Genomic DNA, 144,179 nt, shown 5'->3' with positions numbered 1-144,179 from the left:
TTAGCAAATATGAAATCACTTATCTAAAGTCCAATGAAATATTTTCATGAAAACCACATAAAAGTCACTAGTTTCTCAATTTTTGAGTTATACGGTGTTGAAGAATCAAAATGTGGTCAAATAGAAGTAAGGCATCAGAAAATGTGTTTAAAAGAAAACATTCATGTTTTAAATAGTTATCAGAATGCATTTTGTGGGAAAATATGGAACACACATTACTTTTAGAAATGAAAATGGAAAAATTCCCACATGCTCTTTCTTTCCTTCCTCTGTTTTCCCCAAAGCACACTTTTGTTTACCACAGTTTTCTTAATCAATCCATAAGCATTTATTAAGTATTTGATAAAATACCAGGTACTGCCCAAGGTGCTAAGCACAAAAAGACAAAAATCAAATAGCCTCTGCTCTCACTGAGCATATATTTTACTGTAGATGACAACACATACATTGTAGAGACAACACATGTAGCACAGTGGATAGAGTGCTGAGTCTGGAATCAGGAAGACCTGAGTTCAAATCCAAGCTCAGACACTTAGTGTGTCTGTGTCACCCTGAGCAAGTCACTTAATATACATTTGCTTCAGTTTTATCATCTGTAAATGGAGATGATAATAGCACCTACCTCCCAGGGTTGTTGTGAGGATCAAATGAGATAATCTTTGTAAAGCACTTAGCATCGTTTCTGGCATGTACTAAGCTATTATCATCAAGCAAGTACAAAATAAATACGAGGGAATCTGTTGGGGAGGAAGTCGCTGGTTGAGTGAGTTGAATCAGGAAAGACTTTGTGTAGAAAGTGATACTTGAACGAAGCTTTTAAGAAAACCAGGAATTTTAAGAGGTGAAGGTGAGGAGAGAGTGCTTGCCAGCCATGGGGGACAGCCAATGCAAAGCCCTGGTGGCAGGAACTAGACAGTTATGTCTGAAGAAAAAGTAAGATAGTCAGTTTGACTTGCCAATAGAGTACGTGAAGCAGAGTAATGTGTAATAAGGCAGTTGTTACAGGTTTTAAATGCCAAACAGTGAGTTTTGTCCTTGATTCTAGAAATGATAGGAAGTCTCTAATATTTTCTACTTTATTTATCTTTATACAAAAACATATTGTTTCCTGTAACAAATATCATGGATTTTCCAAATGTAAGTGCCATTTAGGAAAGCCAGCCATGCTTAACTTTATGGCTCCATATATCTTGGATCTTGGGGAATACATGGGAAGATTATCTTTTCTAATTTTGAGCAAAATGTGAATCTAAGAGCAGGAGCATCTTCTTTGGAAGTGAAATATGTAATAGAGAAAATTTTCTGCATGAGGGTCATAAAACAATTCTTTGAGATAGGTCTTAGAACAAAATTTAAAGGATCATTTAAATCATGTTGGGTTGTAATATCACTTATTTGGAATGTCTGAATATTTGGAATATCCAAAATCAGGAAGAAGATAACAGGTGTCATTTTATCACACAGTGAGCTACTAAGAGTTTAGTCGAGGATGATTTAATGCTTAGTGGAACTCTGACTTAACTGCCCCTTCTGCAGTATTCATAAAGCCAGTGATGTTGGAAACCATGATTGAGGTCGAGGGACATGTGATATCTTAGCTCTTAGGGCAGGTAAACATTGTGGTCTGGTAACTAGGATGATGCCTAAGGGGTCACTGCTTTGCTCCTTCCTGCTCCATCTCTGGACCTGACTTCTACTTTCATAGCGTTACTGACTTGATAGTCATTTCTCTTTGGACATACTTGAGCTTTCTCAGGCCCACCATGTTTAAGGCCAAAGCTTCTACATCGAACTTACTTTTTCAACCTCAGATCAATTTCCCATGCCTGAATCTTATGTCTTAGTGGGCTACTACCATTCATACAGTCTTGAAGCTTTGGAATTCTTTTGATGTCTTCCCTCGTTTCTTATTCCTTATTAATAAGGGATATCATATTTTCACAAATCTTTGAGGTTCTTAAGACATTCATGATATCTCATATCTATCCCTTCTTCTCCTTCCCCACTGTAATCACTCATGTCAGGCCCATGTAACCTTTTACCTGCATGTGGCAATAGTTGCTAATATTTCCCAAACTCCCTCCTTTTCAGTAGATCTGGCATACTTTATTTACTGGCTCATTAGGCTTCATAACACAGGCTTTGGACTTGTCATCTTCTAGCTCAGCATCCACTTGTGGATCTCCATTGTTTGTAGAATAAAATAAAAACTCCTTATTCTGGCCTATAAAAACTTCCATAAATAATCCTGTAGCAACATCTTCAGCTTAATATTTCATTCTTCCAAATATATGAATTCTTCAATGTAGCCAAATTGGATTTATCCACCTTCAAAACTGTCCTCTATTCTTTTTCCTTGCCAAAAATAATTTCTCTCACCTGGAATTCATTTATTATCTACTCAGCAAAAATATAGTAAGTGCAAAGTTCTAGACACTGGAGAACATACAAAGATAAAAAGGAAATAATCTCTGCATTCATGGTAGGGATTGTATGCCTTTTGCCATATGCCTTCATGACATGTAATTTAGGAGATGAAGGTTCAACAATGTAAGATACTTGAATGTATTATTTATACAATAATATAACACAGTATAAAATAAAATCTGAATCAAAAAGAGGTTCAGCCTCAAAGCTAGGAAAGATAACTTCCATCTTGGGTGATTAGGAGGGGCTTCCTGTAGGAAGTGGAATTTACTATTGCAGGATTATAAATTTGGAGTAACATTGGAGGAATAAAGATCTTGTAATTTAACCCTCTCATTTTATAGATGAGGAAAAATCCCAGAGAAATTAAGTAACTTGACTAAGGCTACATACTTAGTAGTTGTCACATCCAGGATCTGAACTCAGGATCTCTGATTCTAAATCTAGAATGTTTTCTATGGCACCATGTTGTCTCTGAAACCTTCATCTTGAAGACGAGTAGAATATCTAGTCGGTAGATACTAAAGGCAGACAAGAAGGTGTGAGTTGGGAGGGATATAGACAATACAAAATAGTGTGGAGGAGGAAGGGTATTGGATATGAACAAGTTCTTCTATCTTCACTCCATTCTACACCAGCTTATAAAGGTCCTCCCAGATTCTTCTGAAATCATCCATTTACTATGGCACAATAATGTTTCATTACATTCACATTCCACACTTTGTTTAATCAGTCCCCAATAGAATAGTCCTTTTTTGGTTCTTATGAAAAGAGTTACCGTGAACATTTTTGCATATGGAAATCCTTTACCTCTCTTTTTTATTTCTTTGGTGTATGAGTGTAATAGTCAAAGGGTACACAATTTGATAAGTTCCTACGCAGTTTCAAACAGTTTTCCAGAACGACTCGATAAAATCCACAGTTCCACCAACAATATACCAATGTACCTGTTTTCCCACAGCTCCTTCAACATTTCTCATTTTTCTCTTTTGTCATCTTTGCCAGTCTAATAGATAGGAGGAAGATAATATTTCCTTTGAAAACTTATCTTTCTTTCCCAAACAATTCTGGAGGTGTTTGTTTGTTTGTTTGTAGTTTCATGATCTTTGGGGAATCCACAGAACTTACTGAGTTTTTTCTCTTTTATACTGTGAGGTTCGGTTTCACATACTTTTATTGATTGTGTTATGGCTTAACTATTCTTACTCATTTTTCCTTCCAACCGAGTTTCCCTGTTGGTCTATTTGGGAGCTCAGCTCAGAACCAGCTTTTCTGTCTTGGCCTTGTTATGTTTCAAACATTTTTGTATTTCCAGGAGCTTGTTCCTGGCTTTGCTCCTCACTGTTCAGTCCCTCCCACTTTCCACTGATATAGTGAGCAAACTTCTCTTGGACAGATTCTTGAGACTGGGCAACCTCAGCCTCTTAGAGATGAGAGCGTTGGGGTCAACTGGGTCCCTATGCTATGTAAACTTTACTGGGAAAAGACTGGCTCCAGCAAGGTTTTAAATTCCTGCTGTCTTGATCATAGAAGCCCCTTCACATCTCTGTGATGCCTTATCTGCCCCTCTCTTCCCTAATCACACATATACACTTGTGCCCCGTTTCCTTTTTTTGTGGCTGGGAAAGATCAGTGTTTTCCATGCGAACTGGGAAATTCACTGCTATGAGGTGGACCAGGTAGGGGACTGCCAGAGCTGGATGATGAAAAAGGCCAGTCAGGATATCTCTATTAGCTGTGTCTGGCACATGGGTACGCAAGGGGTGTGTGTGTGTGTGTGTGTGTGTGTGTGTGTGTGTGTGTGTATGTATGTAGATCAGGTATTTTAAATATTCTGTCTCTCCAATGTAATACTCTTAGGCTTTTACCTTGTATGATGTTTCTGTCTTCTGTTTTTCGTGATGAAACATTGGCTGCATCAGTCACACTTTCCCCCTGTTTTCGGTTGTAGAGGTGGAGAGTTATGCTGGAAACATTCCAGTCACAGGACTGGGCCATGTAGTTGTTTTTATCATTCTCTGAAGTCCTTGGTAAGAAAGATTAGCTTTCATATTACTTTTATTTCTGCCCCCAGACTCTACCACAGGGTTAACCTTACATATTTGTGTTTTCATTAATGCTTCTGGTTGATTAGTTAATTGTTATTATGATAAAAAAATCTGATTTTATGGGATCTTTTTCATTTTAAGTAATTGTGCATTAAATAAACTATCCTTGAATGAGCACATCTATTCCATATAGGATTTTTTTTTTGCTTTACATACCTTTTCTCCACACAACAATCTTGTGAGGTAGGAATCATCATTCTCTCCACTTTATTGATAAAAAAAAATGAGTGTCAAATAAGCTTACACATAGTCATATAGTTAGTATCTGAGGCAGAATTTGAGTCCTTGTATCCCTGACTCAAGCTAAAATATTATATCCACTGAAACAGTCTATGGAATCTACAGGACTCAGTGCCAGCATCACATTAAAAAAAAAGTCATTAGCTATCCCATTAATCAGACAGGAAGAAAAATAATAAATAATTCTGGTACCCTTTTTCCCATCTAAAAAGGAAAATAATGATAATTATGTGGTGATATTAATACTATAAATACTAACTATATTAATAAAAAAAATTCCCATGGAGATTGTAAATGAAACAATGTAAAATTTGTCTTTGCTGGAATCATTTCATTTGAAGCTTTTTTTTGTTTGTATTTAAGAAACTAAAAAAAAGGTAATGGGCTCAATTTTTACTTTTTTTTTCTTTACAAGCTATGGATTCTATAATTTGAAACAAGATGCTTTGAAAACTCAACAAAAATCTCACCTGTTAAAAACATTGTAGTTTTGCTTAAACTTGTTTTTTTCCCTCCAAATTTGAAAGTTCATGTCTCTTGGTAACTATCTCTGAGCTTAATTAATTCCCACAGCCGCTCAGAAAATCTGGTGTGGGTTCTTTACATTTTCCAAGACAAAGAGGGTCTATTCTCTGAATGCAGGAATGTAATGCAAGAAGAATGGATGCTCAAATCAGGAAATGAAAGAAATGGAGGAAATGAGAAGCCATGAAGAAAAAGAAACAGTGAACACCAGATGTAGCTCAATAGAACGAGCACTTAGGAGAGTCCACATGAGGCTACTTACTCCCCCAAACAAATCCACTTTTCCTCAAAACACTTTGGGCCCCATCTTGCTCTCAATCCTCACTTGATCAATTTACACTTTGTTTTTAAATGGCTTGAGTGGGTTTGTGAGCATTTAAAAACCCTGTGTGATTCTTAAACAATATGCAGAAGCTCTGGTGGGATTTTACAAAAATCAAATTTGGGGGACACAAAATTCAAGTAAGGGACAACATGACAGTTTGCTCTGAGCGTTTCAAAACTAGAATAAAAAAGTATATTGAATTGGTTATGGAATATATTTGAAATCTCCTTAAAATATGCTATTAGAATATATATACATATACACATTTGTATTTGCATATATGCTCATATAAGTATATGTATGGATATTATATGTTAATAAGATGTGTCATAAAAGAGTATATGATCTATTATTTACTCAACTTAACTTAATAATATGATTTGTGGGATACCTTGCATGTATAAATAGATTAAATATTAATTTTTTATGTTCTAGATTAGTAGATAGAATGTTGCATTTAGGATTCATAGAATCTGAGTTCAAATCATGTTTTTGACCGGATATGTAACCATGGACTTTTATTTTTGTGTCCCTATCCTTTAGAAATAGGTAGACACCAATAAAACAAAGATTTACTTAGTGAAATCAATCCTCTTCCCTTCCTTTAGACTCCATTTGCTTATCATTAAAATGAAGATATGAAATACTTTTGGTGCTGACTTCATAGGGCTGCTATGACATGTCAAAGAGATTATGTGAAAAAAACATTGTGAAAACATTAAGGAAATATAGAAAGTTAGCCAGTTGTCATTATTGTTACTCTTTCTCTCCCCCGCCCCCAGTATTTGTGATCTCTAGGTATATACGCTCAGCCTTTTACTTATTTTACCAGAGTCAACCTTTTCCAAAAGTAAATTAGTTTTTGATTATCTGTACATGAGTATATTTGCACACACACACACACACATATATGTTGTGTGAAGAAAATCTTTCACATACACCCTGGCTAAAATGCTGAGGAGAAATATTTTACTTCTATCTATGTTCGCTGTATGTGTTGGAATAGTAAAATCATGGCAGAGTCCACCTCTAAGACTTTTGTTTCCTCTTTCTACTACCTACAAGGGTTTTTTTGGAATAGACTCAAAAATGGCATTAGAAATGAACATCAACACCTGGATGCTGCTCTATTTCATTTTCCTTGAAATATATATTCTGCACATTGCCATGGTGATAAATCGGTAGAATTCTTTTGCATTATAGACCCAACTCATTCTTGGGATTGGAAGAGATGAAACTAGGTACACATAAAAGTTCCAGTGTATAAATTTTATTATGGAAGGTTTAAACAGTAGGAAAGAAATTCCATGAGGGATATCAAGATGTCTAAGACCAGGTCTTACATGAAGCTTCCAACATAGGGATCAAGGCCAAAACAAAGGGAAAATAAAATAAAATAGAAAAAAAAATTAAATTTTTGATTTAAAAAAGTTTTAAATAAAACACATTTATTAACAAATATAAATATTTATTAACCAATAATGTTTAATAACAAATTCAATCTATTTCTGAAGATGATTAGGGGAAAAAGAATTGTAAATTTTTTTTATTGTAAAAATGTTTATAATGGCTTTCTTTATGATGGCAAAGAATTTGGAATTGTGGTGTTGTTCATCAATGGGAGAATTGCTGAACAAGTGGTGGTTTATAATTGTGATGAAATACTACTGGCCCATAAGAAATGATGAGCTCAGTGACCTTAGAAAAAACAAGGATAGACTTGCATGAAATAATGAAGCGCATAATGGGTAGAACCAAGAAAACAATATATACAATAACAACAATATTGTTTTAAGAATGACTTTGAGTGACTAAGTCATTTTCACTATTCTAAATACCCAAATTAGCCAGAAAGGACATATGAAGAAGATGCTATCTGCATTCAGAGAAAGAACAGATAAATAGAAGTATGTGTAAAATGGTTTTACATACACATATATACATAAGCACATATGCTTGTGTCTAATTGTAGCCATCTCTAGGGTGGAGGGAGAGAAGAAAAGAAAAGAAAAAAGTTCCATAGCAACTTTATATATAAACAGGAATTGCAAATAGTATATAACAGATTTGCAATTTCATGTACAATCATCTTTTTTTCTATTCTATTTTTTCTATTTCTATTCTATGTTTTTTTCATACTATGCTATGAAGTGCTTGTTTTACTTCTTAAGTTTCAAATAGAATAAAAAATAGGTAGCAGGCTAAGTCAATTGATATCACAAAGATATACTGGATATGAATGGAAATGACTAAATATCCTTTGTATTGTAAACTTAATTCCTTTAGTTTAATTTTAGACAAATTTTAGGAAAAAAAGCTATATTTCTTACATTTATTTAGAAATAAAATGTTGAATTGTAGGGACTGAATATTGATTTCACACCATTATAGAACTTTACTAGGCATACTAATATATGTATATAGATGTGTATGTACATACATATGTGTACATATGCACATGTACATCATACATAGACTCGTTAATGGGAAAAGTGTTGATGTAAAATCTTGGTTGACCAAACCCTCAAGAGATAGGCTTTCTGGATAACTGAGCTTTAGAGAAATCTAAAAGATCCCCCTTCAAAGCAGCCAAACATGAAGGACTCCATAATAATTCTGGACAGTCTTTCAATGACATATTTCTGCCTTCTTAAGCAGGGTATACAGAATGCAATTGAACCTTTTCTGATGACACTGGGTCATCATTAAGAATATCAACTGAAGTTTATGTTTTGTCCCATTGCTTAGCATGGTTCAGGTGTTTGATAAATGTTTGCTGTATTGTGTTGAACTACATAACATGGTACCCTCAAGGGTTGTGAACTTGTATAGGATTATTTGCCTTTACAGTATATGGTTTCATACTGATTTTTAGTTTTTCAATTTCTGTGTCTGCTTCCTAGAGCGTTTAAATAACTTTTCTGTCTTCTCACTTGTCGTCAGCTATCATTTTGTAGTGGTTTGCACCTGCCCTTCGCAGAGCCATTTCTCCTTTCTAATTTTCTGTTAATAATTTTCTATATGCTTAGAAACAAGATAGCCAAACTTATTAGAAATTGTGTATAGTGTAAGAATAAGTAGACTCTGAGAATTTGCTGTGCTTTCTAGAAATAAAGAACATCTAACACTTGACATTGATTTTGACTGTTTAGAGACCTTTCTGTTTTGTTTCATTTTCTTAGAGGTGTTTGTATGGATAATACATTTTTGCTTATAGTTAATATAATTTTGCTTCTTAATGAGATCTTCCCCACCCATTAATGGGTCTGCCCATTAAGGAGAGTTTGATTAGGGAAGATTTGTAGGAAGGTCCACACCTTTTGTTAATTTTCTAATGAGGCACTGGTTCTCAAGGGTTTTAATGCCCTTTAGCTCTGAAAAAATGTGTCTAAGTACTCTGAGATGAGGTTATACTTTGGGGCTTAGTTTTTGGGAGAAGGATTGTGTGCCTGATGAGACTCTGGGAAGCCACTAAGCATCATCCCCTTTCCCCCTCCCGCCCTCCAGCTTTGAAAACCCAGATGTTGGTGCTTCTCTCTTTGATAACTATGTATGTATGGTCAAGCAGTTGAATCTGTCTGTTGATCTGTGATTATGTATTGCTTATGTCAGGCAGTTGGAAGCCATGTCTGTTGCTTTTGATTTCTCTGTACTTTCTCTGAAGTTCAGGATGCTGACTTTTCCCCATGAACTAAATGAATGATACATGATAAAGTGATTATTGACCCCTCAAAAGTTGCTTTTCTTTTAGAAATGCAGATCTAAGAACCTGTGATAGTAGTCCTTCCCATGTATGTGGGGATCCTTGCTTTTACAGTGTTCCAGAGGTGCAACAGGGCTTAGAAGCTTCATCCAAAGTTTAATACTCTTACCAAAATGTGTAAGAGTGTAAGAAGACAGAAAAAATAAAAGTCTAAATCTTATGTTTAGGAAAGGTTGGACCAATGTGAACCTACAAGATGAGAGAAAAAAACACTTTGAGAAAAGTTTGGTGTCTATCATTTGGGCTGATTCCCAGTTGGAATAGGGAAAATGTCATTGGATTAAAAAGGAAATGATAAAGCAACGTTTTCTTGAGCGTGTCTGCCACGTGGTGGTAGTGAGAATGGAATCTTCTAGGAAAAGAATCATGTATTGGGTAAATACCTAATGGGAGATTTTTTTCTGGAGTGATTGAGCCTAATATAAACAGGAGGATAAATGATTTGGTAGACAGTAATTCATGCCTTTGCCCTTCTGGCATCTCTCTGTCTCTGTCTCTGTCTCTCTCTGTCTCTCTTTTCCTCTTCCCCTCCACTCTTAAGCAAGTCTATAGATACATATAGAGATAAATTTATGGAATACAGATACTTTTCAATCACTTAAAATATGTTTTCTTGATGACTTTTTTTTTACAGTAGATATTACTACTCCCCCTAAAAATGAGACTTCTCTAGTAATATTAACAACCATAAAAATTGTTAAGTAAAAATAGCCAATAGTGAATATGTCTATCAGGAAATTTGATATTCTTATCCCTTTTATCCTCACCCCTCTGATGAAAGTGTGCTTCATCATCAATTCTCTGGACTCAAGACTGGTTATTGCTATCATGCAGAACTGAGTTTTCCTTTTGCCTACTTTTCATTTACATTATAATATTATTATATTACATTATTATATTGTTCTTATGATTCTTATTGCTTCACTATCAGATTATACAATTCTTGGTATAAACTCTATCCTTTCTCATGCTTATATTTGCTTTCTAGGTATTTTTAAAACTCAAAACCTAACAAACACTAAATAAAATGACTATATACATATATATGTATCTTAAATAGGGGATTATATGAAATTTCTGGTCTCTATTATCTACAATTTGCTTTTTTAAAGCATACAATAACTTCAAGATGTAACTTCTAAAGCTATTCAGCCTATAGTTCCTTGAGAATTTTCTTTTATTCCCTTTTATGAATTTTAAAATGCTTCAATGACCCACTTCTCTGTGTGTGTGCGTGTGTGTGCGTGTGTGTGTGTGTGTGTGTGTGTGCACCTTAACTCCATTCTCTCTGCCCCCATAACCTCACCATATTGAAAAAAGAAAAACTGGGCTCTTATAATAAATTTAGGTAGTCAAGTAAGATGAATTCCCGCTTCGACCATTCTAAAAAAAAGTATGCTTTATTCAGCATGCATTTTATGGAGTGTGATTTTCAGTTGTCAAAGGTTCTTTCTGTATCTATTGAAATAATTGCTGATTTTCCTGTTTATTTATCTATTAACATGTTAATTATACTAATTGTTTTCCTAAGTTAAAACCTTATTGGTTATGAGTGCAACTTGAGCATAGACAGATATTTTCAGGACATGTTGTTCTAGTCTCTTTGCTGAGATTTTATTTAAAAACTTTCCATCAATATTTGCAACTAAAATTGCTTTGGAGTTGTTTTTCTTTTCTTTGTCCTTTCTAGCACCAATGGATGTTACATTTTTTCCAGCAGAAAAGGAATTTAGTAGAGTAACTTCTTCCTCAAATTTTATATTCTTTTGGTAGCTCATTAATTTCTCTCTTCAGAAGTTTGATAGTATTCACTGTTAAATCCAACTGGACCAGGGGTTATTAATTTCTTATGGTGCACTATCTCTTGCCCTCATTTTTATTTATACCCTTACAGTAATGTTTTTGTGTTAGCCGAGAACTTGGAATAATATTCTGTCTATATGTTATGCATTCAACATGATAAAAATGTGCTGGTAAGTACTATTCAGGTCAAGGTGATTGAGTTGCAGTCAAAAGGAGATTGAATTGGATTAGATCCTCTTGATAGGACACCAGGACCATGAGTTAGGAGTTGTGATGAACAGAATGGTGGATGAGAGTGAGGCCAGGAAGCTCTCCTCTGGTGTACAGGCAGCTGTAGGCAGAATAGTATCATAGGAATTTAGAACTGGAATGTGTCTTAGGGCCCAACTAAGTCAATACCCTCGATTTCTAAAGGAAACTCAGGGTTTAAAAAATGAAGTAATTTGCTCAAAGTCATAAGACTATTTTGGGGCAGAGTTAGGGCAAACTCAATTCGTCTGACTCTTAATCAGGTGCTCATTCATTCCATTATGAGTTGCAGGACATAACCTGTTTTGTTTTGTTTTGTTTTTGTAAGTGTACTCTTATTCTTTCTAGCATACCAGGAGGGCTGACCCAGTAGGAAATATCATCTTCTTGTTTTAAGTTTAAAGAGTATGATAAGTGAGCCTAATGCTATTTAAATATATGATGTAGATAATCGATGTCATGTTATGATTTTTTTCATTGTGATACATTTTGCTTTTAATTTAGTTTTTAAGCCAGTAAGTGATAAACCTAGGCTTTGGGTGTGGAATTGCATGTTGCCAGGCTGAATGAAGCATGGATAATGTTTTTGGTATGGTATTATTAAGATTTGACATGGATACTCATGTAGCTTTATGGAAAGCTCTCAGAATGAACAGAACTGCTCAGTTTAACTTGCTGTTTGTGTTCAACAAGGTGGAGATAAACATTCTTTTCTCTTAACAGCCCGTGGAAACCCCAGTTTAACTTAAATACCATTGTCTCTGAATTAATTAAGTTTCATGGTTTTCTCTGGGAAGATTGATGCTTGTTCCACCAAAACATGTTTCTAGGTAGCATTAACCAATTTTGCTGCCTCCCACAAATTTGGTTATGTTTTCTCAGTTTAGGCAATCTCACAGAATCCTAGAACTGGAAAAGGACCTCTAGTTCCACTTTTAACTAAGGGATGATTCTATCTATATTATTTCCTCCCCCCCCCCCCCTCCCAAATGAGCCAACTTTAGTTTGAAGATCTCCAGTGACAGTGACTTGTTATTTCCTGAGGCAACCATTTGCATTGGGGGTGGGGTGGAGGGGTTGGGGAGACACCCTAAGGGTGTGTGCTGGAGCCAGCTCAAATTGGCTTGAAGGAACCCATTGTTAAATTTTCAGGGAGAGTGTTTATACCTCTAAAATAAACAAATAATAAAAACCAGGGTTTGAATGATCATTTTGTTGATTGTTTAGACAAGAAAGTGTTGGAGAAAGTGCTAATGAAGCAGATTAAACTTAAAAATGTGCTCACTTTCCTCCCTCCCCCCTATTTTGAAGAGCCAGTTCTTGAATGTCTATCAGCACTCCCCTGGGGAAAAACTCCAGTTGAAAGGAAGTTTTTCATGACTTTGAACCTAAATTTGTATCTCTGAAATTTCTACCCACAAGGCTTGGAGGTCAAATAGAATAGGTCAATATTACTTCCATGGGTCCACCCTTCAATACCAAGAAGGTGGCTATCATGTCCCCATTAATTCTTCTCTTTTCCATGTGAAGAAAGCATCTCAAGTTTCATCAACCAATTCTTAGTTCCTTCTCCATACTTGCCACCTAAACTTCCTTCCTAAAATGTGGCTACCAGAGGTGAATGTGTTAGCTTAGATATTTGAGCAAGCAGAGTACAGAATGACAAACTATTCTTATTCTGACTCTATACTTATATTAATGCAGATATGATGGATTTTGTTTCATGAGTAGATAAAGGCCATTAGCATGTTTGGGAGATCCTCTATGGAACATTTATGGAAAGACATCACCAAGAGTTGATGAGAATATATAGTTGGATTGAGAACAGCACTGGTTGAAAAAGTCCATTTGCTAATAAGATTTCAGACCTGTGAGAGTATTGGAATAAGTATGGATCAACATTGTTGATTATCAAATCACTCTGTTGACTCTTGTTGAATTTACCATCCATGAAAACCAACAGATCTTATTCTTATGAACTGAATTTTAGCTATCCTTATATCCCATGCTTATACTTATAAAGTTGATTTTTCTAAAACAAAAATAAGTAAGAGGAAGTGTGGTCCAGTGGATAGAGTGTCATATTTGGAGTTGGAGGATTTCAGTTCAAATCCTGGCTCTAATACATACTAATGTTGTGACCTTAGACAAGTTCTTGAACTTCTCTGGGCTCCAGTTCCTTAACTATAAAATAAAGGGGTTGGAATAGGCAACCTCTAAGGTTCCTTCTCACCCTAAATCTATGCTCATTACTTTATACTTATATGTTTCAATTAATCATGGGATCTGTGATTTTGTTGATGAGGAAAATTTCACTACTGCATATCACAATCTTCCACACTCTCTTATACTACATTATTCTCTCTCTCTGCATATATATACACACATATATATGCGTGTATATGTATATGTATGTATATATATATATACATACGTACATTATACTACCTCATATACATCAAGGATCTCTGATATAATTAGTAAAGGCACTTACTCCATGAAAGTAGGTTTCTAACTATTGATAACTTAGCATTTAAGTCTTGGGGAGATCTGCCCATTGTAAAGTCACTTAACATGTCTCAGGCTCAGAGATATTTTGATTTGCCAATGGTCAAATATCTAATCTGAAGTGGGATTTTAATCCAAATTTTCTTGACTCCAATTGCCATCTTTTTTTAGACACTATGCCATGCCACTCTCCATTATTGTAAATGCACTTCCATGAATTCTCTCTGAAATACTTACCAAATATTCTAAAGATTTTCTTTTATGATTCTATTGATACCAGTAGAGCACCTGAACTGCATGACCAACTCAACTTTTTTTGATGTCGTGTTTTCTAGATCAGAAACTTAATATTAATTTATCCAAGTCACCAACATTATAAGCAAGAGTCTTTTTATGCCCATTTTCTATTTCTTTATTGACCTTTGTATAGCTTTCAGTTTTTATTCTTTTGAGATTATAATATTTTATAATTTGTGGTCATTCATCATCACCAGAAGAATTTTGGTGTGAAAAAAATAGGTTTTTGTATCAGGGAACAGACTATAATCATGGAAACACTGTACAACCATTATTTTGTTCCTTAAATTTTTAATATTATCATTCTTTGGTCGCAAAAATTTTGAGGATGTTGCCTGTGGGGTTGGGCCCTTCCTTGTAACAAAGAAAACCACCCAACAAAACAGAAACAACCAATATTGTAACTATATCAGAACATGTATCCAACTTTTTTCTTTGGAGTCTTCCTTCATCCCCTACTCCCACTACCACCAAGAGAAAACTATAATTAGATAAGAAGTGAATAGTGTGGCCTTCTTTTTTTTGTCCATTATTCTCATGTCATCAACTATTAAATATAATTAGAACTTGAGGCAGCTAGGTGGCACTGTGGGTAGAGTGCTAGATCTGGAATCAGAAAGACCTGAGTCCAAATACAACCTCAGAGCTTAATAACTATATAACCTCTGGCAAGTCACTTAACCTCTGTTGCCTCAGTTTCCTCAAATGTAAAATTGGAATAATAATAGTGCCCACCTCCTAGGGTTGTTGCAAAGATCAAATGAGATGATATTTTTGAAGTGTTCAGCACAGTGCCTGGCATATAGTAGGTCAGGTAGCTAATACATGTTTCCTTCCTTTATATAAGCAAAGAATGCATTCATTCTTTCTCTTTTTTCTCTCACTATGGCTAATATATGTATTTTGTTGTACTAAGTGCCTGTCATCAGCCTCAGTTCATTCTGAACTTTAGCATTCCCCACAATATCTTTTACAGAACTGTGCCATGCTCTTATGGTCATCTTTTATTACCTAGACTTGCTTTCATCTTCTATATGTTTGTGATTTTTATTTTTATAATTTAAGTTGGTTCGTGAGTTCCCTGTGTATCCACATTGGTATCTTCAGACAAATTCCATTCCTCCTCTTCTTTAGAATTACTTTTCTTTCTGTCTTGAGCATCTCTTATCCTTCCAGTGCTGATTTTTGCTGAAACACTTTACTGAAATCTGCTTTCCCAAAATCTAAGGTGCATGTTAGACTATACCAAGATTTCCTTTCCTCTATTGCAAACTTTCTCTCCAAATTTTCCATCGTTTGCACTCTAGCAACTCTAGCAACTTGTTAGTGAGAATTAGATTCAGAAAAGGATTTCCTCTTGATGGCTCCTCCAATTTTTGAAAGATGAAATGATCACAAAGGCAAATCAGGAAGTTGCTCTGATTAGCTGCTTTGATTTTGGAAGAGAGCTCTAGCAGATGGTTGACTAATTAAAGTTTCTCATCACTACAATATCATGCCTCTGTGCCAGACTTGAGATCTATTTCCCAAACTTCTCATCTATTTCTTCTTTTTTGTCCAAATTTTCTGTTGTAAATTCCAATGATAAAAAACACTTGTTTTCATCTTCTTTGACCTTCACCAAAATACTTTTTTTGTCATGTTTTCTCCTACAGGTTCCTGAATTTTCTCACAGGTTATGTACACTCAGTATATGATGCTACTATGTTTTTACCTATTCTATTTATTTTGAATAAAATATGCCCATCTGAGCTACCATGCAGTCCTAGCTTTTGCCTCACTCACCAAGTCTTAGTGATATTTAGGAGGTCAAGTTTGCCTCCTTTTATTGGGATCTTTTGTTGGTCTTGTATCACATCTAAACTTAGGGTGTTCAAGTCATAGTCAAGCTGCTTGTTATATTTTTTTGACCTAGAAGTTCTGGATTTTGGCTATAATATTCCATGGAATTTTCATTTTTGCATTTTTGAAATGATGCTACCAGTGAATTCTTTTTCTTTTCACTTTGCCTTCTGATTCTAAGAGAACTAAAGAGTTTTCTTTTAAGATTTCTTTTTTTTTTCTTCTTTTTTTTTTTTTAATTAAATTTATTTATTTAACTTTTAACATTCATTTTCACAAAATTTTGGGTTACAAATTTTCTCCCCTTTTATCCCCTCCCCCCCCAAACACCAAGCATTCTAATTGCCCCTATGACCAATCTGCTCTCTCTTCTATCATCCCTCTCTGCCCTTGTCTCCATCTTCTCTTTTGTCCTGTAGGGGCAGATAGCTTTCTATACCCCTTTACCTGTTTTTCTTATTTCCTAGTGGCAAGAACATTACTCGACAGTTGATCCTAACACTTTGAGTTCCAACTTCTCTTCCTCCCTCCCTCCCCACCCCTTCCCTTTGGAAGGCAAGCAATTCAATATAGGCCATATCTGTGTAGTTTTGCAAATGACTTCCATAATAGTTGTGTTGTATAGGACTAACTATATTTCCCTCCATCCTATCCTGTCCCCCATTACTTCTATTCTCTTTTGATCCTATCCCTCCCCATGAGTGTCGACCTCGAATTGCACTCTCCTCCTCATGCCCTGCCTTCTATTATCCCCCCCACCCTGCTTGTCCCCTTATCCCCCACTTTCCTGTATTGTGAGATAGGTTTTCCTACCAAAATGAGTGTGCACTTTATTCTTTTCTTTAGTGGAATGTGATGAGAGTAGACTTCATGTTTTTCTCTCACCTCCCCTCTTTATCCCTCCACTAATGAGTCTTTTGATTGCCTCTTTTATGAGAGATAATTTGCCCCATTCAATTTCTCCCTTTCTCTTCCCAATATATTTCTCTTTCACTGCTTGATTTCATTTTGTTTTAAAGATATGATCCCAACCTATTCAATTCACTCTGAGCACTCTGTCTCTATGTATGTGAGCGTGTGTGCATGTGTAATCCCACCCAGTACCCAGATACTGAAATGTTTCAAGAGTTACAAATATTGTCTTTCCATGTAGGAATGTAAACAGTTCAGCTTTAGTAAGTCCCTTATGACTTCACTTTGCTGTTCACCTTTTCATGGTTCTCTTCATTCTTGTGTTTGAAAGTCAAATTTTCTTTTCAGCTCTGGTCTTTTCATCAAGAATACTTGAAAATCCTCTATTTCATTGAAAGACCATTTTTTCCCCTGAAGTATTATAGTCAGTTTTGCTGGGTAGGTGATTCTTGGTTTTAGTCCTAGTTCCTTTGACTTCTGGAATATACTGTTCCATGCCCTTCGATCCCTTAATGTAGAGGCTGCTAGATCTTGTGTTATCCTGATTGTATTTCCACAATACTTGAATTGTTTCTTTCTAGCTGCCTGCAGTATTTTCTCCTTGACCTGGGAACTCTGGAATTTGGCCACAATGTTCCTAGGAGTTTCTCTTTTTGGATCTCTTTCAGGCGGTGTTCTGTGGATTCCTTGAATATTTATTTTGCCCTCTGGTTCTAGAATCTCAGGGCAGTTTTCCTTGATAATTTCATGAAGGATGATGTCTAGGCTCTTCTTTTGATCATGGCTTTCAGGTAGTCCCATAATTTTTAAATTGTCTCTCCTGGATCTATTTTCCAGGTCTGTTGTTTTTCCAATGAGATATTTCACATTATCTTCCATTTTTCCATTCTTCTCTCTTTGTTCTGTGATTTCTTGGTTTTGCATAAAGTCATTAGCCTCCATCTGTTCCATTCTAATTTTGAAAGAACTATTTTCTTCAGTGAGCTTTTGAATCTCCTTTTCCATTTGGCTAATTCTGCTTTTGAAAGCATTCTTCTCCTCATTGGCTTTTTGAACCTCTTTTGCCAATTGAGTTAGGCTAGTTTTTAAGGTGTTAATTTCTTCAACATTTTTTTGGGTCTCCCTTAGCAGGGAGCTGATCTGCTGTTCATGCTTTGACTTCATGTCTCTCATTTCTCTTCCCAGCTTTTCCTCCACCTCTCTAACTTGATTTTCAAAATTCTTTTTGAGCTCTTCCATGGCCTGAGCCCATTGGGTGGGCTGGGACACAGAAGCCTTGATTTCTGTGTCTTTGCCTGATGGTAAGCATTGTTCTTCCTCATCAGAAAGTAAGGGAGGAAATGCCTGTTCGCCAAGAAAGTAACCTTCTATAGTCTTATTTCTTTTCCCTTTTCTGGGCATTTTCCCAGCCAGTGACTTGACCTCTGAATATTTTCCTCACACCCACCTCACCTCCTGATCCTCCCAGCCCGTGTTTGTGGTCTGAGATTCAAATGCTGCTTCCAGCCTCAGGGCTTTTGGCGGGGGCAGGGCTGCTATTCAGTATGAGATTATGATCTGGTGCTGAGATCGGGGCAGGGCCACCTCTCAGGCTCAGTTCCCTCAGGGGGTTTATGCGCAGACCTTTCGCAATAGATTCAGGCTCCCGCCGGCTTGGGGAGCCCCTGTCTGCAGCCGCCTCTCAGCTTCTACCTCCCGGGGGGGGGGCCTGAATTATGGGGGCACCCCACTCCCCTCTCGACCCGCCAAAGAGACTCTCTCACCCACCCCTGTCACCTGTGGGTGGAGGGACTTGTGCGGCCGCTGGAGATCCCGTCCCTGAAGCCTGCTCGGATCTGTTTCTCTCGGTGCCGCAGCCGTGGTCGCAGCAGGTCTGGGCTGGGCTTTGTGTCTGCAGCGCGACGGACCTTTTGCGAGAGGTTTGCAGATCCCTCTGTGGGTGGAGGGACCCGCGTGGCTGCTGGAGATCCTGTCTGTGAAGCCTGCTCGGATCTTTTTCTCTCGGTGCCGCGGCCGCGGCAGGGCTGCACTCAGCTCCCAGTCCCGGTGCCCAGTCCGCAGCGCGAAGGACCCCCCGCGAGAGGTTTGCAGGTCTCTCTGGAACAGAAATCTCCCTCGCTCCTATGTTCCGTGGCCTCTGGGTGCGGAATTCGCCGTGAGTTACTTCCCTGTAGCCATTCTATGGGTTGTGGGTTCAGAGCTATGTGTATGTGCGTCTTTCTACTCCGCCATCTTGGCTCCGCCCCCACTTTTAAGATTTCTTGAAATAGGATGTTTGAGGGTTTTTTTTGGGGGGGTCAAGGCTTTCAGGTATCCATTGATTCTTAAATTATCTTTCATCAATCTATATTTCAGGTGAGTTAATTTTGCTATGAAATATGTTAACTTTTCTTCTATTTTTCTAGTCTTTTAACTTTGTTGAGTTAGTAAAAGGGCCAATATTTTAAACTAAAAATTGGCTATAAATATCCCTTGTGATTTTCTGCTTCTTGTAAGATGATATGGAGGTTAGTTATTATTATTAAATTAAATTCGTAGAACTTGAATAAAATCTTTAATTAAGATTACTGTTATTTCAGGAATAGAATGATATGGAAAAGCACATACATTCTATGTAGAACTCAATTCCCATTGAATACTTAGATAGTTTCTAATCAACATGCCTGTAGAACACATGCCTTATATCATCATCTGGACAGTCAATAAAGAGAAGCATCTATGGGAGCTCTTTACTGGGTGATGGGCTAACAAAAACATGAAAGCCCACCTGAAACTGCAGAATCTCCCTCCTAAAACTTTGATTTTAGCCTTCACATATCCATTCACACCATGTACTGTATGGGTCATTGAGCCCAAGCCACATGGTGTTCAGGGGAGCTGAGATTATCAAAAGAGCATCTGGAGGATGCACAAGCATGATGAGAATTCCATCCGATGCCAATCCAGGAAGGCTGGTATGGTTCCTTCAGAGATACGTGTACTTATTGAAATAGCATTTGTATCCAAGTGTGCTAAGACTTTCTTTATTGACTTTCCATGTTGCCTTTTCTCTGAAGGTGATTTAAGAATGGTCTCTTTTATCCAAACCACATGATGAAATTTGTGGTGGCAAACACTGGGCCATCCTATTTTCTATCTGTGCATATGTATGTGCAAGCAAATGGAGCACAAGAAGAGGTGGAAATGTTGATCAAGAGGGAGTGCTCAGTAAAAAAATATATATGTATATATGTGTGTAAAAGTTTATGTATTTGATTCAGAAGTTTTGCTAGTTTAAGAAATCTATGAGGAATATTTTGGGGTCATTCTGCTTACATTTGGAAATTTTCCAGGCCAGGGCTAGGGAAGATTATTTTCTTTTGAGGTTCCTTGAAAGAATTAATATGATTTTTAAAATCTCATATAAGTTAGCTTCTAATTAAGAATGATGCAGAACTGTATTCTACTGAGAGGTTTGTTGTGTCCTCACTATAACTCTTAGGGACAATGTGGAATAGTGGATGGAGTTCTAGACTTGGGTTCAGGATAGAACATAGTTCTAATCTTGGATCTGATATGCAATGGCTGGTCAAATATGGGCAAGTCACTTGATCTCTTTAAGTCTCAGTTTCTTCATCTGTAAAGCTAGAACAATGGTACTTCTACCATTGGTACCTATATAGCACACACACACATACGTACATACACACACACATATATACATACCCAGCTACACAGCTTTCTCTCTCTCCCTCCCTCCCTCCTTCTCTCTCTCTCTCCCCACAGTATACACACATAAATATGTAAATATATGTGTATATATCTATGTATCTTTGCAAATCTTAGAGAGCTATACAAATGCAAGCTATTATTATTAGAAACCTGGAACCAGACGGTGGCTGAAATAAATAGGTCTCATATGCTTTTCTAGTATCCACACTAATGCTTCTGTCCACTTGGAGGGAGGGGGATAATTAAGATCTCATGAGAGTTTTCTGCAGTATGGAATAGAGTTTGGAGAGAAATCTTAAAGAGAAGGGTTATTCTCCCTATGCCCTTCACTGCCGTTTTCTCCAGAAAGAAATAAATGGGCAACAGTTAGACCTTGAAAGTCAAAACAAAAAGCTTCACTTACTAGAGGTTGAATTTACTTACCCTTATTTCTTTCCTTTATCTCTTGGGAGCATTATTTGACTGGGTGCAACAACCAGGAAGAAGGACTAGAAGCTTCATTAATAGCAATACTTTCTATAAGGGGACAAAATATAATTATTTAGGAAGAAAGGAAAATTATAATTTCAAATTTTGACCTTCGAGAATGTTGTAGTTCCCAACTCATTTGGAGTCACAGTAGCACTGACTTTTTTTGTTTTTGCAAAAGGCTATTGCAAACATATGTGTGTTTTTAAATATATATTAAGTATATACACATATCTAAAGTAAATATGGTAGGGCAGAAATGAAACTAAAGAGGGGGAAATGGGGATTTGTTCTGGGGTTTTAAAACTCTGAAGGGTGTGCTCTTTTAGGAGATTGAAAAAACTGGGTGCATTGAGAATAATTAATTCCAGTGTGGCCATTCTACCTGAGCTCCATCTCTTTCGCAGGTAGCAACCTCCCCAGAAGTGATATTTTGAGTCTTTAGATGGAGATCTTAGTTTTCCCCTGGGTGCAAGAATGATTATTCCTGGATCATAGGGAAGGATGAAGTTAAGGAAGCTTGTGATAAATGATAACCTGCTCTTCAGCTGTATGTGCTGTGCCCTCACCCCACCCCGAGCTATAGATAAGAGCTATTTTAGTATGTTAAATGTTAAGTTGAATAGTTGTAATGATAATTCATGATGGGCCAGAAATGGATGAATAGAAGACTTAACAGAGGAGACCTGACAGGTGGTATCCTGGAAAGCAGGAAGGAATGAATGGTCAGGGATGAAAAAGACAAAAGCTGAAAGACTTCAGAGAAAACTGTGTTCTGAGGCAAGAGGACTGATCTAATGAAGAGAAGGTGCTAGAAGAAAGTCTAGGGAAGTTTGCTGTGGATCCATAGCAGATAAGGTTAAGGACTTGCAAGAGATTTCTGGGAGGTGGGCCAGTGAGGCTAGAAGAAATAACCTGGTGTGTTGGAGGATGAGGAAATAAATCACGTACTATTATTGTTCTCATTTTGTAGATGATAAAACTGAGGACTGAGCAGGTTAAATGACTTGCCCAAGGCCACACAACTATAAAGTGTCTGAGGCAAGATTTGAATTTAGGTTGTCCAGGGCTCAAATCCTTGTGTCCTCTAGTTGCCTCTTAGGCTCAGAGGCTATGCTTTCTAATCTCCTTTGCTTTTAATGGAGCAGGAAGAATTTGATAGAAGCTGAATGTTGACTAGGAAATGGCTCAAAGTGGGAGTGTTACACAATATAGTGAATACCATAGATTTAGGCAAGAAAGTGCAAGTCTGGATTTTTATGTTGGAGCTGAGGCCAGGTAGGTGAACCAACTCAAAGGTGCAGAAATTCAGTGATGGTAGGGAGGGGGAGGTTCTCTTTCAGGTAGGCAACCAGATTCTAAAGTTGAGAAAAGTCAGCAAGGATATGATTATGTGATATGTAAATACATGAAAGGGGGCACTGGGGAACAGAGTTGTGCTCCCTTATCCCTATGGCAAGTTTTGTTTTTGCCCTTTGTCCTTTTTAAATTCTCTTTCCCTACCCTGGATATTCATAGCTTTGCAGTTTTTGTGTGTAGCTAGATACAGAAGCCTGCGTGAGAGTAGGGGGAGGGGCAAGAATTTTCTCAGGGAAGTGGGGGTTTGTTTGCCTGGAGCAGACAGAGGTATGCTTTCAAACCTGGAATTCTATCCTAATTCCCTTTATTCTCTGTCTACAATAATACATAATGTGGAGTAGCAGAATCTGTGATTGATTTTATTGGAGTCAAACTACACTATCATGTTCCGTTAGGCTCTGGTAGAGACTGGCCAGGACACAGAGTCCCAGAGTCCCCCAAATAGCAGCACTGTCCTGACTGATCACCTCTTTTCAGACTGACCCCCACAGCCATCATGTAGGGGAGCAGCCCTCATAAAGATGCAATCTGGCCAATTGCCTCAGAGGTGGCTTAGCACCTGCCTCCTTAGGAGTCCTATTTATGTAAAGCCTGGAAAAGAAAGTCCTTACATCAAACATCTTAGTACTTTAAATAGTTCAACACCAGAAACATATGGTTTTTATCAATGGGAATTTTGTTAAAGAAGGTCCCTTACCATCGATCTACCTTGCTGCTGCGCCCAGACAGCCATAGGCTTTTGCATCTGACACAGCTAACGCCTTCTATGTGTGTTGTCTCCCAGGCACGATGATTTTGTTTTTCTGTTGGTAGCTTTAGCACTTACACGGTGTTTCTCAACAAGTGCTTAATAATTGTGTTAACCATTCATTTAGTTATCCATTAGGTATTTCAGTTATTCATTCACTCCACCATTTGATGGATTCACATGTATCAGATAGGCTAAAAGCTCAGTTCATCTAGCTCAAGGGTGGAGAATCTGTGGTCTTGAGGTTCCATTTGGCTCTCTAGGACCTTTGAATCCAAACTTCACAGAACAAATCTCTTTAATAAAAGAATTCATTCTGTAAAACTTGTACTCAGTCAAAAGGCCGCACCCAAGGACTTAGAAATCCACATGTGGCCTTGATACTGCAGGTTCCCTTCCCTTGACTAGTCTATTCAACAGTTTGCATTAGTTGGTTCTTAAGATGTATTTTGTGGAGGTTTTTCATTATTTGAGGCTCCAGTTGTTCCACAGAAGAACAAGTGGTCATCCAATTGATCTATGAAACTCAGGCCTTATTTGCCTTAGATATGCTTGTTTTATTTAATACATTTTTATAGTTTTAAAATATACTTTATTTCATTTTTATGAAACATAATATTTTACTTTTTAACATTTTTCTGTTTTAAACAATTAATTTAGATAACTTTAGAACTTCACTTATTTCAGCTTTTCATCAATGGATGGTGAATGTGTTGAAGAAACAAGTTTTCTGGTATAACATAGTTACATTCATACAAAAAAAAACCCTCACAATTTAATAAATTCTATCCCCAATGTACACAAATCTCATATGCATACATATATTTCTTGCTAGTTCACATGCTATAAGACTGAGAGACATATAGTGTCTATATTATTTCTTGGTCTATTATAGCACAGAATGCTATGATGGCTTTTCTATGAATTTGCTGGGTAAATTCTTTATCTGGATGAATAGCAGTAATGATAATGAAGAAAACAATTGGCTTTAAAAATCCTCCTTTTGCAAAATAATAAACCCTATAATTCTCAGAGGAATGTGGTACATTCATGCCACCTTTTGGGAAAGATTTAATGACGTGATGTAGTAATGAGCTCTCATGCTTTTGAAACTGAACTTCCTTAAAAATGGGATCCAGCTTCTTCTGAAGCATTCGAATGAAAGATAAATTATACTTTTCAAAATAAGCGAAAGAGTAAACACATTGTGATTCAGCATTCCTTTCTGCTGTTTTACTTGGTACCTTCCATCCTGACCCTTGAGGTCTGGTACATTTGTGTTTTGGTAGCAGAAATTAACAGCTTTCTTTTTGATACTAAAATTTCCTCTTTTGAAGTGAAAAAGAAAGGAAGCAAAGACACTGTTATTTCAACAATACCCCCACACCTCTCTCTCACGAGCTCTAGTCCTCTATTGCTAACTACCTGTTAGACATCTTTCCCTAAATACCCTGCCTGCATTTCAATTTCAACATGTGACAAAAGGAACTTAATATCTTCCTTTTTAAATCTAACTTTCCTCCAAACTTCAACACTTCTAGTGAGGGTTTCTTGTTATTCAGCCACGTCCAATTCTTCATGGCCCCATTTGAGATTGTCTTGGCAGAGATACTGGAGTGGTTTGCCATTCACTTCTTCATTTTACAGATGAGGAAACTGAAGCAAACAGGATTAACTGACTTGCCTAGGGTCACACAGCTAGTAAGTGCCTAAGGCCAGATTTGAATTCAGGAAAATGAGTCTTCCTGACTCCAGGCCCAGTGCTCTATCCACTATGCCATCACTACCATACTCCAAATCACCTAGCTTCATAAACTTGAAGTTATATCTGACTTTGCCCTTGCTCTCATTCCTCATGGTCAATCAGAAGCCAAATCCTACTAATTCTATCTCAGAATGACACCTCTTTAATCTATTTCCTTTACTCCCACATTCACCACCCAAATATCAAGTCTTTCTCACCTCTTACTGAATCTATTCTCTTCCAACTGCCCAAATAATCTTTCTAAAGCACAGGATTGGATATGCCACTCTTAACTGAAAGGCTCCAAAATACAAATTTTCTCAGCCTAATGTGCTCACCTAGTGTCCTTTATGAAATCTTGAATTTCATAGCTTCATCTGGAAGGGACACCAGCAATCCTCTAGTTCAACCACTTCTTGAGAAAACTAAAGATGGTTAAGTGACTTGCCCAAAGTCATGCAGAGGTGATATTTGAACCTATGACTTCAGAGGCAGTGCAACTTCTAGTGTACCAAACTGTATTCATCAGTCTTCTCTGAGCTTCTCAGTCTATAGTTGTTAGTGTGTCCTACCTTCCAATTACCTTGTTATGTCTGTAGTCTGTCTCCCAGTAGATTACAATCTCCTTGAGGGCTGGGGATATTTTGTTTCTATTTTTATATCTCAGTATCTAATATAGTCTCTGGTACTTTAGTACATAATGGAGAAACAGTCTTGCTATCAGTCAGACTCCTAAAGAATATCTGCCTGTGAGAGATGCATAGATGTGAAACATAATTTTGTATACCCAATTGTGCATAGCACATAGATAATGAAGCATGTGAGATTGCAAACATATACATATTTGGAGTTGGATTTATGTTTTCATTAATGGAGAGAATTTTTTTGATATGTAAAATCTCCCCATGAATGCAATAAGTAGTCAGTGAAACAGCACAGCAGATAGAAAGCTGAACTTAAGATCAAGATATGGTGAGTTCAAATCTAGCCTTAGGCACTTACTAGCTGTGTGTCCCTAAATAAGTCACTTAACTGCTATGTGCCTCAGTTCCCTTATCTGTCAATAAGGGGAAAATAAAAGTGCATACTTCCCAGGGTTTCTGTGAGAAGAAAATGAGATAATTGTAAAGTACTTTGCAAAAATTAAATCACTATGCATAGTGTCCCAAAGTTCTCAGAGCAGTTTTAAACTTTAATAATTTTTGAAGTATAAATACAGATTTGCAGACATGACATTTGAAAGGTCAATTCCATTTAAATATTCAGTTTTCTTACTAAAATTCAACATCACCCTTGTCTTGTGCTATATATCATTCTAGTCAGTTTTAGCACTTTGTAAAATCCTTTGCTCAGCAGCTGCTCAGAGAGTGAAAGGATTCCATTTGTAACCCTTGCCTTAAGATCATACAAAGAGTGAAATTTTGATGCATGTATGACAGTATTGATGTGACTCCACATCAAAAGAGTCTAATGCATATAGTTCAGGTGCCCAAACTTGCTAAACAAGAGGACCTTCTCTCCCAATCCAGTGGTCCGGAGAAATGTCATTCAGAAACTGTCATATATGCAAAATATAATGACATAATCCATTCTTGAAGTTCCTAAACTAAGACTCAGCCCAGCTGATTGATGAGAGTCAATGCAGTCTAGCCCATTTAGCCCAGTATCTCTATACACAATGATAGAAATGAATAATAGAGAAAACCAGAGTAGAGGATGTCATCAAAGGACAAAAGACTATGTTCCTTGTGGCAAAATTATGGGGGAAAATTCAGAAGAGTTGCACAGAATGAGTAGTTATGAATGGATTGCCTGCTCCAAGTATGGATCCAGGTCTGGTATGGAGGATGCTGACCTAGAAAGGGAGAAGGGACAGCAGATGTAGATGGCAAGATGGATAGACCAGACGGCTCATGAAGGTGGAAAAGGGTTCTTCAAAAGTATATCTAGTGTTTTGCTGAGTTCATATCACACATATGCAAGTAGATACTCAAATGGCCACGGAATCCTTTTGGTGCTTTTTTTTCCAATGATTTTCATAAATCATTCATTCCTGCCTATCCTGGATGACACATACTCATTTCTAGAAATCTTTGACAGGGACCTAATATACCAAGACCCTGTGGTATGTGTGTGTCATGTGTGTGTGTCGTGTGTGTGTGTGTGTGTGTGTATGTTTCTTTCTTTCTTTTGATGTGTAGAGTTACCAGGGGAGCACATGATTGGCCTATTAATTATTCCTGGCTCTCCCCATGTAATCAACCCATTTTATTTTCTGATTGTAAATTCATCTGATAACATTTTTACTGTCTTTCTCCATCCTGTTCATAGACGCCATGAACTTCTTCATTTCTCCCAAAGTTGGGCCCATAATTAAAAAGAGGGAGGAGAGTGGACTAGATTGCTTTGGGAAAATTGCCAAGCCATTTAAGTGATCCCAAACATTTTTTTTCTTTAAGAAAGATTGATTGTCAGAGAGTTAAAATGGCATCATGCCTACAGAGCCAGATTTAGAAAGATCTGGATTCAAGTCACTCCTCTGAGACATTGATTCGGTCACTTAACATTTTTACATTCCAGAAAGCGAAGTTTCTAAATTATAGAAAAGGTGGTCATTGGTAGACAGCAAACTTCTCATCTGAGAGTTCCTTGTACCAATGAATTAGAAGCCCGGTCTCTGTCACCTATTGTAATTGCTTTGCTGTATATGTATGAATCATAGAGTTTCCAAAGAAATAAAAATGAGTTATTTCTTTCCCTCTGTCTTTCTGTTTCTCATTTCTTGTTTTCTCCCCTTTATATCTCTTTATATATTTTTCATTTTTTTCTTTCTTTCTCATTCATTCATCTCTCTGTCTATCCATCCATCCATCCATCCATCCATCCATCCATCCATCCATCTATTTTGAATCTTCCAGCAGCATGCTTGAAGTTTGTAATACACTTCCCACTGACCAGATAAATGTTGCTTGCCCAACTTTAGTATGGACTGATACATTCTGCTGTTCCTAAAATAGCAGAAATGGAATTTCCTTCTTTGAAAAGGCATTTAAGCCTTCCTTATTATTTACCCAGACATGCAATATCAGAGCTAGGATTTTATACTTAACATAAAAAACATACTTATCTTGGATTATCTTTATGTAAATATTGTCATATGTGTGGTCAAGAATCTTGTACGTATGGGGGGGATAATTGATTCTTCTGATAATTGGCATTAAAAAAGTGAAAGATGCAACAGTGACCAGGAGTCATCAAAACATCTGAATCAAAGGTTAAAAAAATTGGGCAATCATTAGTCAGGCAACCAAGAAATATTAGCTGATCACTTATCATGTGCCTAGAATGGAACTAGGAGATAATTACTCAAATGTTTTGTCTGTTGAACTTCACATTTAATATGCATATGCTTCCAAGTATTTTAACATGTTTTAAATTGGAAAGCAATTTAGAAATATTTGACATGGTGCAGACAAAACATCTGGATGATTGTCTGAATTTTAAAATTTTCATTCAGATGAAAGGGAATGTGGTTTAAGTAAGAGCACATTGCTTTGCTCAAAATAAGCACTTAACAAATATTGGTGGAATTTAATTGAAATAATCCTGGATTTGAAGTCAGAAAGACCAAAGTATGGAACCCAGCTTTGCCAAGTATTAGCTGTATGTCTTTACGCAAATTACTTAACCACACTGCGTCAAAGTTTCCTCACTGTAGAATATGAGATGACTCATCCATTACTTTCCCCACAGTGTTGTTCTGAGAAAATGCACTTAGAAACTGCAAAGCACTAGAACAATGAGAGCTTATTATCTTATTTTGATGTGATATGACAGAGACAAGAGGTTTTCCAAAATTTCAGTTCCTGTACCCCTGGGTTTTTAGTACAATTTTCTATTCCTCATATTTAGTATGAAAGTAAACAAATTCTAGACTTTATTATGCAAATGTCCATGAGAAATAAGACAAAGAGATTAGTTTATTTCAATAGAATAATACAGGCGAGGAATAAGGATTAGATCTGTGATCTCATTGGTCTAGGGTACTTTTTTGATGGGGAAGTTCCCTCTACCCAAGCAGCTCAGAACCTTCTCTGCAATGTAATCTTTGAGAATTGGCTGGAGCATCAACAGGTTACAGTAATTTGTCTAGGTTCACAGAATCAGCATGTGGCAAAGGTGTATTTTCAGTATTCCTTGATCAGCATCTTCATCAAGAGGTATGTATACCCTAGGCTGGGAATCTTTAGTGTAGGCAGATTCACAGACTAAATCATGAAATGATTCATTCTACATTGTGCCTGTTGACAAGACTGAGATGATGTCTAGTGGGCCCTGGCATGATAGGAGTGGTGAGTTTGATTTATTGTTATCAATTTAAACAATTCATGTGAAAATCAGAGAACTCAGAAGTGAAGCTCTGGGACAACTGTTATCATCTTGAACTGCTTTTGGAATTAGATGCATGAAGTCATTTGGTTCTACGTCTAATTCTATTTACCCTGCCTGCCCTGATTCCATATACCCAGAAAAACAGTACTTTTTCTTGGCACACTGACTATGAAAACTGGTGATCTGGGTTCTAATCTCACTTTTGACTACTGTTACTTGCGTGACTGTGGAATAATCACAGCTTCCATGGGTCTCAGTTTCCTTATTTATGACATGATGAGCTTGCACCCTCCACCTTTAAGGTTCTTTCTGAATTAACATCTGTGAACCTGTGAATCCTTTGAAATTTGAAAAATAGGGAATGTATATTCTACTGTCTCAGTTCCTTAATCAAGAGTTATAAAGTCTCTTTATTTTGTGGAGTAGACAAATTTCTAATTTTTTTTTCTGTAAAAACTTTTGAATTTTAAACATTTCCACTTTAATTTATTAAAATTATTTTACTATATATTTAATAGGAAATATTTAGAGTATTAAGAAATTCTGGTCAAAACTATTTTCATTTAAAGTGAGCACATTTTAGTTGCTCCCTCTGAGGGTCCATCAGGATTCTGGGTCTATTCATTCCCATTCACTTTTCCTCCTTTGTGTGGTTACTTCTATGCCCTTTACTCTTTTGGTGCTCTTTGAATCACTTCATAAAACTTTGTTCAGATTTTTTTATTAGATTCTTACTGCTTGCTGATCTCAATTTCATTACTACATCCCATTCTAGGAATATGTCTGAGCACTTAACTATTTTCCAGTGCTCAGAAACCCTCCTCCCCCTCTTTCACTCACTCACACACACACACACACACACACACACACACACACACACACTCCCCCTCCACTTCTTTATTCATCTATCTACCTATTTATTTATTCATCTGTCATTTATTGATTGATCTACTTTATTTATTCATTCATCTATCCTTTATCCATCAACTTTCTTTCATCTATCTGTCCATCTTCTATTCAGTTATCTATCTTCTATTTATTTTTGGAGTTATATTGAAAACTTCCATGAAGATTTGTGAAAAAAACAGCTCTTCCTTAAGGGTAGTAGATATGTTTTGGTATTCCTTTCAGGGCATTTTTCTGATAATAGTCAATCTAATTTTATTGTAGAATCAAAATATTATGCTCCTGGGAGAAATTTTGCTAAAATTTTATAATAATATTCTGCTTAAAACTGCCATAATTGTTCTTATTTAAAAGGAAACAATAATGTCAATTTGAGGATCAGGTAGTATCATGAATGGATGAACCATGCATTGTGAGGACGGTTGTTGTGTTGCTTGAAGGGAGGATAATTATGTCTAACCTTTTCTTCCCCCACTCTTCTTCAAGGGAGATTTTTGTTACTGCCAGGAAGGGGAGTAGATGGTTGGGACAGGAAGCCACTACTCTGCTCTCCTTGGAGATAAGGGCTACTGAGCTAGAAGTAAGTTATCTGCTCCCTTAAATATTATTCACTTAGGGTCAGGTACTATTTGATAAGATACTATTTAATTCTAATCACTTTGTCATTTTATGGGGGAAGGAACGGACCCCAAACTCTGTATCCAAGGCTTGACCCCTTCCTCAGCTTATAGCAGTTCTGCAATGAGCATGCCTAGGAAATAGCAAAGAAACTCATTCATCAAAATCATAGCAAAAACAGAAATCAAAGAAAGTCTCCATAGGAGAATATATGCCAGACAAAACAGAGTGAAGCTCTTCCATTGGGAGTTAGGTAACAGCTCAACCAAGAGAGAGGGTCCTGATTCTCAGACTAGGGGAAACTCCCCAAAGTATCTAGAATAACAGGCTCGGGACAGAAACACTATGGTGACTGCCTGTTCCTCTCATATCTTCCCAGAGTCTTTTTCCTTCAGCAACATGAAGTGGGATTGGTCTCTTCCATCTCCTCTCTCAAAGATGAAAGACAACTCAGTGCTACTCTTGAAGAAGACTCTCATTTGGAGAGTTTTGAAAGGGGTATTTGAAGTGTGATGAGTTCCAAAGGAGACTTTAAGTGCAATGGTGAAAGAAAGCTCCCTCACACCTCTCTCACGTCTCCACTCTGCCTTTCATGCAGGGCGTGGCATTTATTTCCACTGATAAGGAACCAGTCTCATAATGATGGAATTTGGGACAGGGGTTACAATAGGTTAGTGAAATCAGAGATTTTGAGTTAGAAGTCATGTGAGATGTCATTAAATCCAACCTATTTACTTTACAGGTAATGAAACTGATTAGAGAGGTTAAGTAACTTAGTCAGCATCACATAGCCAGTGTCCCAGTAGAATCTGAACTCATGTCTTTATGACTCCAAGCTCAGTCACTGAGTAATTGTAATGCACTCAGTCACAAAATATCAAAACAAAGTAGCTAAGAATCAGTGGTAGATGATTTGTATGAAACAAAGATTACTTAAATGAATAGTACAAACTGAAATGAAAAGCCCTCCATTTTCCCCTCTGCCCTATACTCTATGGCAGAGATGTCAAGCACCCCAGTAACATTTCATTGCAGCCTGCAACACTCCTGGACTATATCTTGAACTAGATTAAAATGTATTGGAGAAATATTTAACAAAATTAATGAAAATACAACAGAACATAGAGAATATTAATATGTGATTTTGTAAGTCAACATGAAACCTATAGGGATCTCTGTGAATCATTTATTGCCCCACATCCACTTTATTTTGAGGCTGATGTTACTGTTCAGGTACATCCAAGTCTCTATAGCCACATTTTGGGATTTTCTTGGCAAAGATACTGAAGTGGTTTGCCATTTCCTTCTCCAACTCATTTTAAAGATGAGGAACTGAGGCAAACAGAGTTAAGTGACTTGCCCAGAGTCACTAGTGTCTGAGGTTTTGATTTGAACTCATAAAAGCAAGTCTTCCCGATTTCAAGTCCAGCATCCTATCTACTGCCCCACCTAACTGCCCATTTGAGCTTGCTACCACTGTTATACAGCATGAGGAGAGGCAATTTGTGTTGGAAAGCTGAGATTCTTTGCTTAGCATTTTGTGGGAGGGGATGATCTTAGAAATGAACAGATTGTCCTCCACTGTAGAAAAGGAGGCAAGAGGGGATGCAGAGAAAAAAGGAACTGAGACCGTAATTCAAAATGCAATGGGAAAGGAACAAAATGGGAGTGAATTTTCTGTAATATTACTACTGGGACTATTCTTGTCCACACTACAAAATAAAAAAAGATTGCTCTGCATGAGTTTGGTTACTGAGTCATAATCCTCCAGCTGATTGAAAAATATTGACTGAGTGATTTCCTCCCTCCCTCTGCCCCACCAGCTGATTTTTGTGCTCATGTTGCAGGAATACAAAGACTTAGAGAAGCATTGTAGGGCAGTGGGAAGAGAACAGATCTTGGAGTCAAATCAACAAACATTTATTTATTTATTTTTTATTTAAAGTTTTCAACATTGATTTCCACAAAATTTTGAGTTCCAAATTTTCTCCCTATCTGTCTCCTCCCTCCACCTCAAAACACCTTGCATTCTGATTATGCCTTCCACCAATCTGTCTTCCCTTCTAACACCCCTCCCTTTCCTTATCCCCATCTATTCTCTTATCCTATAGCACTAGATAAATTTCTATACCCCATTACCTATATTTCTTATTTTCCAGTTGTACTCAAAAACATTTCTCAACATTTGCTCCTAAAACTTTGATGTCCAACTTCTCTTCCTTCCTCTGTCCCCACCTATCCCCACTGAGGAGGTAAGCAATTCAATATAGGCTATATATGTGTAGCTTTGCAAATGACTGCCATAATAGTCATGTTGTGTAAGACCAATTATATTTCCTTCCATCCTATCCTGCCCCCATTTCTTCTATGCTCTCTTTTGACCTTGTCCCTTCCCAAGAGTGATTACTTTTAATTGCTCTCTTCTTCCATTTTTCCTCCCTTCCATCATCCCCGCCACCCTGCTTATCCTCTTCTCCCCTACTTTCCTGTAGTGTAAGATAGGTTTTTATACCAAATTGAGTGTGCATGTTATTCCTTCCTTGAGCCAAATGTGGTGAGAGTAAGTTGCACTTTTTCCTTCTCACCTCCCCCCCTTTTCCCCTCCATTGAAAAAACTTTTTCTTGCCTCCTTTATGAGAGATAATTTGCCCCATTCCATTTCTCCCTTTCTCCTCCCAGTATATTTCTCTCTCACCCTTTAATTTTATTTTTTATATATGATCCCTTCCTATTCAACTCACCCTGTGCTCTCTCTCTTTCTGTATGTGTGTGTGTGTGTGTGTGTGTGTGTGTGTGTGTGTGTGTATAATCCCTCCAACTACTCAGATACTGAGAAAAATTTCAAGAGTTACAAATATTATCTTCCCATGTAGGAATGTAAACAGTTCAACTTTAGTAAGTCCATGGCGATTTCTCTTTCTTATTTACTTTTTCATGCTTCTCTTAATTCTTGTGTTTGAAAGTCAAATTTTCTTTTCAGTTCTGGTCTTTTCATCAAGAATACTTGAAAGTCCTCTATTTCATTGAATGTCCAATTTTTCTCCTGAAGTTTTGCTGGGTAGGTGATTCTTGGTTTTAATCCTAGTTCCTTTGACTTCTGGAATATCATATTCCAAGCCTTTTCATTCCTTAATGTAGAAGATGGCAGATCCTGTGTTATCCTGATTATATTTCCACAGTACTTGAGTTGTTTGTTTTTGGCTGCATGCAATATTTTCTCCTTGATCTGGGAACTCTGAAATTTGTTTACAATGTTCCTAGGAGTTTCTCTTTTTGGATCTCTTTCGGGAGATGATCTGTGGAGTCTTTCAATATTTATTTTGCCCTCTGGTTCTAGAATATCAGGGCAGTTTTCCTTGACAATTTCATGAAAGATGATGTCTAGGCTCTTTTTTTTTATCATAATTTTCAGGTAGTCCCATAATTTTCAAATTGTCTCTTCTGGATCAATTTTGAGGTCAGTTGTTTTTCCAATGAGATACTTCCCATTATCTTCCATTTTTTTTCATTCTTTTGATTTTGTTTTGTAATTTCTTGGTTTCTCATAAAGTCATTAGCTTTCATCTGTTCCATTCTAATTTTTAAAGAACAATTTTCTTCAGTGAGCTTTTGAGCCTCCTTTTACATTTGACTAATTCTGCTTTTTAAACATTCTTCTCCTCATTGGCTTTTTGGACCTCTTTTGCTAATTGAGTTAACCTATTTTTAGAGGTATTAATTTCTTCAACATTTTTTTGGGTCTCCTTTAGCAAGCTGTTGACTTGCTTTATATGATTTTCTTGCATAGCTCTCATTTCTCTTCCCAGTTTTTCCTACACCACTCTTACTTGATTTTCAAAATGCTTTTTGAGCTCTTCCATGGTCTGAGACTATTGTATATTTATTTTGGAAGTTTTGGATGCAGAAGTGACTTTGGGGTGTTCCCCTCTTGATAAGCTTTGTTCTTCCTCATCCAAAAGGATGGGAGAAAATACCTTCTATAGTCTTATTTTTTCCCCTTTTTTGAGCATTTTCCCAACCAGTTACTTGGCTTTTGGATCCTTTCTCAAGAGTAGGGTATACTCTGGGGACCTGTAAGTTCTCAGGTCCTCCAAGGTGGGACAATCAAAGGAGAAGAGTTTACTCCCTGGCCAGGCTTGTGGCTGAGATTCAGATCAGCTGTTCAATTCCCCCAGGGTCTTTAGGCAGGGGCGGGGCAGTCACTCAGGTCTGAGGTTCAGATCAGCTGCTCAATTCCTGGGGCCTTTATCCACCAATGGATGCTGGCTGTTGCCTGCTGTGGCTATCCACCTCCACCACTACACCATTGCTGCTGCTGTTGTATGCTGCTGCCTGGAGCCAGGGCTAGGGGAGGACCCTGCTCCCTTCTGCCTGAGTTGAAAAAGTCCTCTCACTGACCTTTGAAGTGTCTTTGTTGCCTGTGGATTGAGCAATCTGCAAACCTCTGCTGCTGGTGGGGATTCTGCACCTGAAAACCTGCTCTGGACCTGCTCCCCCCAGTGCCATGGCCAAAGAGAGGCTGTGGTTCACTCTGCATCTGGTGCAACAGACCTTTCCTGTCAGCCTTTCAGGTGACCTGAGCTGGAAATCTCCTCCCTTCTGTCGTTCTGTGGCTTCTGCTGCTCTAGAATTTGTTGAGTCATTCTTTACAGGTATTTTATGGGTTGTGGGGGAAAAGCTAAAGTATGTGTACCTTTCTACTCTGCCATCTTGGCTTCACCCCCTCAACAAACATTTATTATAGTCCCTACTGTGTGCCAAGTACTGTGATAAATACTGGGCATAGAAAGCAAGTCAGACCTAAGAGACTTCTTGAAGAAGATGGAATTTGAGCTGGAATTTGAAATGATTGGCATGACCCTGGAAAAATCAATTCATCTGTCTAAAGTTCAGTTTCCTCATCTCTAAAGTGGAGATGATAATGTACAACCTGTGTCATGGGGTGAGAAAAGTACTACTTAGTGCTGTAGAAATATGGATTCTTTAATCATGAATTATATTGTTCTTGGCCAGGTTAGATGTCATTTCTGAAATGTACATCTCCACTAAAGAAATCAGGCTCCTTCTTTATAAACATCACAATACCTAATTTCTTTGCATAAAACCTCTTTTGGAAAAGAAAATATACAGCTTAATAGAAACCTTGTTGTAGAGTTTGTTATCCCAAATATGACCCATGGAATGCTAGGGCCAATTTTCAGTGCCCCCTCCTCTATGAAGACTCTCTAGTTTTCTAAGTAGTTAATTATTTTTTTAAAATCAATGTTCCTTGTACGTGCCCTTCTCTCCTCACCCTATTCCTTGCCTGAAGTCTAAGTCCATTTGAATTTTGCCTTTGTTAACACAAGGACTTGTACATCATAGGAATTTCACAAATGTTTGTCCAGTTCAGAGGTGGGGAACCTGTGGCCTCAAGACTGATGGAATCCAAGTTTTATAGAACAAATCCTTTCCTTAAGGGAATTGTTCCGTGAAGATTGGATTCAGTCAAAAGGCCACACTTGAGGACCTGCAGGGTCAAATGTGGCCTTGAAACTGCAAATTTCCCATTCCTGGTCCAGTTGAACTAATTTGATAATGATTCAAATAATCCTTACTGAATTAGTGGTGCATACAGTGCTGTTGCAAATTCAGTTCTCAAAACTATGAATTCTGATTCATTCACTGAAAGCATCTTTACTTTAAGACAACAAAGGCATATCATTTTTTCTTTCAATCTTCCACTTCTTGAATTAGAGGAGATTTTTAATTCGCTTAGCATGAAGTAAGATTTTCAAAGTGCCTTCCTTCCATTAATCCTGTACAGTAGAAACTCAGGTTTGGAGAGGTAGTGATTTGTCCAGGGTTGCACAGCTTGTAAGTATTAGAATCAGAGTTCACACTCAGGTCTTCTGAGTCCTTGTCTTCTATTCTTTCCAATACACTAAGCTGCCTAAGGAGCACCTTGTAAATTTATACTTTTCTTGAAAAGACTTTATTGATTTTTTTGTATAATTTTATTAATTAGCAAACACATAAAATAGCAAAATGAAAACCAAGGAAACAGTGTTATGAAGCATTTTTTGTTCATAAACCCCCCTCTAAGTTAATAATTGAATCAGCCAGAAGAGACCATCTAGTCTAATTTTCTGATATAAGACTGGGTCACTCTCAAACATTCTGCTTGGTTTTTTTTTTCTTTACACATTGTTCTTCCCAACTTTGAAAGAGCTTTTCAAATGAAACATGGGTGGCTTTTCCTGGAACATGTCACTAAATATCCAGGTATTTTTGAAAATTAAGCTACCTTTCATAGGTAAATGTGCCAGAGATTATTTTGTACTTTGAATTCTCACAAGAATTCATTTGTGTAGAAATGACAATTTTGCTATGATTGTGGGGTTGCCACCCCCAAATAAGAGAGATTTCACCATGCCTGTTAAAAGGATTTAATGATGAATTTGTGATGTGCATAGACAGGAAAAATGAGAGATACACTGGAAAAAAACACACATACACTTGAACAGAAGTCAGAAAGTCTGAGTTTTAATTCTGATTCAGTCACTACTTGGCCATATGTCCTTGGGCAAGCAACCTACTCTGGGCCTGAGTTTCCTTGTATGTAAGATGAAGGGTTAGAAGAGATGACCTTTAAAGATTACACATGTAGTAAGTAGGCACTGATGGTAATGATCTTCAATAAGGAGACAGTGTGGAATAAAATTAATAATGATAACAATGGTAATAATAAAATTAAGTGACTATCACTTGTATAGTGTTTAAAGGTTTGTAAAATATTGTAAAGAGAACTGAATTCTGATTCTGACTCTATCACTTATTAGCTACATTACTGTTGGTAAGTTGTTTTATTTCTAAGAAGTTTAGTTTTTTTTCTGTCTAATCTGGATAGCAACATTAGTGCTACCTGCCCTATAGGGTTGTTAGAAGGAAAGATTTTTTAAAATATAAACCTGATAGTTCTATGTAAATGAGTTATTTATCACCTTAATTCTCTGCCATTTCTTCCACTGCTTGAATTTCATGATCTTCAGTCCCTTTTCTATATTTCTTTTTTATGCAGCAGATTATGAATATGTGCCTAGATGGATGGTGGAGAGCTCCACTTCTTGGGAAGCATTCTATCTTTAAACAGTGTTTTGGCAAAAGGCAGTATCGCACCTTGACCAGTTGCAAGAAGTTTGTAGATAAAGAGTGGTAGTTGATGGAAGAGTTTCTCTTGGCCAGGACCTCTTGCACTGGCTACTGGGCATCCTTGTCTCTTGTGGCTAGCTCTAGTCTAATTAATAGTGGTCCAAAGAGGAAGGGAACGGAATGGTCGAGTTAGGCATTTCATCCTCAGAACCTTAATCAGACAAAAAGATGACCTGAGATAGAAGATGCTTGGAAAGATTTTAAGAGAAAGGTTTAATCCCTGCACTGAGCCAAATGCCCCTTCAATTCTTACAATTCCAACTCCCTCTTTTCCTTCCTCTCTCCACTACAGAGCAGCCTTTCTGTTCATTGATGTTTCCAAGGGCTAAACTGACTTCTGAGGTGCTGTGTGGATGCTCAAGCTTATAGACTGAGTTGGACTAATTTGGTTGCAAAGGGAACCATACTTTGGGCTGGCTTTAGGCATAATTGAGAAATAAGAAAATTTTGTTGTTTTTCACTTTTTTCTCCATCTCGGACACCCTTCCTTCTTCCTGTGGGGAAAAAAGTACCTCTCTTCCAAGGTGCCTGGCATCTTCGCACTGTCTTCTGGATGACTATGGTTTTTCACTGTGGGGGCTCATCCTAGACCTGTCCCCCTTAGACTGAGCAGAGTATGTGATCCATTCAGGTTTTTTACGTTTCCTGCCCATAAAATTAGTTTAAAAAATTTTAAAGCCTGCCTCTGAGGAACCAAAGTTTATGGGTTAGTTGGTAGATTGTTGATTTCCTTTCATTCCATATCATCTCCCCTTTTATTTTTATACTCTGAACATTGTTGTATGTATGTGAATACACACACATACACACAATCCTTTGGCATTTGTGTGCAAAACTGTTTGATATGGGGTTGATTTAAAAATAGAAATGTGTACTAGCATCTTATGGATCACTCTTAAGAAAAAGTGAGAGCTATTTTGTCGCTATTGCTCTGCTGTTTTTAAAAAAACCATTAGTGAAATGTAAACAAAAATCTCATTGTTACAAACTGTTTGTTTAATATAATTGCCAGGTGTTTGGAGATTGAAAGAAGAATGGTGCTATGAATATCAAAAAAGAAAAGGTTGAGAAAAAAGTGTCAGTTGTTAACAAAGGTTTTGTAGGATGTAGCCATATAACACAAAAGCATTGAGATGAAAAGAAAAAAATTCACTCAGTGTCCATAATACTTTGTTTACTTTTCCTTTCACATCTGGATATTTGGGTATATTGGGGTGAATTCCTTCCTTTTCCCCAGGTGGTCTGCTGCCATATATTGGGTGAAAGCATGAGTGTATACTTTTGGTCATTGAGAACTTCATTTCTTTACTTAAATGACACTTGAGGGATAAGCAACACATTACATTTAATTACATAGATTTTGACATTTCCTTGTGCACTTTATACCAGCTCCAGAGTAAATAAGCCTCTTAATTGTTTTCTTTCCTGATATTAACTGAATTGCAACTGTCACATTATGTTAGATTAAAAACTGAAATATCTTGATTCTGGTGCTAGGATTTATTGAGTTTGTCTTAACTTTGATTTTTTCATCACATAATATGACATTCACTAAGTAAATCATTAGAAAAATGTATATAAATAATTGTTATTAATAGTTAACAGTTGATTTCTGATTGTAACATCTTTCTCTGTACATTTCTCAGGGCATGGTTTTTGTTTGTTTGTTTGATTCCATTTTACTCCTTCAAACCCTTATTAATTTTTTGAACATCCTGGGCAGCATTTGGTGAGTGATAGTTATAAATTTTGACCAGTAAGTGTTTATATTTCATTTCGGAATACACCTGACACTATGTTTAAAAAATTCTCTCTGACATTACGCATTTAAAAAGCTGTTACTACTCTAACAAGAAGAACCAGTGGCTTTTAACTTTTGATAGAGATAAACTAATCTACAAAATGACAATTTTATGCAGCCAAACAAATAAATATTAAACATGTGGGTCCAAAAACCCGAGTAAAATTACATCAAATACATTCATAAGCTAGATGAACAAATGCGTTTTCGTTCTTTTCTCATCAGTCTCCTTTATATTTTTAGACAGTCTTTATGTGAATACAATGACTCCAATATCAAACATTTTAAATGATGCTTGAACTCTCAGTCACTTGACTTTGATGTCACACACAATTAAATTCAACCCATCTTCTCTCCGTTAATAACAGCAATCTCACCAAGTCTAGTGCCTAATTAATACAAGCTATTTGTCACAAAGAGGTGACACATGTATATCAGAAAGCCTGAAATATTGTTTTGTGCCGAAATGTGGCCAGCCAGCCCTGCAATATAGGATCTGTCTTATGTATGATTGGCTTTAAAGATTTCAAAGGCCCCAGAGCTTAGCGTGCTCAAGCTGGGACTCGACAGTGCATAGAAGGTGTTACTGATGTGACGGGTCCCTTTAGGCTGCTAAGTAGTAAGGTATTTAGAAAGAAATGCAGCTCCAATGGAAAGGTTCCAACTTGATAATTCATTTAGGTGATGGGAAGAATTAAGACCACAATCCCTATGGTGATTTGCTTAACCTGCAGTTTTGAAGCCATATGACAGAGTACACAATCATAAATTTTCTTTTCTTGCATAAACATTTCTTGTACTATTCTGCTCAGTGTTTTCTACATATATGTGTATGTGAATATGTATATATATATGCATATAGCAATGAAATCTGATAAACATATAAAATCTAGTCTATAAATCTGGTGCATATAGACTTACACATAAATGTACACACATATGTGTGTATACACAATACCCACAGCACATATACATGCATACTTACATATATACACACATATATTTATACATGTGTGTGTATGTACACATATACCAGATATAAGCCAGATTTCTTTGGTATGTCATTGTAATATATAGGTACTGCTACATTTTAGAATGACCTGCCAGAGAAATCTGGTTTCTGTCTCCTAAAATCATTAATTTTACACCCTTACAGGAAAACTTAAAATTGAGGCTATGCAGTTACCTGCCATGTTACAGAAAAGGATGGTTTGCTGGACAGCTTTCTAATGCAGTCTTCAGATATAGGGAAAAGTGACAAGGGAGGTTTTCTGATCATTTAAGGAACATTTATAGCTCTCATTATCTAATTTTCAGATGATAACAAATGTGTTCCTATTCATTCCTTTTTTATATTCCATTTATGTATTTGTTATTTGTGGAGTGCTTACACTGAAGTCTCTCAATTATTTATCCTGCAAACTCTTGTGATAACTGCTCCTCGGTCTGCAAGGTCTTGTTCTAGGAGTTGAATCAATTAATCTATCAGCATTTGTGAAGTGCTAGACACTGTGCTAGGCATCAGAGATACAGAGAGAGGCAAAAGAAAGTCTCTACTTTCAGAGAGCTTGGGGTCTAATGGAGATTAAATAAAACACCTTTTTGGACTCCTCTGAATCCCTTAGCTTGCTTTTCACATTTGTCATTTGGAGGAATAGTGCAAGAGTTCTTGCCCCTTGTTCCATGATGGACTTCTGGCAGTCTGTTGAAGCTGGGATTCCTTTTCAGGTCTAGGTGGCATGGTAGACAGAGTGTCAGACCTGAAGTCAGGAAGGTTCATCTTTCTGAGTTCAAATTTGGTTTCAGACTTTGGGCAAGTCATTTAACCCTGTTTTGCTTCAGTTCTTTATCCCTAAAATGAACTGAAAAAGGAAATGGCAAATCACTCCAGTATCTTTGCCAAGAAAATCCCAAATGAAGTCACGGAAGAATCAGATACAACTGAAATGACTGAACAACACTTACAAAGATTAGCAAAATAGGATGCATTTTTCTCTTCATACAAATTCATGGACCCCCCCCCAAAATCTATTCATAAACCCATTCGATAGACCCTAATTTAACAACCGAGGAGCACTGGGCCTGGAGTCAAGATGACTTTCATTTAAGTCCTGCTCCAGGCAGTTCCTAGCTGTGTGACTCTGGGAAATCTCTCTGAGCTCCAATTTCTCATTTGTCAAACGGACTAATGACATTAGCACCTACATTACAGGGTTATTATGAGGATCAAATGAAATAAATTTGTATAAGTGTATTGAATATCAAGTGCTGTATAAATGCTATTTGTTATTACATCAATTTATTTCTTCTAATAGGACATCCACATGGTGTGGGCTAGAGGAAAAGGAAACTACTCAACACAGTTCAGTTAATGTAGTTAATACTTCTGAAACATTTAGCTGTCTTTTCTTCATGCTCCCAATTCTCTTTTACAGTCACATGCCATTTGCAGATTGGGAGTCAGACTTTGGGTTTTGTAGGCATTCAAAGAATGTGATTCTTTTTTAGCTCCTTTTCAACTCTTTTTTGAGGCACTGGGAGATCTCCCAACAGAGCAGTGTCCTTTAGTGACCAGGGAAGAGATGTATTGGCACAAACAGTGAACTCTAGAAAAGGGTGACAGAAGAATGAGACTTAATCCTCTCTGCCCAGCTGAAAGCTATCTGTCTATAATTGGATAGTCATAAGATACAGGGGAAAGTGACATGGGGAGAATGTCTCAGGCAGCCAAGTCAAGGAAAAATAACATTGAATCAGCACCAGTGAGGACAATAGCTACGCAAATTCATTCATTTTAGGGCATCTCTGTTTACCAAGGTTACCAGTTCCATATAAGATACTTTGTTTTGTTTTGTGAGGGTTAGGGAGGATGCCTTAGGTATTTAGACAACTTACTGAAAACTGGAAAAACTTGCTTCAGCAATTAGAATTTCTTTTTCAGGTTCATGGTACAAAATAATCGGCTTGATCTAATTTTGAAAATTCACTGTGACCTTGGGCAAGTCACTACAATTCTCTCATCTATGTTTGCGATACTTCTAGTTACCTTTTCTACTACTTAGGATGGTTGTGAGCAAAATCTTTTATAAACTTTAAAGTACCAAATACATGTGAGTTGCTTTTAGATGCCATTCGATGTTAGTGTTGTGGACATATTTTGTTATGGTTTCACATATCTTGCTTTCCATTCACTGTGATTTTGTTACAATGGTGCCTAGAGAAAGAAACAGGAGAACTACAAAATCTTTAGCACAGTTGTCCCTTTCACACTGCAGGGATCAGGGCATGGTGCTCCCATGATTTGGAAAATCCATGTGAATTTTTTTGATCCTCCCTTTGTACCAGAGAAGAAGTCTGATTTTTTAATTTTTATTTTAGGGGGTTTTTATAGTACTTTATTGTAAAATTTGAGTTAAGCATTTGGTCATAGGATTTGTGCCCTAGGCTGGCCTTCATGCATTGTCTGTGGGTTCTGAAAAACTCCTTCGAAATTTCCATTTAAGTTATTATACCTTCCTGTGATATATTGAAACCACTGTGGGGAAAGTTGAGATGTGGAAGGGATAACGGTAGTCTCCTTAATGGTGTAGTTAAAAGAACACTGAATTGGTAGGCATAAGGCATGGCTTCAATCCCCACCTGATTCTACCACTTACAAGCTATATAAACTTGGGGAAACTTTTTCACTTCTTGCAACTTCAGTTTGCTAGTTTGTAAAATAAGATGTTTGAACAGGAAAACTTTTCTAAAACTCTATGATTAAAGAGCATTCCCATGAACAGATCAATACATTGGAAAGTACAACCATGTTGTTGTGTGTGTCCTTTGTTCTCAAAGAGGACCATGACATCAAGATGATGACATGACTTGCACTTTGATGTGGTGACTCAGTAGACAGAACAGAGTCAGTCACAAAGACAGAAGTCTGAAACCTTCCTCAGGTACTCTCTAGCTGTGTGACCCTGGACAAGCCATTTAACCTGCATCCCCCTCAGTTTTCCTTATTTGTAAAATGAGGATAATAATGCCTATTTCATAAGTCTGTGTGAGAAGCTACCCCACCTGGTTTCAACTCCACCAGAACAAGATGCCCTCCCATGATAAGCTCATTGCCTTTAATCTCATTACCATGTTGCTAACTCAAACATTCCTCAACCTCCACTTCCTTCTGGTTGGGGGACTGGAAGAAAGAGTACCAAACTCCTTCCAGTGCCTTACTTTATAGAGAGTAGAGAGTGAACTTTCAGATCATTCAATTTTTCATCTGCTGCACTGCTTGGTTTGAACTTTATGGAACAAGATGACCCCACCAGTTATGAAGTACCTCTGGTATCCCATCCCTCTTCCCACCACTTTCCTTTTTGGATTGCCCTCCCCCTCTAGATTGTAAGCTTGTTGAAGGTAAGAATTATTTTTCTTTTTTATTAATTGTATTTATAACACTTGGCACAATGCCTGGCATGTTTTAGGCATTTAATTTTGATTGGATAAAGTACTTTGCAAACAAAGTGGTCTATAACCCACCATCATAGAATGGAAAATTAAAAAAATTAGGGGATCATTGGATTCTAGATATGTAGATGGAAAGGACCTTAGAGGTCATCAGATTCAAGACTTTTTTTTTAACAGATGAGGAAATTGAAACCCAGAGACATTAAATTCATCCAAGATCATATAGTTAATAAATGATAGAAAAGAGATTTGAATCCAAGTTCTCTTACTCCAAGACTAGAGCTCTGTCTTCTGGATCACAGTGTTCTCTAATATTAGATGCTGTTTCAATTCCCATTATTTTGGAGATGAGACAAAGGAAACCTAAAGAGGTTAAATGACTTGCCCAGGGGCATATGGTAGTAAAAGGCAGAGCTGAGACATGAATGCTGGTCTTCTGTTTTCTCTTTCCTTCTGCTGCTTCTTAACCTTGATTTTTGATCTTCAGAAATCATCATCTCCTCCAATGGAGAGCTTGGACTCCTCCCTTGGTCCCCTGGCCCTGCTGGGCGAGATTTTCTCTTTTGTTGTGGGGCACCAGTCCCCTATGATGTTGCCTGCTAGTTCCCCTCTCCATTTCTAGCACCTCTCTATGTGTTATCTTCTCCCATTAGATTTTAAGCTCCTTGAGGACAAGGATTATCTTCCTTGCTTGTATTTGTTTCCCCAGTATGGAGTACAGTACCTAGTACATAAAGTACCCAATATATGCTTTCTCTATCATCCATGCATCCATCCATCTATTCATTTATCTATCCATCTATCTACATGACATTTCTCCAGTTAATATGATCATGAAAACTGTTAAGTTTCAAATGCGCCCAACTCAGAGGCTGAGATATCTTTTTGACTAAAAATAAACTTCAGAGCAATATATAGCAAAATAAAGCTATTTTAATAATGAAAAAAATCAGTACCTTATCATGGTCCTGTAACTTTTGGTTGCTAGAGCCTATGATTCTAATACAGAAATGCCAGAAAGAGTACAGAAGGGCACAGAAGGTGATCGTGGACGTGCATTGACACTGATTTTGTGATACAGAATCAGAATTCTCCAAACTTACTGATGTCTTAGTCTCCTGTAGACCTTGGGCCATTCACAGCAATACATACACATAAAACCTTCCTGGAGGCATGAACAATATAGTCTTTAAGCAGAACTGACTAATTAGCTGCCTAGAGTCAGGTAATAGTTATGAATCTTACTCTCTCCCTTTCCCTTGGTTCTTGTTATCTTATTTTACTCCATATTAGAAGGTGTAGGAATAGAAATATTTACCTAATGAATTCATTCTCCTATTTTTTCCTTCTCTTCCTCCTTCTTAAGTCTTGTTAACCTGAACCAAAAGACAATAGAAAATAAAAGCTAAGTAAACTGTATGTTGTATTCGCTGCCTGAATTTTCTTTATCTGGCCTGCTATGCTTAAGGCTTTACTTCTGAACATCTTTGGAGTTTATAAACAGTTGAATGAAAATGTTATGTTTGTGTTACAGCTCACAAAATATCAAGACTGGAAGAGGCATAAGAGGTCTTCTCGTCTGACTCCTTAAATCTACTGGTGAGGAAACCATCTGAGTGATGAGGAAACAAATTATCCAATCTCCCTCAGTTTATACTTGAGGGTATTATCCCAGGTCTTTCAAAGCCAAGGCTAGAGCTTTTTGTATCCACCATGTTTCTTCACCTTTACTTGCTTAACTAAAGTAAATTAACTTAAAGAAATGAGAGCTATCTTATTCCTAAGGCCAAAAGTGTAGGGACTCTCAGTTTACAGTTATACTCAGTTACAACGTTGGGAAGTACGCAGATCCAGCATAGCTATGAGTCTTGGCTTAACATTGAATTTTTAGCTGTACTTTAATTGAAATGTCAGAGTGAGACATAATGGTCACCCACATCACCTTTCTGAGAAAGATGCTACTTGATATGAGTTAGTTATCTCCCTATACTTCTCATAAATAATTTCTGCTTAATCATCTTTTTCCATTGGGTTTTCTTCTGGTGTAAGTTGTGTGAATGACACTGCAGACTCCACTGAATGGGATTGTAATCTATTCTGACTACACATAATGGTTTTTACTTGGTTTAATCAATGGAGAAAATTAAATATTTCAATACTTTTCTGGAAACAAAGCTCATTTGGAAGGAACTTGAAAGAGTATCTAATCCAATCCAGTTTGACAGTCTAATAGTCCAATTTTACAGAAGCAAAAAAATAGAGTCCAAGAGAAGTAAAGTGAATTACCCACAGTCACAAAGTTAGTAAGTCACAGAGTTGGGATATGAGGCCCAATAATCTGATTCTAAATTGGTCAACCCTGAGGTCTATTCAATTTAAGATTAAATTAAAGGCAAGTTATGATCTATATATCTATTTCCATGCATCATCTTATTTTTTTTCTTCTTGTAATTGACTTATTTATCAGTGAAAACATAATATTCAAAGAAGATAAAAGAGAATTGTATATTAAACTGTGCAATTTGGACATAAAGCTTTTTTATTTTTTAAAAGTATATTTTAAATTTAACATGGTAAACCCTTAACCCTCTAGCACCACAGAGAAGTGCTGACCTGTATTTGTAGACAAGAAAAATAGATGAAAAAGACCAAAAAGAAGTTCCTCACTAAGAGTTCATTTTCACCAATGAAATCATAGTTCTGGTATTAAAATATATGTATAAATGCATATGCACATACACACATATGCACCTACATATATAAATGCATGCAAGAATGAATAAATAATTGAAATTTACAATTGCCCTGATTATTTTTGTCTTCTCATGAATTTTCTCTAGAGACTTAAAAATTCACAGCAAATGGAATTTGTCATGGGAAGGAGTTTAGAGTATTTCTGCTGGGCTGCTTTGTACAGGGTGGGGATGGCATCAGAGACTAAAGTGAATTGTTATTAGTTCTAATAATGCAGTCAGGTCTTGATTAGTTTGAATAATGAATCCCCTGAAGTGGCTGCATGTACTCAAATTTGCACTATTCTAAGTTGTAATTATGTAAAATAATCGGTTCCAGACCAATGGAAATATACAGTGAAAATTTAAATAATGTGACCACTTTATAGGATTAATTATTTGCACTAACCAGGCCCTAGACATAATAGGTAACATTTCAATAGAGTTTTAAGGTTTTGAGAATCACTTATTTATGTTATCTTTTTTGATACTTGCAGCCCTTAGGGTGGGAGTGGGAAACCTTTGGTCTCAAGGCTACATGTGGCCTTCTAGGTCCTTGGGTGTGGCCTTTTGAGTCGAAGTTTTACAGAACAAATTCTTTTATTAATGATTCTCTTATTATTAATTATTTAATAATTAATTCATAATTATTAATCCCCCTAAGATGATATGTTCTGTGAAGTTTGGATTCAGTCAAGGACCACACTTGAAGATATAGAGGGACACGTATGGCCTCAAAGCCTCAGTTCTCCACCCCCTGCTACACTATCTAGTTACTTCTATGTAACAATATGTGTTTTGTGCATATAATGTTCTTTTCTTGGTTTAGTAAATGGAATAAAGCAATTATTGTATAGCTTGAGTGACAAACTAGTCAATTCTATTTTTTTCCCATTTGTAAGGGAATTTGAAGGTCATCTAGATTGACCACTCTCCTTTTAGAGAAGATAGAAATGACTTATCCAGAGTTACAGGCTTTTAAACATGTGTTAAAGGTTTATCCAGTACTGATCACCAAAGAGCAAGCCCATTAAAAGGAGAGATGGAGAGCTGGGATTGTTAGGCTGGAGGTAGAAATGCAGACATCAGGAGCTGGAATCATACACACATGATAAAAAGGAGGAAAGATCAGGGACACAGGACACAGGGGTAGGAAGGTGACATTGTGAGATCTGGTGGAAAGAAGCCTACTTTGATGTCAAGAGGAGCAAAGTTCACATACTGGCTGGCTTCTTTGGCACCTGGGGTAGGTCTCTCTCTGGGACCTTAGTTTCCACATCTTTAAGATTAAGGGGTCACACTTGATCAGGGGTTCTCAATCTTCTTTGTGTCATGGACTCCTTTGGCAGGATGGTGAAGTCTACTCCCTACTCAGAATGATATTGTAAAGTGCATTAAAAATGAACTGAACTACAAAGGAAACCAATTATATCGAAACACAGTTATCAAAAAAATGTCTTTTTTTAAGCTCATAGACCCCAGATTAATTACTCTTGCTAGATGATCTCCAAGGACACCTGTTCTGGGGTCAGACTACTTGGGTTGAATTCCATTTCCTGATATCTAACAACTGTATGATTTCAGGCAAGACATTTCATTTTTCTAGTGCTCAGCTTCCTTACCTGCAGAATGAGTAGGTTGGATTAGATGGTATCGGAAGGCTCTTCTTGTTCTAGTTCTAAGATCCTGTGAGTCAATCAATGGCTCAGACCCACAGAATGGAGCAGGGTAAGGCCAGAGGCTCATCTCCAAGCAGGGCCAGACTGCTTAGGGGCCTCAAGTAACCTGTTGCACCTGTTGGTGTCTCTGACTGAACCTGGTTCAGAGATTAACACCTTCATAGAAGTCATGCTCTTTGCAGATAATAATATCTCATCTCATGAAAGCTCTACAAATTCCTAGGCAGCTGGGTCCCTCCACCATGCACTTCTGTTTAGGCATTTTGCCTGACAAAGCATTTACCATGAAAAACCTACAATATGAAAAGAGAAAACTTTACAGAACAAATGCATAGGTAGAAAAGCAGAACCAATTTTTAAATACCAAAAATGGGCAGTGGAAACTTTAAAAAAGTCTCTGGAACATTGATGTAGATCAATCTAAAAAGTAAACAGTAAAGAAAACTGAAAACCATAGAAGTCAGTACCAATGGAATGTCTGATGCAGTAACCTCCAGGTTCTATTTTTCAAAGGAAGTAAATAATACGGAGTATTTTTCTGATTCATCCAAATGATTGTGAAAATAATTCATCCATACCCCATTTCTTCATTTGTACTCACCAACTATTGGGATTTCATAATTTGTTTAATTCCAGAATCAGGTTTGAAAGCTGTTCTATGCTATAATTTCAAATGACATAATGTTCTATTATACACATACATGAAAGATCCGTAAGTGTGGGGAATTCCTGGTATGGGGTACTCCTGTTACTAATGCAGGCCAGCATGATCTATGATTTAATACAGTCTTTACCTATGTCCCATGAAGGTTAAGTGACATTGCCCAAGTCACCGGCTAACTAGTCAGTCTCAGAGGTGAGATTTGAATTCAGACTTTCCAGTCTCCAAGCCCATCCTACTATCCTTTACACCATAGCACCTTTACTCCACTATATTACTTAGCAATATTTACTTACCTTCATTTCTTATTTGCACAAAACTTGGCTTTCTCTGTACCATGGAACCTGAAAATAACAACAATGCCTAGCATTAGCTTTGCAAAACACTTTACAAATATGAACATTTTTAACCCTGGGAGGTAGTTGCCACTATTATCCTTATTTTACCCATGAGCACGCTGAAGCAAACAGAAGTTAAGTGACTTGCCCAGGGTTATACAGTTAATAAATTCTGAGACTGGGTTGGAACTTAGGTCTTTCTGTCTCTAGGTTCAGTGCATTAACTCACTGTCTCAGAAGAGATCTCAGTGGTGATCCATTCAAAACCCTACCTTAGTAGGGATCCACTCTACAATATCCCTGGCAAGCGGTCATCCAGACTTTGCTTGAATCCTTCCAGCAAGGGTCAATTTACTACTTCCTCAGGCATCCTCTTAGCTCTTAAATGTTGGGAGATTTTCTTCAGGTTAAGTTTGGATGTATCTCTTTACAGCTTTTACTCATTTACTTGTACACTCTGTGGCCAAGAAGAAATTATGTAATCCCTTTTCCATGTATAGCACATGAAATGATTTGTGTCTCCTGTACTTCACTATTTTATGACCAAAAATAGGAGGTGTGAATTATGTTACTAAACAGGACCTCATATGAGAACCTTAAAAGGTCAGTATCTTGCCTGTGATATTTTTTTTTAGTTCTTAATTTACTTATGTTCCACAGCTCTCAAATGTTTCAGCATTCCAGGCTTGAGAACTAGTCCAGATCACTTACCAAGATGCTAACAGAGTTATATTTCTGTGATCATAGGCTTGGATAGATGATAAACTAAAGCAATGGAAAAAATAAAGAATAAAATATCCCTTCACAGGAACAAAGATTCATAAAACAAGTAAATAATCTGAGTCTGCCCTTCTGGGCTTGCCTAAAGTTGTCTCGATTTATTTAATGAAAAGGCTTTTGTTTGAAATAAAAGTAAATGGTTGCTTTGTTAAATACTAAATTCTAGGAGATTAAAAATATAATTTCCTTTCCTTCTCTTGGTATTTCCTTTATCCGTTTGCATGGTATTATTGGAAATCACGATTGTATTGTTTATTTTTTAAATTAAAATGCTGTAACAACTGCAGCGTTTTTGCATTGTATGAATATTTTATTGCAGGATGAAAAAGAATGATCATGCAAGTCTTAAAATGCTCAATTTTTCATTTAAATATTTTACAAGGAAAACCTGACTGAGATACATCTTCTTTTCATGGGTGCCCTGGTGGGCATCACAGAAGGGAGATGAGAAATATATTGTGCTACAACCCAATGAATTTAAATTTCATAAGAGAGAGGGGGCAGAGACCACAGAGAGAGGGGGCTTTTTGTTCAAAGTGGAATACTCATATTTTATCTAGAGAATCACCGCTCCAATATATGCTTCAGCTCCCCCATGTAGGTAAATGTAAGCAACTTGAGTGCCTCATCCAACAAAATGGAAGGGGGTTTTATAATGCCAAGAGTTCTCATTCTAGGGAAGGAGAATTAAACTGATACCATCTTTCTTGACCAGGTGTCACTTTGTCAATCAGTCAAGTTTGGATCTGAAATAAGACTGCCAAGCACATGTTACTTGCATCAGCCTCAAGCAAGTTAGACGCAAGATTGCTTTCGTCTGTCTCATCAATTACAAATGACTGTGAAACCAAAACAGAAACTGGTGGCATAATTTAATTCAATTTGTGAATTTGTTTTCACCCAATTCTAAATGTTTTAGGTAGTGTTTTATCAATATTGACTTGAAGCATTTTAGTGGTCATAGCAATCATGATTGTGCTGGCATCTTGCATAAATGTTTTTGAGATTCAGGAGGCTTTCTTTACACTTTTAATTTAAGAGCTAAAAATGTAATGGTATGTATTTAAAATGTTAATGATATTTTTTCCCCTAAAGATGATATGTTGCATTTAACATTCTATGTGGTGTTTGAAGGCTCAGAGATAAATCCTTCCAGGATTTCATCGGATCTCCAGTCTATAATATGCTTAAAAATATAAATAATTAAGTAAATAAATAGCTACATTTGAAGAAAGAACTAGGAAGTAAATACTGGTCTCTCAAGGGAGTGAATGTTAACTAAGCAGAGAACTAAGCTTTTTATTTTACCTTTTTTCCCCCTATTGAAAACCCATTATTAAATCTTGGTAAATAGAGAGTAATGAGATTTTTTTTTTTTGAATTTCAGAAAAGGCAACTCAGAAGCTAATAGTTATCGAGCAGTTTCCTTCTCTCAGGTGTTTTGTTTGCTTGTTTTTAATTCTCAGTTGTCCCTTTTGGGTGGAAATCATAGATGATGAAGTTTGATCATCAAGGACAGTTGGTGTCAAAGTAGTTGATGCTTGATCTTAATATGTATTATGCTTTGGTTGTCACATTTTTTCTAGCCAAAAATTATGTTTGCTTTCTGTTTATTTGTTTTTGGTGGAAGGGGCTGGTTATGGAGACTGTCATTGTGCTTTCATTGATATTAGATTGTCACTTCAAGTTTTGCAAAGTTCCCTGAGGTCATCAAAAGGTCCAATTATTTGTCAATAGTCATACAACGATTATGTATCAAGAGGCAGGATCTGAATCCATATCTTTCTGATTCTAACTCCAGCTCTGTATTTACTATTTATTTATTATTATTTACTATTCTTAGGTGTCTTTCGTATCTTTCTGACTTTTCTATTTACTGTGATTTCATCAGTTTAAGTTAAGAAAAAAAGTCAAGCTAGTCATTTATCATCATGTGAACAGAATTTCCAGGAATGTCTTTTCCCCCTCCCTGTATGGTTAAGCTTGGCAAGATGAAGACAAATCCTCTTTCAGTTTGCAATTTTGAAATCAGCGCACTTTCCTCCCAGCTTGACCTTGGTTAGGCAGGTTTACAGGCATCCAAAACAATCCTATAAAATAGGCGAAAGTAGATGTCTAATTAAGAATTGGATCCAGATATCCCCCAATGCTCAGGTCAGCTGATGCTAATCCAAGTTGATTGTATTGATGACATGGGTCCGGTCAATCCTTCCAGAGTTCTTTATTCAATATCAAGCATAGTTTTGAAATCATTTCCAGGAGCTCATTTAAAATTGGAGACCTAAACATAGTTTGTGTTGAACATAATATAACTAATCTAGGGTTATACTTGATTTTTGAATCTGAAACCCAAACACTGATGTCATTGTGACTTGGGGAATGTGACAGGCCTTCTGAACATCATGGCAGAAATGAATCAGTGGCTTTTCCAAGTTGTCATGGCTGACTTTAAAGGCAGCCAGTACAACAGCATCAGAAATTCAATAGCATTTCAGCAGTCATGTTTGCCTACCATAATTATAGCATCCTCTTAGCATGGGGTAGCAGAACCTTCTTTTGTAGTATTTCAGGAATCCAGCACTGCCTCTCTGTTGTCACACTGCCCATGCTGAGCATGCGCAGCTACCCCAAAGAGTCGTGTAGAGTATACGAGAGTGATGAGAACGTCAGCCTCCCAGGGTCAGTTAATATAAGAAAACAAAATTAACGTTTTTGCAGGCAATACAATTTTCACTTTACATCCCTTCACATGGCCTTCTGAGATCTCCAAATATTAAGACTGGAAAGAGACTTGGCTTCTTGTCTTCTTGGCATCTCATCTTGCTGGCAGTTTTCTGGATATAAAAATAACCAATTTGCATTTTCTTATATGATATAAAAATCTGTTTGGGCGTATTTTAAGGGATACTTAGCATGCAGTTAATTTCCACTTTTGAACTATTTTTGACATTTGTTGAAAATGAATACAATTACTTTTGAAGTACTTTCAAAAATCCTTCCCATACACATTTATTTCCTTTCTGTAATTATACAAAGGAAATGCCACAGGGGATCATCACTAGTTTGGGGCATCTCCCTGGAGGAGATAACTTTTGAGCAAACTGGATAGACTATCAATAAATGGAGACGTGAGCAGGGAGGACAAAGTGGAAATAGAAGGCGTGATCATTATAGGCAGAAAGAGCATGACTAGATGTACTGAGCTGTAAAAGTCCAGGGTCTATTTCATGAACAGGGAGTAATACAACTTGGTTAGAAGGTAAATAGTGGTTACAACAATAGTAAGATATAAGTCTGGAAAAGAGGTTTAAGGTCAGAGAATGGAAGGTCAAACTAAGAATCTAGGACTCTCACAGAATATATCAGTATTTTACTATGTGTTATTGAATTTTAGGGAACATGATGTAAGCCAGAGTATAATGTGCATCATTGTAATAATGAATTTTTGGAAAGTGAGATCCCATTTCACTTTTATTCAGGGATTTCGTTTAGGGATTTCAAAACTGCTGACTCTAAGGTCACTGTGTGTTGAAAGGTACACTTTCAAAGTTTATAATCTATTCTAAACCAATGTCATTGGGAAGAATGAATGGGGAATCTTCTCCATAGTCATCATAGATCATCTGAACTGTTGCTGCATTCTTCTTCCTCGTATTTCCTTATATTTTAATTGTGTTGTATTCACTATGGTTTCCCCCAATAGTATATAAGCTCCTTCAGGACAACAGATGCTTCCCTTTTCTTTTCTTTCTTTTTTGTTTTTGTATGTTCGTGAAGCGTCTTACACATAATAAATGCTTAATGGTGTTGAAAACTGAAGAATAATGAATATGAAACCAATAAAGATGGTTTAGGTAAAATAATAAAATGCTTATGGATATTTCCATCATGGTAACTCTTTGGAATCTTTTTTTTTTTAGTTGGAAGAGTTGATTTAATCTTACCCTTAAGTACAAGAAATATAATTTCACAGGACATTTGGTCATAGCCTATTGCAATGTTCAAGATAAATATGTCGCAAAACACCACCATAAAAACAATTGCGACAGTTGATGCAACAATATCTATTATATCAATATCTGATGAAGAGGTAGAAAAATTTTAGGCAGAACTTCATAGGACCCTCCAAATGAAATTCACATATATTATGAAACTCACTATCTTTTATGGAAACGGGGAGAATGGTAAGACCTATGTTGGAAAAATATGACTCAGGAATAAAGAATCAGAGAGGTCAGTGATTTATAGACTAAAGAGAAAGCCTCAGATTTGTAGATCATGAATACTCTGAGAAAAAAATTGGTAGGTGTGCCACACATGGCAAGCACCAAATAAACCCAAAAAAGGAAATCATTTAGAATCTTTTCTCCAGCTCCCATATAATTTTTTTGGTCTACATAAATATTTAAATGCTCCAGAATTTCATTAGCATGAGGAACTCCCTCCATCAAGGCTTTTTGTGACCTCTCTAGGAGTCCCAATGGGTTGCTGAAGGTACAGAGAGGTTAAATCACTTTTCCTGGGTCACACAACTAACTTACTTTTTGAAAATGTTGCTAAATAACCTTCCCATGAAAAATTTAACTTTTCAGGCTTTATGTGGCAAGCTTTCATGTACATAACTTTTAAAATTCTATTTTAAGTTCAGAAAGTGCTTTCTTGAAACTCTTCTTGGAATAAAAACCATTTTTCAAGGTAGTCTCTGTCCTCTCATGTTTCGATAAATATGGCATATAACTGACTACACTGATTCCTATCTACCTGCTAATGTTTATTAACATCTTGAAGTAATTTTAATCACCCAAATGAATAGTAACTGATAATTATTCATAATTATAACTCTAACAAATAATAATAGATTGCATTTAAAGTGCAAGACACTTTATATCCATTGTTACTAAATCCTCAAAATAACTCTGAGAGGTAGGAACTATGACTAGCCCTGTTTTACAGAAGAAGAAACTGAAACTTGGAGAGATTAAGTGACCAGTCCAGGATCTCATAGTTAGGAGACCTCTGAGACAAGACATTAACCCCAGTCTTCCTGAATTGAAGTCCAGATCTCTATCTAAAATGCCATACTGCTTCACAGACATGTGTTTGTATGATCTACACCCATACAAGTATATACTGCTACACCACCACTACCACCACCACCACCACTACTACCACCACTGCCAACAACAGCAATAACAACCAACATTTATATATCACTTACTATGTGCCAGGCACTATGCTAAGCACTTTATGATTATTGTCTAATTTGATCCTCACAACAACCTTGGGAGGTAGGTGCTGTTGTTATACCCATTTTACAAATGCAGAAACTGAGACAGAGGTTAAATTACTTGCTCAGAGTCACACAACTTAGTAAGTGTCCAAGGCTGGATTTGAACTCAGATCTTCCTGACTCAGGTCCCAGTGCTCTATCCATTGTGCCACTTAGACAGGGTGTCATAATGGAAAACTCACCAGACTTGAAGTCAAGACTTGGGTTTGAGTCCTGGTTCCTTCCCCTATCCCTGGAATGTTCTCCCTCCTCACCTCTGCCCCTTGGAGTCCTTGGGTCTTTTCAAGGCTTGCAAATCTCACATCCTCCTTGATGCCTTTCTTGACGGCAACTGGCCCTCCTCCTGTCCAGTTTTTACTTCTTCCCCCATCTGCTGGAAATGATTTGGCATTGTTTTCCCATTTAATTATCTATATACATGTTGTTTCTCCACGACAAGGAGCCCTATTAAGGGAAGAGACCGTAATCAGTTTTTTGCGTAGGACAAAGTTGGTGCTCCAGAGATACTTGTTCACAACAGAATAAATAGAAAAAAATAATAAAATGGAATGGCAGGATACAATAGACTGGAATGGAATAGAATTTTTAGCTGGGTGACCCTAGTCCTGTGAATTTGGGTTTAGGAGCCTCTTTTATCTGTAAAGTAGGAATAGTGTTGTATATATTATCCCTTTTCTAGGTCTATGGTGCCAAAAGTTCTTTGTAGGATCTATAAAAAAATGAGCTATTATAATGTTATCAATATCCTGGGTAAGTCCCTTCATCTCTCAGTGTCCCAGCAAACACAAGATACCCAGAATTAGCAGTTACGATGGCAGGTTGTGCCAGACTCCTTAGCACTTTCTTGGGTCTCTATCTAGTTCTGCCATCCACCCTCTAGATTCTCAACTGAACTTTCAGGCACTGAAATTCTTCGTTTAGACTCTGCTTCCCCTTAAGTGCACAATTAATCCCTTCCTTTGCCTTTGCTCGAGGTACTGTGCCCAAGAACTCCCAGGAGCAGGGAGATGGTGTAACCAAGGGAAAGAGAATTTAGACTTAGATGATGCTTTAGTATATGTATGGAGAGGGTCATATATTGAGCATTCCATGAAATGGTCCTAACATGGCCATTCAGAACAAAGAGAAAGGTCAGAAAGCAGAATGCAAAGTCAATTTTATTCTTCCTTGACTCTGAGTCTGTGTAATAGAACTTCTGTAGTTATGAATGACCATTGCCGTCCTCCTTGGTAGTTACCCTTGACCCCCAGTCCTCTGAAATTACTTTGAACCAGGATGGTAATGAGAAAAGCAAGGGGCAATGGGCCAACCAGGAGGTAGCTTTAGTTTTTATCAGACATAGCCTCAAGTCCCTTTTCAAATATTAACCCAGACAGTTTGCCTTCTCAGCCCAGGTGGGTGAGGTCATTGCTGATGTGTTCTCTCTACAACTCAATTTTAATCATGGAATCATATAGTATCTCAGATTTAAACCTAGAAATGACCTGTTGTTCAGTTATGTCTGACTCTTCGAAACTCCATTTGAGGTTTTCTTGGCAAAGATGCTAGAATGATTTGCCATTTCTTTCTTCAGCTCATTTACAGATGAGGAAACTGAGGCAAACAGGATGAAGTGACTTGCCCAGGGTCACACAGATGAGGCCCAGAGAGTTTAAATGAATAACCCAGCATCTTACACGTAGTAAGTATTAGAGCTGAGACTGAACTCTGTGTTCAGCGTTCTTTCTACCGTGCCTCACTGAATAATACTAAAGTGTTTCAACCCATTGTTTATTTTTAAAAATATATTAAGTTTTGAAATGTATAATTGATTCTTTTAAAAAACATTTCTGTCACCTTCCAAGAACTCTTTGTTTCATCTCCTCCAACTCCTAGAACATTCCTTTGTAATAAAGAAGTACAGCTTAGGAAAAGAACATATAGGCTCAAAATATATGTTTTCTTTTGGATGCAGTCAACCACTTTCTTGCCAAGTGGTAGGAAGCATAGTTTTCCATCACTCCTTCCGAAATTATGACAGGTTACTGTTATGGTTATAGTTTTAAGGTTCTTCATTAATGTGGCTTTATTGGGGTTATTTTAAAGGCAGCTGGGGGATGCAGTGGATAGAGTGCTGGGCCTGGAGTCAGAGACCTGAGTTCAAATGTGGCTGCAGATACTCCCTACCCTTTTTACTTCAGTTTCTTCATCTGTAAAATGGGGATAATGATAACCCCTAACTTTCTAGATTTTTGTGATGGATCAAATTGGGTCATAGTTATAAGGCTCTTAGCATAGTGCCTGGAACATAGCAATCCCTATATAAATGCTAGCTGTTTTATAATTATCACTGTTATTATAACCGTTCCAATTGTGTCTGCTTTGTTCTGCATCAGTTCATACAGGACTTCAGAGTTTATTTTAATTCTTCATATGAATTTTATTTTAGGGTTTTTTTTTTGTACAGACTTCTAATTTCATTGTTATAGGGTTCTCTTGGCTGCGCCAATATAGACCAGCAACCTTTCAGCTACTTACAGAGCAGTTTAGAATTGATGATTCCTGAAGTTCCAGGTACAAATGATTAAGAAACGACTGAATTCAGATAGGAAGAATTCAGAATGATTCAGAACTCTACTTTAACTCCTGGAACCGTCCCATTTGATACACAGAGAATTTAAGTGACTGCCCAGGGACACAGCCAGTATATGTCAGAGAATCAAGGTTCCCCTGATCTGAGGGTGGCTCTCTGTTCATTCACCATTTCTGTCATTTTATTTTATGCTGCATTTAATATTCTACCATGTTCATGTATGGTAGTTTGTTCAACTATTCTTTACTTGATGGTGACCCAATTTCCTCCAAATCCTTTATGACTACCAAAATTGCTGCTACAAATATTTTGGTACCTATTGCTCCTTTCCTTCTGTCATTGACCTCCTTGCGTGTTTAGCAGGGAGACCAAAGGTGACGCAGACATCTAGGAAAGCCACTGAATCTATGAGATGGAGAACACAGATTTTAAAAAAATTATACAAACTACTTTTAAACAGTATATGTTTAAAACACCCAAATGAGAAAAAAAAAGATTTGGAATATCGACAAAGTTAGTAAAGAAAGGGAGAGAAAAAAGATTAGAGAAGCAAAGAGATATTTTGAAGGATGGTCTCGTATCAGTGCTATTTTAAATTTGTGTAAGCTGCTCATAATTCTGCTTAAAGTCCAGCAAGGAGGAGAGGAAGCTCTAGTGACCTAGACAGTAATTCTCCCCCAGGATTTTTTAAATAGATCACTGTTTTGGACTGTGCTCAGTGAGCAATGAGGTTGGTAACGCTTTTCCCTCTCAGAACTTGAATAATGTTGTGTGGAACACCTCTTTAAACGAATTTATGTGTAATATTGTGTGCTATAGTGATAGGATTGTATGTGATCCCTCTGCTAGATTGCAAACTTAGAGACTGCATCTGATCTAAATTTTGTTTCACTTCTAGGTTTTAGCAAGGTGTTTTATATTCAGTAGGTACCTAAAAAGACAAAACCCAAAACTGTTGAATACGTTCTCCCTTTGCTTTCCTTTTTCCCTCTTCTGTCTGTTTATACACTTGCAGAGATTCTCCCATTCAGGAGACTTTCAGTTATTGTTGCCAACTTCTCTATATTGAAGAGAGGGTGGGCCCATGTAAATGGTGGGTTGCATATTACATTGAACATCACCATTAGATGTTTATCCAAGCTTTGTTATTCACATGTAAAGAAGTACAGGAATCTATATTTTTTCTGCTGTTCTTTGACAATGTGGCAGTGGGGGATCTGGACATGCAGGTGGTTTACACCTCTGTAATCTGTATTACGGCTGAATGAAGGTTTTGATCGAATCTTGCTTTGGTCCTTTTATAGGTAGACTGCTAATCCTAATACTTTCCTGACATTGTGAAATAAACCACAGCCTTCTAATGTGTATGCTTTTCAGAGAGAGTCATAGATAGCCCAAGTTTCTAAAATCCCTTCCTCGAGGGATTTCCTGGGAACTCCATGAATGTTAATACACAGCAGTTTCCAGCATGAGTAAAATGCTGGTCCATTCAGATTCCCAGTGTCCCTTTAACAAGCTTCTGGGGATTAGAACCTATCTTTTGTTCTAGGTGATACTAGAAATACTAGCTGAAATTGACGGGGTGGGGGGGAGGATGTCTACTACATTGTTAACCAATGCCTCACATACAATAATCTAAAATATAATTTTGGTCACTTTTTCAGTTACTCTTTCAAAAAAGAATATAAAAAACCAGATGAGTGTCTGCATAGATCATCTAATACATGCTTTGATGGAGAGAATTATAGGTGACGCTTTTTTAAAGTTCTCTAATTTCTGTTAATTAATTTCAGAGTCACACATACTATTATGCTCAAATGTAACTGGTTACATAATTTGTTTATGAATAGACCTTTTTGTATTTAAAAAATGACACACTTACTAAGAATGATTTTTTGAGGATGCGAATTTTGATAGACTTTTTGACCTTTGAAGTTTTTTTTCCCCTATCATCAAATTCTCAGTTGACTTACACCATCATATTTTATCATCTTCAATTGCTCTATCCTTTGATAAGAAAATACAATTCTAGGTAAAAGTAGCAAAAAGGCAGATTATCCCATTGTCTTCAGTTTTTCAATATACCAGATTCTTTCTGCAAAAGCGACAGTGTGATTTGTGAGGTTCGAAATCTCTCTAGTCTTACCTACTTTCACATGAGCCTTGCATACATGCTTACATGATATTCTCACTACAAGCGGAATTTGCAGAAAACCCAACAATGACTCAATAACATATTTTAAAATTCTGTTATTTTCTTATGTACTTAACCACTAACAAAGACAAATATTTCAGTGTACAAAGAAGAATAAAGGCAGATGAAGTATGAAACTGTAAAATGAAATGAAAATTTTTTTCAAATAAATATACAAACTTAACAAGTGTATCTTTGGTTTTGAGATTTTGTGGTACCAATGTCAAACACATGTTTCAAGCTGTTTTTAACAAAATATATTTTTTTAAAGATTCTACCTTAAGAGCAGACATTTTAAAATTAGACATACTGGTTTACTTTTCTAATAAGATAATATTTATAATGATATTTATATGGAACTTTGAGGCTTGCAAAGTATTTATACATATTATATATATTATCCTAATGCTCTTGGTAAGTCTAAGCGCAGTGAGATTCTACTTTTGATCTAATAATAATAACAGTAACTATCATTTATGTAGCACTTTAAGATTTGCAAAATACTTCATAATTTTTTTTAAAAAAATTTTTCCTCACAATAACTCTGGGAGAGAAGTGCTATTATTACCCCTGTTTTCCATGTAAAGCATACAGTCTCCCCCATGATATATACTTGGTAGGATGCAAAACCTAGAAAAAGAGGTCAAAATGCAAAGTTAAATATATTCCTTAATAATCAAATGGCCAGTTTCAGAAAAGGGTAAATAGAAATGAGGAAGGCAGATATGATTTTTAAAAAATCAGGGAGAATGAGATTTCTTCATCATATTAGGGTTTTGATATGTACCTTAATGAAATATTATTGACAGAGGAGAGCTGAAAATTAATACTTGTCTGTTAGACCAAAGCAGGGAGTTGTTGCCTCTAACCATAAGCATTGATTGTCCGTGTTTCATTTGTCTCCTGGCCTCCTGTTTCAGACCAGGGGATGTAGTCCTCCCTTTGATTATAGCTCTTTAGTAGTGACTTAAATCGTAAGTAGGATGAACTGTTATTTTCTTACAGCAGATCTGATAAATGAATCTGGGGACATGGCTGATGACTTTAATAGCAAATAAGCTGATCTGTTTTACTCAGTTGTTTCTGGTTGTTTAAAACAATAATGTATTTGTGAAAAACAAACCAAACCAAACCATTTTCTTGTGTAACAAAGAACCTCTAAATATTATTATTGGACTGGCATTTTGACTGTAATCTTGAAGTGCTGGCATTCAAGTTTATTTTTGAACAGAACGATTATTCTGAAAGCATTGGGGTTATTTTCTCTCTCCATTCTCTTTCTACCATTGGTTTTTACTGTTTTGTAGACAAACTGAACTAAATTCACATAATTAAGTGAATCTTCTAGATTTTAATGTAGTGTATCCCAGTTTTTAGGACTTGTAAATGAGTTCTCCATAAAACTCATTGCTACAATATTATAAGAGCAAACATCACTTTTCCTTAGCATGACTGAACAGGGAAAGTCTCTTGCCTTCCTTTGTCTCAGACAAGAGGAAAAGCGGATACACACACACACACACACACACACACACACACACAAACATTCACAAAACATTTCTGATCTTTCCTTGACAGTTGCTTGGGAAAAAATGGTAATCACCAGCACAAGTCATGTGCAATGCTTGAAAGCCTAATGCTTTGTAGGAAAATAGATTGTAGTTGTACGGATCTTCAACCATAAGGCCTCGCTTGCAAAGATTCCAGCCTTTAAAATGCAACTTTTTTGTTGGGTGAACAGCCTAATGTTCCATGCACTGTACTAGAAGTAGCATTTTATGCAACATTGAAAGAGTCAATTAATTTGCATAATTTCATGAGTATTACCATGACTTTAAGGTAGGCTAGTTTGCTCAGGAGTCTTGGCAGGCCAATATATTTTTTTTTTTGCCATTTTGACAAATTAATCATTTCTAAAAACAATTAATTATACTTATGACAAACTGAACCTTATACCCATGGGTCCTAAATTTTTATAGCTGAAATCTAATATTAATGCGTATAAGATCAGTGATTTAGTGAGTACCTTAACAGTCAACAATGCCTAAGGCTGAACAAAATTAATATTTTGTTTCCCATCTGGAGACTTCAGTAAAATTAATGAGGAAGGGGGTTATTGTAATACATAATGGGTGAAAATTCACTCTTTTCAAACTGGGAATTCTGTTTACATCAGGATTCTGATATTTTGTGTACTTTTCAGCAGAGTGAGTTAGCACACAGTCTGTTTTCTCATTCAATGGCAATATGGACAGTAATGGCTTCCAGTTTTTTTATTCTATTAAACCTAGTAGGGAAATGACATTAATTTAGAGGATAATATTTACTGGTTTACATGATTTGTTTGGAAGAAGTAGAGTTTAAAAAAAAAACAACACTTTCACCCAATTATTATATTGCTACATGAACTATTTTTTTCAATAGATGATGGGATATCTACATCTTTAATCAGCGTTTGGAGCAATTGAAGCATTTTTTTCCCCTTCAGAAAGACTGTGGGTCCTATGATTGATATAGAGAAGTTGGCAAGTGATTTTTTTTTTGTCTCTTCTCCATACCCAACATATTCTGAGAAAAGATCATCCTTAGAGAGACCTGTCATAGACAAAAAAAATATATCAGAGACAAAGATCAAGTTTAGAATTTAAGAAGAAAGTAGCATAAAGTTAGACATATTTATACCTCCTAGATCACATTCCACTCACTCACTTCATGACTTTCTCTGCGATTTTAAGGGCTGGGGACAAAGAACTTGAAGAATTCTTAGCTGACAGAATAGTTGTTTCACATATTTGAACCCTTCAGTAGAATAGGGAATGCCATGAGTTTCATTCCTTCCTATCAATCTGTGGTTTTGTTTATAAGTTGTATTTTTTTGCTTGCTTTTGAATTTGTTATGAGAATTCTAAAGGGTAAATTCTGGCCTGCCATTGTTGAGGTACATGTGCCCAGAAATACACAAAACCCATCAATATTCCTTCATATTATTTGTGTTGAAAAAGCAGGATTTTTACCTTGCTGATATTCAAATATCAATTACAAAATTGCTGCATCGAGGCATATAAAATGTGGATTCTTTACACATTCTGTATGTTCACTTTCCTAGATTTCTCTTTTCTTTATATCCATCTGCAATAGAATGACATGGTGGACAGAAAGCCAGCCTCAGAACTGGGAAGAAATACTTTCAGATTCTGCCTCTGATAGGTACTGATTGTATCACCGTATTGGCAACTCTCATGAAGCTCTAAGTTGCAGAGATCGTGCAGACCATTATTGATGGAGGGGGTGTCCTCAGCCAGGCGTTCTCTTTATCAATGAAATCACAGGTCCCTATCACCTAATACAGTTTTAAACAAATACAGTCACATACAAATCAGTGCAATAATGAAACTGAAAACCACCGCAGAGCTTTATTCTGATGCTCATCTGAGGAAAATCATTTTCAAAACCTGATAAATAGATAAGAAATGCTTTGGTTAAGTCAAGATATCATTCGTATCACCATATATATGCTTAAAGAGAATACCCCTTGTTTCAAAAATTCAACAATTCCATTGAATATGCCACTAAATTTAAAGCAACAAATATGTAGTTTGGTAACCAATAAACATTTGAGTGATTTCAAGCCTGGAACTCTTTCATCATTTTTCTATAACTGTTTTTGTTTTTGTTTTTACAGCAAAGGGGGGTTTGCATAAGATTTGTTTTTAAAATAATAAAACAAATTGAGCTGATGTTCTGTAAGTAAAAATTGGCCCTTTGAAACCTCTTAAAAAAAAGCTTCACATTCTGTATAAATCTGCATTATTAATTCACTGTAAAATAGATCCAGTTGGAGTACTTGTTTTTGCATTAAATTAAGCCTTTGATGTTCTTTAATGCTCTGATTTAGCCTCTAATTTGTCAGAGCACAAATGCACCAGCAGCTGTTGAAAATATCACTTTTGCAGTTCTGTTGCCGGCCAATAAAAATCCCAACAAGTCATCTTCCTATCTGGCTGCACAAAATAGCACTGAAAAAGTAGTCATTGCTTTGAAGTATCACTCCAATTATAGGTTTTAACCCCACAGGTCACAGTTTGATTACTTATACAATGAGAGCGTAATTCCATCTCCATTCTGGGCTTTCTGGGTTTCTCCAGCATTCACTAGCTCCTCCAGTGGAGGAGATTTCAGATGGCTGCTACGATGGCATTGACCTGTGTTTGATAGGGTTAGACAGCATTTGGCTGATCACTGTATATTTTGTGCATTATTTAACTTTCTGGGACATATTTAACAGCCAGACCAAAGACTAGGGGCTCCCGTTTCCTCTTTAAAGAAACTAATGCATCCACAATAGTAATCACACAATAGTCTTTAGCTATTGAGTTATCACACACATGCATGTATACATACACATAGATACATTTATGTTGTAAAATGTACTATTATAAACTATCTTATTTGACAGCCAGGAATGAGTTTTGGATCTTTCATTGTAGTATATTTCATCATGTGTCTCTTTCTATTGGGGTTAAGTGCCAGTGTCGATGCTTGACAGCAAAAATGAACAAATCCACCATGCTGGTTAAATTGTCTAATTTTATTACATTAGACATTTCTTGGCAAATGCATCTGCCAGCAGGAAATATAAATGCTACTTTTGCACCAAGGCAACTGGCACTTGTCATTTCTGGCTTTTTGATAATATTCTGTCCTACATTTGCATCAAAAAGATGGTGATTGAAGAACATGTTTTTAATTATTTGTTGGGCCGACAACCAACAATTAGAAGGAAATGCATATGATGCTTAGGAGTGAACAGTCCAAGAAATCACCTGTCCAGCAGGAGCTAAGTAATTCTTTGAATATCTCATTGCTTAGAGAATATCAAATTTCTACACATAGAAAACTTTGTTAGTTAAGAAACAGTTACCATAGATTGGCTCATAACATAAACATGCTCTATTTGAATGTAAAGAGTATTAGTCCATTATGCTAATTACTTCTTGATCCTGTATCAGTCTCTGTCTGCATTACCCACCCTCTTTCTTCCTGTAGTGAAACACATATTCAAGTAAGAAAAACAACTATATTATAAATTTTGCTACGTCAAAGTCTAATAAATAAGGCATGGATTGCAATCACTTGCTGATGAGGTTTTTTTTTTTTTGATTTAATCTGTATAGTATTTTGTAGTCTCATGGAAATTAACAACTTCATCTTCATTCTAGAATATATTATTACTTGGGATTCTATAGATCACATTTTTTATCATCAGTTTCTTAGAATAGATGAAAGACCAGTAAAATACAAACAAGAAAAACAAGTGAGTTGGCTCTTTTGACTTTTTTCCTTCCTACTTTACTTAGTAAAAACATATAACATTCCCATTACTTTAAAACTGATGTAGTAAAATGGACCTGAATAATACATTTTAGCCCTGACCAGAAAATGTTTGCTTACTCACATAAAGTAATTTGCCTCTTAGCACAGCTGGGTTCCCTTTTCCGAGTGTTTTATTTTTTATGAAGTAAAGAGAAAACATTATTTTTTGTAAACCAATGTTTTAATCTAATTGATGACAAGTCAATGGCCTAGAATAGCAATGGCTGCCTTGGAACCCCTCTCAATTTGCACATTTTAGGGCCTACTAAGCCTGGGAAGTGAAGCATGAGGCAAATGAAAAGATATGAAGTTCATAATCTAGGGAGACCTGCATGCGTAGAGCCATAAAAGCCACAACTGCCAGCTCAGGTGGAAAAATGTTGAAGTGAGAAATGTATTCAATAAATAGAAAACACAGCATGGAGCTGAAAAGTGTGCATGAGAAACTGGTTAGGAAAGTCGAATAATGGAAAAGAAAGCAGATGGAGCATGAGTGTACATTAAACAGTAGTGTTCATAGCTTGTGACATAAAGTATTCCTCTGGGAGCCTAATTCTTAACTATCTTCAAATTCATTCAATTTAAAATATCATGGTCTTGTTATCATCTCATTTGGTCGGAATTTTATTGAAAATAGTATTGTGATGGGCCGCATTTGTAACTTGAAAATGCTTGCTGATGGAATAGAATACAGACAGGAAGTTGATGGCTTGTCATTGGGGTGAGTTTAGTTTTTATCAAGATCAACTAGTTCATTGGTACGCTGAGGTTTCAGAGTGTGGAGTTAGGTACATGTCTCATGAATCTGGAGTTTCAGACTTCTAGGTGAGAGTCTATGCACGGGCACAGAGCAGAATAGGAACTTGTGAAGTTTGTTTTCAAATAGTAGACACCGAGGTTATTGACACAACTTCAAGGCTATCAATCCCTTCCAATCTAATGTCTTTATTATGCACCTACTATGTGTAAGGTACTGTGCTAGGATTATAAAGACAAAATGAAAAATAGTCATTGTCCTCAGTTGGCAGGGACAGGATTTACCTATCTAATCTTATGATGGAGAGCTCTCTTTTGGTCAACAAAACTTGTTGGTCTAATCAAACTGGTCTTCTTTCTGTTCCTCATATATGACATTCCACTTTCCAGATCTCTATTCCTTAGCATGGAGTAGCCCCTATATCTGAAATGAAGTGCCCCTCTTTACCCCTGCCCCTAAGCAACCCTTGCTTCCTTCAAGACAACTCAATCCCAAGTTTTTGTGGGAAGCCTTTCCTGAACCCAAAGCTTCTAATTCTTTTCTCATCATAATCTGAAAAATTCACTTGTTATCTATGCTATATACTTATGCATATCATTTTCCTTGATTTAATATAATTGCTTTTGGCCAAGAGACAACTTAACTTTTTCTTTGTATCTTTAGCACCAAGCACAGTGACTGGCTTATGAAAAAAGCTTGTTGAGTGACTGCCTGTGCAGACGTTATAGTACTTGAAAGCTTGCTGAAGTGGAGGGAGAGAGTGGTGACAATGAGGGGAATTAAGAAATCCTTCCCAAAGGGTCTGACAGGAGAACAACAACATGCCAAGACAAAGGCTCTATAAACATAAAGCAAAGCATAAAAACAAATGAGAAATAATATGAATTAGCACCAACCATTCAGTCAACAAATATTTACTGGGGATCTATTATGTATAGACTTCAAGGACTACAGAAAGCAGAACTGTTATTCATTCATTATATTGCTTTCCATTAATTTTGACCCAGGAAAGAACAGAATATCTAAGAATTTTCAGATGAGATGAATGAATTTGCAACAACTTTGGGGCAGTAGAATATGTGTTTTTTTTCTTCCTTCCTTCCTCCCTTCTTCCCTTCATCTCTTTCTCTCTCTCATCTCTCTCTCTGTCTCTGTCTCTTTCTCTGTCGCTCTCTCTCTCTGTCCCTTTCTCTGTCTCTCTCTCTCTCTGTCCCTTTCTTTTTGGAGGCAATTGAAGTTAAGTGACTTGGCCACAGTCACACAGCTATTGTCTGAGGCTAGATTTGAACCCAGGTCCTCCTGAATTCTGGACCAGTGCTGATTGGACAAAAATCTTGTTAAGCTGTTTTTTATTTGTTGGTTGGTTTATTTTTGGGTAGGAGAAGAAAGGGATTCCAACTCCAAGAGGGAGGGAAGGAGAGGGTGCTTGTGATGGAATCTAGTCTAACAGTTCATGGGCAGAGGCTTACCCATCTGGAAGCAACAAGCAGCAACTGAACTTGGGAATGGGTTTGATTTTTGTCATTTTTGATGTTCATATTAAACTAAACAGCCAGGTATCACATTTACTCCTTAGAACTATGTGGAGGCTATGATAGTAAGCTCCCCGACATACACAGGAGGGCCTACAGGTTCTTTAATCTTCTTTTCTAAAAGGAAAGCAACTTTTGAGGAGTCAACAATCACTTTGATTAAGCACATGTATCATTCACTTACTTCAGGGGGAAAAGTCAGCACCCTGAACTTCAGAGAAAATACAGAGAAATCCAAACCAACAGACAGAGCTTCCAACTGTCTGACATAAGCAATACATACATCCTAGATCAACAGTTAGATCCAACTGTCTGACCATTACAAACATACCTCGTTACTGGAGACAGAAGCACCAACAGCTAACACGGTTTTCAAAGCTGGGGGTGGGCAGGACTGCTTAGCAGCTTCAAAGAGTCTCATCTGGCCAAACAAACACTTCCATTGAGTAAGCCCCAAAGTAAAACCTCACCTCAGAGTCTTTAAACACTTTTTAGAAACAGAGGGCCTCACAACCCTGGAGAATCAGTGCCTCATTAACAAAAGGTGAAAAAAGGTAAAAAAATCTTCCTAGGCCCATTAATGGGTGGGGAAGCTCTTCTTTAATCACATTATTCAATCAGAGGCACTTGATTATACTAAAACAAAAAAATGAATTATCAATACAGAGGCAAGTAAACATAAAATTAAAAATGATGTCATTTAAGGAAGAAGAAAATCTAATTTCATAAAAGCTCACATTAATCCATTCTCTCCTTCCCAAAGAAATTCACAAATGATTTTCATTAGTTTTAAATTCATAAAACTTTTTTCTTTTAAGTCAGTGAAGGATAAAATAGGAATTATGCAATTAGAATAAATAAAAATCTCTTTACAGTCTACCTTAGCAGCCCCATATATGCATGTCACTCCTTTTCATTTAGTCTTCTGTCAAACCAGTCTGGCCTTGCTGTTTCTCAAACAATATTTTATCTTTCTCCATGGCTTTACATGGACTGTCCTTTATCCCTGGAATGCATTCCCTCCTCACTTCTACCCCTTAGTTTAGAATTAAATCTCTGATCATCATTTTCTACATGATGTTTTTCCAACTTCTAGTACTGCCTCCCACTGTTATCTTGTATTTATTTTCTCTATATATGTCTATGTATCATCTCTCCACTATCATTAGTGGTTATTGAAGGTAGCAATTGTTTCATTTTTGTCTTTTTATTCCCAGCACCTAACACCCCATGGACTTTTTTTTTTTTTTGACTTGGCTTTCTTAAAATTTTGCATCAGTTCGTATAAATTTTCCACACCTTTCTGTATTCTTCATATTCTACAGTACAGAAATGGTCCATTTATATACCATAATTTGTTCAGGCTTTCTCCAGTCAATGAGTGTTTGTTATATTTTACAAAGCTTTGTATTATTTTACAAAAAGTGCAGATACCAGTATTTCCATGTGTGTGGATGGTGATGATTGATTAATTGAATGAATAGATACAGAAATCATCTCTATTAATTGCTGTTGTATAAAGCACTGGTTCATAGGTATAAGGGAGTTCTAAGAATGATGATATTTAAGTCTAACAAAGATCTGAAAACTCAGCAACTAAAATATAGCGACTAAAAATCCCAAAGATTTCTATCATACTGTGAAAGCAGATATAGTCATTATATGTGTACCTATATTTCTTAGTCAATCGATGAGCATACCTCTTCTCTTATAGAGTATATTAAGAGGACAAAGATAAGTCCCGATTGTTTTCCAGTGACTGGGACTGAAAGGTCATAAATTGATTAGGCCATCTGGGATTATGAGCACTTGTGGGAGAGGCCATTTCTTTGCTTCTGGCTTGTAAAAGCAAACAGACACATTTGCTCTTTTCTCAAATTTTTTCCCCTTCTCGGTGAAAATATCTTGGACCTAGAGTTCTTGGTCTTGGGAAGAAATTTTGTACAAGTATCACAGGAACCAAAGGTTACTCTATGGGATTTACATATAGGAGTTACATATAAACATAAATGTAACACTGCTTTCTGGGCTGAGGCAGGAGTGGGGAAAAGAGAGTTTTAATAGTGGACATTCTCAGCCTAATAGATGGCTGTATTTGGGACAGTCATTGGGGATCAATGAGTTTTCTTTGTTCCCTTTACAAACTCTGTAGGGCATGGAACTTTTGGCACTCTGGTGAAGTCTATAGACCCCATCTCAGAACAATATTTTAAATGTATAAAATAAACGGCATAGGATTATGAAGGTGAATTGTTTTAAAAGTTATTGAAATATTTTTGAAAAATAAGCTCACAGACCTCAGGTTATTAATCCCTGCCCTAAGGAAAGAGGTATGCTGAAGAAACATGTAGGAGATTTTTCTTGATCACTCACCACCTTTTCATATTTCCTTAAAAAGATCAGTAATTTTATCCTCTGTCTTCCCTCTTCCTCTATTTTAGCTAATTTTTAAAACATAATTTGAGGGAATCTAATGGAATCTGCTAAAATGATGCAGACACACAATTCTTATGTATGAAATTTTTTTTTTTGCATTCCATAAAGCTCTCACTTAAGAATGTATTGTGTTTGTTCTTATTCTAGGAATTAGAGATCTTTGGCTTATATGAGAAAATTTGATTTAATTTGATCCAATAAACTTTTATTAAAAGTCTGCTTGGAGCAAAGCAGTGAATTAAAGGAAGCCATTGGGGAATGATGGACAAAATATTAGATTTAACATCAAAATAGCATCCTCTGATTTTGTTACTTCCTACTTATGTGATGGGCAGCTTTGGGAGCTCAGTTTTCTCATCTACAGAATGAGAGGTGTTGAGCTAAGTGGGTGCTAGGTTCCATTCCAGTCTCAGACCTAGGATCCTGAAAGTTGAAAAATAACAGTTCCCTGACCTCAAGAAGGTTATGGTCTAATAGGAGGAAGGAAATATAGTCAATCAAAATATGCTCAGTGCAGAAAAAGATCTATAGTGCTACAAAAATGAGTGAAAATCAGAGATAGTGAGAGACATAGAGAGACAGAGAAATAGACAGAGACATGCACAGAAAGATAGGGAGAAGACAGACAGACAAGATGCAGAGAGAGAGAGAGAGAGAGAGAGAGAGAGAGAGAGAGAGAGAGAGAGAGAGAGAGGGAGGGAGGGAGAGGGAAGGAAAGGGAGAGGGAGAGGGAGAGAGGAAGAGAGAGAGAGGGAGAGAGAGACTGGAAAGATTTCAGTCATTTGTGAAGTGATAGGAAATGTCCAAATAAGGGGGTAATGAGAAAAAAAGTGGAGATGAGGGAGGCCAGGGACATGCTGCAGCTTCTTGAAGTCACAGGTGAGAGGTTAGTGACAGGTGGACATCAAAAGTGGATGAGCAGCCCTGAAAAGGACTCAGCAAACCCTCCCACCAGAAGTGCCAGTCCTTCATGAACACCCCATATATTCAGCCACTTAATCTTTCCTGAACACTTCATAGACATTAAGCACTTAATAAATGTTTATCAGCTATTATCATAGTAGAGAAGAGAAGGTGTACAAGAGATCTTTTTGAAGGTAGAGGCAATAGGATGTAGTGACAGATTGTATGGAGGGGATGAGAGTGAGGAGTCAAGGCTGGGAGAAGGGAGGATTGTAGTGACTTTTTTTTGACAGTAATAGGAAAGTTAATAATAACAACAACAATAATTAAAAAAAAACTAGCATTTATATAACTCTTTAAGGTTTGTAAAATGCTTTGCCCTGAGGAGGGAAGATAATGTGTTAATATTTAGACACAGAGTTTAAGATATCTATACAACATCTAGTTTGAGAAGTCCAGTAGGCAGGTGGTAATGTGAGGCTTCTGGTCAGGTGTAAAATTAGGACTGGATAAATAGATCTGTGGGCAGATTAGATTAGGGCAGTTAGATTTGTGCAGTGGACAGAGGGTTGAGCCTGGAGTCAGGAGACTCATCTTCCTGAGTTCAAATCTGGCTTCAGACATTAACTGTGTGACCCTGGACAAGTTACTGAACTTGTTTGCTTCAGTTACCTCATCTGTAAAAGGAGCTGGAGAAGCAAATGACAAATTGCTCCAGTATCATTGCCAAGAAAACCTCAAATGGGATCATGAAGAGTCAGACATGACTGAAAAATGACTGAGGGACAAGATCAACCAAAAAAAACTCAGAGTCACTGTCATCTAATTAGAGATGATAATGAAATTCATGGTAATTAGTGAAACCACCAATCAAAATACAGAACAAAACAAAACTGATATATTAACTAAAAATGTTAGTTTTGCAAGAAATACTCTGCTTATGTCATTGTTTCTAACTCCTCTAATGCAGTCTGTGGCAGCTTTGCCCTCTCTTGATTCTGCTAATGGACTCCCTTTCTTTTTTAACAAATACTTATATATGTATATTTACATCAATCTACATTTATATATATCTATCAGAAGCTTCATGTTGCAACTTCAGTGTTTAGATATGATAAGGAGCTTGTTGACAGCTCACAGTTGATAAATATAAGTGATTATGAGTTATTTTAGGTTCAGAGGAGACAGTGTTGATTAAAATATTCAGGGAAGGTTTAGCAAGAATGAAATCATTGATCAGTGGAGTGTGTGGTCTCTGTGGATCTGTCCACCTTAAAAGTTATGACAACTGAGCTGTGATTGGATAAAAGAAGAGGACAGACGAAAAAAATGCAGACAAGAAGTAGTCATGGGTTAAATGAATTCAAGCTTATGTTGTTGGGAGTCTAGTAAGAGATCTCCTAGTTCTCAGCTTATAGAGATACCAGGGTCAATATGCCAATGGTTTTCATTTTAGTGTGTTGTGCCATTGGGTTCAATGATGTAGACAGGCAAGATAATCCTAACAGTTAATTATGTCTGGACCATTGTAACTTTCCAAATTAGGAAACCATTTGTCATGCCTGGTATGTGTCAGGGTAGGATGGGTAAAAGAATCGAAAGAGGGAGAAAAGTAGGTTCTTACACAATAACAATACTTGTAAAAGATCCTTAACAAGGAAAAGATAAACCAGTTACTCACACACCATGATTAAAACAGTGAAATAAACCTTTTAGCAATCATTCCCTAAATTGCATAGAAGGAAACATACACATCATCAGAATGTGTGCAAGAGAATGTGAACAGAGCAGTTATATCCACGTCAGAGATAATAGAGACGGTAAGGTGCTGAGCCTCAGGTCAGGAAGACCGGAATTCAAATAACGTTCCAGGAACTTACCATCTTTGTAACCCTAGGCAAATCCCGTCAATGGGTGTCTTCCTCAGTTTCTTCTTACATAAAATAGAGATAATAATAGCACCCATGTCTCAGAGTTAATATGAAGATCAAATGAGATAATATGTGTCACATGCTTTGCAAGTCTTGAAGTGCTATATAAATGTTAGCCGTAATAATAATAGTTCATGCTTCATGGTCACTGGCAGGGAGGTACTTGGTGAGCACTCCGCAGGGAAAGATCATTGAGGCTACCAGGTAAACCTTTGAGATCTGGTAGGATTATCAAAGGAGAGAATGTAGATAAAGACAAGAAGTCTCAGAATTGAGTCCCAGGATACAGGCACACACAAGGGCTAGGGAGTGGATGATAATCCTGCAAAGGAGGCTGAACAAAGTTAGACAGGAAAGAAGGAAACTGAGAAAGAATAGGGTTAGGAAAAGCCAAGGAGGAGAGGGTATGCAAAAAGAACTGGGGGACAAAAGTGTATAATTCTGCACAGAGGCCAAGAGGGATGATCGCTGAGAAAAGGCCTTTGAAGTTAGCAATAAAGAAATCACTAGTGACCTTGGAGACAACAATTTCAATCCAGTGTTGAGAACAGAAGTCAGATTGCAAAGAACTGAGAAGTGAGAGGGAAGTGAGAGAACGTAAGCAATGAACATAATTAGCATTTTCTAGGAATTTGGCTATGAAAATTAGGAGAGATGCAGGTTAATAGCTAGAAAGAATAACACAAGGGTGAACATTTTTTGAAGAATCTGTGATATCAGATTCTAATCAGCAAATTTCTAGGCAGCAGAGAAGTCAGTGGATAAGAAGGTGAAAATGAGAGAGACAGAGACAAAGAGAGAGACAGAGAGAAACAGAGAGAGACAGAGACAGACACACACACACACACTGAGAGAGAGAGACAGAGAGAGAGAGAGAGAGAGAGAGAGAGAGAGAGAGAGAGAGAGAGAGAGAGAGAGAGAGAGAGAGAGAAAAGGACAGAGAAAGAGACAGAAAGAGAGAGAGAGAAGGAGAGAGAAAGAGACAGAGAGAGAGACAGAGAGACAGAGACAGAGAGACAGAGAGACAGAGAGAGACAGAGAGAGATATGGACATTTCCTAAATACCTTAGAGGGTCTGTGAAATCATCAACCTGAGAACTCTCTCCAGTAGAGATGATCCTTATATGTTTGTTAAACCTGTGTAATTCTTGTCTGCATATTTCTTTTTGAAATTTCATTTTGTCATTGAACAAAAATCCATTTTCCCTCTCTCTCACCCTCCATAAAGAAATGAAACAAAATATCTATAATACATATGCTTAGTCAAGCAAAAGAAATTCCCACAATAACCATGTATAAAAATAAATTATTATGATGAAATGATGAAAGGGGAGCTTTCAAAGAAACTTGAAAAGATTTGTATGAACTGAGGCAGAGTGAAGTCAGCACAACCAGGAAAATGATTTATACAGTAATGACAACATTGTAAAGGCAGACCACTTTGAAAGAGTTAAGAACTCAGATCAATACTATGGCCAATCACAATTCCAGAGGACTGGTGAAGGAATACTCTACACAACTCCTGATAGATAATGGACTTAGGTTCTTTTCATGTCTTTATACATGCTCCATCCATGGGATGTTCTGTGTAATGCCTTGAAGGTCTTCTTTAACTCCTTTTACCATTCCATGGACTTCAATGAAGGGCTTGCACAGTTCATTAGTCATAACTTACTTTTGCTCCAGTCCTCTTCCCCTTCTAGAAATTCAAGATTTCACTTGTCTTTTATGTCACTTCTCATGAGGTAACCTCTTTTAGTAGAAAGCTACAGTTTGCTGATAAGCACTGCCTTTTCTCATTGACCCTGGGAAAGTCCAGATTCTTCTGTGAGCACGGATTTTTTGAGGGGTGGTGATGTGTGATCAGTCTAGAAAGGTAAGCTGGAGCCAGCTTGTGAGGGGCTTTAAAAACTGAACAGATGATTTTATATTTTGTCCTACAACAAATAATGCAATCACTGAAGTTTTTTGAACAATTTGAATTGCAAGCACTTTACAAATATTTAATCTTCATTACGATGCTGAGAGGTAGGTGCTACTATTATCCCTATTTTACAGTTGAGGAAACTGAAGCAAACAGATTAAAATGACTTGCCCTGGGTTAAAAAGCTGGTCTGAGGTAGGATTTGAACTCAGGTCTTCTTGACTCCAGGCCTGGCACTCTGTTCACTGCATCCCTAGCTGCCCGTATCTGAATCTGTCCTATCTCATTAATTGTGTTCTGTGGTTTGTAGCCAAATATCGTCACTGGTAATTGGCATTAAAAAGACTGACATTTACAGCTCAGGATCCTATTCGATAAGGAAAACTACTTGTACCTTTTCATAAACAAGAAATTCCCAAGTCAATTGTATTTTAAAACCAAAACTATTTCATGGGTTGTCTCCTGGTCCACAGCACACTGTGACACAAAGGGGAAAAAATTAGAAAACATGGTCACCAAACTCAAAGATCTTTGTAAAGACCCTGCAGTGCTGTTGCTCCTCTGAACAATGTCCTAGCTTAGAAATACAGGCAGCTTGGTGGTGAAATGGATTTGGGATCAGGAAGACCAGAATCCAAATCTTGCCTCAGACACTTACTGTCTGTGTAAAGCTAATGAAGTCACTTAACCTTTGTTTACCTTAGTTTCCTTATATGTAAAATGGGGATATCACAGCACTTATTTCATAGAGTTATTGGGTGGATCAAATGAAATAATATTTGTAAAGCACCTTGCAAGTTTTGTAATGCAATATATAAATGCTGCTGAATAGGTGAAATGCTCCTCCCTGAATTGAGGTGTATGGGGTATTGAGGGAAGACCAGCGCCTCTGCTGTGAGGGCTTGCTGAATCCTTTTCACGACTGTTTCACCTGTCACCCAACTCTCACCTGGGACTCCAAGAAGCTTAGTATGTGCAGTGGCCACACCCCAGTAAAACCATCTCAATAGATGGGCTAAACCAGGTTGACAGTCCCTAAACCATCAATGAGTTAGGAGAATGTGTACCCCAAGAGAAGATGGGATAGGAGGATGAGAACAATTTGTTTAAATAGCCATAAAAGCAGCTAAAGTGGTCACTGTGGAGCACTCAGTTCTTGGTCAGACATCAAAAATAACGAGGTCATCCTTGGTGCATGGGCCATCACCAGTCATTCTGACTTTTGTTTTGTCACTGGACTTCAGTGACTTTGGAAGAGAGAGTGAGACTGATGACTCTGTTCAGTTCTGCTTTACTTAAATCCAATTCATGTGTAAGTCAAGATATTACCCATGATATCACTAGTCCTTTTCCAAAACAAAGGATGAACAAGAAAAATTGAATTAGTTACATTTTTAAGGTCTTTTGTAATTTGCTCTTATCATGGAATTCTATGTGAGGTCCCATAAATTGTCCTTATTACTCATTTTCTTTACAACTTACTGGATAATAAATTTTGAGCTGAAAGGGACCTCAGAAGTCATCTCATCCAACTGCATCATTTTACAGGGGAAACAAGCACAGAGAGGTAAAATGGCTTGTCCAAGGTCACACAGGTGATAAGTGGTGGGCGTGGATTTGAGCTTCCATGCTCTGACATCAAAGTCAGCGTTCTTCCCATGTTACTTTTTATATCTTTGAGTGGTTACTTCCTCAGCGTTAACATATTTTTTGTCTTTAAAATGACCTTGAAAAAGTTCAAGACAATTTTAGTTTAGTCGCGTTTCAGTGTTTTCTGAGCCTTTGTGAACCCCATTTGGGGTTTTCTTGCCTAAGATGTTGGAGTGGTTTTATCATTTCCTCCTCCAGCTCATTTTACAGATGAGGAAACTGAGGGAAACAAGAACCAGTGACTTGCCCGAAGTCACACAGCTAGTAAGTAGAAATATAAATGATGGAAATTGATAGACTCAGTTAATAATTTTATAATGATTGTGCCGTGCATCACTTCCATCTTGGAGATTGTGCCATGCATCAATTCCATCTTTCAATAGCTATTTTCATTGGCTAAGGACTGAATCTGTGATGTCAATTATTTAGACAACTTTCCCCTGGCGATGCTATTCTGCCCCTACTGTGTAGGCACTGAGGGTGGAAATAACTTTCCATGTCTCATATAGCCTGGATATGTCAGGGGCAGGACCTGAATGTGTGTTTTCTTAGCTTTACAGCTAGGCTTTAACCATTGTACTCCATTGCCTATTGGTGCTCTCATTAACATATCTTTTATCCAGCCATTATGCCTCAAACTACCACTTTATCTACAAAATTATGCTTTCTTGGGATCCTGCAAAATGGATCCCATTATAGGATCATTGTTATTCAGAGCAGATTATTCACAAATGGGCTAGACTCAGTTTAGTCACGAAGTATATTTCAATATTCAACTATCTGACCTGTATTTTTTTTTTGAGCAGGATGAGTAAGATATGAAAACTTAAATGAAGATATTTCGAGTATTTAAAAACAAAAATTTCCACCATTTAATGTATTTTATTGGTGTGATAAATACCATACTTCTGCAAGGTGCCTAAAGTGGTCAGTAGGCAACGCTAATGTTCCATTTAAATCAGAAAAGTGATTTTACATGCATACACATAATTATGGGGATTAGGAAATACAGATGCCCTCCCCAAACTGTACTAAGACTTTTGGGACACTTTGACTGCAACGTGTGCACTCACTGTGTTATAAAACAAAAGTGGGCATGCTTCCTTCATTTGAGCCAAGGAGGATGGTATTTTGCTTTCTTTTACATTATCAGAAGAAATCTACTCCTCAAACCTCCATCCCTTTTCTATTAATGAAAACTCTTTGAACTTGATGGGGAGAAAAACCTCACTGTGTGAGAATTATTTCTGGTCGTATTGAAGACCTCACTTGCTTCACTCTGATTCTTTTGTGGTGCATTTTAACTCTCCTCTAAGAAAAGTTCTTGCTTAAACTAAATCAGTGACATGAAATAATTAATTTGGAGGAAAGCACTTGCCTAGACTCCCTCCCATTACCATATTGGTCTGCAGCCCAGGCTTGGGATGAAACCTCCCAGTGGGCTTAACCATATTACCTGTAATTTTTCACATGCATACAGTTCATCACAAGTGACACTGTAGCTTTCAATGCAGTTATATCTCAGGACTTCCAATTGATATATCAGTCACAGCAGAAAATGATATCATTCCCGTGGACCAACTGTTTACCAGAGTATAACACAAACTCTCCCCCTGTGTCTCATTTCATCACACTGTTCCACATAGTGATGTTTCAATGGGAAATGCAGGTTTATTCATGCTGTGTCTCTGAGTAGAAAAAAGACAGAAGTACATGGATGATAAATGGTGAAGTTTCCATGAGGAACCTTGCAAAACAATACAATTTGGAAGCATTCTGCTTGCTTAAATAATTTAATGCATAAATGTGGTTTTTAAAGTTTTATGGCTAAATACTATTTGTGTGTCCAGGAGTGGAAAATCCATTATATTTGCTGTGAACTACTTCTACCTTATTTAGAAATTAGCAAAATACCACTACAGCTGCATTGTCAGGGTGAAGTATTTGTGGGGATGGCAGGATTAGTAAAAAATAAAATTACCATCATCATTTCCAATTGTACGTATACTTATTGATAGTTTTTTTTCATAGGAAGAGAAATGTTTATTGTTATTAAATGTGATTCACTCACTCTCTATGGAGACTGAGACTAAATTCAGCCTCAATAGGAGAGCTGAATTTTGTTGAAAGCATGCAGCTAAAATATCCTATTTAAGTTATCATGGCTGCCTTTAGGAAGATTCTATCTTTTGCATTTTTCTGGTCTTGCACTGCTTAGTATTTGAGATTTGTCCTTAATAGTCGCTTTGGCTCTGATTATCTAGTTGTTGTATGGACACAAATGTGATGATTCCACAACCATTCTGGATTAGAAATCATTAGACTCTCTGTCTCTCTCTCTGTCTCTGTCTCTCTCTCTTCTCGATCTTTTTCTCTCTCTCAATATCTGTCATCTATCTATCATACCATCTAAGACTTCACTCACTCATTATAATCTGGTTATTCTGTGGTACATTTTAAGTCTCTCTAAGGGAAAATTCTTGCCTAAACTAAATCAGTGACATGAGATAATTAATTTGGGGGAAATCACTTCCCCAGAATCCCCCCCATTAACATTTTGGTCTGCATCCCAGACCTAGACTAAACAGGTGGTCTTATTGGATAGGGCTTACAGATTATTTTTCTCATGTACTAATTGGTGCACTAGAAGTAAAACTTTGGTCCCCAATTTTTACCCTTATAAAGATGTGCTAATAGATTTTAGAAAATAAGAATTTTAAGAAAAACAAATTAAATTTTAATAGTACTTTTGGGAGAAAAGAAACATTTTAAGAAGGTCAATTTTATTGCATTAGAAATGACCTCTCAAAAGCTGATCTTATAAAAAAGAAGTTTTAAGAAGTATAAAAAGCATTTACTTTGCAAGTTGGGTTGCTTATAGTAGAGAAAAAACAGCGTTTGTTACAGCTTGAGGGACCAGTGCAAGCAGCACTATATTCCTTTCTAGATGAAATTTGTGTACAGAGGTTACTTTGAGTGGTTCCAATTAAGACTTTTGTTCAGTCATGAGTCATCCTGTTTTGAACAGTTAGACATTCTTAAATTTGTATTAAATTGGAAGATGTTAAGGTCAGATGTTCCAAATCTTCAGTTTTTCCTGGAATTATCTGGGTATATCTTTAATGTGTTTATCACCCAGTTGTCTCCATCTGATTGCTGCCCTACTTTTTTTCTTTACCAGCTTGGGTACTGACTTGCATTTGAGGTTATTATAAAGCAACCCAATCCTGCAGTTCAATTTCAAAGCACAGCAGAAAAATGGCAAACTGTGATCCATTTTGTTTAAAATGCTTACTAGAATAATTTTTAGCCATTTGGCTAATTTTGTGCGTCAAAAAAGAGATTTTAATGATAATAACAGGTTGCCCTTTGAATACAAATCAGTGCTGCTGGTCTACTGCCAAAAGGATATGTATGTGGTTTGAGTGATTCTTTCTCCAAACAGTGGTGATGAATTTACAGAGTCCATCCATACTCTCCTGCTAATATGTCAACTGCTTACAGTTAAGAATTCAGTCTTCTTCTATGAAATGAGAAAAGCAAAGTATTCTACAGGGGGAATCAAACCTTTGACCTGAGCCTCAGTGGCATGATAGTCTGAAAAGCTGAGCAAACCAGCCATTGCCCAGGTTTTTTGTAACGATGGCTAAAAACATAATATTACTATCTGGTACAGTGATTAATAAATGTTCTCTCTCTCTTTCTTTCTATCTATCTTCTATCTATCTATCTATCTATCTATCTATCTATCTATCTATCTATCTATCTATCTATCTATTTACCTATCTATCTATCTACCCTCTCTCTCTAGCTATCTATCTAGTGCTTTTTAGGTCACTTTAATACAGCAATAATTTAATAAATAATCAATAAATGATTTATCATTAATTAAATAAAAACAAATAATTTAATAATAATAATGAAGTAAATAGTACCTATATTATCTCCTATATATAGTACATACATACACATGTCTATATGTGTATGTCTATATGTATACATATATACATATATGTATACATGTAGAATTTGAAATGTCATAGATTTAGTATGTTACAGAGTTAGGATTGAATACAGAGCTTGGACTCATTACATCAAATACAGTTTTTTTCCCTTTTCTGTTGTACCACACTGTGTGTTTGTAGTAAATTAGCGTATGTAGTAACCCCTACTGATGATACTTCCCAATTTCTATTTTCACAGGTGGCCCAGGTCCCCAGAGGTTGGGTAACTATTACTTTTTACAGGGATCTAGGAATAACCCTGAAGCTCTGGATCTCTGGTACTGTCACTCATAAGCCCCCAGTGGCATGCTGCCTATTAATAATAATCCAGGGGATTCTATTAGCATTTACAAAAGGGATTTACTGAAAAACTATGCAGAGAATAGCAGTTACTAAAACATTCCCTTCCCTACTCCCAAACCAAGGGAATGCTCTTGTTTTATACACACAAGTTTCTTGGGAAGAAATGCTGCAAGTCACAATAATGGTGATATATATATATATATGTATATATATATATATAGGTATATGTATATGTATATAGTGAACATATTTGGCAAAGGGACACCACACAGCTCCTGGTTACTAGAAGCCCTTTTCTCTCATCATAGATTCCTTATGGAATTCATTCTGGATAATCTTTTCAAAATATTTTGGGGTAGAATATTCGATAAGTAACATGAAAATTGAACTGATAGAAGTAAAATTGTGTCACTAGTTTTTGTGGAAATTTTGTACTACCTGTTTTTCTGTACAACTCAATAAATGCCCACTCCTCCAGTTTGCCACTGGAGAAGGATGCTATTATCAGGAGAGAATATAAATATTGAATCTATCAGCCAACTGAAAGGCATCAAAACAAGTGCAAATAATGTGCTTAATCAAGTTGGGAAGGAGCAGGATTTGTCAAATCATTGCTCAAATGAAGTGGATTGTATTGGGATTGTTTGAGGAGACTCAGCCATTTCTTGCACCAAATAACAAGCCAGTTCAATTTACAGTATTGTGGTGGTGAGCCAGGAGAGAGTAGCTTGGGCCTAGCCCCTTGGAGGGAATGATTGGGAAGGGGAGAGAAAGGGAAGAGAAAAATCTATTTCCTCTGACCTGAGGAAGATCTTGTGGACTTCAAATGATGACTTCTCAAGGACATCCTAAGACTGTCTCTGGAACTGCTTGGACTATCAACCCTGTCTCTCTCAGGAGCTAAGGATATCTTAGATTCACTGGGAAAAGGCAGCTTCTGGAGTCTACAAGGAAGCTAGAAGAAAGTTACAAAATGCCAGGTGAGAACTTCCTAAGGTCCTGTGAAGGGAAGAAGACTTCCAGAAACCAGGAACTGGGGATAAATCCTTTGATCTCTAAGCCTGAGGCCACTTTCCTCTCAACTCTGCATGTGCTTCTAGAAGACTGTCCCTCCATTTACTTTGGGGATACGCATTTTGTACCAATTATTCTTACTGAACCATCTTAGTAAATACTCATTTCTAGAGGGTAATTTTGTCTGGCTAATTAATAATTACTGGAGCATGGACACTGGTGTGGATTCATGAACAATATTATTGTAAAACCCTCTCCCAGTCCCTTAGAATTTACCCCACGAACTCTTCGAGGAGACAAAAAATGTCCTCTAGGAACATGACTTGCCAGTGTGAGTGAGTTTGGACAATAACCCCAGAGCTTGCAAAATCTATATCATCTATATCTTTATCAATATTGATATATCTATATCAACATTAATATTCCTCTATACTGATCTATATATCTATATTTATACCCATCTATATAAATATATTGATATCTATATCAGTGTATCTATCTACATCTATGTCTATCTATAGCTATGTGTCTCTAAATCTGTAGTTACTTCTTTTATACCTATTTATTTTATATCTGTATTATTATCTGATCATTTACATACACATTTATATGCATGTCTCTCGAGTTATATGTGAGTCCTAAAAAGAAATGGAGTTCCTAATTGTTTAGGAATTCAGAAACTGGATTATGTCTAATGAAAAAAACTCTGGATTTGGAGCCAGAAGGTAAATGACATCTGTAGGCCTCAGTTTCTTTGTATATCAAATGAGGAAGTTTCTGAACTTATGATCTCCATTTATTTCAGCTGTAGAATTTATGAACCAAAAGTAAATTTCATGGAGACTGAAGACATCAATTACGTTAATAAATTGTTCCATGGAGACTGTTTCAACACAGGCAGAGTCTGCAAAATCACAATTAGGCCATTGACAGATCTCTGCATTGTCAATCAACAGTGTGAATTGTTGTGTTCTTGTGAATTAATAAAACATACTGCAAACTTCCAGATGCTGAATGATCAAAAGTTATGACATATTTTCTTTTATGTACATTATAATCTTCTCAAAATCCAACTAATGTGGCATGGAGATTACTCTGGGCTCTTGAATGCTACCACAGTTGAGCACAAATTCCAGAAGGTCCTACCAAGTTCAAGCCTCTTAAAGTGTATACACGGCAATGATGTGACCTTGGGTAAATGACTTCACCTCACTAGGCCTCATTTACCCCTTCCTCTACGATCCCTTGATTCTATCATGCCTACTATTAATTTTAGTCAGAACAATTAAACTTGAGGGAATGTTTTGAGGAAGTCAGTGGGTTTGAATTGATTTGCAATAAACTTGATGAATATAAACTATTTTCTTGAGCACTTTATCTTGGTTAAGTGGGATGGAGTTACTGAATCACAGTTCATTTATTGTCTTTCACATTATGGACATGAGGTTAGTCCCCTGGAAATTCCTATAATGCTGAAGCAAATAGAAATATTTAGTCCAGAGGAAAGGAATCTTGCCTCATACTTGTCTTTTAAATATTTGAAGCTCTGCCATATGGAAGAAGCATTAGAACTGTTTTCCTTGGACTCAGATGACAGAACTATATGCCGTGGTTGGAAGACAAATTCTGGCTTTGTGTAAGGATCCTGCCCCTAGGAATCATTAAGGGCAGGCAAGATGGTTTGATAACCACTTGTTGGGATTTTTGTAAAGGAGAGAATTAGTTACATATGGGTAGAACTAGATTTCTACTAAGATCCCTTCTAACTGGAAGCCTGTGTTTCTATTGCTAGTTGGCCGGCCTAGATTGGAGCGGTGCTTCAGCTGGGGATCATTGTCCCATCTGTGAAGCTGCAGCTGCTCGGCCACTTCCACGATATGCCTACATATTCACACTCTGCAGAGCATCCTTACTAATGGCCTTTGATAATGATGGAGACTGGTTTGCCAGAGCTCAGTAATCTTGGACTTCAAAAGACTGCTTAAGTGTTCCTCAGTAATCATACCCCACATTAACACTGTACCCTGTGTTTACACCATTTCCAGGAACTAAAAAAATTTCTAATGAACCCTTACAATATCTTAGAGGCAAGTTCTTATGCCTATTTTAGAGAGTTTGCAAAATGTATTAATGATGTCTCCCAGTTTACACAGAGAAACAATGGCAGGACGGAGAAGGGAGCATAATTTTTTGACTTCCCAGTTTAACAATTGATCCCATAAAATGTCCTTAGTTCAGAGAAAATATTTGCTGGTGACCTCAAATAAGTCATGTACTGCCATATGAAAATCCTTTTTGATAGTGTTCAATTCAATTCAGTTATTTAATTCCTGCTATGAATGTGTCACTGTCTTAGGGATTGGGTATACAAAGAAAAAGATGGAAAATAGTACCTGTTCTCAAGAGGGTTACATTCTATTTATTGAATATACAGGCATGCATAGCCACATGCACATATCCCTATATACATATTTGAAAGGATATATATACGTGTATGTATGTGCGTATGTATACGTATATACATATATATATCTCATATATCACAAGTGACATCTAATAGTGGCCACATCTATGCTGTCTCAATTTAATAAAAGATACAGAGAATATAAAATTTCATTTTGCTTATTGTTTATTGATTAGAAAAATCATTTGATTGATTAGAACAAAATAGCGAATTGTGGGCTTTTTTATAACATGAGGTCTTCAAAGTCATTTAAGATTCTTTGGAAGATATAGCTATTGAAATAATTCTGTTCAATAGTTCACTCTTGTGATGATTTGACATATAAAATCCCGGTTGAAGAAAGATTTCCTAGGGGTGTTGTGGTCCTCCAGATTTTCCTGTTTGCAGATGACCCTGAGCTGATTGCATCCTACCCAAGAATGCCACAGATCCTTGTAATGTTAATCAGAGTTAAAGATCCTTCCTATCCATTAATGGGCCTGCCTATTAAAGAAAGTTTGATTAGGGGAGGACCATACCTTTTGTTGATTTCTAATATACTGGTTCTCAAAGGTTGTGATGCCTTCTAGTTTTGGAAAGTGTATAAATACTCTGAGGAGAGGTTTAACTTTGGGGCTTAGTTTTTGGAAGAAGGTTTGTGTGCCAGATGAGACTCTGGCAAGCTGCTAAGAAGCCCCCCAGCTTTGAAAACCCAGGGGTTGGTGCTTCTCTCTCTGGTAACTATGTATGTGTTGCTTATGGTCAGACAGTTGGAAGCCCTTTCTGTTGGTTTTTATTTGTATTTTCTCTGAAGTTCAGGGTGCTTTTTCCCCCTGAACTAAGTGACTGATATATGTGCTTGGTTAAAGTGATTGTTAACCCCTCAAAAGTTGCTTTCCTTTTACAAAAGCAGATCTAAGAACCTGTACAGCAGGCTCTCCTGTGTATGTTGGGGTTTTTGCTGTAACAACCTTCATGGAAGAGACATGGAAATACTCAAAGAGTTTTCCTTGTGTGTCTATATAGCAAATGTCCAATTGCTAAAGAATGTGGATTGCCCTGATTTCAATATACTTTTGGATGGAGATCCAATAGAGAATGTCCCACAGAATGTCTGGGAGATTCATTTCAGATGGATGATGAACTGGGTCCAGAATTGGACAAAAAGAAAGGGTTTTGGGGAAAACCCTAAATGATACTGAAGTTTTTTATCAGAGTAAAGGTCCATCTTTTTAGTATGAACATTTTATCCATGTTACTGTATGGCATCAAGAAAACCCAACCTTAGACCCTTACTAGATGTGCAACCCTGGGCAAGTTACTTAACCTCTGTCTCAATTTCCTCAATTGCAGAATTGAGATAATAATAGCACCTACCTCCCAGGGTTGTTAAGAAGAGAAAATGAAAGACGAATTGTAAAAGACTTAGCACAATGATGGGCACATAGTCAAGATATAGAAATGTTAGGTATTGTTGTTGTTATGTAACACTACTTCCTCCAAGGAATTAAAAATAAATATCCTCCAGAAGGCAAGGGAAAAGAGAGATATGTTGAGTGTGAGGAGGCTGCAATATAGAACAAATGAGAAACTCAGTAAAAAAATCAGGGGAACAGAGTCAGCAAAGATTTTATGATAGGAAAAGAAGAAAGGATAGATCACCTGGCAAGAGCCAGATTTGACAGTTGGCCAGCCAGAGTACTACTCTAGTATCTCCTAATGTTGGGAGAAAATGAGGAAGACTCCTTGCAGTGAAATTGAGGGAGAATATGGAAAAGAGTGATACAGAGTAGATAGGTATGGAGAGGCCGCTAACTCTTTCAGTAGAGGAGACTCTCAAATTGTTCATATCATAGATATATCTGAGTGTTTCAGAATTAGTACTCTAAATGGGAGATTCTTGTCCAATGACTAATCAGCGGACATACTACTAAGGAAAATGAAAGACGTCAATCTTGACATTCATGCGTTGAGTGAAATTAGAAGACAAAAGAAAGTTTCAGTTAAATGGAGGGATGGCTCGCAGTGTTTCCCTGCATGGTGGTGGTGGTGATAACAACAACAAAAATAATATAATGGATCACTTTTAAACAAAGTATATCTTTAAGCCTCACAACAGCCCTGTGAAGTAGGTGCTATTATCATCCCCATTTTGCAGATGAGGAAACTGAGACTAAGAAAGGGAAAATCAGGGGTGGTGAACTTGTGGGTCTAGAAGTCACATGCAGCCTTCTAAGTCCTTAGGTGCAGCCTTTTGACTGAGTCCAAGTTTATAGAACAAATCCTTTTATTAAGTGGATTTATTCTGTGAGGTTTGGATTCAGGCAAAAGGTCACACTTGAGGGCCTAGAGGGCCCCATGTGGTCTCGAGGCCACAGGTCATCCACTCCTGGAAGTATATTGCTCAGGAACAATCACATAGCTTATAAATAACTGTAGCAAGGTTTCAACAGTAATTTAAGTGGGAAGATCTTTCCCATTTATTAATAGGCCCATGTGACTTGCTTAACTCACATGAAGCTTGTGGTCAGAGGATTTTGCTGAAGGGGTGCAGCAGGAAGAGGCAGAGCTAGAGCAGAGATAGAGAAAGTGAGTCATGAGAGCAGTCAGAGCCAGCAAGGATGCCGGCGAGCAGGCAGCTGGCTGGCATGAGTGAGAGAACTTGTTTGTGATTTTGTCTGAGGGAGCTGGTTTGTGGGAAGCCTAGCAGGGGAAGGCTTGGGTATAGTATTGTCTTCTGCAATGTTGTTGTGGGTAGTTTTTTGTTACTATGATGGATTTGGCTTCCTGGTGTCTGAACAAATGTTTTGGTTCTGTCTTCCATGTGGAGAGTGTGTTTTGTTTTGTGATTCAGAATTGTGCTGGGATGTTCATGGCCGCCATAGGTGGTGTGAATAATATTGCATGGGCGCTACAAAGGTTCACACGAAAACTCTAACATTACACTCACTGGCCAAATAGAGGAATTGGCAGTATTCATTTTATTGTGTGTCCAATGGAAGTAAGAAACATAATTTTCTGGGACATTTGGTCATGTTCTATTACAGTATTATTAAAAGACCACTATGAAAATATGGATCTTATGCACCAAGATCTATTGTAAGGCATGGGGTAAAAATTCTATGAAGAATGTACTAAAATTATTCAAGTTAAAACAACACATCTTGTGATTTCAGTGTAACTGAGATTGCTGAAATATGTTGACAAATATAGTACTGGAGAAAAAAAGAAAAAAATTCTGAAAAAATAAATAGACTTGTAGACTACATAGAAACCTCATGTCTATACATCATAAACATTTTGAGAAAAGAATTGGAAGGTACTGGAAATGGTAAAGACCAAATAACATTATAGGCAAAAGACACAGGCAGGAAATAATTCATTACTGGTTGTGAGTCAATCCAGATTTAGCTTTTTCTTTATAGTTAGACCACTGGGTTGCTTTTTTTGGTAAAGACTACACTTAATATAAACCTAGAAAAAAGAATAAATGTGGGAAATACATAGAAATGTCATGCAACTAAAATTCTATGATACATTATGTAAGCAAGAAAAATTGAAATTTACTGGAAGAAAGGACATTACAAAAATTATATGAAAATGTATCTTATATAAATAAATTTGTCATTAATGGGTCTAGAGTTGAAGAACATGAGTTCAAATCTGATTTGTTGCATTTACTGCCTATATGACTTTCCCAAGTTATGTAACCTCCATAGAACTCAGTTTCCTCATCTATATAAACTGCGAGGTTGACATACATGGTCTCCTATTCCCTGTTAAATCTATGGGAGAAGTATCTAGGACCAACATAGCTGTGTTACTTCTTATCTTTCCTTTCAGGACTTCATTTTGTCTTAGCTGCATGGTTTCTAAGCAGAAGGATGTTCCTTTCATTTGTATCACGTATCCATTGGAGTTCATTTTAGTATAAGGTATGAGATGCTATTCTAACCCAATTTCTGCTAGAGTGCTGTTGAATTATCCCATTATTTTTTATCATATAGTGAGAACCCCTTGGCACCAGGGATCTTTGTGTCTATTGAATATTGTTATGAGGAGTGTATGGGGTGTTCAAGGAGGAGTAGCTCTTTTGATATGAGGGCTTATTGAAGACTTTTCATGGTTTCTCATCCATCTTTGATGTCTACCTGGCACACAGCTCTTGCCTGCAGCTCCAAGAAGTTTAGTATGTGCAGCAGCTACAGTCAGGTAAACCATTTGAGCAGAAGGGCTAAACCAGGTTGAGGGTAATCAACAGGGCTCAAACTAGCTGGTGAGTTGCAGGGAGTGACTACCCCAAGAATGTGAAAAAACTTGCCCTGGCAGAAGGGATAAATGAGTACAATTTGTTCCAGTGCCATGAAGGCGGTTGAGGCAGGTGCTGTGGAGTGCTTAGAATTTGGTCAGACATAGACAATGCTAAGGTCATTCACTCTATTCAGGGCCATCGCTAGTCATCCTGACTTCTGTCTTGCTATCAGATTTCAATGACTCTGGAAGAGACACTGAGGCTGATAACTTTGTGCAACTCTGACTGGCTTAAATCCAGTTCATGTACAAGTCAAGCCATCACTTCATCATCTCATTGGTCCTCTTGAAAAAATGAAGGACAACCAACAACAACCAACAACAGTAACTGATGAATTTAATAATTTTCTTCTCTGTGTTTTGTACCCAAATCATTGCACTGGCTGATCTATTTTTTTTTAATCAATATGAAATCATTTTGATAATTACTGCTTTGGAATACTTATCTGCTTGATGTTTAGCATTGCTAGGTCACACTTCTTCCCACTTTTGCTTTTTACAATGATTTCTCTTGGAATTTTTTATCTTTTTGTCTTTCAGTAAGAATATTAGTTTTCTCTTTACATTAAACAACTTTTAGTAGTTTGCTATGGTGCTAAGTAAATCAATGTACTTAAGATTACAATTTTACTATACTATTATATACTATACTATTATTATATATTATATATTATAATATTCTGTATTACTTATAATATAGTATATATTTATTATACTATCCATGAACTATTAATATTTCTCCAATTATTTATCTGACTTTATTACCTAAAAATTTTTTATAGTTGTAGATAGTTCCTTCCAAAGTCAAGAGCCCCAGAAACTTGGGTAATATCTACATGGTAGCATTTCTACTTCATTGAATCATGAAAGCATCCTTTGAGAGGGAGGGGGTTACACAATCATTGAAAGTTTGTTTTTACATGGTTTAAGAATTATATGAGTCTAAAAATTGTCTCACTTTCTAAAACTCCATCAGCTTTACTGTGGGAGTAGAAGTGGGCCAAAATGAAGTCAAGATCATTTGTATTTTTGTTGACCACATAAGCTTCCATGGCCCCCAGATTAACTACTTGGTGGCTAATTTTCTGAGGAAGATCCTCTTTATACTTATTTAGGCTGGTCTTTGAGCAATAGACCCAGTCAAATCTTTGGAATAAACTTAAAACCTTTCTAGCTTGAAAGAACTCTCAATAGCTTTTGTCCCCTTCATGTGACTTTTGAGGACCATAGCCATCTCCAGTCCATGATGAGGTGTTGTCATGGTATTTAGTAAAAATACTAAAAAATATTTATAATAGGTTATAATTCTACTGGGTTAAACTTTAGAGTGGGCTACATGCTTTCACATATTTTATGTCATTTGATTCCTTTCCATAAGGCTGCTTAGGTAGCACAATAGAACACTCGGTTTGGAATCAAATTTGCATTCAAATTGTGTTTCAAACATTTACCACTTATGTAATTCTGGACAAATCACTCAACATATCACAACCTCAGTTTCCTCCTCTAAGAAATGGGAATAATTGTTGAACCTATCTCACAAGGTTGCTTTGTAGATAAAATACGATAATATACCAAGTACTTTGCAAATCTTAAAACATGATACAAATGCTAGCTCTTTTGAAGATCATAACACTGAGATGCAGAGAGGTAATATCTTCTGAAGGTCATATGGGTAGAAAGGGGAAATATCTGAGACTAGAAAGAATTAATATGTCAATACTTGCCTCTAGCATCTCTATGCAGAGTTCATGACAATTTACAATACAACCTCATCTGTAGTGGAGCAGATATCTCAAGGTATTAGCTTTAGATATCACTTTCAGGTTTATAGGCAAGAGTACAGTTGTAAGTACCAAGAAGAAGATTGTGGAATTGCATATGTATTGACATATTGAAAGGTATGAGCTTATCCTTGGCAAAAAAGTCCTGTAAGAAGTACACAGTCAGCAAAACATACAGTTATGCACATCATTGCAGGACTTCTCAATCTTGGCTATTTTATAGTGGGGGCTTTTTTTGGCAGTCTGTACATAGTTCCATTCTGTACAAGACAATGTTCTTGAAAAAAGATGAATTCCATTTCTCATTTTGTGGATAAGAACAGGTCCATCCTTGGGAGGTAAAACAACTAGGGTAAGACCATAGCAGCTCTTAAATAGGGTCCACCAAATTGTAGGAGAGAGGATCATGATTTGAATTAGTTGAAAGGTTGGCTGTACATGAAAAAAATCATTCGTTCTTGAAGCATGGCAAAATACCACTAGTATGTATTAATGTGGGAAATGCGATTATCTTAAATTAACTTTGATAAATAGATGATTGGGAGTTTTTTCATATTTAATGAATTAATTTGAGAACAGTTTCCTTTTGCTATACTGAATAGATTTTTAATTGCTTTTCAACATAATTCATAGCATTAAATATTTCAAAGACTGTTTTCCAGTTTTTAGATGGGTTCATCAATAGACTACATGGATAGTAGCTGAACTTTGTGTCTCCTCTACTCCCAGTCTGGATTTAATATTAATTGGGTCAAAAAACTTACCCAGCTGAGTTTGTCTGTGCGCTACTGCTGCTTTTTCATTAACTACTCTCAGAGACATTGCCTTCTTTCCTAGAACAATTTTCTTTCTTGCCTAAGTAGAGTTTCCAGATATGGGATTCCATTTATGTTGCTTGTGGAAAGAAATTTTGGAATGATTTGGTACTCTCTTAATGTTTCTTGTGTAGAACATCGATATATTCCTTAATGGGATTTGTGTTCAGAGCTATGGTACTCCACTTTAGATATATATGCTTGTGCATGGTTTATAGAAGAAAACAATTCATTATAGGAACACTTAATAATATGGCCTAACTGGCAAAATACGTTACTTTGCATGCAGATGTGAATTAGAGGAAAAGAGATTCTCTGGCTCTATTCCCACTAGTTGAAAGGTAATGGTATAGCCTATCTAGAGCATGGTGATAGCTCATTATGAAATGAGAGGCTAATAAACATTAGAACAAATAAGATATACAAAAGTATGTTTAAAGAATGACAACTTTGAGATGCTTAAAGATACTTTTTGCCTTGAATTTCCTGAGATAAAGGGTCAGGTTAAATTTTGCAGGCAAATGAGAATCTTTTTTTTTTATATGTTGTCTTTTTTGAACTCTTTGTGGATATTCTTCCTTAAGGGTAGGTACTTGAAAGACTACCTCATCTATCTCTGTATTATCCATGTTGTAGACATCCAACTACTGTATTTTAATTAATTCAAATCTTTTACTAACTAGACTAGAAAAGTGGAAAAATCAGGATGAAGAGAGTGGTTTGAGACAAAAGAGACTCAGCTGGATGAGATTCAGGATATTTAATTTTTGATCTGCCATGGTACTGTCTTGGACAGATGCTTTTGATTCTGGTCAAGGTCAGGACATATATCTTTATTAGTTTTACTTTTTTCAGTTTCAATAGATATGATTATCTTTACTCACACATACTTCTCATTGTTTATCAAGCTTTATTGATGAATGAAAGCTAAGGGATTGGACTTAATTTCCTTGGCATTAGGGCAATCCTAGGTGAGGAAACTTCCACTATCAACGCAGGTTGGCACCTTCTCTACAACTTAAAGTTCAAAGAGTTGTCCAGATCACTGACAGATCATGTTACTTGTCCTGGATCACATTCCCAGTAGGTGTCAGAGGTTGATCTTGAACTCAGGTTTTCCTGACTTTGAGGTTAGCTCTCTATACACTATTCAACCCTGAACCTCTTCATTAATTTCTGCTTTTAAACTTCATAATTATCTAGGGAATATGATTATGAATTTTTAAGAGAAAATCCAAATGGTAAAAAATGCTTCCATATTTCCACTTTTTACAAAAATAAAAAATACTTCTGTATTTCTACTTTTTATAGAAATATAACCTCTCTGAGTTTCTGTTCAGTAGTTGTAAGAAAAAAGAATCCCTTAAACAGGTATCAACACAATTTAATTTCAGGCAGCAAAAGACACAATAAACCCTCAGTGACATCTATGTGACACTCCCCCTAATTTCATGGAATTACGGATGACTTTTTAGGGCTAGTAAGTGATGTAGTGGATAGATCATTAGCTCTGGATTCAAGAGAGTTTGAGTTCCAATCTAGCCTGAGATGGTGAGTGACATAATAGTGCAGTCTACTTACACACACTTTTTTAGAATAGTATTGTTAAATTGATTACAGTATCCAGCGGGTAGTAAAACTCTCAATCGGGGATGGCACGTGGACAAAAATTGAATGGATATTGTCTCTGGTTGGTCTAGTTTAAAGTAATAGCAGGCACAGAAAACATGGCGTTAAAATTATGGTAATCCTTAAGTATATTGCTCTTATAACTCTGCACCCTTCATTTGTAATTATTTCATTAAGGAATTCACACATTTCTCTGAATTCTACATGTAAGTCAGATATTATGGCACAGTAATATTCCACTGTATTCACATACCATCATTTGTTCATTCTCTTCCCCTAACTGTTCTTCCACCTTTTGTTAGCACAGATAATGCTTCTAAGAATGTTTTGTAAGTATGAGTCTTTTCTTTCTATCCCTAATGACTTTGGGGTAGAATCCAATAGTGAGACTTCAGGTCAGAAGGTTTGAATAACATAATATCTTTTCTGACGTCATTTAAAATTGATGAACTAATGCAAAGCTCTGCCAGCAATGAGTTATTGTGTCTGTCTATCTCCAACAATATCTTCCCATCTCTGCTATGAAGATGGGGGTGACATCATAGCCTGATCATTAGTGATTTAAAAAACATTTTGGTTGATAGTTTATAGTTCTAGAAAGCTGTTCATATTCTTTAAGCTCATATATTCAGATATTTTATTCAGATTCTATTTGTATTGATTTTATTTGTACACAAGCTTTTAAATTCCATATATTCAAGGTCTATTTCATCTTTTATAATTTCTTACATTTTCTATATAATCTCCTGTATTTTCACCATCCACAGCTGAAAGATATTGTCTTCTATCTCTCCTACTTAGGTCTATTTCATCTTTTATAATCTCTCATATTTTCTATATAATCTCTTGTAGTCTCACCATCCATAGCTGAAAGATATAGTCTTCTCTCTCCTATTTGTTTATGGCATGACGTTTCTATTCAGTTTATCCATTTGGAGTTTATTATGATGTATGGAGTAAACTTCTGATCTTAATTTATTTTCACTATACTACTCTTAGTTACCCTAGCAGTTCTTATTAAATATAGTACGTGTCCCACTGGTATTTTGCCTTGAGTTTTTCAAACATTAAGGTGCTAGGTGTATTTTTTGCTAAGTCTTATATATCTTATCTATCCTCCTCCTCTTTTATTCCTACTTCTTTCCTTATATATCTTGATATTCTTGACTTTTTTTGAGCCTAAATTAATTTTGTTGACCATATTTTGCTATTATTCTAAATGATAGTTTCCTTGCTTTCCCTCACACTAGACATTCTATCCCTTTAGTCTGTGTGTTGTCCTGGCGCTCTCCCATTCCCTGACTTCCTTCAGGTCTTTTTATCTGTTCTGACCAGAAATTCTGAAGGTCTTCCCCTTCCAGATGGATTCTTCTGAGAAGGCAATCTAGGCCATCTTTTGCCTCAATTCTTACCTAGCTTTAAATTACTGAATGGATGCTGCCTCATACCTGGGAAAGACCTTAACCTAAAAAGACCACGATCTCCCACAGCATCCAGGGTCATCGCCAGTCGTCTTGACCTATGTCTTGCCACTGTACTTCAGTGACTTTGGAGGAGTGAGACTGATGACTCTGCACAACTCTGCCTCATTTAAATGCAATGCACTTGCAAGTCAAGACATCACCCTCCTTATGTCATCGATCTGCTTCAGGAATGAAGGATGAACAACATCCCACTCTCTTCAAGGAAACTTTCCCTACTCCCCTTAATGTTAAAAAATGTTTTTTTTGTCTGAGATTACCTGCAATTTTTCCTGTGTCTATCTTGTTTGCACATAGTATGTGACATGCTTGGGTTCAGGAATTGCTTTTTTATCTTTCTCTGTAGCTCCATTGCTAAATAGAGCTCCTGAAATATAATAGAAGCTTAATAAATGCTTGTTGGATTGACTTGACATCTGTCTTCCTATCTCCTCTAGATCTTAATAGAAATATACAAACATGTCGATAATGCTTCTTATGGATTTATTTTTCCTCCTGATACTTTATTAAAGCTATTAATTATCTCGATTATGTTTTTGGATTTTATATGACTATTTAATTGAACCATAATGCTTGTAAGAAGCACTATGATATATTGGTTTTGTGTTTTATTTAGAATCAAGAAAATCTAGGTTCTAATCTTGCTTCTAAGAATAACTATGGTCCTTGGGTAAGTCCTTAAAACTCTCTGAATGTCAGTTTCCAAGTCTGTGAAATGGGGATTAACTAATAGCTAGCTGTGAAGTTAAGTGAGACGATGTATAGAAATCAAACCTGAAAGTGCTATGTAGATGTCAGTTGCTATCTGCAAAGAGACAATTGTGTTTCCTCTTTACCTTTGCTTATTTCCTTAATTTATTTATTTTAATCATAAGATAGCTATCATAGTAATAGTGGAGACAATGGGTTTCCTTGTTAACTGATACATTTCAAATCTTAACCTCTTATTGAAGCAATTAGGTGGCAGAAGGGATAGAGAATGGAACTTGGAGTCAGAAGGACTTGAGTTCAAATACAGCCTCAGACCCTCGTTGGCTGTGTGACCCTGGGCTGGTTAATTAATCTCTAGTCTGCTTCAATTTCTTCATCTATAAAATGGGGATAATAATAACACTTCCTTCCCAGTGTTTCATGAGGATAAAATAAATATATATGTATCATATTAAGTTTTATATTAAAATAATATACACATATTCATAGTTCTTTGGGACCCTTAGAGTTCCAAATACAAGATAGGTATCGTTATGTTATTCTATAACTTCCATTAGAGTGATATTTATTACAGGTCAGTGCATTAATTCACCAACGTATGTATACTTTCATTCAAAACATGTCCCCTGCCCAAATCAGACATACATGATTAAAACCTTCATGTGCTAAGGAATTTGCAATGCTAATAATTTATAATTAAAGGAATATTATTTAGGTTGTGTCCACACACCACTGACCAAAGGAACATAGAACAATGACAAAACCATTAATTTTGGTGTCATTTGTGACCTTATAAAAGTCAGAACTATCGCATCCTACCATTCTATTCAGACCTATATATCCACAGGAACACTACCAGGTGGGGAGATCAGAAAAGTCTTCATGTAGAAGTTTACTGCTAGGCTGACTTTTCAAGGAAACTAGGTATTCTAGCAGGTGATTTCAGGGAAGGAAACCACTCCAGGAATGGGAGAAAGAATCTGCAATGTGTCAAGATAGCAGATGATTTTTTTTTTTTTGTATAAGAAAAAGCAAGCGTGCCATTTTACATGAACATGAGGTGTAATAAATCTGAAAAGGAAGGCCAGATTGTAAAAGATTTTAAATGTGCAATAAGGATGTTTATATTTTATTATTTTATATTTATTATATTATTTTAATTATATTAATTGTATTTGTATAATATAAATATGTATTTAATATGTATTATATTTTATATATATATATATTATTATATGAATCCTGTAGGCTCCACTGTAGCATTTCAAATACTGGAGAGACATGGTCCAGACTGATATTTTTGAAATATGACTTTGCAAGTAACATGGTAACTAGATTACAGAAAGGCTGATGTAGGAGAGACCAGTTAGGAGACTGTGGCAAAAATTTAGGAATAAAACCTAAACAAGAGTGGTAGTTAGGTAAGTGAAGATAAAGAGATTGATAAGAGAAATGTTGCAGAGATAGAAACCATAGGAATTGGCAATTGATTAAATATATGAAGTGAAAGAGATTGAAGACTTCAAGGTGACTCCAAGGTTTCAGATATGAGTAAGTAGAAGAATGGTGGTGTCATTGTCAGACACTGGGAAGTTAGGAAGGTAGGCAGATTTTTTGAGGGATAGTGAATTCTGTTTTTCACATGGTGAGTTTGAGATGCCTATGGTATGTCTGGTTGAAAATATACAACAGGCAGTTAGTTAGTCAGTTAATAAAATAAACATTTATTAAATATCTCTTTCCTTTCTAACCCCACTCACCTAAAAATTGAACCTTCTTTCAGAAGAAGAAAAATAGTTGAGGAAAAAAAAAGCAGAGGAACCATCTGCCATTAACCCCACATTTTGCTGAGGGTAGGAAGGTATATTTCATATATTGTCTTAGACCAAGATAAAATATTATAAATACTAAAACTGCAGCTTACTTTTCACATTCTTTTCATTTACTTCACTTAATTATTTCTTTAGCTTACTTCATGAGATAGGCTCATCCCAGTCTTGCACTTTTCTAAGATGCCTGTCTTTGCCATCTTTTCTTATATTAGTTTGTTCAGCTATGACAAGCAGTTATTTTGCTTTCAACTTTATTATAGTTAAAAAGTGTTAATATAAGTATTTTAGTAAAAATAAGCCATTTTGGGGGCATCCTCCTCAGAGTGCATGTTCAGCAGTAAGATAATTGACTCAAAGGAATGATCAATTTATTCTCAGCCAAATACAAATTATTTTTCAGATTTATTAGACAAATTTACAGCTCTACCAAAAGAAAGCCTGTATTCTTTGTATCTCCCTTTAATAATGCTCAGTTATTTTTTATATCTCCCTCAAACCTCAATTTGCTGAATATCAGCTGAAACCTGAGTTGTTTTAATTTGCTATGATTGATTTGGATCATGTTTTTTATCATAATGTTAATACATTGAGTTTCTTTCGAAATTGTTCTATCTCTTGGTTGGTGGTTCTTGGTATTATTTATTGTATCCATAGTGCCTACTATGTACTAGGCACTGTGTTAAGTGAAAGAAGTTATCAAACATATCGGATATAAAATTTTGTGCCAATACTATTTGATGGAAATATGTATTTTGAATTTGAAAGTTTCTCTTCTTTAATATGAATTGATTTTGTTTGTGAAAAGTTTGAAATTTTCTATAATTAAAATAATTTTTCTCTTTTATGACTTCTCTCCTTTCTTCAATTACAAGTCTCTAGCCCATGACAAAGTTTTGAAAGCTACTTTCTTTTGTAATAACTTTCTACATTTAGGTCCCATATCCCATTGAAGCTTATTATGGCATATGGCTAAGATCTTTATGTACATATATTTCCGCCAAATTACTTTACAGTTTTCTCAACAGTTTTTTGTGTGTGTGAAGTTGAGAAACGGAGTCCCCAGGAACTTATCTCTTTTTTGTCAAACATGGGGCTACAAACATAAGTCCCCGTTTGTTTCTTTCTTATCTAGACTATTCCATTGATCTACTTTTCTATTTTAACCAGTGCAAAATTATGTTTATGATTTTTTAATTTATAATATAGTTTTGGGACTGGTAGTAATGCCATATTTCCTTTTATTCTTAATACATACACATTCATACATATATTTATTATTTTGTCTGTATTGATTGATATAACTCTAAATCTATACATTAATTTAGGTAGCATTGTCATTATTATCATAGTGGCATGACCCAACCCAGAGCACTGAATCTTTCTAATTATTTATACTTTTTTTCCGTAGGAATGCTTTTAGTTGTCTTTATATAAGTTCTTTGAGTGTATTGGTAGGTTAACTCCCACATATTTATACATTTTTAGTTATTTTGAGTGAAATTTCTCCATGATTTCTTTTTGATATTTGTGAGTATCGTAGAGAAAATTTCAAGATTGTGGACTGGTTTTATATCCTGTTAGAAGCAATTAATCATCTTAATTAATTTCCTCAATTTTAAAATTAAACCATTGAATTATCTTCAGAGAAAAAAATGTATTTTCTTTGACAGTGATTGTATCTTTAATTTTTATCTCTTTGCCTTGTTATTGTAACCTGTCTATATTGTATAACACGTCTAAGACCTCGTCAGATAGCTACAAGAAAATTGATACGCTTTCTTTGACATTATTTGTACTTCTAAAAGTTGCAATGTTTCTCAATTGCAACTACTAGCTCTTACTTATAGATTTTTGCTTTTGATCTTATTAAAGATAAACATGGAGGATGATTGCTATATTTTTTCAAAGGTATTTGTTAACTTAGCCACATGAGGCCTTTTTCAAAACAATTTTTGTTTTTTATAAAAAGTGGTTAGTTATATTGATTATTTTCCCAACGTTGCCTAAGCATTTCATATATGGATCTGTTTTGTCTATAGTACAGTTTTTTGTTTATTAATAACATCTACTTGCTAGAATTTTATTTAAAGATTTTTGCATCAACATTCCTTAGAGAATTCGTCCAATAGGTACATTTTACTGCTTTGTTCCTGTCTGACTTAGGTATCAGGACCATATCTTTCTTATAAAAGTATTTAATAGAATATCTCCTTGTTTTGGAGTTTTTTGGTCTAAGTATCAATTGCTCCTTAAATGCTTGACAAACTTTATTTTAAATTTACAAGGACTAGGAATGTCCTTTCCTTGGATTTTTGTTTGTTCATTTATTTACAGATTGATATTTTCCCCTGATAATGTATATGAAATGTATTTATAGAAATTTAAATACATGTAAATATATACATACATATGTCTGTCTATATGCATACACACATTTCTTCCTCTGTTTTTGGCTTCAGTATTTTCTTAGATAATCATTTGCTTCCATTAAAAACACACTTTTACTACTATATAATTTGCACTATAGTCTATGAGAGAAGTGATGAGTTCAAAAGATTTACATTAGAACCCTGGCTTAAACTGGGGTAATTCACTTTGCCTTTCTGAGTCTGAATTCTCTCATCTGTAAAATGAGAAAATTCAATTATATGGCTTATTAAATCTTTTCTGAAGATTATTTTAACTGTAGTTCATAACTTTTGATATTTTTCAATGGTTATAATTTATTTTAATATAAATATTCTTTCTATGATTCTATTATCTCTTTGATTCACTCATTCCTTGTTTAGAATTCAATTAGTTATTTTCTATTTAGATAGATCTTTTTTTCATTTTTTAATTAGTGACTATTTTGTGAATGTGTTATAGTCTATAAAGGATATGTTTATTATTTCTTTTTGCATTTATTTGTGACTACTTTATTTCCTAGAACATGATAATTTTTAAAAGAAATATTTAATGGTCAGAAATGGTCTTGTTTGGAAATTGACACACTTTAAATTCTATTTTTTTTAAAACAATTTATTCAGTTCTGTATTTTTCTTCTTGTCTGTCTTTCTCTTGGATTTATCCATCTCTGAGAGAGGCATAATAAACTCTTGTACAATTGCTGTGCTATTATTAGTATCTTTCTGAAATTTGCATCAATTTTCTTTTAGCTTATTGCTTTATTATATGTGTGTATGCATACCTACATATATACACACTCAGATACATACATACATATCTATCTTTTTTTTCCCCTTGTCCATTAAGTAACTGAATGATATAGTGAATGGAGTGCTGGATCTGAAGTCACGAAGCTTTTGTTGTTCTGATTTAAGTCTAAACCCAGCTGACTCCATGGAACATACTGTGCATGGGGTTTTCTTGGCAAAAACACTGGAGGGGTTTGCCATTTCCCACCTCAATGGATTAAGGCAAACAGAGGTTAAGTGATTTATCCAGTGTCACACAGCTGGTAAGTGTCTGAGGCTGGACTTAAACTCAGGCTTTCCTGACTCCAGCCTAGCACTCTCTACCGAGGAATCTAGTTGTCTCTCATCAGGAAAACATGAGTTCAAATCCTTCCCCAGATACTTACTAGCTCTGTGAACCTTGGAAAGTCACTTGACCTGTCTAAGCCTCAGTTTCCTAAATTGTAAAATGATAATGATAACAATAAGAATACCTACATTGCAAAGTTGTTATGAGTATCAAATGATATAACATTTGTAAAGCCTTTAGCATAGTACCTGGCACATGGTGGATGCAATATACTCATTTCCCCCCTTCCGCCACCGTCTCACCTTTGTCATCCCTTAAGTATAATGCATTTTTTTTCCTATTTCTCTTTTGATATTTTTTACTTCCTCTTTTTCAAATTGTGACTGAAATTGCTCTTTCTAGAGTGGCTTGAAGCACAATATTTTGTTTCATCTCATTTTCAATGTCTTAAAAAACCTTGAAGTTTGATCAATCTTTTTTTTACAACATTCTCTATATTTTACATGTTTTCAGTGTTTTTATTGTATACAACAATTATTTTTTAAAAATATATTTCTAAAGTCATTTTTGAAGAGATAAATCTATATTCATCCATATACATATATTTATATGTTTCAATTTGTATTTTCTTTTATTAAACCTTTTTGTATTCTATCCCTACTTCTCTTTTACGTTAGGGCCTTTAGTTTATGTGATTTGAATTTCTTATACCTCTCTGATTCTGGTCTTTCACCACTTGTCCAAACTAGTTCAGGCAAGAACATGATATTCATTCTCTTTCCCTCTACTTTATGCAATTTCTTAATTTGAATGGAATCATTTTGTAATTTTCCAGAAATTTATGTTAAAATGTCCCTTTCCAAAAATGTTATAATTCCACCCTCTACCTTCCTCTTTTCCTCTAGAATCCAACATTCCATTTGAGGGTTTTATGCATTTGGTTGTTGTTCAGTTGTGTCCAAGTCTTTGTAAAGCTTTGGACCATAGCACACCAGGCCCTTCTGTCCTCTAGTAACTCTTGAAATCTGTCGAGGTTCATGTCCATTGCTTCCATGACACTATCTATCCCATCTCATGGTCTTCTGTCCCCTTCTCTTTTTGCCTTCAATCTTTCTCAATATCAGGGCTTTTTCCAATGAGTCCCATCATCATATTATGCAGCCAAAGTATTTAAGTTTTACCTTCAGTATTTGATCTTCCAGTAAATAGTCTGAATTAATTTCTTAAAGAATTAACTGCTTTGATCTGCTTGCTGTCTGAGGGATTCTCAAAAAATCTGCTCCAGCACCACAATTCAAGTGTTGATTTTGCTGTGCTCAGCTTTTCTTATAGTTCACTCTCACAGTGATACATTACTAATGGAAAAGCTGTAGCTTTGACTCTACAGACCTTTGTTGACAAGGTATTACTTCTGCTTTATGTATGCAATTTCCTTCTTCATTTCCTCTGTGGCCCTCACATAATTTGCATCACTTGGGGAACAAATGTTTTACTCTCATGTTAAAAAAAAAAAAAAAAAAAAAAAGGTTTAGTCTCCTTATCTAGTCTGGGCTGAAAATGTAGGGGCTACTCCTAAGCAGAATTCCACTATTGATTTGACTTACTCTACTTCTTACCTGGGCTCATTCATTCCTCTTCTGGCTTAATGAGCCACCAGCTTTGCTCTTACTTTTAAGGAGCCTATCTAATTAGTGTGATTAAAGATCACCTCTTTCTGCTACTCTCTCTTGGAGACTCTTCTGGGGATCTTAATTCCCCAGAACATTAATTCATGAAAGGGGGAGTGGAGTGTAGTCAGAAGCTTTCTGTAACCCATATCTGATGGGACCGACTTTCTTTCTTCCCCTTTCCCTTTACTTGTCTTTCACAACGTATTAACATTCCCATCCTGGTTCTGTATTCACCTTTCCACCCATGTCTGAGATGCTGCATCCCTTCTTTTGCTCATAAATAACCTTCAACCCCATCAGAAGCAAGAGGAGATACTTCTGATGTCCCTCAAATCCACATCCCCTTTCACTCCATCACATGGCACTTAGTTCATTTAGTTTCCCAAATTTCCTTCCAAGGCTCTTGGTTAATATTCTGCCCAAGGGACCCCACCTCCTGTTTAATGATTCATTTTCCATTAACTGAATGCTATTTACTCAATAAAGTATAGTAACTTGTTAGAAAAAAAAATAGCTGCCTCCTATGTGCTTAGCACTGAGCATCTTCTATGCTCTAGGTGCTGGGGATACAAACACTAGAAATGATTGCTACTCACAAAGGGTTTATATTCTTATGGGGGAGGGGAGAGACAACAAGGAAGTGTATAAGTATATAGAGAACAGATAGAATGTGAATAAATTTCTTACAAATAAATATAAGATAGATCATTGAGAAATAGCAAGGTGGGACAATTGACAGTGCTGGGCTTGGAGTCAAAAAGGCCTGGGTTCAAATCCTGCCTATGATCTTAACCAGTTGTGTGATCCTGGGCAAATTGTTTATCTTTACTCAGACTTAGTTTCTTTATCTGTAAATGAGAGGGTTATGCTCATTAGCCTCGAAAGTTCCTTCCAGCTCCAAATCTTTGGACCTATGATCACATGAAAGAAGACACTAGCATTTAGTGAGATCAAGAAATGCTTCCTACAGAAAGTGGTACTTGATCTTTGTCATATAAAACAGAAGGATTTTAAGAGAGAGTTGAGGAGGGAGTGCATTCCCAACATGGTGCATGACCAGTACAAAGACATAGAGACAGGAGATGGAGTGTTGTGTAAGGAACTGAAAGAAGATCAAATTGAATGCAATTCAGAATGTGTGTGTGGGGAGACTATTGTGAAATGTAGCTATAAATACAGATTGAGCCAAGAATTTAGGAGTGGGGAACTTGTGGCCTGGAGGCATTATAAAAGTTTGGATTCAATAGAAGGCCTCACTTGAGGACCTAGAGGGCAACACATGGGCTCTAGGTTGCAGGTTCCTCACCCCTTGGTCAAACTGTAAAGAGTTTTAGAAGAAAATCTTAGGAATTTATACTTATACTCTAGAAGCAGTAGGGGTCTACTGGAATTGATTGAGGAGGAGAGTGACATGGTCACTCTTATGCTTTAGGAAAATCATTTTGGTGGCTGTGTTGAGCATGATTTGGAGTGGAGAGAGATTGCACTTCAAGACCCAATTGGGAGTCCATTAGAATAATCTAGGTCATAGGTGATGAGTGCTTAAATTAAGTTTGTGGTGGCATGAATGGAAAGAAGAAGATGAGTGCAAGAGATATGGTGGAGGTAGAAACACCCAGATTTGACAAAAAATTGGATACATGGGGTAAGAGAGTAAAGAATCAAGGATAACACTGAAGTTATGACCTTGGGAGTTTAGAAGCATGGCTTTGCCTTCAACAGAAATAGGGTCATTTGGAAGAAGTTATCAGTGTGTTTGTAAAATAAATTAAATGAATTCACAACTAAATTCCTTACAGTCAAAACTTTTGCTAGAGTTGTCTTGTTCTTTGGAAATTCTAATTTCTATCTTTGTTGCTTTTGATCAATTTTTTAAATTCTTTTATTCCTCTTTTAAACCATTCTGGTAGTGCTTAGAGGTAGTCCATAAGCATTTTTGTGCAACTTTTTAGAATTAATTGTAGTATTTTCATCTTTGGAAGTTTCTGACTCCATTTCCAGTGGTGCAAAATACTTGTTCATCATACAACTTTTTTCTTACAGATTTTGCTCGATATTTCTCATTGATTAGCCCTTGTCAGTGACTAGGATACTGTCAAGGGACTAACTTTGAAAGTGAATATCTTATATTATGATAGCCTCAAGGGATAAAGAACTTGGGTCCCAAGCCAGCAGGACTGCACAAGGGGTAAGGAAAGCACCAGAACTCAGAAGCAATGACAACACATTTTTCCCCCTTAAGAATGACCTTGTAGGTTCTAAGGCAACTCCAAAAGGCTCATGATGGAAAATACTATCCATATCCAGAGAAAGAATTACAGTCTGAGTGCAGATGGAAGCAGACTATTTGCTCTCTTTCCTTTTTGTTTTGCTTTGTTTCTTCTTTCTCGTGATTCATTCCATTGATTGTAATTCTTTACAACATGACTAATGTGATAATATGTTTAATATGAATGTATATGTATAGCCTATATCTGATTACATGCCATCTTCAGGAAGGAAGAGGAGAGGGAGAAAATTCAAAACTCAAAAATTTGTGAAACTGAAAGTACTAAACTAAAAATAAATAAATTTTTTTTTTTAAAGAATTATCTTGTATGTTGTTTTATTTCCTTGTTGCTTTTTTCCCAGGTGTGTGTGTGTGTGTGTGTGTGTGTATGTGTATGTGTGTGTTATCATTGAACTTTCTGGTTCATTTAAAATGCTGGCTGAAGCTGAGAGCCTTGGCAACCTTCTGCTTCTTTACTCACATTCACTTTAATAGATAAACTGAAAGAAGTAGACTGTCCTTGTCTGGAGAAACTTTGGCATGAGACTTTCCCACTTCACAGAAATCAATATGTAGAACAAGAGTGAAAATGGCAAGAAGATTAATACATAAGATGTTAGTGAGAAGTATAAGGGCCATCAGAAACAGTGGATTGCACTGATGTTACTGTTGGAAAAATACTGGGAACAGAGGTAATTACAAGTGAGTGGTGATGCTGTCTGTGTCTTACCTAAATTTCTAGTGAGTTGAAACTGGGAACATGAATAATCTTAAAGAACTTGCATACCGTAAATTGCGATTCAGAAATTCTTTGTGCAGAATGACATATCTAAGAATCCTCTCCAAAACCCAAGAAGTGGTCATCAATTCTGTGCATGAAGACCTTCATGGATGCAATCTCTCTACCTACAGAGGCAACCCATTTCACTTTGGGGTAGTTAGAGAGTTTTCCCTTTCATTGACTAAAATCTGCCTCCTGGTATTTTATGCTCACTGCTTCTCAATCTGTCTTCTGGAGTCCAGAGGAACAAGGCTAATTCATCTTCCACATGACAGGGATGCGAAGTCACCTGTCATCAGGGATCCAGATTTTCTTGTCTTCAATCCTAGTTTCTGCTGTACATGGGATGCAAATGATGTCACAAGAACAAAAGTAATGGCAAAGAGGCTTCTTCCTTGAGGCCTCCAGAACAATCCCTTGCATTGAGTGGCAGAAAATCATAGCAAATAATGTTGCATTTGAAATCAGAAAGAGGCTAGTTCAAATTTTGTTTTCGACATTTGTTGAGTAACCACAGGCAAGTTGAGTACCCTCAAGTCTTGGTTTTCTCATTTGTAAATTGGGGATAATAATCTCTGCAGTTATCTACCTCATTGGGGGTGTTTTAAGGTTCAAATGAAAAATCTACAGAAAATACTTTGTAAATTATAACATCTTATATAAATAAATGCCTATTATTATTTAATAACTATTTGTTAATTTGAACAAAGAAATTAAATGTTAGTGACTGGCTGAAGGGTTGATGTGAAGGAAGGGAAAGGATAACAATAAGGAACAGTAATCTAGGTGAGAAAATGAATTGAAATAGAACAAATAGAAAGTTCAACCAGGAGGAATGCAACTGAGGAGATGGTTAGAGTAGAAGAGAAATGCAAAGACAACATGTGATGCATCTAAATTGAGTTCACACTGTCTTTCCCAGTTTGGGGTAAAGTTTCAAAGGCTGTGTTCTCTTTCCCACCAAAATACTTTGCAATTAACCTAAAATCAAGCATTAATTTGCCTCTTGGAAGCAGAGCAAAATTATTTCAATGAAAAGATTTGTTAGAAAAAGGCATCACTTCCTGAAAAGATGTTATTTTAAAAATATATGAAATCAATTATAAAACAATCAAGTTATCAATGAGAATTTATTAAGGTGCTGTGGAGAGAAAGGCAAAAGGAAAGACAGTTCTTGCCTTAAGAGAACTTACATTCTACCTTAGAAACTAGTTTAAGAAGAACAAATAAATGCTATGATAACATGAACATGCTGTATATTGAATAATGCAGATCAGTTCCTCTTTACTGTTAGGCTCAAATGAGATAATATAGGGGAAGTGCTTTTAGTATTGTGCTATCTAAATATTTAGGCAGGATGGTATAGTGGGTAGAGACCTCCTTTCTGAACCTGAGAGACCTGATTGCAAGTTCCTCCTAGGGCACATACTGGCTTTGTTATTGGGTAAGTCACATAGTCAGTGACTACTATAGGTAAGACTTGAACGAAGATTAGAAATTGAGGATGTGTTGACCTTTATTGGTATATGTATTTTACTCACCTAGGAGTTTCCTACCCAGGTCTAGTTCCTCTCTCTAAGTACAAATATGATTATTATCCTTATTATTAATTATATCTCATTTTACTTGGCTAAATGGAAACATTCTGTTTTCTCAATGCAGATACTTATATTGTGGGTCTTCAATCTGCCTCCTTCCTTGTAACTAGAAAAGTGAATAGTGTGTGTGTTTGTGTGTGCATATGTGAAGATCTGGTTCAAGAACCAAAAGTCAGAGGCTTTAAGCCTGTAAAAAAATCAACCCCCCCTGAAAACCTCAGATCCCCCCAAAATGCTGTCATTCAGATTGAAATTCAACATCAAGTTTTTATATTTTTGAAGGTGATAATGCTGAATAAATGATACTGAGGCCTTTTTAAAGTTTGTTGGCAGGGAGGGAGATCAATGAAATGATATTCATTAGGAATGAATTCTCTATTATTTTCAGTGATCTCTGGGTTTATTTTAAATTTTCATAATTTTTTAAGAATTCAAAAGTTTGTCATGGGTACATTTGGCAGACTTTGAACCATATATATATATATATATATATATATATATATATATATATATATATATATATATATATATATATATATATATATGTATATATACATGTATAGATATATACATGTATATGATTAATTTAGTTTTTTCAACATTCACTTCCACAAGATTTTGAGTTACAAATTTTCTCCTCATCTCTTCCCTCCATCCATTCCAAGACAGCATGTATTCTGATTACCCCTTGCCCCAATCTGCTCTCCCTTCTATCACACCTCTCTCTTCTCTCATCCTCTCCCCTCTCTTTTCTTGTATGGCAAGATAAATTTCTATATCCCATTGCCTGTATGTCTTATTTACCAGTTGCATGCAAAAACAATTTTTCATTTGTTTATTTATTTTATTTGACATTCATTTTAACAAAATTTTGGGTTCCAAATTTTCTCCCCTTTTCTCCCCTCCCCCCCCAAACACCAAGCATTCTAATTGCCCCTATGACCAATCTGCTCTCTCTTCTATCATCCCTCTCTGCCCTTGTCTCCATCTTCTCTTTTGTCCTGTAGGGCCAGATAACTTTCTATACCCTTTACCTGTATTTCTTATTTCCTAGTGGCAAGAACATTACTCGACAGCTGTTCCTAACACTTTGAGTTCCAACTTCTTTGCCTCCCTCCCTCCCTCCCCACCCCTTCCCTTTGGAAGGCAAGCAATTCAATATAGGCCAAATCTGTGTAGTTTTGCAAATGACTTCCATAATAGTTGTGTTGTATAAGACTAACTATATTTCCCTCCATCCTATCCTGTCCCCCATTACTTCTGTTCTCTTTTGATCCTGTCCTTCCCCATGAGTGTCGACCTCAAATTGCTCCCTCCTCCTCATGCCCTCCCTTCCATCCTCCCCCCCACCCTGCTTATCCCTTTATCCCCCAGTTTCCTGTGTTGTAAGATAGGTTTTCATACCAAAATGAGTATGCATTTTATTCCTTCCTTTAGTCGAATGTGATGAGAGTAAACTTCATGCTTTTCTCTCACCTCCCCTCTTTATCCCTCTACTAAGTCTTTTGCTTGCCTCTTTTATGAAAGATAATTTGCCCCATTCCATTTCTCCCTTTCTCCTCCCAATATATTTCTCTCTCACTGCTTGATTTCATTTTTTTAAGATATGATCCCATCCTCTTCAATTCACTCTGTGCACTCTGTCTCTATGTGTGTGTGTGCATGTGTGTGTGTGTAATCCCACCCAGTACCCAGATACTGAAAAGTTTCAAGAGTTACAAATATTGTCTTTCCATGTAGGAATGTAAACAGTTCAACTTTAGTAAGTCCCTTATGACTTCTCTTTGCTGTTCACCTTTTCATGCTTCTCTTCATTCTTGTGTTTGAAAGTCAAATTTTCTTTTCAGCTCTGGTCTTTTCATCAAGAATGCTTGAAAGTCCTCTATTTCATTGAAAGACCAATTTTTCCCCTGAAGTATTATACTCAGTTTTGCTGGATAGGTGATTCTTGGTTTTAGTCCTAGTTCCTTTGACTTCTGGAATATCATATTCCATGCCCTTCGATCCCTTAATGAAGAAACTGCTAGATCTTGTGTTATCCTGATTGTATTTCCACAATACTTGAATTGTTTCTTTCTAGCTGCTTGCAATATTTTCTCCTTGACCTGGGAACTCTGGAATTTAGCCACAATGTTCCTAGGAGTTTCTCTTTTTGGATCTCTTTCATGCAGTGTTCTGTGGATTCCTTGAATATTTATTTTGCCCTCTGGTTCTAGAATCTCAGGGCAGTTTTCCTTGATCATTTCATGAAAGATGATGTCTAGGCTCTTTCCCTGATCATGGCCTTCAGGTAGTCCCATAATTTTTAAATTGTCTCTCCTGGATCTCTTTTCCAGGTCAGTTGTTTTTCCAATGAGATATTTCACATTATCTTCCACTTTTTCATCCTTTCGGTTTTGTTTTGTGGTTTCTTGGTTTCTCATAAAGTCATTAGTCTCCATCTGTTCCATTCTAATTTTGAAAGAACTATTTTCTTCAGTGAGCTTTTGAATCTCCTTTTCCATTTGGCTAATTCTGCTTTTGAAAGCATTCTCCTCCTCATTGGCTTCTTGAACCTCTTTTGCCAATTGAGTTAGCCTATTTTTCAAGGTGTTATTTTCTTCAGCATTTTTTGGGGTCTCCTTTAGCAGGGTGCTGACCTACTGTTCATGCTTTGACTGCATGTCTCTCATTTCTCTTCCCAGCTTTTCCTCCACCTCTCTAACTTGATTTTCAAAATTCTTTTTGAGCTCTTCCATGGCCTGAGCCCATTGAGTGGGCTGGGATACAGAAGCCTTGACTTCTGTGTCTTTGCCTGATGGTAAGCATTGTTCTTCCTCATCAGAAAGGAAGGGAGGAAATGCCTGTTCACCAAGAAAGTAACCTTCTATAGTCTTATTTCTTTTCCCTTTTCTGGGCATTTTCCCAGCCAGTGACTTGACCTCTGAATATTCTCCTCACACCCACCTCGCCTCCAGATCCTCCCAGCCCATGCTTGGGGTCTGAGATTCAAATGCTGCTTCCCAGCCTCAGGGATTCTGTGAGATTAAGTTCAGGTGCTCAGGTGGGGGCAGGGCCACCTCACAGGCTGAGTTCCCTCAGGGGGTTTATGCAGAGACCTTCAACAATGGATCCAGGCTCCTGCCTGCTTGGGGAGCCCTGGTCTGCCGCTGCCTCAGCTGCTGCCTCCTGAGGGGGCCTGAGTTATGGGGGCATCCCACTCCCCTCTCGACCCTCCAAAGAGACCCTCTCACCGACCCCCGTCACCTGTGGATGGAGGGACCTGCGCGGCTGCTGGAGATTCTGTCCCTGAAGCCTGCTCGGATCCACTCCTCTCAGTGCCGCGGGGGTGGCAGGGCTGTGTTTGGCTCCCAGTCCCAGTGCCCAGTCTGCAGCACGAAGGACCTTTTGTGAGAAGCTTGCAGGTCCCTCTGGAACAGAAATCTCCTTTGCTCCACTGTTCTGTGGCCTCTACTGCTCCAGAATTCGCAGTGAGTTCCTTTTTACAGATGTTCTATGGGTTGTGGGTTTGGAGCTATGTGTATGTGCATCTTTCTACTCTGCCATCTTCGCAAAAACAATTTTTATCATTCATTTTTAAAACTTTGAGTTCCAGCTTCTCTCCCTTCCTCCCTCCCAAACCATCCCCACTGAGAAGACAAGCAATTCTGTATAGGTTATAGATGTGTAGTCATGCAAAACATTTCCGTAATAGTCATGATGTGAAAGACTAACTATATTTCCCTCCATTCTCTCCTGCCCCCATTTATTCTGTTCTCTCTTTTGACCCTACCCCTCCTCAAAAGTTTTTACTTCTAATTATCCCCTCTTCCCATTTGCCCTCCCTTCAATTATCCCTCCAACTCCTCCTTATGCCCTTCCCCCTACTTTTCTGTAGTGTAAGATAGATTTTCATATCAAATTGAGTATGTGTATTATGCCTTCCTTAAGCCAGATTTGATTCACATCTTTCCCTCTCACCTCTCCCTTCTTCCCCTGCATTCAAAAGTTTTTTATTGTCTCTTTTGTGTGAGATAATTTACCCCATTCTATTTCACCCCTTCTCATCCCAATATATTCCTCTCTCATCCCTTATTTTTTTTTTAGATATCATCCCTTCATATTTAATTCACCCTGTCTCCTCTGTCTATACATATATTTGTGTGTGTTGGAGAATTACAAATATTATCTTTCTATGTGGGAAGGTAAACAGTTCAACTTTAGTAAGTCCCTTGTGATTTCTCATTCCTGTTTACTTTTTCATGCTTTTCTTGATTCTTGTGTTTGAAAGTCAATTTTTCTATTCAACTCTTTTCTTATCAACAAGAATGCTTGAAAGTCCTTTATTTCATTGAATGACAATTTTTCCCCTTGAAATATTATACTCAGTTTTGCTGGGTAAGTGATTCTTGGTTTTAATTCTAGCTCCTTTCATCTCTGGAACATCATATTCTAAGCCCTGCTATCCCTTAATGTAGAAGCTGCTAGATCTTGTGTTATCCTGATTGTGTTTCCATAATACTCAAATTATTTCTTTTGGGCTGCTTGCAATATTTTCTCCTTTATGTGGGAGCTCTGGAATTTGGCTGCAATATTCCTAGGAGTTTTCCTTTTGGAATATCTTTCAGGAGGCAGTCAGTGGGTTCTTTCAATATCTTTTACCCTCTGGTTCTAAAATATCAGGGCAGGTTTCTTTGATAATTTCTTCAAAGGTGATGTCTAGGCTCTTTTTGATCATGGCTTTCAGGTATTCCAATAATTTTAAAATTGTATCTCCTGGATCTATTTTCCAGGTCAGTTGTTTTTTGAATGAGATGTTTCATATTGTCTACTATTTTTCATTCCTTTGACTTTTTTTCATAATGTCTTAATTTTTTATAAAGTCATTAGCTTCCATCTGCTCCATTCTAATCTTTAAGGAATTATTTTCTTCTGTGAGCTTTTGGACCTCTTCCATCTGGTCAGTTCTGCTTTTTAGAACATTCTTCTCCTCATTGGCTTTTTGGATTTCTTTTGCCATTTGGGTTAGTCTATTTTTTAAAGTGTTATTTTATTCAGCAATTTTGGGTCTTGTTTAATAAGCTATTGACTCACTTTTCATGATTTTCTTGCATCACTCTCATTTGTCTTCCCAGTTTTTGCTCTACTTCTCTTACTTGATTTTCAAAATCCTTTTTGAGCTCTTCCATGGCCTGAAACCAATTCATATTTTTCTTGAAGGCTTTGAATGTATGAACTTTGACTTTGTTGACTTCTTCTATTTGTATATGTTGGTCTTTCCTTGTCACCAATGTAAGATTCTGTAGTCTGATTCTTTTTCTAGTTCTTGCTTATTTCTCCAACCATTTACTTGACTTTTGAGCTCTTTTTTAAGGTAGTTCCTCTGTTAAGGAAGTTCTCTTCCATTGGGGGTACAGTTAGCTGCTCAATCACCCCCCTCAATCTGTAAGCCTAGTGCTCCAGAAACAGTCGCTACCTCTGCTGCTGCACCCACCCCTGCTGCTGCCATTGTGGGCTCCCCCTCCTCAAGCTCCTCTACCCTCTCTGCTGCTCTGGGGCTGAGGCCAGACCACTCTCCTCTCTCACACAGATCCCACAGTTTTTCCCACTATCCTTCCAATTTGTCCTTAGCATTTTGGGGTTGGTAAGTCTAGAAACCTCTACAGGTGACAGAGATTCAGTCTCCATGAGGTCTATTCACATTCTGTGTGTGCTGGTGTGGTCCATGTTGAACTGTGCTCTGCTCCCAGCATGGCATGATAGATGCTTCCTGATGACCTTCCAGGCTATCTTGGGTTGGAGATCTGCCTTCACCATTCTGTGGGTTCTGCAGCGCCAGAATTTGTTTAGAATCATTTTTACAGATATTTGACTGGGCTTGGGGGGAGAGCTCTAGCAAGTTGCTGCTTCTACTACACCATCTTGGCTCCACCACTGAATCTTATATTTTTAAATGTATAAAACACATAGGATTACAAAATCTATATTAAATATATATGTATAACAATTACACAAATGTCAGATTAAGAAACCCTAGATATGAAAGATGGATTTCCTATCCTCCTAAGCATCATAGTAATAACAGCTGACATTTTATATCCTTGTAAAGTTTGTAAAATGCTTCAGATATATGATTTCCTTTGATCCTCACAACTATGCAGTGAAGTAGGGCTTATTATTATATTTATTTTAGAGATGAGGAATATGCTAGTTAACTTTTGTGAACAGAAATGCATTTTTAAGCAGATGTTCCCTGAGATGTAAAAGTAAATTTTTCAGTGCCTTCTCTGAATGTGACTCAGTAGTATCTCTAGAAAGGAGAATGTTGTAGAGGATTTCAGAGGATTTTAAAAAATCATGTTTATCTGAACTGGTAAAGGAACAGATAAAATAGGAGAAATGCCAAATTTGGCTTGAAGACTGAGTAAAATTAGAAATTCAGTACATTTGGAGTTGTCTGAATCTGTCTTTGCCCTCACCCCATTGACCATTGTTTCTCAGTACCAATACTTGTACTGTCAGAAATTAATATTCTTCCTCCTTTCTAATCTATCAATACTGTAGGTAATTTTTAATTTTTATTTTAAATAATCAGTCAATTATTTTGGAGACTGGATCTCTCTATCTCATCCAGGCTGAAAGTGCAGTAGTTGCACTGGCACCATTCCATTACTAATTGGCTTGAAGACCTGCTCTGTATGTGATCTGGGCCAGTTTACCCCTTCTTGGGAAGTTTGGTGGTCTCCCATATTTGGGGGCTCACTATATTCATAGCAGACAAGATAGATGCCCAATTGGCTTAGCCTACTGTAGCTCAGAACTGTTCTGAGCTCAATCCCTTGCGTTTTTAGGTATATATTACTCAGAGGATAAAAAAAACAAATAAATCCTTCTCCCAATAATTTAAATTTTAGCACAATTGTTTATTTAGAACACAAAATTGTATTTTAGATTCTATTATGTTTTCTGTGTGAAAAGTAAATGATGTGTTTTGTACATGTATAAAACCAATCAATATTTAGGGATGTTTCTTAAATATTCTCTAGTTTTTTTGTATCTTCCTCTTTAGATTTATTTTGTATATGTAACCCAGGTTTAAACCTGTAGTATTTGCATACGACTCTCCTCATTTGTGTAAAGAATTATGACTCAATGCTCATGCCTCCATGAGAGGTTCTACATACTAGATTGTGTGTTTACTTGCATGTACATTTGTTTTTACAAGGAAAATGGCAGCTCTGTAAGAGCAAGGCCTATTTGACATTTTTGTCTGTTTCCCTGGAGCCTGGTACCATGTCCAGCACATCGTAGGAGTTTAATCATTGGTTCTTGAATTGAATTAAATTGGTATTGTTGTGTTGCAAGAGTTTTTGTCTTTATAATTGCTTAGGAAACTTGGCAATGCTTCCCAATGAATGTTCATGTCACCCTGATGTTTGAGGAACCTAGCTGCTCTTTTCCACAGTTGCTGAAATGTCATATAGCATTAATTTCTTTAAAAAAGCAATGACAATGCTATTAAATATTGACTCCTTCCACATTTTTTGATGTATTGATATTAAGCACCAAGGGTACTGTCATTCCTGAAATTATATGTACTGACTTTAGAAATATTTTGTCTATGTATAATACCTATGTAAACACACACACACACACACACACACACATACAGATGTGTTTATACATATACAAGATGATACGAGTGCCGTGTATATACATACACATGCATTGTTTTACATATATTTACATAAATATGAAATACACACTTGAATATCCATGAACATATAAATGCACATACTTTTACAGTGCACACCATGTACACACATACCATATAGATATATTTATACATATATGTAGAATATATATACTTCAATATATTCATACCTGAATATATATAACATAATATGCAATATGCATATACACATATATATAAAACAACAACACACATCCACCCTAATGTGACATGTGCAATACATATATACACATGCACACATTCATACACATACATATACATGTAATGCCAATATGCACCCACATGTAACCATATCATATATGTACATAATGCACACATGTGTATGTGTACACACACATGCATACATACACATAAATATTTACACACATTTGAATCTATGAACTGTTTTGTTTTGTCATTGTATATGCAACTTCCATGCTATATCTGCATACTATGTTCAAGCAGGAAGCTCTAAACCATGTGGACCAGGCCTATCCTTGTGCTGTTCTCTGTTCTCAGTTATGTGGCTGCCCCAGGGGTGGACTTATGGATCAGTCATTCATAATGGTTTTTTAGCTGATTACAAATGAATTTTCCTATTAGGTTTTCCATTGTCATCTCCCTTACATATTTATTCTATCACAGCTTGGCAAAATCTGCACACACACCCCCCAAAAAATGTCCAAGTGATGGCTTCCCAGCAGGTGCTAGATCAAACAGGACTTGCTCTCTGCCCCCTTGAGAGGTTTCCATGGATCACAGGAATTCTGGTCTTGCCCTTTATGTGACCTGCAGTAGAACTGCAGCAGACATGCTCAGTTTCTTCCCATGCATAAACAAAGTGCAGATGAACTATTTGTATAAGCTCAAATGGAGGAATTTATTTTTATATACAGACTGCTTGCCTGTGCAGTTGATTGAAAATGGCATGAAGTAAATCTTACCTAATAGATACTTATGGAAGAATTTTATTTAACTTTCCAACAGGGTGAATGTCAACATTTCTCCTTTGATCTTAGTAGGGAAATATTGGTTTCAACGGGGTATGGGGCATTGGGGCGGAGCACGGGAGAAATTACAAGAAAATGAGCAAGTTGTACAGAAAGAAAATATACAGCCCTAATAAAATGCAGTTTGAGAAAGTCTTGGTGAGCTTCAAAGGCCCAGAGCAAAAATGCTACATAGCTTTTGGGTCTTGATTAATCCTTGGAGTATCATTAGCTTACAAGTATAGAACTGAAATGTGGAGGGATGGAGTCAGGACCCATTTATGCTATGGTAAATGATTAAAAAAAAAACTAAGCTGAAATTTACAATGTTTGTCAATCATTCATGAGTGTTCATCACCATGGAGAAGGGAGGTGGGGAGCTTTAAAAACACAAGGAAAATAAAGAAAAATAGCCTATGGCAGAAGCTAAGATCAGGATGCAGTATAGAGATGAAATCCATGTCCACAAAGACCAGGGGAAGTGGAGTATTGAAATATTATCCACCAATTTCATTATTGCTATATTGATAGGCTAAAAAATTCTTATTAGTCTTCTTCCGTTAGCTAAAATGACCACCATTCTTTACTTCATCACCATAAACAGAGCCCAAAAGATAGCTATTGATATTTCTATTATGATCTTGGTATTTTTTTTGGAAAGGTTTATCAATGTAACTCCATTTAGTAAGCCTAATCTGGACAACATAGAACAAGAATTAGGCAAACACCAAAATGAATTATCCTTATTTAAAAAAAGAACCTTTGTTTCTTAAACTTGAAAATTTTACTGGTTTCAGAAGAAATTTATTTCCTTCAAATGAAAAGAAAGCATGAAATCTTCTTAGAGGAATGATTTAATTTTGATGGCTTCAAAGTTCAGCCAATGAATTGATTTTAAAAAAATCTCCAAATATAAGAAAATACTGACTTCTGGAAAAGACCATTTAGCCAACTGAATTCCACCTTCATTGCTTTAACAAAAAGAATTCTCTATGAATATGAACATTTTTATTCAATGGTATGAAGCATTTGCACTTATTTTCCCATTGCTTATTAGAATGTTGATAACAATACATTTATTAAACATCACTAATGTGCTATGTTTACAAATTTACAAAATTTATGAGACGATTCCTGCAGTTTGGACTTGCCGTCTATTGTGACATATGGGACAATTAAGATATAAACAGAAGGAAATACAGAAAGAAGATTGATACCTTGTGATCGGTGCATACAATTTGCATTCAGCTTCTCGTATCTGTATTTTATTTAGCGGCACCTACTCCATATTCATGCACACCTTCTTCCTGAAGTCAGAATGAATTGAGTGTAATTATCTGTGAGCTGCATCTGACTTTCTGTGCCTAGGCATCGAGTTGCATGTCTGACCAGCACTTACTTATTAGGTAGATCACACTCACACCAATTTTGAAGTGAACTTAATAGGAGCATAGAGGTCATGCTGCACTCATAGGGGATTAACTGGTCCAGAATGGGTTTTCCAAAGTGCTCATCAACGGCATATTCTCCTCATAATGATGCTAATAAGTTTTCTTTCTTTCATCTATTCAAGACTAACATCCTTATTGAATCCAAGCAATCCGCACTGCCCCTCACAATTTCCTTTCCTATTTTAGCCTCGGCTACCTCATTATGGTACAGTTAAGCCATTCAAACTGAATGCCTTAAAGGAATTTCAGATTTTTTCCCCCTTCAAATCAAAACACCATATAGCTCTTGTGCTCTTCTGTGATGACTATAGCTAATAAAGGCCTACATAAAAATAACAAGAGGAAAGCATTCTGTCGCACAGTTCTGTGGCCCTGAAAAGGATATTACGTTATTTTAACAAAAAGCAAAGAAATGCTCATGAATATGAGTCACATAACAATATGAGATGTGCAAATGCAGTCGGGTCTCAACTAGCCAGGCTAATAGAGGAGACCATTGTTAGGGACAATCCAGAATAGAGGGGGACTCAGAAACCATTTCTATTTGATTTGAGAATGAAGTTTAATACATTAAAACATAACTAATTCAGCATCACGGGAGGGGGGCAGTCTTGCATTTATCTTAAAATATTCTTTAATTCATTTTATTGCTTTCAAGTACATATAATAACTCAAACTAGGCCTAGTAGAGGTTCTTAGAAGATATGCTTGCATGAACAGATAAGAATGAGCTGTGATCGGCATATGGATTGCATGTAAATGAGTGCTCTTCAAGTGCTCAAAAGTATTATGAAAGCATTTGTTCTCTTAAAGAGTATAGTATAATAATTCCCTTTACTATCTACTTTATGCTATTTATTTCCTTAGTGAACTTTACTTGATTGGTAGTGCCAAGACAAATTTTAGTTTAGCCCTTATCCTAATTGTCACCAATTCTGAAATGCTATTTTTCCTTTCTTTTTTTTTTTTATTGAGGTGGGAGAATGCTACATGTGATTTTATGAATAAAGAAAAACTTTAATGAAGAAATTCCTCTACCCATGGTACCTGCATTGCCTTTTAGGGTCATAAATTCAGAGTTGAAAGGGGCCTCAGAGATGAGCTAGACCAGCTGAGGATAACTTTTACAGATGAAGAAACTGAGACTGAAAACCTCAGGTTTTATAGTCTTAAAGAACTGTCTCTATCAGTGACTTGTCTAACATCGTTTGATTCTGGGGTAAAATATCAATCCATTAAACCCTACCATACCTGCTTCCAGGAGGTAGAAAGTCTTAAGTGAATCAAGCAGGTAGAATTTTGGAATATTTTCAAAGAATGAAGTTCTTCTATGAAGCCCTGCCAGCTTCCTCATTCCTATCTTTCCTTCTTGAATCATTGGGGAATATGGATAATGCTGCTTCTCAGGTTGCTATTCAAGGGCTTAGCCATACTACTCGCTTCCCCCTTTCCATCATTACCTGGTTCACGTCATGAATCAATATGTTGGAAACAGAAGGACAACAGGGTACAGCTGGAATATTTGGACTTCAAAGTTCTTTCAGATCCTGCTGAGGAAAACTAAGTGTCAAGAAAAGTTGTGGCTAACCAACCTCCTAATAATGATCTTATCTGTAAAATGTAAGCTCCCTGTGGGCAGGTGCAGTTTCATCTTTGTCTTTGGATTTCAAGAGTATGATGTGCAGTTGTAAGTCTTGGTGCACAATAGTCTATGAAGAACTCAAAACAAATATTATATAGAAGTCAATAGAGAGGCTCTTAGAGGGTTACCACACAGAAACATATAAGAAATGAGGAAGTTTGAAAAATAGGATAAAATGTGTCATCAGGGAAATCTACGATAGGAAGAGAGAACATTGGCTGAAGATATTGTGAGGGTGAAGGGTTACAGGGGGACATTCAGGTGTTTGTTGGTCAGGAGAAAGCAAGCAAAGACCTCCACAACATGGTGGATTCTCTATGGCTAACTAATTGGAGGACACAGACAGGAACTGCACAGGAAAGGGCAATATGGATGGGTTGTAATCTGAATCACTGGAGGGACCACCCAAATGGATGATATCATGGGTTCATTTGATATTTGAATATGCTCAGAACCTAGCAAAAAATAGTCACTTAAAATACATACTTGTTAAATAAATGAAACAATCATGAACAGACATGTATGAAATGATGAAGAGTGAAATGAGCAGGACCAAGAGAACATTGCATAGAGTAACAACAATATTGTTTTAAGAACAACTATAGTGAATAAGTCATTTTGATTATTGTAAATGCCTAAATCAACTGTAAAGAATGCCGGAAGGCAAACACTATTTGCATCCAGAGGAAGAATTGATAAATGCAAGTATCCATAGAATGGTTATACCCACACATATGCATGCATATGTGCACACACAAAATCACATTCACATTTGTGCTTGATGATCATCATCTCTCAGGTTAGTGGTGGGGAAAGAGAAAAAGAAAGAGAAAAAAGAAAGTTACATGAAAATCTTATTATATATTTAAAAGTAATAACAAGTTGTTTGCAGTTCTGTGTACAATCATCTTTTTAAAAAAATTCTCTTATGTTATGAAAATATTTGCTGTATTTCTAAAGTTCAGAATAAAAGAAATAAAGTAAAAAAAAACAGTTGCATCATAGCTGGAAAAAGTAAAGTAAATAAAACAAATCATTACAATTTTGTTTGGTTTATGAGGAACCAAATTAGTACTTGATTCCTCCTATTATATTCCTCCACTAGCAGAATTGACCATTGTTTTAATGTTAAGCGAGCAGTACTATGTTAAAGTCATCCGAGGAAGTGTTTACATCTGAAGGTGTCTATTTTAAAATATTATTTAAGAAATAAAGATTCTAAATGATACAAATTATGGAGCCTATCAACTCCCAAAGCCTTGAGAAGCACACAAATGAGTTTCTCAACCTGGCAAAGACCTCTTTCAAACTTTCCCCTCTTTCATCCAATTTTCCACCAGGTCCTGGGATTACTCCAACTCTTGGCTGGAACATTTGCTCTTCAATTTAGAGAATTTCCCATAGACTGGGATAAGGCGGTACAGAGGAGAGGAATTTAATCAGTTAGTGGATAGTGTAGAGGCTGAATCAGTGCTCTGGAGTGAACTAATTCTTTTGCTAGTTGCTAGGATTCAGAAAGTTTCTTTCAGACTGTTTTGCTTTCATCTTACGATTCTAATAATATTTGATCAACTACATAGCAGTCTCTACAACATCTTCTCACACTTGTGAAAAGTTTCCAGGAATAAATTCTGAAAAGAGATTCAGAGGGAGAAAATTTGTCTTTTTTTTTCAGTTCCAGAGATTCTTATTTGAATGATAGTCATCTTATTAGCCCTTGAGATAGGTAAGCATACATTACTCCTTTGTCCTCTGTAGTCATAAATCTAGAATGGATGATCTTGAGTTTCAAGTTGATTTTCTCTTGTCTTTTTTAAATGGGATTTTACATTTTGATTTTTTATACTACATGTTAAGGAAGGAACTATCTGGCAAAAAGCTGGTTCAAAAACCACATATTTAATTTCCCTAGATGACCGAAATATATGTGACAATATCTAATTACTTTCTAGATAGCAACTGTTACATAGGATTTACATAAATGTTTTCCAAATACTGTACAGATGTCTTTACAAAATCTGGTTGCTGTGTACACCTTTATGCCTATCTGTAAACTAATTTTCAAGCATAAAAATGACATCAGTAGAATTTTTGACCCATGTAGGATCTTCCAGATGTTTTGGTATGCCCTTTGGGATCTCACTCATTTCAAGGTCTGTATAGTAGAGACAAATTGTGCATTTACACAGCTAAAGACTAACTGAATTCCCCCAAGAACATTCAAAGGCTTTTATGTTTGACCAAACTCTCTGTTCTGCTACTTTGGAAATGAGGTATTAACAATGACATGTTAATAGGAACGGAGTCATACCTCCACCATATGGGTTATACAACTTAGAACTGTGTCCTTTGGCCAAATTTAAAAGCTCCATCTTAAGGAGATGACAAATGAGATCAAGCTGAACTGGTCCTCTACCATATCATGGATTAAACAATTTATTTCAGCTTGATTGGCACCTTATTCAGGAAGCATGCTAAGAAAAAGCTGTTTGGTCACAGTGCTTAGCTATCAATAGAGTTCATGGAATTCATGAAATCCTGCCAATGTGCCAAGCAGATTTTGATTTATAAACATGACAGAGGTTAGTGTCCCATTCTAGGGACAATAACAAGTCTTTCGAGCATTTGCTAAATCTTGCACTGAGGTCCAGTGATTGGAAATGTGCCAGCTATTGGAAACATTTTTTTTATGAGATTTATATAGTGGCTTTTCTTAAAGAACTCAAGGGGATGATAGGAGAACATTCAAACAAACAAAATCTCTCATAATATTCTTACCCTATGGGGAGGGGAAAGTGGTAAGAATGAAAAGGATAAACAGAAAAAGAGAAAGCGGTAGGAGGGGGTCAGAATGATTTCAGTTAGCAATAGCCAATGCATCTATCCTTTCTCAGTGAAAAGATGCATGAAACATTTTTTTGTGGGGAGAAACAGTTGAATTCATTCAAAATAATTTCTTTAAATATATTAATGGGTGACTAGGTTGAATTTAACTGCTTTCAATAAATTTTTCATGCAGTTATTAAAGAAAACATGATTTATGTATATAAACACAGGTTTTGACAATAATTTATTCATTCTATAACCCAAATAACTTAGAAGAACTTTTGCCTTTTCTAAGGCATGTTTCCTACTACAAGTGCCTCCAATTTTCTGTAGTCAAGAGAGGAAATCTTTCTTCTGTAGCTACAATTTTTGCTTTCTGGGATCTTAGATTTAGAGCTAGAGGAAATTTAGTGACCATCTCATTCAGAATATTTAAATACTAAATTTTAGGTACTGGGGAAAGAAAGAAAAAAAAAACTGAAACCTTTCCTTGTTCTAAAAAGCTTATATTCTATTGGGGAAGACAATACAAACACATATAAGTTTACAGAAAATACATTTATGCAGAATAAACAAAAATAAATGGGGTAGTTAAGGATGGAGGACACTAATATTTGAGCAGAGAGAAGGGTGAGGCAAACTGGGATCAGGAAAGGCTTTGTCTGGAACGTGCCGCTTGAAACAAGTCTTGAAGGAAGTGAGGAATTCTGGGAGGTATGGGGGATAAAACATAGGGGATTGTCTGAAGGAAAGTATAGAGACAGGATATGAAGTGGTATATGTGAGGAAACGAACAGAAAGAAGGTGTCATACACTCATACACATACATAGATACATACATGCATATATACATATGTATGTATAATGAGAATTGAAAGCTTGATTGGGTATATTACTGGTATAGTACTCACTCTAAGCCCCCATTTCTAGCAAGTCCCAAAACATCTTTACATCTTTCCACCCAACCACCAGGAAACGGGGATGTACTCAGAATAGGTAACTTGTTACCATCTTCACCTTCCCTCTCGCCATTTCAACTCAATATTATCATTACTAATGGAAAGGATAAGATGACCTACTGCCCTATGGCTCTATTCACAGTCTCTCTCACTCTCCAGACTGAAACTCCCTTCCCTGGTCAACATTTTCCTAGTTGTGCTGCGTCCCCCAGTAGAATGTAAACTTGCTAATATAGACTTATTCACTTTTACTTTTGTATCTCCGACACTTAGCATAATGCCTAGTACTTCGGAGATGCTTATTTTAAAGGGCCATTTTAGAGTCAAAAGACCTCATTTCAAAGCCTAACTGATGCTGCTACTTATGCCAGTGTAGATAGACAACATCTCAGTGGTCCAGGCAAGTTGCCATTCTACATTAGTAGAGGGTAGCTTCCACATCAGGACTTATTTACATTGATGCCATTACAGCAAGCCTTCCTTACTACAAAAATATGAACTCACAATTACATAGTGCGTTAAGGTTTAGAAAGAACTTTCCTTATAATAACCCTACAAGGTAGGGAGTGTAAGTATTTCATGTGCATTTAGAAGATGGAGAGACTGCATTGTATAGTTAAGTTACGGTTAAGTACATCAAGTTATTAAGATCTGATTTCAAATCCTGCCTATAATACTTGCGGGCTATGTAACCTTGGGTACTTGATTGAACTTTTATGGCTCAGGTGTCTCTGTAGAGACATGTATCAAGTTATATATAGATGAAGTATATATGTAACTTGGGTCGGTGGAGGGAATTAACACCAAGGAGTTAAGAAATCCTTGATGCTTTCAGAGGTGGGGAAACTGATGATCTGAGAGACCATATCACTTACCCATGTCATACAGCTGATATATTTCAGAACTTGGAACTAAACTCAGGTCCTCTAAGTCCAGCATTTATGTACTTTGTAGACCACATTGCTTTTCACCACATGAAATGCATACATACACATGTGTGAATATATATGAATACATCTAATGTACCATGGTATATAAATATATGTAATATGAGTATTCATGAGCATACATATACAAGTATATATGTATATATTTATATGTTTGTGTATGTATATTCACACATATCTATACATATCTATACACACATATATGTATATAAATATATATATATTCTCTGATCAGGAAGTCTCAGGATCCTTTAACTTTATAGTACTGAATACCTGAATATCGAAATGTTTCTTTTGGGGGTGGAATAGAAATACGAGACAGTCATTTATTACTGATAATTTTCCAATTTGAACCCAAGTCTGAGATGGTATAGAGATTATGATCCATGAGTTACATTAGCTAAACAAACTCAAATGGTTTCTTTATGGTATTCATGAAGCTTACCTAAAAGCCAGCTCTCAAAGCACTGAGAGAGACAAAAATCAACAGACTTTTATCAAGTGCAAACTTTATCAGAAAAGGTTTCTTTGTGATGAATACAATAATTCAGTTTAATAGAGATTTATTAGTTATGATGAAATAACTTAATAATGTGACATATTGCCTTTTTGAATGGAAGAATTTGCATTTATCTGACCTACTTCTTATTTTTTTCTCTTTTACCCCATGCTGTGTACAATATACTCAATATACAAATCTCTCCAACTAGAACATTGCCACAATTACCTGGTTGCTATTGTTTTGGGGTCTGAATTTTTCAGGTGATTGCTTCAACCTGTCTGCTTTACCCTGACTACAGAGTTCAGGCATCAAATTCACTAGTTTTACATATAAATCTCATAAACCATGTGGGAGGCTAAGTGACTAAGCAGGACTGGTAATTCAAGGACTTAAGTCTCTTTGTGTAACAATGAACTTCCTTAAGGCTCAGTCTCTACCTGCAAAAGTGAGTCTGGTAGAATGGTGGCCTATGAGAATGCTTAAGATTTGAGTTCACAGCAGTTGGTTAAATGGAGCAAAAGCCTACTGTAGAAAGTTTCATTGGCATTTCCCTATGTGGAGAGAGGGAGGGGAAGGAGAGATGGGAGAGCAGGGAGGGAGAGAAGGAAAGAAAGAAGGGAGGAAGAAGGAAGGAAAGAAGAAAGGAAGAAAGGAAGGAAAGAAGGAAGGAAGCAAAGAAAGAAGGAAGGAAGGAAGGAAGGAAGGAAGGAAGGAAGGAAGGAAGGAAGGAAGGAAGGAAGGAAGGAAGGAAGGAAACATCTGCATTGCCCAACGGGAACTGTCCATTTCTATCCCCAGTGGGGCAGCTACTATTTCTCATAAGATGTTTGCCCTTCTTCTCAAAGAGGACCATGACATCAGAAAAGAGATTTCGTGACTTGCAAATGAGGGAGGACTGTTCAAAGTTACCAGCCTTCCTCTCTCTCCTAGAGAAATCTGGATGCAGTGGCAAGAAAAGAATAGGATGGTTGGAGATAGCATCAGATGCAGTGGCAGATCTTGGCCTTTTTGAGCTAAGGTCTTTCCCAGGTCTCAGTTTGTCTGGGTCAATATCCATTCATTGATTAAGGATAGGTAAAAATGAGGCAAAGAATGGCCTCATTTACCTAGTCAAAAAATAGAAAATAAAATCAGTCTGAGAGGGGAAGACCCTCAGGATTTCTAGCCTAAACATAAACAATTGCTATTTATAGTTACTCTGAGCATCAGAATCCAAACAAAGACCAAGTGAAGCTTGGACTGGGACCTATTATTGATCAATCAATGAGAGCCAGAGTGATTTGTGTTTCAGGTAAGGTCCATAAAAAAGAAATCTAGCTGGCAAACCTAAGATATCTTGCTAGGTTTCAGCAATCAAAATTTAAATTTAAGAGGCTTTCATTTCTTTGATGTTGGCTTTATTTTCTTGCTACCCCCAAATTGGAGGGAGGGAAAAAATGGAATTAGTTGTCTTTAAGAAACAGTTGGCCAGTTTCCAATGCAGGAATTCTTAGTCTTCTTTGTGTCATGGACCCCTCAGTAAATCTAATGAAACTCATGTATTCCTTCTCAAAATCATATTTTTAGATAATGAAAATAAAATATGTTGGATTATAAAGAATACCATTACATTGAAATATAGTTATCAAATACTAAAAGCAATTCATATACCTCAAGCTAAGTGTTTCTTTAAAAAGCTAGGGGCAGGTAGAAAAGGCTGATATTTCCAGCTATTCCTAGGCACAGAGTACAAACCTAGTGACTAAAAGATAATAAGGACTTTATTTCTCTGGAAACCACATAGCCATTGCATCACTTTAGATCAGTTTATGAGCATTTCTGTTCAAAGGAAGGGGTACTAGAAGGCTTGAGGCTTACATATAGGAATACAATGAGGTCATAAAGATTGAGCTCATGCTCTTATGGGGGGAAGTAGATGAGACAGTCCTCAGAGATGTAACAGAAATTGTTTTCTTTTGCTTTACTATTATTTCTGTCCTGATACACTTTTAGAACAATATCTGAATACATAAGCTTCAGAAATATTTCTACATATAAGGGCCCTACGAGCCAGACAGATAATTTGCCATTGAGAGCCACTCACCATTTTGACCATTTGATGAGAAGGTACAGAGCTTCTTGGTCCATGGGCTGAGTCATTTTTCACAAAATCAAACAGTTCTCTGTTGAAGAAGTCATTTGTAGAAATGAATATTGTTTGTAGAAGTCATTTTTTCTAAATGGTTTGTTAAAAGTCACCTTAAAGTGGAAGGTCATGACTTGAGGGTCTATACATTCAGTTTAAGAAGTCCATAAACCTGAATGAAAAAAATAAAATATTTATTTTCTTATGTATTTTCTTACTACTATTTTCTAACTAAAATGTAGAAGTTCCTTCAATTGTGAATGTAGGCAACAATTTTTTTTTTTTCAGAAAAGGCTCTTTGGTTACAAACTCCTTGAGGTCATGGATGGCCTCCTGTATTTCCTTCTATCCCCAGTGTTTAGCACAATGTCTGGCACATAGGAGGTGCTCAGTAAATGCTTATCAACTGAATGAGTGACTGGTGCAACTGATGGAACTGCAAAAGGGATTCATCACACCTGAAGGTTAACAACCCCAGTTCTAGGGGTTACCTCTCAAGACACTATGGGATACAAAATTCAACAAATATTAAGTACCAGCTACCTGTAAAACACTGTGTTAATGTTGGGCATACAAAGAAAAATATGAAATAGTCTATGACCTCAAGGGACTTACATTTTGAGGGTCAAATATGTCTAAGACACAATCTCACACAAAGGTAACAAACAATACAAGGTTATGGAAGTGCAAATGAGTGATAGAAATATGTTCTATAGGAATCCCAAAGAAGGGGAAATGAGATGTTCAGGAAAGGAGGAATGAACTGAGATGTTCAGAAAAGGATCCATGAAAGAGGTAAATCTGTGATGGACTTTGCAGAATGGATAGAAATCAGACATTAAAACAATTCCTGATATATATACCTCTGTTAAAAAAAAAACTAGTTTTTTTAAATAAAAGGTAATAATTCATTGCAAGTCAAGTCAACAAGAATTTATTAAGAACTTACCATGTTGTAGGCTCTGTGTTAAGTCCTGGAGATACAAGTTTATGTAAAAAATACAGTTCAAGGGGTTTATATTCTAAAAGGGAGTTCAAAAATCAGAATGAGCCTTCCCTTCTTGGGAGGGTGGTTTGCAAAGTCTGGAGAATAAAGAATGTCTGATCTAAGACTTTCCTCAAAATGGAGGTTCTGGGAAGAACTCATAAATGGGAGAAGGGGACACAGTGATGGAGAAGAAAGCAGTGCAGACATTTGAAGGATTTTCACATGGAAGAGGAAATAGATATATTCTCTTTGACCCCAGAGGGCTGAACTGGACTGAGGAGAAGTTGCAAAGAGGCAGCTCTAAGTCTTAATGAATGAATTAGTTCCCTTATAATTAGAGCTGTCCCCCAATAAAATGAGTGGCCTCGGGAGGTAATGAGATCCCCTCATTGGAAGTTTTCAAATAAGAGCAGGATGAGCCCTTTTGGGAAATATTGTAGATAGGATGCTTGCTTAGATATGGGTTGGATTGGATGATGACTAAGGTCTCTTCAGGGCAGCTAGATTGTAGAGTAGATAGAGTGTTGGATCCGGAGTTAGGAACACTCTTCTGCCTGAGTTCAAATCTGATCCCAGACACTTACTAGCTATGTGACCCTGGGCAAGTCACTTATCCCTGTTTGCCTCCATTTCCTTATCTGTAAAAATCAGCTCAGGAAGGAAATGGAAAAACATTTCAAGAAAACCAATGCCAAAGAAACCCCAAACAGGGTCATGAAGTGTTGAACCCAACTGAAAAATGACTTAACAGCAATTATGACAACAAAGTGTATTCTAACTCTGAGGATCTGATTCTATGAAGAGCCTGCTATGTTCAGAGCTCTGCTGTGGGGCAATGGGAAGGAGGTCAACACAGCAGATTCTGTGCACAAAGAACTTACAAATGATAATGATACCTATTAACAGAGCATCTTCGTGTTTATAAAGGGCATTCCTCACACTTCAAAGAGGTTGCTATCGTAAGTGCTTAATAAATGCTATTTAGTTGGCAGACTGACAATGAAGATCCGATACTTAAAAAAAAGAATTCATTTATATATTTTGTTCTTGCACCATTTTCATTTCCTCTCCACCCAGTCCATCTGAGGGAATAAATGACTTTGCTCAAGGACACACAACTAGTAAGTTCTGGGGCCAGAACTTCAAACTAGATTTTCTGATTGAAACTTCCATTTTAACAAAGAAAAGAATGAGAAATTATGTAAAATAATCAACACGATAATTATATATGCTTGTAAATAAATTGTTCAGCATCCATGGTTCTCTGACTGTTGACTCTGCCAAGAGAGGTGTGCTTCATCATCACTTTTTGAGATGAAGGTTGTTTATTACAATTAATTTGATGTCAACAGTTTTTCTTCCTGTCAATTGGATTAAATTACAGTGGTCATTATTCTCCTGGTTCTTCTTCTCCCTTTTTTTTTGCCTCCACTAGTTTATAGAGAGCTTGCATAATGTAGGGGATAGAGAGCTGTCCTTAGAGCCAGGAAAGTCTGGCTTCAATTCTTTCCTCTGTTATATAATGCCTGCATGATCACATACAGGTGATCAACCTTTCAGGTGTGGAAACCTACCTGTGTAAGTAGAAAATCTCCTCAACCAGGAATTATCGATACCAAAGAAATCACAGATCCAGTTCACAGGAATTATCGATACCAAAGAAATCACAGATCCAGTTCACAGGAATTATTGATACCAAAGAAATCACAGATCCAGTTCACAGGAATTATCTATACCAAAGAAATCACAGATCCAGTTCACAGGAATTATCGATACCAAAGAAATCACAGATCCAGTTTCTGTCCTCATCAGTTCATAATCATGAAATCTTCCATGTTTCTCTGAATTTGTTATTTTTTGTGGCAGGAAAGTTATTCCCTTGCATTTGTATAGCATCATTTATTTTTAGCTATTCCCCAGTGAATGGACAGTCACTTTAATTCAAATTTATTCACCACTGTAAAATGTGCTGCAGTGAACATCTTGGTAGATATAGGGCTTGCATTTCTGACTTTGTGTTTTTTTATGCCCCAGACTGGTACCAACTGGGTCTAGATGAGGATAAAATTATATTCACGTCCTAACCTTTGTTCTGCTTACTTTTGAGTCGTATTTAGTACTAAAATGACAATTATTCTTATATAGTAACTGAATTGGGGTACCCCCTTGGAGTTTATAGACTGAAATTTCAGCCAGAGGATGAAAAAACACAAAGAATTGTAACAAGAAGTGAAAAAAAGAAACTCTCACTGAGGCAGGATAGTGGCTTTGTTTTTGGTTACAAAGATTCTTGGCTCACACTGGGTTCTTTTAGGGAAATCATTTAATTAATTCCCATGAAACCATGAGGCCCCATAGTTGAACCTGCTAAGTAAATTGTGCCTGAGCAAGAGGGTCTGAACTCATACATCTGGGCATACATCGTTGGAATAAGCAGTATAGAACTAGGCACTTGTCAATAAGATGGACACAAAGACATTCCCATAATGTCACTGGCTGGCACTACACCAGCCAGTGAACTGAAATGAGAGATAAATGGGTCTTGTTTTTTAAAATATACATATATAATAAAATTAATTCTTATGTTCTTCCTCATTTAAAGAATTACTTAACTATGAGTTAAGTAAGTCTATGAGCAATTAATGCAAAAACTTGGGAGATAGATTTATCTTCAGATGAAGCAGCAATTTGGGAAAATAATTATTGTCAAATGTCAAAAACCATTGAATGAGGCCAATCTTCTGAACACGATAAAGAGTGCCATGCAGTGATTCATTCTGGCACGTGCTTCCATCCATAATAAGATTAAAATCAATTAAGATTTTAAGGTTTAGCTCTTGAAATCCAAAGATGCTATGGAATAATACTTTGAATTTTTAATATAGAACCCATTTGAAGTCACTTCAGTACATAAATACTAATCAGGAAGAGAGAACAAGTGAGCAAGGGATGTTGTTCTCATTTTTCCCACCCATCTGTATTTCCCTTTTGGAAACTTGCTTGCATCCCAGGATTCTCCATGGTCCATTGATATTTCTTGATGGATCCTGTTACATTTGCCTCTCAAGAAGCTTAAAATGCTTCACAGATAATAATTATTCATCCCCATGACATTCCCTCTTCGATAGATAAGACATGCATGTGCCTTTGTGATGCATCATCACAATATGATGTGAAATGCTGTGTACATTCTAAATCATTATATAAACAGCACGTGTAATGTTTAACCTTTCTCAAGGGTTCTGAAGGAATGCACAATGAGGATTTCACAACATTTCAAAAAAGATGAGGTATATTTCCACATATCGCCCTTTTAAAGGTGTGGCAGTAAGTAGATGGATTTTTAAAAACAAACCTATAGGAATTTTTACAGCTAAATGTGTGTTAGCCCCTTTCAAATGATCATTTTAGGAGGATAAGTATTTATTCTAATAATGTTGTCTTTACTCCTTTCCTATTGAAAAAGTGCCTTTAGTATTAACTATATTGCAAGCCATGAAATTCCATTTCAAATCTTTTTCATCAGACACTTATTTGCTTATAATAATGTTCCAGATAGCTAAATACCCCAACCCAACTGGACTATAGCTGGGTCCCAATTAATGCCAATAATGAAAGTAGGATGTGGTCTTGTGTTCAAATTCATATTATTCAAAGTTATAATTATATAAAATATTGAATACAATGGAAGTATGAAGTGCAAATTGGAATAATGGGACCACTTCGCGGATTTAATTGTCAGCCCTAATCAGAACCCAACTCTCTGTATTTTATCTTTTTTCCAAAGAACTTAAGTGCCAAAGAAATATATCTAGTATAGGGATGAGGAGATATCTTTATAGCTCCAAACAAGATTCAAATTTAGAAGTGTTTTTTGAATTATCATATTATTTATCCTTGATACGTGGGTTGAAGGCAGTGAGGTGGTGCAGTGGATAACTTGCAGGGCCTGAAGTCAGGAAGACCTGAGTTCAATTCTGGACTCAGATATTTACTTGCTGTGAGACCCTGGGAAACTCACTTAACCCTGTTTACTTCAGTTTCCTCATCTGTAACAATGAGCTAGAGAAGGAATTGGCAAACCACTCCAGTGTCTTTGCCAAGAAAACCCTAAAAGGGGTCGCAAAGAATCAGATACAACTGAAAAATGACTAGACAACTGTCTACTGTTGGATAGTGGGCTTTTTGAGGAGTTGAGAAGGTATAGATTGAAATATTGCCTCTGATATGTATCAGCTATGTGACCATGGGTAAATCTTTTAACCTCTTGATGCCCTAAGCAACTCTCTAAAACTACACATTACAATCCAGTTGCAGATCTACATTGGGAGAGGAAGTTTCCACACTGAGAATTCTCCACATGAAATTGTAGATCTGGGTTATTTCCACACATGCATGCCTACATGCATGCATGCATGCATACATACATATATACACATGTATGGATATATATGCACAAATACATGTAATCATGCACACACACATATATGTATATATATACATATATATGTTCTAATTGAAATGGAGAGGGAAGATATGTTTGTAAAGTTGAGAACTCCCTAATGAATGGATGAATTAGCACTACTTCAATGTTTTTTTCTTTTTCTTCTTTTTTTTCCTAGTTAAGAGAAGAACAATGGCTTCTAACAACAGCAAAGCTCAAACACTATTGTTGATTGACAAGCAAATTCAGAAAAATAAATATTTTTATGTATATATGTATTATAATTATATATGGAATACTTGAGTTGTGTAATTAAAGAGAAAAGGGTCAAAAATCAATTTAGTTTTTAAGTATCCAAGGCATTTTCAACATTTAGATGTTCTTTTTCCTCTCCTAACTTTTCCTTCCTTAAACTCATTACATAAAAATTCTCATCTACTTTCCCAAAACAGAGAAATAATGAGAAAAGGAAAATCTCAACCAGCATTTATTTCATATGAACCTTGGAGAAGTCACTTTTCTGGTCAGCAGATGGCTAGCATCCTTATTTCACTTGGGCTTAAGTTCATTGAAGCAATATTCTACCATGGATTCTAGATTTAAAAAAAAAAATAAAAGTAAAAGATAATACAGAATGAACCAAGCTAGAGCAGGCCAATTAAATAACCCCCACACTTAATAAACAAATAAACCCTGTCCCTTTTTGTAAACAATATTCAGCAGAATTTAGCATGTGGAACTTACTTCTCTTTCCTCAGGTATTATAACTGAAAAAATCCCAGAGGTGGCAGAGACAGGCTTGGGCATATTCAAATAAATGTAAGCAAATTCGTTTGATTTTATTAAGCTCAAATGTATCTCATTGAAACAAGCTCTAATTTGATAGTAACCCCCCCTCTATACACACACACACACGTGCACGCAAGAGAACACATTCATGCCAGCAGCCACAGCCTCTCTTGATATCAATACACATCAACAACAAAGCCCCAGCTTTTATAAATGGAAATTTAAAGTGCAGGACTCAGTGTGTAAGGGAACAGAGGCTAAAGCTATATTAATAATGGGCCAATCCTACGGTGAGCCCGGGTGAGCAAACTGCTCTCTGGAAGTAGACTGTTCACTCATGTGAAGTGAATTAACTCTTCCTGGGCACCAGGGTACTATTAGGTGCATCGAAACGGCTTATTTCCTAATGGGTATCCTGGTGCCCTTGCACACCCCACATCACCATATGAGCCGGCCTAATGAAATCATATGATGCCAAGAAGATAGGCCTTGCGAATTTTAGCCAGTAACCAAATGAAGTGGTGGGGGCTCATGGTAGTTAAATCAGCTGGGGGGCACTGTTCTGTCTGGAGCAGAGCTTCCATCCTTGATCTCAGTGAGGTGCTGAAATAGGAGCCAAGCTAATCACTGCAGATGACAAGTCAACCAAGCCTTCCTTGTCATGCATTATTGTGCTATCTTGACTAGCTTCTCAACTACAGGAAAAAAAATCTCCACTGTTTCTGTTCCCAAAGCAAACAAACTACTCTGGAGGTGCTGTTAGCAGTGAAGTCAGCTCAGAAATTGTGCTCATTGTGTCTGCCAACTTGTCTCAAGAGCATCCTGGGTGACAAGATCAGTAGAAGCAATGCTTGGTTACAAAGTAGGGTTAAAGGTGAATTGGTGCAAGACTAGGCATACAAGCTTCAGCTTTCAAGCAAACCGTCAGTCCTTCCACCCCAGTCACTCCAAATCACCCAGAATATGCTCTTAGCCAAGTCGAGTGAATGAGAGAGTGAATGATTTTGAATATAGATGTCTCTCTGCATTTTTATGTAGGGCTCACTTAGCAAAAGGGTAGAATAATTATTAAGGAGGTAAGATGGCAAGATAGACATTAAAGTTTTCCTTTATTTTTTTATCAAGAGTGTAAACTTTAATCAGGGCAGAGTTTTATTTTTTGTTTGTGTCTGTTCTTAATTTTGGTTTTTGGGGATTATGCATCTCCTCAGCTATTACCTTGACTCGGCATCCAAGATGCAACATTGAGGGGAGAACATTTCAGTCTTATCTCAAGTATAGGGGTGTACATAAAGGAAGTATAATATAATTGATAGAATGATGGATTTAGAATCGGATTAAAGTTTCAACTCTGTCAATTACTACCCATGTGACCTTGGAACAGTTCCATCTTCTCTCCTGTTTCCTCATTTTTAAAACGAGAGTTGACCTCTAACATCTCTTCCAGCTGTAAATCTATGCTTCTCTGACAAAGTGGATCAGGCTGAGTCTGTGACAGTATAAACTGTTTTCGTCATTCTACTTTCTTAACCTAATGGCTCTTGTCTAGCAATATGATGCTTTAGCAACACAACTGTCACCAATATGATGCTGATATCCCAAACCAAAGGAGCAGCAAAATCCACTTCATCTTCCAATTATTCCTCTTTAAACTAGGAAAGCATATTCATTTATTCTACTCATCTCTGAAAAGAGTTTGAAGCCAAATTGTTATAAAATTATGTTGGCTGTAATGCAAAATGAACATGTCGGGTTCTTTAAAACTGGAAAGTGTTAAGAGCAATCATCTTGATTTCTGCTAAGCGCTAGTCATGCTAATTCCCACCAACAACAAATTTGATTAAATTCAAAGAGGGTAAACATTTTTTTCTGAGTTGCAACATTCTTACTATTTAGGAAACAGAATATTTTTCACATAGAAAATGATTTTTAAAACCTTGCCTTTGACTACCTGGAATTCAAGGTATAACCAACAGCCTCACCCCTCCAAAAACAATAAAAACAAACAAACAAAAACTCCTTTATTAGAGATCACAAGTTTAGCTATTAAGATTTTCCTTTTCTTTGTGGATAAAACCAATTCAAGTTGGACATTGTTTCTGATGTGGCATTTTTGTTTGGTCCTATCAGATGCCTAGTGCTGAAACATTACCAAACATTCCTTATCCTTCCTCATCTAGCTCATTTTAGACTCCATACAATGTGCATACATTTGGTCAATGGAATAAAAAAAAATTCATTCAATTAGGATTCTTGGCACGTTTAGATGTATAGACAAAACATCCAGGTGATGTTTATTTTTCTTTTTGGGTGAGGTTGAAGGGGTTAAGTGACTTGCTCAGGGTCACATAGTTAGTAAGTGTCAAATGTCTGAGGCTGGATTTGAACTCAGATCCTCCTGCCTCCAGAGTTGGTGTTCTACCTACTGTCCACCCAGCAGTTCTTGGTCAATTTTTTTACTGAATTGAATGAATATTTTATCGTTTAGCCATGGTTTCAAGCTAACGTAATTGTTATTTAAAATGAAAAGAAAGTATAACTTCCATGAACTTTAATTTGGAAAATAATGTACATGTACATATCTTGGTTCAAATATATAGCATCTAGGTGACAAAATGCATTAGACCTAGAGTCAGAAATTCCTAAGTACGAATCCCACCTGAGATACTTTGTGACCCTGAGCAAGTCTCTTAACATCTATCTGATTCAGTTTTCTCATCTGTAAAATGCAAATTATAATATCACCTACCTAGCATGGTTGTTGTGAGGGTAAAATGAGATTACATTTGTGGAGCACTTTGCCAACCTTAAAGTGCTATATAGATGCTAGCCATTATTACCCACGATATTGCTGTTCCCTGGGACGCTCACTGGGAAAAAATGTACTGATGTACAGTTTTGGAGACTAGTGGCAAAAGATGAATTTTAATTATTAGCCTAACATTTTAGGAACTTTCTAAGAAATCCTGGAATCAGAGAAAAGAAATTGTTTAGAGGAACCTTTCTAGCCAGGGGAAGGATCAACCCTTCTAGCTTTTCCTTTCACATTTATCAGTGGCACATATTAACAACTGTCAACCTCACACTTGGCATAGATCAAAATGGTCAAAAATTGTTTGTTAAACTCAGGGCAAAAGGCAACAAAAATTCCATTTTTAAATCCACCTAGGGAAATTAATATCGAGGTAATTTTCTAGCTAGGATTGAAAACAGAGTACTTTGTCATTTTAGAATCAACACCAAAAGCAGATGCCACAATCTCATAAAATAAACATGCAGTGAAAGGGTAACACACACATTAGCAGCAAACTGAGGCAGTAGCCAATACAGTATGATGAGAAGGAATACTCAGTATGGTGTGATGTGCACTAGAAGCCATTAGCCATATGGTGCAGTATGAAGAGGGCCTCTGTGACTGAGGAACAGTTGTATGTTATGTGGTTTATAAAATAATTATGCAATAGCAAGCAACACTTTTATAATTATTGGCTGTTTTAAAATATTTTTGTTAATCTTGAAGCATTTACTGTATTGAAGAATGCTGATTTAGCTACACCTCCATGCTCAGTTTTTGCTTTATTTGTAAGATGTGAACTAGGCTGCCATATTGAACATGTGGAAAGAATTTCTTGTATCATGCTTTTAAAAAATTGTATGTAGCACTTAGAAATCCAAGGGCATGTTCCTTTTAGACTTGTCTTCCCACCTGCCACCTGTCAAGGCAGTCTCTGTGTGTAGAATAGAGAATGTACCATTTTCATGCACTTTCCAAAGTACGAGATAGGGATGCATTAAGACTGTGTCTATGTATTGCCAAAATATCCAGATGAAAAGCAAAAAAAAAAAAAAAATCAGCTAATTATCCGGATGTTTTCTTTCACAATGCCAAACATCCTCATGTTTGGATACATTCTGTTTAAATTGGCAGGGCAGTAATATCCTAGATTTGTTTGTGGGAAGGATGGTTCCTTCCTCTCCCCCTCTTAGTGTAACCTTTAAAAAAAATAAAGCACTTATTGAAATAGACTAATCATAGCTATACTGGATAGTGCTGTAATATGATTGAAAGATCATTAGCTGTACTCTTCTCACATACTCTAGGTATCTGCTCAGATACTGAAAATTAGTTCTGCAGTATGGGAGTACCCAATGCCTGCTATAGCTCAGTTAAATCAGTGAAATTCCTGGGATTGTGATATGCTTGCCATGTGACTGCAGTATAGCTGTGCTTGCTGCTGAGAGATAGGCAGAGGCACAATGAAATATGTTAGAGAAACAGTCTACCTTTGCTAGCATAATTTCTCTCTCCCTGTTAATGGTGATGCAGCCTCTTTTTAAAATGGGTTGTGTTTTCATGCATGGTTTTCCTAAAGACATCTTAGATTGAATTTTTGAAAATTAATTTAGCGTTTATGAAAGGCATTGGGTTAATAGCACTGAAAAATGAAGTTATCACTTTATCTACAATATTGAACTGGCCTTGGAAATAATAGCCATGGTTCTCATACACTATCATTCCTATAGGCATATTCTTGAGATTTGAAACAGAATTTATTCAAGCTAAATTGTCTCCTCTGTTAAAGAAGTATCCTTCCTTCTTTCATTCCTTCCATCCTTCCTAAACTCCTTTCTTCTTTCCCCTCTAGTCTCCAATTTTCCTTTCTTTCCTACTTCCTTCTTTTCTTCCTTTTCTTACCTTCTTTTTACTCTCCCTCCTTTCCTTCTCATCTCATTAGGAATTAAAAATACACTTGTTCCGTAGATGATACCTCTTTACGTTTAATAAAATTGGCAATGCACATAAGTCAGAACAGACAAGCAGATGGGTGATGCTTTTATCTGCTTTCTATACAAAGACTTTCCTTGTTCATCCCCTTTCTGATTACTGCACCTAAGGCTGGAGTTTCTTCTTACCAGCAATCTTTATCTACACCATATTGTTTGAAAACAGGAATAGCTAGTATTTGTATAGCACTTTGTGTTTTGCAATGTGCTTTGTATGTTATCTTGTTTGATCCTCGCAATAACCCTGGGAGATAGGTTCTATTATTCTCCCCATTTTACAGGATAATGTTCAGACAGTCCTTACTCTTCCCTCAACTTCTACCACTATCACTTGAATGGAGATCTTCATTTATCATATGCATTCAGGTCTCTAGAACTGGGTTCTAGCATGGAATAGTTCAAGCCTAGCTGTCAGTGTTTAGCCATGTTTAATATCAAGTAAATGGTTGAAATATCCAATAAATACATCGACAAGTAGTCCTTAAATGCCTACTACATGCGGGTTCTAGGGAAATGACATTTGTCAAAAGATCTGGTCTTGCTGAACTGACAAAGAACATTGGACACCACTATTGTTCCATAGATCTTCCAGTAGGAGGGGAATGATGTCACTCTGGGAATATTTTTTTTCTGGTATACTCCCCAAGGACATGCCAGGTCTTCTGAGTTTTTTTTTTTTATTTTTGTCAGAATGATATTGCAAATATTGCTGTCTGAGTGCAATATTCAGTAAAAATTTAACACTATATATTACTCAGGAAACTCTGTAGTGTATGTGTGTGTGTGTGTATGTGTGTGTGTATGTGTGTGTAGCAGTAGCAATAGTAATTATTATTAATATTATTATTAGTAGTAGTAGTAGTAGGGTTTTTTGGTTCTAGCTACTCTACCACCTTGAATTTCTTTTTTAAAAAAATATCTTGTTAATGAAAAAAATCTACTTTCTTTCCCTCCTGTGTTCCATTGGGGGAAAAAATGAAAATGAAGCTCTTGCAACAAATATGAATAGTCAAGGAAAACAAATTTGCACATTGGTCACATCCAAAAAAAAAAAATACTTATTTCCTCCTTCTCCCTGAGTCTTGTCTTCTCTTATCAGCAGGTGGATATGATGCTTCCTCACTGGTCCTCTGGAGTTGTGACTTGTTATTGCTTTGATCCAAGATCTTAAGTCTTCGAAGTTGTTTCTTTTTCTTGTTAGATTTATTCTTCTGATTCTGCTCACTTCACTCAACATCAGCTCATCCAAGCACAGACTCCATCATTCAAGGACACTTTTTTAATGCAAATTCCTACAGGTTTTCTTGAAATCATTCTTTTCATCATTTCTTATGGCACAGTAGCATTCCAGTCCATTTGGATACAATAATTTGTCGAGTCATTCCTTGACTTCTGGGGAATCCTAATAGTTTCTATTTATTTGCCCCTGCTATAAATAGTTTGGTACATATAAGTCCTCTTTTGTGAATTGAACTAGCTCAAATCACAGACAGTGGCAGGACCAGAAGAGTCACTGTGCTTCCTCGAATCCCTATCTCATGCCCTCTCTTGTATAACATTTCAGATTTTTCAGAGCCTACTCATATGCTGACTCTTCATGTTTATTTTTAAGTATTTGGAACAGGAGTTCTTTACTTCTTTTACATTATGTACCCTTTTATCATGTTGGTGAAGCCTATGTATCTCTTTTCAGAATAATGTTTTGGTATGAGATAACATGCACAGGTCTTTGTAAACCTTAAATCCCTATACTAATGCTAAATGTATAACAAAAAATACACAGGATTATGAAGGAAACCAATTATATTGAATGCAGTTCTCAAAATATTTTTAAAAAGCAAGTTCACAGACCCCAGGCTTTAACTCAGGCTTTGTTGTAGAATTGGTCTGCTCATTTCACCAATGTAAATGTTCTGGTGTTATGCTTTTACTACTTTGATATTTCTGTTTATTGAGCTCAGTGACAGGCAAAATTCAAGTTAATAATGGTTTCTGATTAGAAAAACCCTCAACCTATTCTAAGAACAACCTTACTTGCTTAAAAGAAAAAAAAAACACCAAAATACAATAGTTAGCTTAATATTTATTTCTCATGGAAGGGACCAATAAAAATGGATGTGAAGGATAGTTATAGGGCATGAAATATAACTAGATACTATTTTAGAAAGTAATTAGACCTGTGGTTCCTTCTCTATAGAGAACTCTCAGTATAGATGCTCCTTCCACCAATGCAGATTTGTAACTTTCCTCTTACGGTCTTTGAGAGACTTGCCTAGGGGTTACTGAGAGATTAAGTGATTTAGCAATTGATAAATAACTAATATGTGTCAGAGGCACAGATTCCTCCAAGATTCAAGGCTAGCTTTCTATTCTCTATGCTGGGTTATATCCGGTTAGGTACCTTAGGGGAATAAAAGAAAAGGACATTACATCACTGTATTTATTTTTCTAAAGATATCATCTGGGCTACCTTGCAGTGAAGGATTACAAATTAGTCAGCATGGCAGAAAAGTCAAGAACTCTTTCACCATTACATATATCTATTAGAATCAGCGCCACAAAATACACAACTTCCATCCTAGAATAATTACAAGAGAAGGTCCAACGAAACTCCATGATGGAGAGAATATTTATGCCTTAAGCACTGCCTTCCCTCCCCTGATTTCCATCCCTGGTAGCAGCTGGCACAGGCTGCTGAAGCAGGGATTTTCTTTTTTTCTTTCCAGAATAGGAACAGAGATACCACTTTCATTGCTTCAGTATTTGTAGTGTAAATGAGGAGCAACCTATTGTAAAATAATACAGAGAAGATCAAAGACAGAGCAATGAGTAGGACAGGATGCTTTTTTTTAAAAAAATACTTAATGATGTAATCAGGCCAGTGGCCAGCTCCTACTTGGACTTCTTGCAGGTCAGATGTTCACATTGCATAGGGCAGGTATTTAATCCAATCATCAGTGAAAAGACAAAAAAAAGTTGTTTTCCTGGGGTAAAAATTAGGGGCCAATGACATTTGGAAACCAGTATCTTGTTTGAATAAGGAATGGTATACCACCCTAAGAGACAAAATAATGTTACAGCTAAGGATTTTTTTTTTGAGAAGGAAAGACTGGAATGAGGTTGTGTGGGAAAGGATCCAAAAGGACATTTTTAGCATCTTTGATTTCATTCTTTAAAGACCAATTACTTTTCTATCCCCTGTGAGAAGGGGAGGGGGAAAACATTCTTCTTAATAGCAGATTCATTCTAAGACTTCTTTGATTCATTTTATATTTAGCAGATTACAGTTTTAGAGTCATCAGTAGGAGAGAACCCAGCAAACTGACAGACCTGAAATCATGTCCTTTGATTGTAATTGACAGGAAAAGCATTTAAGGTAAAGAAAAAAAATATTTTATTCATCTTTGATTACACTGTGATGTGATTTGGTGACATAATACAGCTGTGAACTGAGGCAAGAAAGGCAATAATTCCTACTTGAAGCTTTGACATGGTGTAGCCTTTTAGTCGTCTTCATACCAACGCCTCCAGCTACAATAGTCCCCTTGATGGGGTCTAGACAAATAGATATACAGAGCGTTAGAATTTAAAAGGCAAACAGCTTTAAAATAACATTTCTCAAGGCCATGTATTTCAGTGCTAAATGCCTGACAGCTACACATTTGACTGGACCTAAAATTAAATCTATTCAATTTAAAAATTTTATGGAGCAAAAACACCCCCAATTTCAGCAATACTTTCTTAAAATAATAGGAAATAAATGGTTTGCACACAATAGTCCTCTGAGCTCTCTAAAGAGATGCATGTCATTTTTTTTGGACACCAATAAACAGAAGGATAGATTTCAACCCATCCGCACACAATGAGGTTTTTATTTCCATACTTCTTTTTAATTGTTCTTCTTATATCATTTATATTTCTGAATGGCAGGGTTTGCTTCATGGTCTGGACATTTTTACAAAGGAGGAAAATGTAAACATGTCAGCAAGGTAGTGTCAGGTAGTTGAAATGGGTATTACATCTGTGTTCATGTCAGAGGTTTAGTTCATGAATGGGACAAATGCTTTTTTATCAAGTACCTATTCTGAAAAATGATCAGTATTATTAATGTCGCATCTTTTCTTTCATTCCGCTTGTATACTTGTATGTTCCAGCTACTTCATGTAAATACTCATATTTACTAAGCTCTACCACTTAATCTAATAAAAATAATTGTGAAAACTTCTCATTTTATGAAAAAAATCTACAAAACAAATTATCTATTGCCCTAACAAATTATCTTTAGATGAAACTACAGATTCAAAGATTCTATGTTAATTTTTCAAATTCTTGCAAAATAGATGTCTTTCTTCTAGGAAAGGCACATTTTCCCTCTTTTCCACATATTCTTGTAAATAACGGAAAAGGAATGCCTATTATAATTTGCATAAGGACAATGAAATGGAAATATACTAAGTTTAGATAATAGTATCTAGGGAATCTCATTTGCCCTACAGTAGATATGACATGTGTCACTGAATATATATGTATGTATATGTAGATATGTATGTATGTATGTGTAATATTGCAAAAACAAAAATGAAAGATCATCTACCCTCAAGAAGTCTAGAATCTATAGGGAGGTGACTTATTTAGTCTAACTCCTTATTTTAAATGTGAGAAGTATTGAGACTTTAAAGATGCGGTGTTGAGACTAAAAAACTTGTCCCAAGTCATAAAATTGCAAAATCGGACATTGAATCCCTATCCTCTGGCTTTAAATTCAGTGCCTTTTCCATGCTATAAAGTTGTCAGGGCAATACACCACTGAGTCTTTAGAAATATTCACAAATATCACACATTTGTGAGTTATAACCCCCTATCTGTCTGGTGTTAATGAACCAATGAAAAATTAAAATCACAATTAACTGAGCATTGTGTGTATGCAACAAACCAAAATCCAATTTTAAAACAATCAATTTATTAGCTTTTGTTTTCACTAATTGACCTGAACTAATCAACTATTTGGGTCCTTGTCTAGACCAGGGTTGGGAAACCTGTGGCTTTGAGCTCACATGTGGCCCTCTAAGTCCTCAAGTATGGTCCCTCGGATTTGGTCAGAAGACTGCACTTCAGGACCTAGAGGTTCACATGTAGCCTCAAGGCCACAGGTTCCCCACCCCGGCCTAGATATTTCCTTAGTTGGATGGTAACATAGCAGTCAACTGTTCATTTTCCATGGAGAGGTTTTCCAACATTATTTTATTACATATTTGATGGAATACATACTTACCAACATTTAAAAACCAAGCCTGTATTAAACATCTGTTATGCTCAGAGTATTGGACTAAATGCTAGGGTGGATACCAAACTCAGATGAGAAAAAGCCACTGTTACCAAGAAGTTCATAGTTTTGAGGCAGGATAATCAAGTATCATAAATAGTTATGTTACAGAATATTAACAGAATGAGTGAGAGAGTTATAAACCAAAGTTTATTTTGAGATTTGAAAGAGATCATAACCAATAAAGGGAATCGGGGAAGACTTCCTGAAAATGGTAACATTTGAATTGAACTTTAACATATGGACAAAAATTTGAGACTCTCCCCTTAGCAGAACGTAAGCTCCATGAGAGTTGGGACTAGACCCGTTGGCTTTGCAGCCCCAGAAACTAGCATAAAGCTTTGTACAAAGTAGTCACTAAAAAAATATGTTTAATTGAATAGATGAATTCCAAACACAGACATGGTAGGGTGATGGTTCAGTATAACTTTAGGGAGGCACTGAAACTTTTGAGTGTGAGTTTGACATGATTATGTGATGTGTCTGTGCATATGTATGTACAACTGAGGAATTCTTTTTTTTCCTTAATTTGAATAATATGTGAAACAAGGAAATATATACATATATATATATACACACACATATACATATACATATATATACCTATACCTATTCACCCATATACATACAGACACACAGCCATATGTATATATGTATACATATATAGTTAGGTATGTGAGTATAGTCATATATACATTGTAATCAAACATATGGAGGCAGCTAGGTGATTCAATAGGTAGAGACTTAGTCCTGGAATCAGGAAAACCTGAGTTAAAATGCAGCATCAGACTCTCACTAGCTGTGTGACCCTGGGTAAGTCATTGGACCTATGTTTGACTTAATTCACTGGAGAAGGAAATGGCAAGCCACTACAGTATCTTTGCCAAGAAACCCCCATAGACAGTATGAGTCTGCTTTGGTCAATGGGTTCATGAAGAGTTGGATGTTACTAAATAACCAAACAACAATAGCAACATACATACATACACATATGTGTATTTTTTTGTATTTGTAGTGTTTGTATTTGTATTTTTTTTACAACCAGTGAGAGCTTGGATGCACCAAACAGATACGATTAGGAAAGCCATTATATTTCAAGTCTACCCAATACAATTGGGCTAATATGAAAAAAAAATTCTAGACAACGGCTGCATCAACAATTCATTTTTCCCCTCAGCTCATGTAGTTCATTTACAATAAGAATATGCAGTTCATATAGCTCCCAGAAATGGCTTCTGATCTCTTCTTATTGATTCATTTCTAAAGGTGATCCCAATTTATGTCCATGGTTTTAGGGAAACATTTTGATTTCTGAGAGTGTCTAGATTTCAAGAGAAAATTGATATGTAGGAAAGGATAAAAACACCTAATATATGATATGGGTTTTCTTTTGTTATGATGTCTAAATTTTTGAGGCTTTTCAGAG

This window comes from Notamacropus eugenii, chromosome 6 (assembly GCF_028372415.1).
Source record: "Notamacropus eugenii isolate mMacEug1 chromosome 6, mMacEug1.pri_v2, whole genome shotgun sequence".
Classification (NCBI taxonomy): Eukaryota; Metazoa; Chordata; class Mammalia; order Diprotodontia; family Macropodidae; genus Notamacropus; species Notamacropus eugenii.
This window is presented reverse-complemented; position numbering follows the sequence as displayed.